Source organism: Ictidomys tridecemlineatus, chromosome 2 (genome assembly GCF_052094955.1).
Source record: "Ictidomys tridecemlineatus isolate mIctTri1 chromosome 2, mIctTri1.hap1, whole genome shotgun sequence".
Classification (NCBI taxonomy): domain Eukaryota; kingdom Metazoa; phylum Chordata; class Mammalia; order Rodentia; family Sciuridae; genus Ictidomys; species Ictidomys tridecemlineatus.
The window spans coordinates 147,982,901-148,119,754 of record NC_135478.1 but is presented as its reverse complement, the minus strand read 5'-3'; the positions used below and the strand labels follow the sequence as shown (position 1 = coordinate 148,119,754).

General features: G+C 47.5%; 11 protein-coding genes and 5 long non-coding RNA genes across 33 annotated transcripts; 5 read left to right on the top strand and 11 right to left on the bottom strand.

The window, feature by feature from the left end:
* Positions 1-25,345: 25,345 nt before the first annotated feature.
* On the bottom strand, positions 25,346-28,288 carry Hoxa1 (homeobox A1). Of its 2 annotated transcripts, XM_005319137.3 has the most exons (3): positions 27,836-28,288; positions 27,538-27,632; positions 26,885-27,021 (listed from the first exon to the last, which is right to left on the bottom strand). In XM_005319137.3, the coding sequence occupies exons 1-2, from the start codon at positions 28,193-28,195 to the stop codon at positions 27,573-27,575; spliced, it is 420 nt and encodes a 139-aa protein (XP_005319194.1). In that variant the 5' UTR covers positions 28,196-28,288; the 3' UTR covers positions 26,885-27,021; positions 27,538-27,572. The 2 variants fall into 2 exon arrangements, with proteins under 2 accessions (XP_005319193.1, XP_005319194.1); XM_005319136.3 differs by having other exon boundaries at positions 25,346-27,021; positions 27,538-28,288.
* A 133-nt stretch (positions 28,289-28,421) lies between these two features.
* Hoxa2 (homeobox A2) lies at positions 28,422-39,206 on the bottom strand. Its single transcript, XM_040291784.2, has 2 exons — positions 34,293-39,206; positions 28,422-33,653 (listed from the first exon to the last, which is right to left on the bottom strand). Exons 1-2 carry the CDS (start codon positions 34,675-34,677, stop codon positions 32,914-32,916), a joined length of 1,125 nt encoding a protein of 374 aa, XP_040147718.1. The 5' UTR covers positions 34,678-39,206; the 3' UTR covers positions 28,422-32,913.
* A 135-nt stretch (positions 39,207-39,341) lies between these two features.
* Hoxa3 (homeobox A3) lies at positions 39,342-83,936 on the bottom strand. Of its 7 annotated transcripts, none has more exons than XM_078039930.1 (6): positions 83,796-83,936; positions 71,640-71,741; positions 56,302-58,674; positions 54,229-54,311; positions 42,452-43,094; positions 39,342-41,071 (listed from the first exon to the last, which is right to left on the bottom strand). In XM_078039930.1, exons 5-6 carry the CDS (start codon positions 42,972-42,974, stop codon positions 40,260-40,262), a joined length of 1,335 nt encoding a protein of 444 aa, XP_077896056.1. In that variant the 5' UTR covers positions 42,975-43,094; positions 54,229-54,311; positions 56,302-58,674; positions 71,640-71,741; positions 83,796-83,936; the 3' UTR covers positions 39,342-40,259. The 7 variants fall into 7 exon arrangements, with proteins under 7 accessions (XP_077896056.1, XP_005319199.1, XP_013211422.1 ...); XM_005319142.5 differs by having other exon boundaries at positions 58,488-58,674; XM_013355968.4 differs by having other exon boundaries at positions 54,229-58,674.
* LOC144375365 (uncharacterized) lies at positions 46,256-48,905 on the top strand. Its single transcript, XR_013435093.1, has 2 exons — positions 46,256-46,405; positions 48,276-48,905. It is a non-coding gene; the product is annotated as an uncharacterized LOC144375365 (long non-coding RNA).
* LOC144375367 (uncharacterized) lies at positions 58,663-62,377 on the top strand. The gene is made up of 2 exons (XR_013435095.1): positions 58,663-59,100; positions 59,337-62,377. It is a non-coding gene; the product is annotated as an uncharacterized LOC144375367 (long non-coding RNA).
* Hoxa4 (homeobox A4) lies at positions 60,127-62,435 on the bottom strand. Its single transcript, XM_005319270.4, has 2 exons — positions 61,727-62,435; positions 60,127-61,174 (listed from the first exon to the last, which is right to left on the bottom strand). Exons 1-2 carry the CDS (start codon positions 62,355-62,357, stop codon positions 60,828-60,830), a joined length of 978 nt encoding a protein of 325 aa, XP_005319327.3. The 5' UTR covers positions 62,358-62,435; the 3' UTR covers positions 60,127-60,827.
* Positions 72,595-77,136, bottom strand: Hoxa5 (homeobox A5). Its single transcript, XM_005319140.4, has 2 exons — positions 74,583-77,136; positions 72,595-73,623 (listed from the first exon to the last, which is right to left on the bottom strand). Exons 1-2 carry the CDS (start codon positions 75,475-75,477, stop codon positions 73,373-73,375), a joined length of 1,146 nt encoding a protein of 381 aa, XP_005319197.1. The 5' UTR covers positions 75,478-77,136; the 3' UTR covers positions 72,595-73,372.
* Positions 75,641-84,188, bottom strand: Hoxa6 (homeobox A6). 3 transcript variants are annotated; one of them, XM_078039936.1, is made up of 3 exons: positions 83,796-84,188; positions 78,827-79,088; positions 75,641-77,421 (listed from the first exon to the last, which is right to left on the bottom strand). In XM_078039936.1, the coding sequence occupies exons 1-3, from the start codon at positions 84,186-84,188 to the stop codon at positions 77,162-77,164; spliced, it is 915 nt and encodes a 304-aa protein (XP_077896062.1). In that variant the 3' UTR covers positions 75,641-77,161. The 3 variants fall into 3 exon arrangements, with proteins under 3 accessions (XP_077896062.1, XP_077896063.1, XP_005319196.1); XM_078039937.1 differs by having other exon boundaries at positions 78,827-78,941; XM_005319139.5 differs by lacking the exon at positions 83,796-84,188 and having other exon boundaries at positions 78,827-79,268.
* On the top strand, positions 78,966-84,257 carry LOC120891954 (uncharacterized). 2 transcript variants are annotated; one of them, XR_005736543.2, is made up of 4 exons: positions 78,966-79,105; positions 79,924-82,866; positions 83,116-83,219; positions 83,802-84,257. It is a non-coding gene; the product is annotated as an uncharacterized LOC120891954 (long non-coding RNA). The 2 variants fall into 2 exon arrangements; XR_005736542.2 differs by having other exon boundaries at positions 79,924-82,929.
* Positions 84,258-85,221: 964 nt separating this feature from the next.
* Hoxa7 (homeobox A7) lies at positions 85,222-89,543 on the bottom strand. 4 transcript variants are annotated; one of them, XM_078039939.1, is made up of 4 exons: positions 89,331-89,474; positions 87,666-88,253; positions 87,160-87,272; positions 86,414-86,718 (listed from the first exon to the last, which is right to left on the bottom strand). In XM_078039939.1, exons 2-4 carry the CDS (start codon positions 88,042-88,044, stop codon positions 86,632-86,634), a joined length of 579 nt encoding a protein of 192 aa, XP_077896065.1. In that variant the 5' UTR covers positions 88,045-88,253; positions 89,331-89,474; the 3' UTR covers positions 86,414-86,631. The 4 variants fall into 4 exon arrangements, with proteins under 4 accessions (XP_077896064.1, XP_005319200.2, XP_077896065.1 ...); XM_078039938.1 differs by lacking the exon at positions 87,160-87,272 and having other exon boundaries at positions 85,222-86,718; positions 89,331-89,465; XM_040291794.2 differs by lacking the exon at positions 86,414-86,718 and having other exon boundaries at positions 86,725-87,272; positions 89,331-89,543.
* A 4,227-nt stretch (positions 89,544-93,770) lies between these two features.
* Hoxa9 (homeobox A9) lies at positions 93,771-97,746 on the bottom strand. Its single transcript, XM_005319145.5, has 2 exons — positions 96,260-97,746; positions 93,771-95,146 (listed from the first exon to the last, which is right to left on the bottom strand). Exons 1-2 carry the CDS (start codon positions 96,840-96,842, stop codon positions 94,908-94,910), a joined length of 822 nt encoding a protein of 273 aa, XP_005319202.1. The 5' UTR covers positions 96,843-97,746; the 3' UTR covers positions 93,771-94,907.
* A 3,423-nt stretch (positions 97,747-101,169) lies between these two features.
* On the top strand, positions 101,170-103,354 carry LOC144375366 (uncharacterized). The gene is made up of 2 exons (XR_013435094.1): positions 101,170-101,537; positions 102,710-103,354. It is a non-coding gene; the product is annotated as an uncharacterized LOC144375366 (long non-coding RNA).
* Hoxa10 (homeobox A10) lies at positions 102,004-111,765 on the bottom strand. 3 transcript variants are annotated; one of them, XM_078039933.1, is made up of 3 exons: positions 111,189-111,765; positions 104,768-109,685; positions 102,004-103,594 (listed from the first exon to the last, which is right to left on the bottom strand). In XM_078039933.1, the coding sequence occupies exons 2-3, from the start codon at positions 105,747-105,749 to the stop codon at positions 103,320-103,322; spliced, it is 1,257 nt and encodes a 418-aa protein (XP_077896059.1). In that variant the 5' UTR covers positions 105,750-109,685; positions 111,189-111,765; the 3' UTR covers positions 102,004-103,319. The 3 variants fall into 3 exon arrangements, with proteins under 3 accessions (XP_077896059.1, XP_077896061.1, XP_077896060.1); XM_078039935.1 differs by lacking the exon at positions 104,768-109,685 and having other exon boundaries at positions 111,189-111,757; XM_078039934.1 differs by lacking the exons at positions 104,768-109,685; positions 111,189-111,765 and adding an exon at positions 103,836-104,745.
* Positions 111,766-113,016: 1,251 nt separating this feature from the next.
* Positions 113,017-116,693, bottom strand: Hoxa11 (homeobox A11). The gene is made up of 2 exons (XM_005319144.3): positions 115,976-116,693; positions 113,017-114,535 (listed from the first exon to the last, which is right to left on the bottom strand). The coding sequence occupies exons 1-2, from the start codon at positions 116,691-116,693 to the stop codon at positions 114,303-114,305; spliced, it is 951 nt and encodes a 316-aa protein (XP_005319201.2). The 3' UTR covers positions 113,017-114,302.
* LOC120891956 (uncharacterized) lies at positions 113,544-120,873 on the top strand. Of its 3 annotated transcripts, none has more exons than XR_013435092.1 (5): positions 113,544-113,680; positions 114,385-116,630; positions 116,749-117,794; positions 119,655-120,020; positions 120,173-120,873. It is a non-coding gene; the product is annotated as an uncharacterized LOC120891956 (long non-coding RNA). The 3 variants fall into 3 exon arrangements; XR_013435091.1 differs by having other exon boundaries at positions 114,385-117,121; positions 117,281-117,794; XR_005736545.2 differs by having other exon boundaries at positions 114,385-117,794.
* A 7,916-nt stretch (positions 120,874-128,789) lies between these two features.
* Positions 128,790-131,741, bottom strand: Hoxa13 (homeobox A13). The gene is made up of 2 exons (XM_005319146.2): positions 130,823-131,741; positions 128,790-130,109 (listed from the first exon to the last, which is right to left on the bottom strand). The coding sequence occupies exons 1-2, from the start codon at positions 131,739-131,741 to the stop codon at positions 129,865-129,867; spliced, it is 1,164 nt and encodes a 387-aa protein (XP_005319203.2). The 3' UTR covers positions 128,790-129,864.
* Between the last annotated feature and the right edge of the window lie 5,113 nt (positions 131,742-136,854).

Sequence of the window (136,854 nt, the reverse complement as noted above, 5' to 3'; positions counted from 1 at the left end):
CTCAGCAACTTAGTGATGCCCTAAGCAATTTAGGAAGATCCTAACTCAAAATAAAAAATAAAAAAGGGCTGGGGATATGGCTCAGAGGTCAGGTACCCTGGGTTCAATTCCCAGTACCAAAAATAAATGAATGAATGAATAAATATCAAAGGTAGTGAGGAAGAGAAAGAGAGCCCATGAAATTTCTTACTCTGTTATACCCTTTTGCTCCTTTAGGTTGTGAGGTGGAAATGGATTGGCAATCAACATCTATTTCAATTTCTCTTGACTGTATCTAGCTAGAAAGCTAAAGACTATACTTCCCTATACTTTCTTGCATTAAGAGTTCTGGAATCAGGATGCAATTAGATGCAATCATATGAGATCTGGAAGGTGAAAGGGAGGAAGGGCAATCATTCTACTGGCCTTTCGGCTGCTATTGGCAAGGATGGTTGGGGAACTAAAATACTAGTTTTTTTTTTTTTTCTGAGCAGAGTTCCAGTGTCCAATCACTAGCTTTCTGAGGCTATTGTGATAGAGTTCTTGAAGGCTACGATTCTATGGCAGCTTCCTGATTCTCCGTCTGTTAAATCAGGTAACAGCTGAAGTTTCAGACCAATTCTGCAGTCTTGTTCTGAAAGTCACTCCTGTATGCCCAATCTTGAGTTCACTATTCCAATTTTATAAGGACTCAATACCCTATATTTAAATCTCTTTCTTCTTAAAAAAGCTACAATGTTTTTGCTTCCTGAAACTAAACCTGGAAGCATTCTGTGCCATTATAATTATAGATCTGAGATGATAAACAAGTCAAGCCAAAGATGAATTCATTTATAGCGTGCACGCGCACACACACACACACACACACACACACACACACACACTACTTTAAAAAAAAGGCATTAAGGTGCTTTGCAATGGACCAAAGTGACAGAGCCTATAAATCTCTGCAGCAGCTTATAGGAGGATTCTGTTATTGTGAGGTAGACAGGTTTCCATGGGGCAAACTTCATAATACCATTCATTTAGCAGTATTAGTCAAGTTAATGAGGTCACCGGTACTCACTTGTTGTCATTTCCCTATTGTAGGCACTTAGACCCAATGTGAAACATTAATGAATGGAATAGGTCACCAAATATAGTGGTCTGGTCAAGATAGAGTTGTTTGTAAAAGGTTATGAATCAGATTAAAATCCTCATTTGTCACAGAACCAGAGAAACAATGTTCTTCCCTTAGCCGCAGATTCCTCCACACTTTTCAGAAAACAGTTCAAGAAACTCAGAATACAGGGGCTGGGGATGTGGCTCAAGCGCCCGGGTTTGATCCTCAGCACCACATACAAACAAAGATGTTATGTCCGCCAAAAACTAAAAAATAAATATTAAAAATTCTCTCTCTCTCTCTCTTAAAAAAAAAAGAAAAAAACTCAGAATACAATATCATTAGTAAGCATTACCTGCTTCTTGTTAAAAGGAATAAAAAACATGAAATGCTAACCTGGGATAACTAGGACTTGATAGTAAATATAGCCGTTGAATTTGGCATCTTCTAGCAGCCGAGGAAGAAACTATTTATAAGGATTTATAAAAACTTTATCACATTTCAGCATTGCAAATATGAAGCCAAGTGCTTGCCCACTCAATAGTCGGAGTGAGGGCTCCAGCTCTATCCTATGTTCAGCTCTACCTCAGGGTTATACACCTGCCAAAAGAACTGGGAGTCCAGTTCCCATAGTGCTGCCAATCAAACTTCCATAGTAACCCAAAAATTAAAACTGCAGGATCCCCCTGCAAACTGAAAAACTGAAAGAAAGAATTCAGGAATAGAGAATTATTATGATTATATATTCTTTGTAAATCACTTTTCAAATGAATTTGAAACTTGGAGAAGACTGTACAGAAATCAACAATTTACATTTTCACTTATTGATATGTAAACATTTTAATTATTATGTGTATGATACTAATGCAAAGAATTTGATCCTGTGTTTTTTGTTTTTTTTCCCCCCAAGGTGAGTGTGCAGACGTCCACTTCCGGTTGGTGAAAGTCCTAAGAAATGAAGTGTTACAAAAGAAAAAAGAACCCCAGGCTGGGCAGTGGCCCATGCCTGGAATCCCAGCAGTTCAGGTGACTGAGGCAACCTCAGCAACTTACTGAGGCCCTAAGCAACTCAGTGAAACCCTGTCTCTAAATAAAATATAAAAAAGCATTGGGTATGTGGCTCGGTGGTTAAAAGTGCTCATGGGTTCAATCCCCAGTACCAAAAATAAAATAAAATAAAGAACAACTTATTTTGGTCACTGAAAGCTAATGAGAGAGCCAGAGTTCTATTGCTTAGTTCCTCCAAATGTCTGTCCCCTGATTAACAACTCTGCTTTATTCAAATAACTGTTTCAGGGACTGAGGGTGTAGCTCAGTGGTAGAATACATGTTTAGCGTGTGAATCCCTGAATTCAGTCCCAGCACATATATGTATGTATGTACACATTAAATATGTACATACATGTGTCTTACAGCATTTCTGTGATAATGTAGTATGGCTGTCAAGCCCAACTCTGCATTCTTTAACTCTGAATGTGTTTTTTCTCCTAAACTATCTTTTTTTTGTAGTTATAGATGGAAAGTATGCCTTTGTTTTATTTATTTTTTTAATGTGGTGCTGAGGATCGAACCCAGGGCCTTACCCGTGCTAAGCAATGCTCTGCCATGAGCTACAGCTCCAGTCCCCTAAACTATCATTATTGATCCAGTAATAAAGATTTAAGCAAGACATTTTATATATAAGCACACCTTGGAGACAAAGAGCTCCCAAAAGCAAAACAAAGATTGCATCTTATCATAAAATGCCACTCGTGATTTTTTTAGCACTTCAGAAAACATCATTTTATGGCCATGTTAATTTCTGATATGTTGTATGTGTGTGTACAAAATATATTTATACATAGTACCTATATTTGAAGACATGGTCAAATTAGAATGTTTTTAAAAATATAAAAAAGCTTATTCATCTTTTAATGAATGTTAAAATGTTACAAAGCAGGAAGCAGATAAAATAAACATTAAACACACACACAACTGGTTTGTTTCAAAATATACAATAAGAGAGCATGAAGTTTGCACTACTCTTTGTCAACTATGTGTATCACAGCTCTTGCAAGTGATTCTGCAGTTGCTGCACAGTGGGAGCCTCCAGGCCTGTTAGCTATCTAATTTCTGTACTCCGCAACAGATCTCACTACTGCATCCAGCAGAGCTTAGGGTCATTCTTAGGTCATGGTGGTTAAAGATGGCTGTCAATTCACCATTGGGCTGGGCTTCAAGTCTCTTTTCTGTCTATTATATGGATGATTCCTAGTGATAATTTAGGAAATTAACCATACCATCTATATGCATCTTTAGTAGTTTGTTTTGTAGCACTAAAGTGTCTATATTAAAAGCTCAGTGTGCTGTATTTGAAAGTCTGTTGGCCTTTGAAAGCTAAGAACTGGAACAAATATACTTTTATCTGAATAAACAGTTATGGTTCTATGCTGCCTTGCAAATTTTAAAAGGAGGGGGGGTTGTAATAAAACAGGTTGAAACTAGCTGATCCTGCCTCTCAGTGCAAAGGTAATTATTATTCAGTCAAAATATGCAGTGAAAAAGAGTAATTGCATAAAAGACATTATAATCCAGAGAGTATCCACCTGTATTTTTATTTTGATGAATACCCCTTGAATCCCCATGCCTGCGCAACTTAATGTTTGTCCCAATTCTCTATGGCTAAGGAGAAAGACAAGCCTTAATTGTAAATTTGTGCATGCTTTATTGCCAATGCAATGGCATGAACACATTTAACAGGATTGTCATTCCATTTAATTACTCCGATTTTGACATGGACCTATCACAGATAAAATTGATTGCATGAGTTATGAGGACCATAAAAAAAATCACTGCTTCCTCTTCAAGGGATGAGTGTTAAGGTATTCTTCCATGCAATCTACGGCTATGTGCATTAGGTAAAGAAAAAATAGAAGGATGGTAATAGGATGGTCATCCCTAAATTACTTCCTTCTGAGTTGAGTTATGCCAGTGATATGACAATGATGCATGGCCATGTGTGGTTTTTTTTTTCCCTTTTCTTTAGTTTACCTGGGTTAGATCTGTGACATCTAAAGAAAAGCAAAAAATGAATAAGTAGGCAAGTGGACAAAAAATAGAGAAAAGCATTCTGCCAAATGAAACTTGTGTTTAATTTCTGTTGTATTTGTTATTTCTTGTTTTTTTTTCTTCAACGATATTTTAAGATATTCATTACTCTTTTCCATGAAATAAGTGAAAAAAACTCAAGAGTAGAACACTGAGCTCAAGATTTGTGCAGATGAACAAGAGGTATGACAGGGCTAGGGTAATAGTTGGTGACTGCCAGAAATTTGAAACTGTCAGTAAGAGGAAGCCAGCAGCTCTATTCCCCAAAGAGAGTGGCAGTGTGGTGCCTGCATCCTAGCAAATGGAAAGGTGCCATGTACTGGCTAGAGGGACATAAAGTACTAGCTTTTTCTTCCAGAAGTTGAGAAAAGGAAGAAGTTCAGCAGCACAGCATAAATGTTTTATGTAGTCATATTAAACTGTCTGCTGTTTGAGTTCATTTTCCACATTCTAGTTTATGACTCACTAAAAAAAAGAAACTAGTGTCTTAAAATGTCTCCATAAGCCTTGCTCTTCTGCAAATGGGGGGGGGGGAAAGCCCTACATTTCTAAATACATCTATCAACCAATTATCCAAATAGATGATGAATCAAAGCATCTTTTTTGTTGTTGTTGTTGTTGTCTTTTAAACTTGAAACTGTCCTTGAAAATGAGGTCATATTTATTTGGCTATTGATCAAGTGGAAATCTTCAACAAAAATATTCTGCCAGGTGGTTCCATCTCCAACTTCTTTTGTCTTTCAATTAAGAAATGGTTTTATGTTGTACCAATAGGGTGAGATATTCAGAGGATTAAATCAATAGACTATAAATTAATGTAAAAGAAAACATTGGGTCGCTGCCCTGACACAACAGATTTATTGTTAAAATAGGTAACTCCATAGCAATTCAGTACATTAGTTTTTATAAAGCAAGAGACAGGAAGAGATCAATGATAACTTTGGCTTACTGTTGCTTTTAATGGTCCATTTATAATTGCTACTTATCTCCTATTATTTTAGCTTGCTATAATAATGTCAAGCTAAGAAAAAATGATAATCACCATTATGGGAATATACATTTAATTCAAGTCTGACTGACTATTCTTTAATCTGATTCATGTATTTGTAGGGTGGCCAGAAATAATGGAAAATGCATAGTGATTCTTAGGTACACATAAAATCTCATTACACAGTCTGTGTTAGGTTCAGAGTACAAAAATATCTGGCAGTTTGGACTGTACTTTCTTAGATTTTCTATTAGATGGACAAGCACATAGCAGGGCCATGGCCCACCAAACTGCCTGGTGCTACAAATGTGAAGGAAAATAATGGAATCCTAAATAGACTTGCCTCATGGGTTTTCCTGAAGACAACCATCTAGGCAAACAAAAAGCACATTTTTGCTCCATATATGCACATAGGCCTATGCTCCGTTTGTGGTTTCTCTGCAATCACCTCGCCATTCTTTAATGATTATTTCCTTGGTTTCAGAGGAAGGATGATAGTCTTCCAAAGCTCCTGTCAACTGAAGAAGAAAGAGGCTCACTTACTTCTTTCAACAAGGCTGAACAAAAAAGGTCCTCACCAAACAAACCCCCTGTTATTTTCTTCCAGGAAAATGGAGATTAAACACATATTAAAGTGGACAAAGGGGTTATCAATTTAAAGAGGGAAGGTGCCCTACCACCACTATGGTAGAATAATAAATTAAAAGAATGCAGGTCTTTCTAGCAACATAAGGTGGTTCCATCACCACTTATCCCTGCTGGTTCCCTTGATAAGCCTCGGCCCAGAGAATCAGATCACTTGATTCTCCACATCTCTCAATAGTTCTCCTGGTGCTGTATGTGCAATTTCACTCTAAAAGTAGTGGTTACTCTACATGCTCCAGAAAGGCTACACTTAAGACAGCAACAGTACATGTTGGCAAGGACATGGGGTAATTGGGCTTCTCATACATTGACGTGAGAATATAAGTTGGTGTACCTTCTTCAGAAAACTATTTAGCAGCACCTATGAGAGCTAAACAAATACCTAGCCTATAGTCCCACAGTTCCACTCCTAGGAATATACCCAAAATATGTAAGTGCATATTCTCACCAAATGTCACCAACAAGAATATTTATAAAAGATATACTCGGGCTTAGGTTGTGACTCAGTGCCAGAGTGCTTGCCTCACACATGTGAGGCACTGAGCTCCATCCTCAGCACCACATAAAAAATAAATACAAGCAAAATAAAGGTTGAAAGAAAAAAGATATACTCAAGGTCTACTGGTGTAGCTCTGTGGTAGAGCACCTGCCTAGCACATTCAAAACCCTGGGTTCTATCCCCAGTACCAAAAAAAGAAAAGAAAAAAGAGTGCTGCAAAATTGCCGAAAATTAGAGATAATTCAAATGTAATCACCATAAAATAGACAAATGAAATATGGTAAAATCATACAAAGGAATACTACACAGTGATTTTTTTATAGTTGTAGATGGACAGCATGCCTTTATTTTGTTTGTTTATTATTATTTCTTTAATGCGGTGCTAAGGATCGAACCCAGTGCTTCCCACATGCAAGGCAAGCACTCTGCCACTGAGCTACAGCTCCACCTCTACACAGTAATTTTTTTAAAAAAGAACAAACTATATTACTCGCAATAACACGAATTGATTTTTTTTCTTTTTTGGCACTCAGGATTAAATTCAGGAACACTTTACCACTGTGCTACATCCCCAGCATCCCCACCTTTTATTTAGATACAATCTCGCTAAGTTCCTGAGGTTAGCTTCAGACTTGTGATCTTCCTGCCTCAGCCTCCCCAGTTGCTAGAATTACAGGCATATGCCTCCATGTCCTGTACGTGAATGAATATTACAGATGTTGAGAGGAAAAAAGCCAAATAAAACCTACTATATAATATTATTTGTAGTAAAGACATAAAACAGGAAAATCAATAAAGTGGTAAATTTGTAATAGTTGGGAGCATTAACTGGAAAGGGCATGACAGAATTTTTGAGGGTGCTGGAAAAGTTCTAATCTTGATTTAAGTGACAATTATACAAATGTGAAATGAATCTTAAAAGCATTTTAAATGTTCATACCCAAAAGTCTACAAATAATATGATTTCATCTGTATGACATTTTGGAAAAGAAAAAACCTTAGGGGCAAATCATTAGCAGCAACTTCTTGAGCTGTGTAGTATACGGCCTCTGCTCATATGGCTTTCAGCTTCCAAAAGTATTAAGGAAACTAACCAGAAGTTTGCAAAGTGCCTTCTGCTTTTCAAGCACCTCCACCTGAATAATCTGAGGCATCAAAGATCCTTTGACGTTAGCAATTGACCATAAAGTATATATTATGGCAATTCCCATTTATTAAGCTCTTACTTAAAATAAAACTTTAAAAATATATCATTTTGTTATTTATTTTTATATGGTGTAGGGGATTGAACCTAGGGCCTCATGTATGCTAGGCAAGTGCTTTATCTGAGCTATCTCCCCAGTCCTAAAATCAAATTTTGATATATCTTCAACTCTTCCCTGTCTGGGGCCATCTCCAATGTCATGTAGTCATTCAAAGTACTCAAACTGTTCTACTGGGAGAGAGAATTTAGGGTACAATCTTGATTATAAGACCCCTTGTTTAATTCCTCTGGAGATATAATTCCTCTATAATGAAACAACTTTTTAAAGTGCACACATTCACAAACGCTCCAGTCTTTACAAATCCAAGAATACACTCTTTGTGAACCATATGGTTCTCCATGGCATTCTCACAAAACTGCCAACACAAGCAGTTGTGCCATATTTATACTACTCTAAAATTGAGACACTGAGGAAGCTCAAATCAGTGTCCCGTAGTTTCCTTTCCTATGCTCTGTAGCTACCCAGATGACCTTCTGAACTCCATGCCCTCTGGCCCCCATGAAGGCCCAAACACCAACTCCTCTCTGCCTTCCACTCCTTGTCAAAACAGAAAAGAGGGGCTGGGATTGTGGCTCAGTGGTAGAGCGCTCGCCTAGCATGGGCAGGACCAGGGTTCCATCCTCAGCACCACATAAAAATAAAGGCATTGTGTTGTGTCCATCTACACCTAAAAAATAAATATTAAAAAAAAAAACAGAAAAGACATTAGCATCAGTTATTTCTACTTTTTGCTTGACTGATGGGTTACTCTTTAGTTTCAATAAGCTTTGGTCCATATGCTAATTCAAGCAACATTTACATTTTAAGCCATTTTGCTTTTCCTTGTATAATGAAAGGCAAAGGCCAATAGATTCTCCATTAAAGAATGTTGAACTTCAATTTAACTTCAGTAAACAAATGAGAAAATATTTTGGAAACAAGAAAGAACTTGAAATCACACTTTGTGTTCCCAAGCTTGGGAAGTCATGAACCACATTACAATAGCTTAGAGAATACAAAAAGAACCCAAAGGATCATTTGCTCTTTTACTCACTCATTCATGCATCCAGCAAACATTTCCCAAGTGCCTACCGTGTGCCAGGTATTGTGCAAGGAAGAGAGAAACAATGATTTATATGATACAGTCACTATCCCAGAATAGCTTATAAAGAATAGAAACAAGTTTAAATAATTTAAAGTCCAAAAGTGAAATGTTCTGAAAATGCTAAAGGAAGAGAGCAGAGCTGGGGAGAGTCAGAGAAAGTTCATACATAAAGATAGCACTGAGCTCAGCTGGAAAGAATTTGATAGGCTAATGGGCAAAGAAAGAATCAAAATGGGTTTCCCGAACTTTCTCCCAAATATTAGGAAATGAGAGGAAGAGGAGAATGATTACTATTTTTTTTTTTTTTTGTACCAGGGATTCAACCCAGGGACACTTAACCACTGAGCCATATCACCAGCTCTTTTTTTTTATAATATTTTTTTTAGTTGTTGATAGAGCTTTATTTGTTTATATGTGGTACTAAGAATCAAACCCAGTGCCTCACACATGCCAGGCAAGCACTCTACCGCTGAGTCACAGCCACAGCCCCTCACCGGCTCTTTTTTATATTTTATTTAGAGATAGGGTTTTGCTGAGTTGCATAGGGCCTCACTAATTTTCCAAGGCTTGCTTTGAACTCTCGATCCTCCTGCCTCAGCCTCCTGAGCCTCTGGGATTACAGGTATGCACCACAGCAGCAGGAATGATTATCTTTTTTAGGTGCAGAGAGGATTTAAGACAGGAGAGGCTAATGACAAGCTGTATCTCCTGCAGTCACAAGCAGAAAAGGTGGTGGCAGCAACTAGGCATCTTCCTCTCATCTTCAATCACATGGAAAGACCAGTTGATGACAAGCCTTGCCAAGATGCCCCTGCCAGTTACAGGGGAAGACAGGTGCAAGTATTCTGTTACAACTCCATGCTCAGTCTATACTTGACAAAAAGTTATTTTTGTATCAGCACACATCAATGGAATATAAATCTGTATTTGTTAAAATAGTTACCATTTACTTTTTGCTCTGTTTTTAGCTTTAGGATTTCAGGATTTGTTGGTGTTCAATTTAAGATGACAAAGTTTTGAAGCCAAATAATATCCTTGCCTCAACATAGCTTCCTCCTAGTCAGAGAAGGTTTAGAGGAAAGTCATACCTGGGTATAGTAATTAGCAGCATATTTCTGGAAGTTTCCTGAAGGAAGAGAAGCTCCCATTCCATTGTCCCCAAATTCCAACAAGCCAGGTATGTCCTCAAAAGACCCAGACTGGTCTTAAACACTCTTTGCACAATTCTTAGCCTAAGCCTCCCATACTCCAAAGTGTATGGATAAGTAGGTTATGTCATGTAGCATATTTGCTATTATTTTAATCAGTGTTTAGCATTTTTGTGTCACATCTGAACTTCCAGGATTTCTAAAACACAACCTTCAAACTCTTATTCCATTTCAAATGCTTATGAGATTAAATATTCATTCTTTCAACAGCATTAGTAAGCATTAAAACAAAGGGTTAATTACCCCCAAATGCCATTTTAGCTGGGCTGGTGGTCACCCACCAAGAGACAATGTTTCCAGTATCACATGCAGCAAGGTATAGTCATGAGACTAAGTGTATCAGAATAGCATCTAAGCAAAAGTAATATGTGCAACTTAAAAGTAACTCACTCTATAGGAAATTGCTTGCCCTACACTTTAGCTCTGTCCCTCTTCTTAAGAACTGGAATTAGGATGTGGAGATGATACAGTTTCAACCATGCAGACAAGACCTAGGGAAGGTTAGATACCTGAAAGAAACCCAGATTTTAAATGATCTCCTGGGCCAGCACAGTGGTGCACACCCATAATTCTAGCAGCTCAGGTAGCTGAGGCAAGAAGATCACAAGTTCAAGTCCAGCATCAGCAACCTAGTGAAGTCTTAAGCAACTTAATGAGACTCTTTCTCAAGATAGAAAATAAAAAGGGATGGGGATATAGCTCAGTGAGAAAGTACCCAGTACTTCCTCCGCAAAGAAATGACCTTATGGTATAAGGCCCTCCACCAGTCTGGACTCCTACATTCCCCTGAAATTTTATATTCAAGAAAATTAAATATCAGCCATGTTTAGGTACTTTACTTTTAGGTCTCTTCGTTACAGCATCCTTGCTGGACCCTAGCTGATAAAAATATTTATTCAATGTCTACTGAGCATTTATTATGCGACAGGAACTCTATGCTAGTTTATTCTCAATTTATAGATTTTTGGGAAAAAGGACTACTATAACTTCTATAATGCTGATCAGACATTAAACCTCACAGTACACAGGCTGCTGATCTTCTAGAGAGACTAAAAAAAAAAAAAAAAAAGATAAGACTAAATTTTCAAATTGTAATGAATATGTAAAGGAAACAAAGAGTGCACTGTGGTAGAAAATAAGAGAAGGATCCATTCTGAGTAAAATAATCCAACAGGCCTGCCTGTGGAAGCACCATTTAGCTAAAGTCTCAATATCACAGGAGGAAATAGGGAAGAGGAACCTATTCTAGGTAGCTAAGTTTCTGGGGCAAGACAGCCTTTGGGGGGCTGGGGATGTGGCTCAAGCGGTAGCGCGCTCGCCTAGCATGCGTGCGGCCCGGGTTCGATCCCCAGCAGCACCACATACCAACAATGATGTTGTGTCCGCCGAGAATTAAGAAAAAATAAATAAATGTTAAAATTCTCTCTCTCTCTCTCTCTGTGCCCCCCTCTCTCTCTCTCACTCTCTCTTAAAAAAAAAAAAAAAAAAAAAAGACAGCCTTTGGACTGAACTCAGGAACGCAGGTGAACAGTGTCAGCAGTGTGGCATCAAGAAACAACATTATTCCCCCAAAGAGTTATGCACACATTTATATAGAGAGAGTTGGGGACATATCTCAGTCATGGAGTATTTGACCAGCATGTGTGAGGCCCTGGTTTCCATTCCCAGCCCCAAATTTCTAAGATTTTTACTCTCTTCTTTTTCTATTCCCTTGAATTCCACAAACTGGAGGTGTGGGGGGGGGGGGTGTGGGGTGTTAGCTCTTTTGCTGCTGTAACTAAAAGATCTGACCAGAACAGTTTTAGGGGAGGAAAAGTTTATTAGGGGCTCAGAGCTTCAGAGATCTCTATCCATAGACAGTGAACTCCATTCTTCAGGGCTCAAAGTGAGACTGAACATCATGGAGGAAGAGTGTGGCAGAGGGAAGCAGCTCACATGATGTTCAGAAAGCAGAGACAGATACAAATATATACCTCAAAGCCACACCCCCAATGCCCCACCTCCTTCAGCCACACCCCATCTGTCGGTCACCACTCAATAATCCCATCTGGTGATTGAGTTCACTGACTGGGTTAAAATTCTTGTGACCCAATCATTTTTTTCTCTGAACCCATGTCTTTTGGGGGACACCTCACATCCAAAATAATAGGAGGTATAAAATTTATGTCAATATCTCCCAAACACCTTATCTTCTTGAACAAATGTCATCAGAAAACCTTAGCAATTGACCCAAACCATATTTTTATAATGCTCCAACCAAAACTTAAAGTTAATTCTCAATTTATAGATTTTGGGGGAAAAGGACTACTATAACTTCTAATTACTGTATATAATTTTTACAATAAAACCCTAAAAGTTTAAATATCTAATTAAATTTTAATTAAAATATTAATAATTTATATTATGTAATATAAATTAGGTAATAAGGTTTTTTTACAATAATTTGTGAGGTCTTTGAATAGAGATGATTTCTTCTATGGATAAAATTTTACCTCATCCCTACATAAGTGTTTTAAGGAATGAAGGAGCAAAGTAATGAAATGGAATTTCAATATAAGGCAGCAAGATAAAAAGAGCAGAAATTCCAAGTGAGGAGAAGGATGGAGTTAGCAGAGGTCAGGAAGAGGTGAAACCAGGAGAAATTCCCAGAGCCAGAAAGAAAATCCATAGGTGCTTATCAAAGGCCTCTATAGCTGACAGGTACCAAACCACTTGCCTCACACAATTATAGCTTCTCAGTCAGGGATTGGACAGATGCCTTCATGTCATTCTCAAGTAAGGTGAAAAAAATAGAAGATAAAAAAAGAGGAAGGGTAGAAAAAAGAAAAGTGTGGAGTTAATTCAGTTATTGGAAAGAGTACACAGTATTACTAAGAATGAGTGTTCAGGGACCTCAGGGTTTAAAAGAGGGCTTTGGCATTTTCTAGCAGGGCAACTCTCAGTTTCCCTCTTCCATAAAATCGGAATTATAATAGTACCTACACCTCATAAGGTTATGCAGAAGATCTGAATGAGTCATTTTTGTAAAGTGGTTAGTACAGAGCCCCTAGCACAAGGTAAGCAACAGACAAGTACCATCTACTCTTGTGCATGTAGGCCCAGTCCTAGAAGAATAAATGCTCAAGCTGATAAGATAGGGAGGTAAAAATAAGTAGAAAATAACTTCTAGTCTCTAACTCAATTAGATACATTTATGGGTTTTTTGTTTTTCGACTGACTGTGAGGATTGATGTGTGGCCTTAGATGTGCTAAGCACACACTCAACCACTGAATGATATCCCCAGCCCTATTTGTGATTTCTTGGTGGGCAAAGAAAAGAACCATCTTTGGCCCTTTTTATGTATTTGTTTAGGTGTAACAAGACAAACAGGGTCATACAAAGAGGGTTCATTAAAATAGTCCAAAGCTGGGGAAAGAGAAAATGGAATTTAAACAAGTTGGTGAATCTTCTATAGGTACTTTCTAAATCATATAGTTCAACTTTCCTCCCATAATTCCAGGCCATAGTTCACAGGCTGCAAAAAATTTCAAAGCACCATCTGCCCTATGGTACATGTCTCAGGATTTCTTTTTCTTTTTCTTTCTTTCTTTTCTTTTCCTTTTTCTTTCTTTCTTTCTTTTTTTTTTTTTTTTTTTTTTTTTTTAGTACTGAGAATTGAACTAAAGGGTGCTTTACCTCTAAACTACATACCCAGTCCTTTTTCACTTTTTATTTTGAGACAAAGTTTCACTATGTTTCTGAGGCTGGCCTTGAATTTGCAATCCACCTGCCTCAGTCTCTCATCTCACTGGGATTACTGGCATGTGCCACCAGGATTCTAAACTGTAAGCTACAGAAACTATTCGTGTTTTAATTGGAACAGGATCATATGTGTTGCTCAGAAAGTTGCTAAGAAGTCTGGAAATCAAGCTTGAAAACTGGAAAGCTTAGCAGCCAGAGCTAAAAGCCAGAGCTGATCTAGTGAGAGGAAACAACAGCTCCTGATCTAAACCGTTATCTTGACAACCATACCATCAAAGCACCAGACAAGGTCACTACTGGATGCCACCTCCAGCACCTTTACCAGGGCTGTGCTGGAAACGGATGAGGTTACCAAGAAAGCAAGGTTACGGCCTTCAGCTTCTTAGACTCTCAGTGAGAAACGCCCTACACATAAAATGTTCAAATGGGAGCCAACCCCACTCAAGAGATAATAAATGAATAAGTCAAAAAGGAAAATGAAAAGAAAGAAAAGTATCTGATGTAATAAGTAATGATATATCTACTGTTTTAAAAAAATCATTAAATAAAATTAAGACACAGAAAATGTTTATAATGTACCATTAACTAAAAAGAAGTAGAATTCAAAATTGTAAGCACATAATAATTGCCTCTAAGTAAAAGTACACAGAGACAAGTGTAGACTCTATAAAACTATATTGGGGAACTGGGATAGTAACTGAATGTGCTATCCTTATTTTATATAATAATTTTATATTTATAGTATATTATAGAATCACACTATTTTCCCACTGGGTTGACAGTATTGCAAGCAAGTCATTGAGAACTTCAATTCTGTCAGCAATAAAACTCAACAGATAGGAAAATAAACTTTTTCTATGGATGCATATAGGTATATATTTTATATTATAAAGATAAGGTAATTCATGTCATATAGATATTTAAAATAATCCTACACTAGGCTTCTAAATACAAGAATACTTTATAGGTCTTTGTTTTAAATATTTTTTTAGTTGTAGTTGAACACAATATCTTTATTTTATTTTTATGTGATGCTGAGGATTGAACTCAGGGCCTTGCACATACTATGCGAGAGCTCTACTGCTGAGCCATAACTCCAGCCCCTAAAAGGATACTTTAAATCTGAAATTAAATTTAAGATTATTCCTGGTCCTAATTACATTATTGCTCTTGCATTTATTTTTATGGTACTAGGGAGTGGGACTCAAGGGTGCTCTCCCCCTGAGCTACATTCCCAGCCCTTTATATATTTTTTTTAATTTTGAGACAGGATTTTGCTAAATTTCCCAGGTTGACCTTGAACTTGTGATCCTCCTTTCTCTGACTCCCTGGAAGCTGGGATTACAGGTGTGTGCCTCTATGCCCAGTCCCTTCTCTTGTGGGTTTTTATTTTTATTTTTATTTTAATGGTACTGAAGATCAAACCCAGGGCCTTGCCCATGCAAGGCAAGCACTACTGAGCTATATCCCCAGCTACTTCTCCTGCATTCTTAAAACAGGAGACCTCAGCGACTGGGGACTGGAGTGCTTGCCTAACATCCCAAAGCCCTGGGTTTGAGCCCCAGCTCTGCAAAATTTTTTTAAGATATGAGATTTCAGGGGCTGGGGATATAGCTCAGTGGTAGAGCACTTGCCTAGTATAGTCAAGGCCCTCAGTTCAATCCCAAGCACTACAAAATAATGATAATAATAATAATAAATCAATTTCACATGTGATGATTAAAGGTATGGTTACAAAGTCCAACTTTGCTAATAACTCACTGTGAAGAACTTTCAGGATTTCCCCAAGGTTTGGTTTCACCATCTGTAAATGGGAATACAACATATCATAAGGCCACTGTGAGGAACAACTGAGATAATGTATATAAAACTCTTAGCTCAGCATCTATTACTGAGAAAGTCTTCCATAAATGTTAATACAAAAAAAAATAAGCCATCACATTTTGCTAAAATATGGATCACATATAAAATGAGTATTTTTATGTAAGATAATGAATGGCAAGTTAAGTCCTTTTGGCTATAGAACATACCATATCAATGAAGCCAGAATACTCTTGACTTCCATGGTGCATGAGTTAAATGGGACCAGGGAGCTAACATGCAGGTAAGTGGCTTAGACTAGGTAATTAAGGAGCTTGGCTCTCTTGATTTTGTATTTACCTCATCTGGCAAACCATCTGGTAAACCAAAAAATTCTGAAAGGGAAGAAAAATGGATCAGCCAGAGAGATCTGAATCCTTTACTGTGGAGATTCACGAAAGTAAACAGGAAGGAAAAAAACCTCTGGCCAAAATCTGATTATTCAAATCTGCTTATTCTTAATAATTTTTAGGTCTTCAGTATTTGGTTATTGCTATAATTGCTTTGCTTAATATAGTAATTATTAATGCTATTAATATAACTAGTCTGGACTTAATTTGTGCCTGTCATTTCAAATATAGGCTAACACATATATTAAAGAAACAAGTAAACATTTGCACTTACTACTCTTGCTGCTAACATTCTTCTGAGACTCAATTTCTTCACCTGTAAAATTAAGAAACCAGATTAGGTAACTCCTAATTTTTCTTAGATTCTGATTTTATATATAACTAAATAATATCAGTAATTTGCAGTGTCAGTACTTATCCCAAGTTCTTATTCACTTGTGAATGTTAAAAAAGTGGGATGAAGCACGGAGTATGCACATCTCCTATCCTGACGTCATGTCCATTGACAATGACCAGCTTTTAAAGACTGACTCTCTTTAGGCCTCATAATATATTCCTTCAATTTCTTGAATTTGGTTTCTCTGGTTGTTACAAGTCAAGAGGTGGTAAGTTGCAAATTATGAGGCTTAGCCTTTAGGGTGAAGATGAAGTTTTCTTTTTTTCTTTAAATATAAATTTTGACTAGATTTGCAATGTATAAAATGAAAGGTGGGAGTAAAAAAAAACATGCTTCCAACCATGTGGTTACCAGCTTTCATAGAAACAAAACAGCTGCACTTTATATTGACTGTTTCCATTTTTCCATATGTTAGACATGCAACAAACATAACCCATAAATATAAAAAGTGTCTTTTTTTCTCCCTTAAGTAACTCCTGCAATTAGTGTCAAATATTTTTTAAAAGATCTTTCTAGGGCTTTGTGACTCAGTGGTAGAGCGCTTGCCTAGACATGCATGAGGGTTCAATCAGTGGTACCACATATAAAAAATGAAAATAAAAACAAAATAAAGGTATATGGACATGTTGTATATATGTTGTATATGGACATGATATCTTTTAAAATTTTTGTTCTAATTAGGTATACATGACAGTGGAATTAATTTTGATTCATTGTATACAGATGGAGCACAACTTTTCATTTCTCTGGTTGTACATTATGTAGTCATGATTCATCTACAAGTAAAAAAAAAATAAAGATATTGTGAGATGAATGGATAAAGAAACTGTGGCATATATACACAATGGAATATTACTCAGTATTAAAAGAGAATAAAATTATAGCATTTGCAGGTAAATGAATGGAGTTGGAGAATTTCATGCTAAGTGAAGTAAGCCAATCCTAAAAAAAAACAAAGGCCAAATGTTTTCTCTGATAAGTAGATGCTGATCCATAATGGGGGGAGGGACCATGGGAAGAATGAAGAAACTTTGTATTGGGCAAAGGAGAGGCACAGTGGGGATAGGACATGGGGGTATGAAAGATGGTGGAATGAGAAGGACATCATTACCCTAAACACATGTATGATTGCATGAATGGCATGACTACATAATGTACAACCAGAGAAATTAAAAGTTGTGCTCCATCTGTATACAATGAGTCAAAATTAATTTCACTGTTATGTATACCTAATTAGAACAAAATTTTAAAAAGATATCATGTCCATATACAACAAAAAAATATTAAAAATATCTTTCTATTGTTTATTAGTTCTCTTTGATTTTACTGTTAAAATTTGAGCTTTCCATTTGTGTTATTATTTAAGCTATTGTCATTTACTTGTTTTTCCCAAGAATGTGTTAACTATAGTTTATATATATATATATATATGTCTGATAAGGAATAGTCTTTTTTTTACTAGTGAAAAACTACTCAGTATAGTAGAAACTGAATTTAAAAAAATAGTCTGATGATTCTTTTTATAAATATTTATTTTTTAGTTGTAGTTGGACACAATACCTTTATTTTGTTTATTTTTTAATTTTTTTTTATTTTTTATTTTTTATTTTTTAAAGAGAGAGTAAGAGAGGAGAGAGAGTGAGAGAGAAAGAGAGAATTTTTAATATTTATTTTTTAGTTCTCGGCGGACACAACATCTTTGTTGGTATGTGGTGCTGAGGCTCGAACCTGGGCCGCACGCATGCCAGGTGAGCGCGCTACCGCTTGAGCCACATCCCCAGCCCCTTTGTTTATTTTTTTAATGTTGTGCTAAGGATCAAACCCAAGGCCTCGAACATGCTAGGCATGCACTCTACCGCTGAGCCACAATCGCAGCCCAGTCTGTTAATTCTTTACAAAGGATTTAAACTCTGTGGTAGACTCAGTAGAGAAATGGTACAACAAAATGTTTAAAAACTTGGGCTCTGTATTCAGACGATGAGTTATTCAACATTTTCGAACAATTCCTCCTTATCTGTAAAATAAAAATAATAATAAATGCAAATACCTCCTTTTTGGGGCTAGTAAGTATTACATAAGTTAATACTTATAAAGTATTTGGCATAGGGATTCAAGAGTACTCCTGACTCAGATTTTCAGGATATTGAAAACCACATAAATTTTAGAGGACAACTTGAAAGTCAACAATAACAGTCACCTCATTTTCTAATTTAAGAATCTGGGCTGGAGCTGGGGCTTAGTGGCAGAGCTTGCCTAGCAACATGTGAGGCACTGGGTTTGATCTCTATCACCACATACAAAAATAAATAAAATAAAGGCATGGTATTCATCTACAACTACAAAAAAAAATTTTTTAATTTAACAAATCTGTCTGTTGGGGGTGTAGCTCAGTTGGTAGAGCACATGCTCAGCATGTGAAAAACCCTAAATTAAATCCCCAGGTGCTAATATATATACAAACACACACATATACATACATACTGTGAATGAGAAAGACTAAACACAGGTATCCTCACATGATCTTACTTGTAAGTGGAATCATAAAAAAATTGATCTCATTGAAGTTGAGAGTAGAATAGTGGGAAAATGGAGGAGAGGAGTCAGGGGAAGATCAACCACAGCTACAATGTCTTTGATAGGAGGAATAAATTCTGTTGCTCTATGCCACAGCAAAGTGAATATAATCAGCAACAACGTGTTATATATCTCAAAATAGAAGAAAGGAAAAAAATAGAAGAGAGTTCTCACAATAAAGAAATGACAAAAAGCGATGGGTAGGCTAATTACCCTGAATTGGTCACTACCCAATGTATATATGAATCAAAACATCACATTGTACCTCATAAATCTGTTCAAATATTATATGTCAATCAAACACACACGCACGCACACATATACACACACAGAGAGGTGTCCTGAATTCCAGTTCAGAGCTCTTTCTACTAGAGGAGACTGCTGTTTCAGGCTACTGGAGGTCAAAGGCTCTGCCCTCAAGTTTATGATCCACTTGGATAGTTGAGACTAACAGGTGGATAGTCAAGTTCACGTTTCCAGTTAGGTGTTGTATAAGGAAGTTTCATGTGTGTAAGGTAGAATTAAGAGGGACTCAGCAGGAAACTGAGTTGTACAGGAAACTTCTAGAAAAAGTGAGACTGAAGGTAAGCCTTTAAGGCAAAGTTTTGACCTCTACCCACCACCTGCATCCCCACTCCTCTTATTTAAAACAACTAAGTTGAACTAGAAGGGGAATGAATATGTTACTAAGGTACATTCCGGTGATACCTAGCGTCAGGCAGAGAGTCAAATCTCCCTCCTTTAAAAATCTTTTTTAAAATCTTTTTAATCGTCAACGGATCTTCTAGTTATTTATCTGTGGTGCTGAGGCTCAAACCCAGGGCCTCACACATGCCAGGCATGCGCTCTACCACTGAGCCACAGCCCCACTTTTTAAATCTTAAAAAGATGGACCGAGGAGACAGCCACCTCCCTCTGAACAGGAAATGTCGGGTCCTTCTTGCTCCCGGGTCCTGGGGTGGAAGCCCCGAGGCGCTCACTGGGGTAGCTGCCCAAGGCATCTGAGGCCACGCCTCGGAAGCACCTGGAAGCCGGACTCTGCGGGCCGCAAAGGAGGAAATGCGAGGCTTTGCAGTCTCTTGCAACAAAGCGAGGCTCTTAGCAACCTGGCGGGGTGCGCCGGACTCACTTTCCATTCCCCCCAACCCCGCAAGCGCGCAGGCCCAGACTGGGCCCGAGGCCGCTCTCGGGGTCCAGATCGGGCCTGGACCTGCGACGCCCGCAGGCTGGATGGGGAAGGGCCGGACGCCTCGCCCTGGGTGCTCGCGGTAGATCCCGGGAGAGACGAGAAAGGGAGCAGCCGCGTTAGAGGAAGGATTCCCAGGGAGAAACCAGAGGAGCCAAGGAAGGAAAGGCGACTTTGCCTCGGGGCACCAGCGAGGAGCAGTGTCGCGGGGGCGTAGGCCGTGTGACACCCCCCCACCATCGCCCGCCTCAACCGCCTTGCGCAGCTGCCCGGGCCAGGCGCCCACTCTGCAGCCCCACACGGCGCGGCGGCCTGAGCCCAGCTCGTGGCGAGGCTGGGACAGCAGCTCCCAGCGCGTCCTGCAGAAGGGACTCGGTGTGCTCCTTGGAAGGGAACATTCCGGTTCATATTTTACCCATGAGTATATTTCGGTGCGGGGAGAGGGTCCCTGCCATTTTAAACCATTGCTCTCTGCATTCTCCTTATGATACTATGGTGATTTTTCTTTTAAAACGAAGCAGGTCAAAAATTGTAAAGCGCCTAATGCGTCTTTAAAAAAAAAAAAATCCCAGTGTGAAAAAGTTCAATGATTTTTCATTATCGGTTGCAAGCAGTTTCCTATTTTCTCTAACCAATTAACCGCACACGCCTAAAATGAAAAGACAAAACAATCTGATTTCTGTAGATGAGCCTCGTGACTGAACCTTTTATCAGCACATTTTTTAAAAAAATTTTTTTTAGTTGTAGTTGAATACAATACGTTTATTTATTTTATTTATTTTTATGTGGTGCTGAGGATCGAACCCAAGGCCTCGCAAGTGCTAGGGGAGAGCTCTACCACTGGGCCACAACCCCAGCCCTCAGCACGTTTTTAATGAGTAAAATTTAATAGGCTGTTTAAAAAAATGGAAACGTGTTTTAGTTATGCCTGAGAATATCTTGAAAAGGAAACATTGGTCTCTTTATTTTCCAATAAACTCGAAATGCAATCTTTCAGTGATATTTTACAGGTTTGGGATTGCTCTTTCTCTCCCTTCCCCTTCCTCTCACCCTCCAACAAAAGCAACAGGGTTTAAAGGCTAACACCTTCAAAACAGAGTTGCTTGATTGATATTTGGTTTGCAGTTCTGCATCCGAAGGTCAGGTATATTTAATGATTCTTGTTATTAAAAATAAGACACAAATCCTGAAGATTCCAGTTCAGGTCTTCAAACACAGCCACTGAGGTCCTTTGAGCAACAGGTTCCCCTGAGATTATTCCATGGGGATGAGATGAAGGAGGATGTAGAAAAATGTGTTGTGAGAAAATTTTATGTTAACGATTTGGACTTGGAGTGTGTGTGTGTGTGTGTGTGTGTGTGTGTGTGTGTGTTAGGTACATGGTGAATCATGGAGAAAAGTAATAGATGTGAATCAAACAATACAGGGGGCAAACCAGACACCCCCCCCCAAAAAAAAAACCACAAACAAATAACAAATATTCCGGGGAATTGGGGATGTGGGACTTGGTAGAGCACTTGCATAACATGATCTCCATCAACACACACATACACACACACACACACAAAAAAAAAAAAAAAATCAGGGTTAGGAACCCTCACCCATGTCCCTTGTATTTTAAAGCCTTTTCTAGGTGATAACCTCTTGACAACTTAATGGAGATCAAACTTGAGTGTAAGAGACTCCTCTTTTGTTTACTGCTCCCAAGCTTAGGTCTCAAAACAAAATAAATATATGTGTATATGGAATTTTACCTGCTCTGCTTTTACATTTTAAAAATGTATGTCTTGGTGTTCACCGTGGCACATGCCTATAATCCCAGCTACTAGGAAGGCTGAGGTGGGAAGATCACAAGTTTGAGGCTAGTCTCAGCAAAGTACTGAAACCCTGTCTTTAAAAAAAAAAAAAATGTGTCTTTATATTTGGGCAAGTAGCCCAACATTTGACTATACAAGCAAAATGGTAGAACACTTAGAGCTTGTTTCAAAGATTCAATAGTCCTGATGGCCTCAAAATTGAGTAGCTGGCCCATAAAACAGATGTAAGAAATAAAGTAAGCAATACCCAGTCTGAAACAAATCCCACAGAATAAATGGGGAAGGAAGAGGCAAAATTAAAGCTCAATTTTAGAATTAAAAAGTGCCTTGGACTCAGGTTCTAAGCTACCCCGATTTTTATTTAGGAAGTAAGTTCTGATTATTGACTATGTACTCTCAATGAAATCAATCCAACTCTGGGTACCTTTTCCTGACCCATAAAATGCCGGGTAGGGTAGAGGTCCCACTCAATTCTAGTCATCTAGGCACAGGAGTTCTAAGGCAGAGCTTTTGTATGCTCTCAGAAATGCAGGTATGTAGTAGGCTTATCTATGGCAGAGAGTCACCACAGTTAGCCATCCAGTGAGTTGCTTATCTGATCAGAGCATGCTAATTTGTATTCCTATATGTATTGAAAAAGCCAGCGCATTTCTAAGAGTGAGAGGGATATTACAGTCCCATCCTATATAAAGATAGATGCTGTCCGTGCACTGATTTCAAAATTTTACAACAGAAGTGTTGCCTGTCTCTCCAAAGAGCAAATTAGACTCAACCATCTAGAGCTTCTACTTCAAGAATGGTTATTCTTAAGGAAGAAACAAACAGCAGTGACGATTTTTCACAGACGTGCTTAGCCATCAGGAAAGCTTAATGAATCCCTATTTAGTATGCATTTATGCAGTGATTACATGAACTCTGACCTCTGAAAAGCTGTAGCAATTAGCTTCAGTGTCCAACATCTACCCACCATTCCCCACTGCCTTTCTTGGATCTCCCTTTTTCATCTCTAAGTAGTTTCATGCCCTCGAAGGATGTAAATTTTTAAAGTTAACTTTCTACCTGAAGTATTTGTTTCTGTACAAGCTAATTCCCTGCCACTCTGGTCTGAGTGGCCATTTCAGATGGATATTGGGGCTCTGATTGCCGATATTACTCAAAGGCAAATGGATTTCAGTTCAATCTTGCCTTCTACTTTCAAAAAGATAAACTCTAATGGCCCAAAGCATTTCATTTCATAGTTGTGGCATCTGAAATAAATCAGATCTCTTCTATCAGACTAATTCAGTGTTTTTAAAATATTTGATGTAATTTATTTTAAGGTGAATGAAATCTAGCGGAGTGGTAGAACACCAGAGGAGGAGGCAGAGGAAGGGCAGCTGGAAGTTTCAAAAAAAAAAAAGAAGGAAAAAAAAAACAGGAGGGAAGAGGAAAGTGTTTTAAGTTTCTAGTAAACATTGTTTAGCAAAAGAATAATAGGAAAGTTGCCCCTTTCCCAAAAAGGGATGGAACTATAATTGTTGCCTTTAGCTGAGAGCTCAGATAAACCGCTGGGACTCATTCTAAAGTGACCCATCACTGCATTCATCTCTTCTTGAACTTTCGGTGAACCTGAGATTAAACAGGGGTGAGCAGCTAAGCAGTTTGTTGTTAGCAGCCTTTTCAACAACCCTTTCAGACTGAGTAAATATTGATCGGTTTGAATCTGATTGCCCCAGAGGAAAACACCACCGCATCTCAATAGCCTCCAAAAGTAAACTTTCAAAGGTGAAGCCCAGAGCAGACTTCAGAGTCACAGCAAGACCTCCATTCAGCCTAGTATGGAGACACCCTGAATTTCAGGAGTACTTTGGATGAAGTGTCAAGGAGGTGGGAAATAAAACATTTGAAAATGAATTTTATATTGCTGTTATCCTGGGTCCTTAACCGAGACCCTTGTTTTCTTTTCAAAGATGTCGATATAATGTTATTTTCTGTTTCCCTCTTTCTGTCATTTCAGTTAGAATTGCTGTCATTTTTCAAGAATCTAACTGCACTCCTCAGAGACCAAAACAGAAAAAGAGAGACCTTGCAATAGAATGTGTTAAGCGCCTTTGATTTAATCGATTGGGACAGCTAAAAAGATACAAATGTTTTCCTTGTTGAGAGGTGTATTAATGTTTCCTAAATGCATTGCTTGTTAACTGATTTATTCCACGACCTAGAGAAGGCTAGAGATGTTTAGCCATAATTTATCGTTCTCCTCTCTCTGGGCTACATTAAAACCAGCACCTTGAAGATTGGAATCTCTGGATTTCAGTGGGTCCCGGCCCTGCCTTTAGATATTGAAATCAAGACACTAGCATGCAAATGAAACTTAACACATTAAAGTATTTGGAAACCAGCCATCTGTTTTGCTGTGTGGCCTTACACTAATAAACAAAAGATACAGTACAAGGCTAGGCGGGAAATGAAAGAAAGGCTGTCTTTGAAGTTCTCCTTCGTCCACTTGAATCTTTTTAGAGGCAGCCTCAGAACCCAGCAGCTGAGGAAAGGCACCCGGTGCCCTTGATGTGGCCGCAGCAACTGTGCCTTCGAAGTCCAGGCTTTCCCCCTTTAGCAAGAAAGTGCAGGAAATCTCACGGGTGCTCTAGAGGCCTGCAAATTCCAGATATTTGTAGGGTTCTCTCCTCAGCCCATCCTTTTAAAACATCCTTTGAGGAGGAAGGAAGTCATGTGTCTGTATTTGTTTGTAATGCTGTAAATGTCCTGTTCTGCTCTTGGGACTCAATTAAAGCCTCCAAAAATGTGTGAAAGTAAGGGAAAAGTGGCAAGAAGTCTAGGAGGATTGCCACTTTGAACTCTAGCTTGCTGGCTTTCTCTGTTTGAGGTCAATTCATGACTTGGTCAGAAGTAATTTCAATATGGCAAGACTTCAGAGTGGCTTTCACAAGTTCAGTAGAAGAAACTGTTGAGCCCAGAGAAAAATAAATAAATATTGTTTTCTGGGTTATGTGGCGTGGACTCTTTACAGTCAAGATGGATATGAACTCAAAGCTGAGTCTGAAGGAAATGAGATGTGCAACCCAGAGATGGGGGTGAGCCAGGAAGGATAGATGTTGACAGGAAGAATGAGGGGAGGGAGCAAGGGTTTACTGAAAACATACCACACTCAATTAAATGGGTGAAATATATTGAAACACTGCCTGACAATCAGAAAGGAGGAAGAGGGATGGGGTGGGCCCCATTTTCACAGCGGCTTTATACCAGAGCTAATTAAATATGAATCTCTTCCCTCTTGGTTCACTGATGTGAGGAAAGACTGACTGAAGACAGTTTCAGCTTTTGAAGGGGGCTCTGTTTATATATACATCAATGTTCAGTTGGAGGTGAAAAGGTTAGCACTTGACCCAGGAAGTATCCATGTTTGTTTCAAAAATAGATCTGCTTCATAAATTTCTTCACCATTCTTTTTTCCCATTATGAACTTTGATTATAATAAAAGAGCTGCTGTTACTTTGAAGAGACTCAAGGTACCAAATAGACATTGATTAAGTGAAATTACACTCATAGGGCAAGCTTCGGCTACATGTTAATGAAAAGCATTCACTTTTATTCAAGAAAAGGCCCATTTCTTTGAAAATCCACACCACCCTTCTTTTCTTCCCACATGAAATGAGTCAACTTCGTAGGAAGCAACAAACTGTAGCCCTGTGAGACACATATGCTTAAGCATACCTGAAACTTGAATATATTTATTACAGACATCTTAAGACCCGTAAACTCTGCTCTGGATCATATCACTCCAGGATCTCAGAGCTGTTCATGATTGTACAGGAAATGGGGAATATTGTAGGCTCACAAAGAATAACTGATAGAACTCAGTATGGTACTTCAGGGACATCAAAACATTGTGCGACATGCAAAAGACTATTCACGAATCACACAAAATATACATTCATTGTGCCATCCATCACATTAACAATTCAGCTGAAAATACATCATATCCAGCTAAAGTAACTGTGGAAGGAAGAAGTTGATTTGAGCAATACCTTTAGGTTCCGAATAATCCAGCACAAATTTTAATTGGCAGGTTGGCCAGAAGAATGAGAAGAAAGGGGTAGGGTTGAGGAGAGACTTAGCACAGGAAGCCAAGGTTTCTGAGCCTTGTGCCCTACAGGCCTTCTAAACTCACTAAAGGAACAAATTGAGACTACCTTCTGAGGCATCTGATTGGATTTAAATGAGGGAATTTATTCTTCACCTATAATCACATAAAAAAAATTGTACCCCTTTTGAGAGTTTGCCCACCCTGTCTGATTTAGTCACCTAATTCTAAACATTTCTAGAAAATTTGTATAAAGATAAATCTCTCAGGACAAAGTATTTACAACCAGCAAACTCATACACATGAAACTGAATTAAATTAAGGGATGGATTAATTATGTAAACACACTCATAGTGCATGTCTTCATCATGAGCTCCTGGACACCCTTCCTCTAGATTCTACTTTTAAGGGGAAGGTAGGGGAGAACTGTAAATTCACAATTAGACAAGAGGTGAAATGCCTCCCTCTGGCATGTTTCTGCAGGCAAGGAGACCCTAGTTTCCAAAGGGCAACTGAAAGAAACAGTTGTTTCTATGAAAATCTCTTAAAATCAGGGAGGAATGCAAGGGGCCATCAAAAATTAATGCTGGCACCAAATCAGGACTAAGGAGTTAACCTCTCAGCAAGTTTCTGGTCTAGAGTTTTCTGGAAACACATTCTCCTGGCCAGGAGCTCCCCAGATAGGATCAGAAAGAGAGACAGTAAGTGGAAAGGAAGATAAGCTAAAAATGTGCTTTGGGTAAGAAATCCCAGCCCCAGGAGAAGTCTGGGCTGTGGAATTAGGGGCGAGAGTGGCCTTCAGTGGGAGGTAGTCAGAGTGTCTGAGGTAGAAGACCCCGGAGAAGGAACGCAGGGTGAGGAGCTGGACTTTTCCGAGGATTCCTCCGTCTTTTCGTCGCTTCCAGGTGGGGTAGCAGGAGAGATGGGCAACAGCCCTTCCTTTTCACGTTTCTTCTGCTTCATTCGGCGATTCTGAAACCAGATCTTCACCTGGGTCTCATTGAGCTGCAGAGAAGCGGCGATCTCCACCCTGCGGGCACGCGTCAGGTACTTGTTGAAGTGGAATTCCTTCTCCAGCTCCGTGAGCTGCTTGGTGGTGAAGTTGGTGCGCACTGCGTTGGGTTGACCAACGTAGCCATACTCTCCAACTTTCCCTGAGGTAAAGTAGGAATCCATTAGAGGAAAAGGTAAAATTTCTAAAATTGATAAGAGATCCTCTACACGCTTCAGAGCAACACTCAGGGGTAGGTCAAGAACTTCTCCACACAAACCCAGCTGAGGAGTGTGAATGATGAGGTGTAAAATGTTAACCTGAAGTCAGCCATTAGCTTGGTCAGACCCATGATTAATGAAGTCTGGAGATATTAACAACACCATCACCACCAACACTCCCCCGCCCCCAACACACACATGCACACACACACACACACACACACACACACACACACACACACACGCTTCCTACTTCCAGAACACTTAAATCAACCTCAGCCCATTTGAAAACACATCAGTACGAAAGACTCCTTTGCCCCAACACACCTGGTACACTCTTCCCACACCCTACAGCGCGAGTTGAAAGCAAGAAGCTTTCTAAAAAATCATTATTAAATTTCTTCGGAAACTAAGTGAACCAGCTCATCAAGACTCATCCACTTGTCGGCAGGACTGACCTGTTTTGGGAGGATTTCTTTTGACTTTCATCCAGTCAAAGGTCTGCGCTGGAGAAGACGTCTCCGACGCAGGGGAGCGACAGGCTTCTTGGTGGCTGGCGTGGAGAGGGGACAAGGAGTTATTATACGTGGCCAGGGTCAGGCTCTGGTGCTCTTGTCCATATGAGTGGTGAATGTACTGAGGCGAACCCACCGTGCCCCCAGCATAACCCTGGTGGTGGTGGTGATGCTGGACCATGGGAGATGAGAGATTTCCAGAGTAAACAGCGGAAGCGCACGGGGAGTACCCACCACTTACGTCTGCTTCCTGATTTAACCCATAGGGGCCGTAAGGCGCACCGAAGTTCTGCGCGCCATAGCTTGGACCACAACCCGAGTGGGAGTAGGACACCCCCAGGTTCCCAGAAGTCTGGTAAGTGGCCGGCTGGGGGTGGTGGTGGTGGTGGTGGTGGTGGTGATGGTGGTGTGGCGAGCTGATCTGCACACCCCTGCCCACAAGAAAGCGGTCGTCGCCGCTGCAGCTGTTGGCACTGACCGCACACGACTGGAAAGTTGTAATCCCATGATCGGAGGGGTAGGCTCGCGCTGAGCAAGTCCCAGAATCACCACTGCTAAGTATAGGGTATTCCAGGAAGGAGCTCATTCTTGCATTGTCCATCTGTCACTGAGCGACCGGGTCCTGCGAAGCCCTGGGTGATCGTGCCAACTTTCTCACTTCCTCCATGGGGCCGGAGAAGAAAAATGATATGAATGTACAGTGCGCACGAGGGGGGGCTAGAGGGCGGAGGGCTCTAGGGATGGGCACGTGATTTCGCCAGCCAATGGCTAAGCCTCCTGCTAAAGTTTGCCGGCTCCGGCGGTGATGGATCACCGTTTCAGTGGCATTTAAATCCCCGGCGCTCCTCTGTCTAGGTGACGCGCAGCAGCCCCCCCAGGCAGCCCAGGCGACGGCAGCAGCTGCAGCGGCTGCAACGACAGATTCCGAGCGCTGGGGCGAAGGGAGCAGAAGCTGCCTTCTGCGCGCTCCCGACTCCGCTCGCCCCCTCCCCCCAGGAGGTGGGAGCTGGGAGGCATCCCCCGCCTCCGCCTCCTCCCCACCACGCTCTGAAAGATGAACTGGCAAGAGGTGAGAAGGGAAGAGGGCTCCTGGCTCCCCTGGGGTGGGAATCCGTGGGCTAGAGCTCGCTGGGTGGCCGCAAGTACCTCGGCCCAGTCCCGAGAGCGCGGAGCAGGAAGGGTGGGAATCCAGTCCTAACCGCGCCCGAGTCCCAGGGTAATTCCACCGTACAATCTCGGCTGTGAGGCCGTGGGGCCTTAAGGAGCTCGAAAAACGCTGGAGGAGGGCGAGGCTAGGCCACTAGCTCTCCAAGCTCGGAATGGAGAAGGTAGTGCGCCAAGAACTGACTGCGGGGAACCCGGGTGGGAATGGAAGGTACGAGAGCAAGAAAAGAAACTTCCCTCCTCCAACGAGGGTCTCCCCAGCCTTCTTTTCCAACCCCCGCTCGTCATTAGCATGGCCATGAGGAGCCTCTGTAATTCGATCCCCAGGGACGACTAAGCCCTTGAAACCAAGCTTGCTGGAAGAGGCCGGGGTTGCTGGGCTCTTCTCTGCCCTCCCTCATTCCTTGCTCTCTCCGCCCCTTTCTCCTCCCCACTCAGCTTTGCTAGGGGAGCCCTCTGAGATCCGAAGCAACTCCACTGCTGGAGTTTGAGGGGGTAGGAGAAGGGGGAGGGGGATGACGCTATCAAACGTGGCCAGCGTGGGGGCCGGGCCTTGAGCTGCAGGCCATCTGCTGGCTCTTAAGGACTTGGGAGCCTGCGTGCAATCTCTAGCGCTCGGAAGGCCGGAACGCAATTCCTACAAACATTCCGAACTCTCCCTGTTCCTTTTTCTGGAGGGGGATGTTAGGACTGCCTCCACTTTCCACTGCACCCCATCTACTGCACGTCTGGAGTGGAGGTCGGGGCTGGCAGGTGGGAGAGGCAGTGGACAGATGGCTGAGGGTGAATGGGACAGTTCTCTCTTCCCCAACATCTCCTCCCCTTTCCAACGGACTGTATAGTTACTTGAGTGAACTTTCAAGTCTTTCCATAGAGAGATGCGTGCGTCACCCCAGGCCAGGGGTCCTGGTCTCCCTCACCCTAGTCCTATATTGATGCTGCTGGGGTCGTTAATTGCTGTTTACTATTAGGTTTCATGTCAACCTCGGGCTTGTGGAGAAAAAAGGCCAAGCAGAGACTGAAAACTGATGCATTCTTAAGCAGGAGAAATCCAGAGATCATCTAAGAAGCTTTACAACTAAAGCTGCATAGATTTTACTTTGACATGTTTGTGACATTGGATCGGATAGATGAAATTAATAGTGAGGATTATACGTGAGTTTGCTGTTCCCATGCCCTCCTTTTCTACATTAAAAGAAAGGAAGTTTTTCTCTAGGCAGGCACATTTCAAATGTGTTAGTCATCCTTACATATATCTGTGTTCAGTTCTCATAAAGAAGTTCTCCAAAAACCTGTCCCCACAAGAGGGAAAATTTCTGTAGACCTTTTACTCTGAACTCCCTCAGTAGCAATGAAACATTTTCCCCAAACATTTCCTTTTGGAACGGTATTTGCCTATGACCTTTGACCCACACCAAGCATGGAAAGAGGAAGAGCTCAGAAAGTTACCCCTACCCCAATTTCAGCTCCTAGGGATCCTCATCCTGCAGAATGGGATAGACAAGGGGACCCTCTTGGAGATAGCCTCCTTGGGATCACCAGGGTTGGGGAAACAAGGGGGTCTTGTTGGGCAGGGGACAGGATGTAAGAGGGTCAGTGCTGGCAGTGAGGGAGATCCAGGCCCTCTGCCCGCTTGCCTCCTTCCTATACCTTTGTGGGCTTCCTCGGCTCTGGTTTGCAATATCCTCCTGGCCGGTTGTAGTTCGCCTGCACAAAGCCGCCTTCAGCCTCAGCCGCTGTCTTTTCTCTCCCTCCACCTCTCTTTCTCCTGGCCTGTTTTCAGGGGAACCCGCATGGGGTGTTTTCCTTTGGATCACAAATTTGCACTGCCACACAAGCCTGCATACATACAGGCCAACTACCATCCCACCTCTTCACACTGCTCCAGCTCCCGCAGGCCGGCTCTGCCTCGGCTGGTCCCCCCCAAGTGCCGCTCTCCTGGAGTGGCTCACAAAGGCAGCCTCCCGCGGCATCCAGCCCATAGGCTAGGCTTTGGTAGCTCGGATCCTTCCCCAGCCTCCACACCACCCCTACCCCACCCCCAGGAATCGTGGGAGCCATTCTGCTGTGTAAGAGACCCTTGGTCCTCTGGGCATGTAGGCCAGCGACCCAGGACTCAGCTAAAATCTCTTTAAATGCCTGAGGAGAGTGGGTGAAAGGCGAGCTTGGTTACGATTAAAATAATCGTCTGCAAGTATCTGGCTCTGCTCAAAACGCCTCTTTCGGGGCTCTTCTAGAAAGAGAAAGAGCGAGGAGGAGACAAAACGCCGCCAAGGCCCCGGAGCCGTTCATGGCATCCGCGGCTCAGCCAAGCTGTTGTTTTAAAAGAGCAATAAAAATGAATTATGACTGAACGCCTTCTAACTTAATGCTTTCGGACGGGGATCCCCGGCAAATACGTAAGAGGATTTTTATTTGTGCATGTGTTCCTGCAATTGATCTCTTTGATGACATTCTCATTCATAGAAAGCGTTTGATTTATGAGCTTAGGACGAATTGCATCCAGGAGCGGCGCAGCCCTGGCCGCAGCCCGGACGCCTTGCTCGGCGCTAAGCCTGAGCCTAGGTCCGGAAGCCTGCCACAAACGCCACAGGCCGTTGCTGCTGCTGCTGCTGCTGCTGCTGCTACTACTACTACTACTACTGCTGGGATTTAGCGGGTGAAGAGGTGACAGAAAGTAGGGAGCAAACCCATGAGGAAAGATCGCGATTTTATTCTAACTTCCAAGCCTTTGCTGTTAAGAGCAGGGTTCTTAAATCAACCGGCCCAACACACACATGTTGCTGCGCTTTCTCACGGTAAGTAGCCCATAGAAGAGCACAGAAAGGGAAAAATAAACATGGGGAGACATAAAAACTGGAAAAAAAAAACCAGAACAGCCCCCAAACACACCCTAGGTCATATTTTATTGATATTTCATTTAAAGTGCTTTTTCTCTTTCTTTGCCTAACTGGGTTACTTTATAACCTAGGGTGCAGAAGCACTTCATTTTAAATCTCAACTTGCTAACCTGACTTCAAAGCTTTAATGATCCATTATTAGCAATGTAAACAGATTTAAGAATGAAATATTGATTTTTCTGACCCTGGATGTGGGGGGGAGTATCCTAGAATGACTGGACCAGACAATTAGAAAGAGTCTTTCCCGAAGTGCATTTTCCAGCTAGTAACCATTATTTTGTTTTATTGTTTTTCTCTATCTTTTAGGTCTGTTTTGCCTGAACCCATCAACAGCTGGGAGATTAATCAACCACTCTGAAAATGTACGGGGGAATTGTGGGGGAGGGGTTGGAATGTAGATGTTTGGAACCAATGTGTATAAATAAATGAATTGTTGATAACTTATTGACCTGGTAGCTTGTTAAAGAAACCCAGAGTTGCTCATTCCTAGAGCTGGGGTTTCAGTAGGCACTTTATTTCTCCACCTTCAAAAGCTTGAGCTTGCCCAACTCTTAGGCTGCCCAATCCTGTTTCTATTACTAATTTAAATTTATGGCTTGAGCCACTACACTGAAAGCCAAATCCATTCCCTTCCAAAAAAGAAAAAAGAAAAGAAAGGAAAAAAAACCCTAAAAACAAAAAGTACTTGTCAGAAGCCCTAGCCATTTTCTGGCTGTATTTGTTGCGGTCTATTGAAGACTTTGAACATGCCACATTAATAAATATATTAAAATTGAAAAAGAAGATAAATTGTGACCAGAATTTTATTTACCAAGTTAGACTAAAAGAAGAAAAAAGAAACCACTATGATCCTTGAGAAAGAGGGGGAGAAAAAAATAAAGCTACTTATAGCAAAGGATAATTTATTCTACCAAAAATACGAATGACAATGCATCCTAATGTAATACAAAAATAAAAAGAAAGTGATGATACAATTTCTAATCACTTTCTTGCAGGCCTCATATATTGCTTTCAGGAAAACCACACAAATGGTTGTTAGGTGAGGTTTAAAACAACTAAAACTCCAATGTAATCTGTAAGAGATGACTCTGAAACTGAATCAGGGAATCACTAAACAAAATGCTCAACATTTAAAGGCGTAAGGGGGTAGGTCAAGAAGAAAATAAAATAAAAATCAACTCCCGGAATAAAAGAAGGCAAAACCACCTGGTCGGGGGTTTTTGTTTTGTGATGCTTTGTTTTTGCTTTAATGTTTTTAGTAATTCAGATGCTGCAAGTCAATTGTGGTGAGTGTGTCTGTAAAAAAGTCAAAGCTGTCAGCTGAAATATCTACAGGACTGTCGAGAGAACCTGGCAAACTGGGCGAGACTGCATCTGAAAGCTGCAGGCAAGAATCTGTGGAGAAAACGTTAAAGTCCTGCAAAGAGGGGACCTCGAGGGCCTCGGGACTGTCATTGTTTAGGCCAGCTCCACAGTTCTGGCCCATTGTTGACAAGCAGTTAGGAACAGTGGGTGACTGGTGCTGAAAATGTTTCAGATTTTTCTCATTGCTGGTTAAAGGCGAAACTGGGAAACTTTGGGAGTCGCCATTGTGTCCATTGGGAGCCTGCTGTTGCGAGAGGGCATTTTGCTGAAAAGTGTAACCTTCCCTCTCCAGAAGGGCCCCGGAGACGCTGAGGGCTTGCTCAAAGAGCGACTTCTCTTCTTCATCCTCCTCTACTTTCTCTGAGTCCTCAAGGCTTTTAAATTTCCCTTCACTGTTTTGGTTTTCCTTGCACTGGGTCTGTCTCTTGTGCTTCATCCTCCGGTTCTGAAACCACACTTTCACTTGTCTCTCAGTCAAATCCAGCAGCGCTGCAATCTCCACCCTTCGGGGTCTGCAAAGGTACTTGTTGAAATGAAATTCTTTCTCCAGCTCTAAAAGCTGCGTGTTAGTGTAAGCAGTTCTCAGGCGCCGCGATCCCCCGCCGCTGCCATCGGCGATTTCCAGGGATTCTGCGGAAAGGGAAACCAACAAGAGACACACGCACAGTTGGAGGTGGAGGGGTCCAAGAGGGATTATTCCACTGGAGAATAAATATAGCAGAAAAGATCAACTGCAACAAAATGGCCGCCCTGGATGCAGTAGAGCTATTGTGCTGCCTTTCCTGGGAGCTCAGCCCCGGGAAACCCCATCTCATCCACCTCTATCAAATTCCTGCCTGTAGCTCCCCCCAACCTCTTCATCCGGGAGCAAACTTTATATTAGCCACAACACAATTTATAATTAATGCATCAGCTGCTTAGCTGAGCAAGAGCGATCTATCACTCTTCATTACTGTCAAAAAGCCAAACTCTAGGACAACTAGACAAGAGGAGGTCAGTTCCAACTCAAATAAATCATCCCACATTACACAAGTTAGGGAAAGTTTCCCCCTCCCTCCCTAAAAATATATATGTCTCATTGTGGAGCACAGGATCTCTTCTCTCCATCAAACCCATTCCTGAACCCAAGGGGGCAAGGAAAGGCAACCAGGCATCTGTCCCTCTCCCCCTTCGCTGCTATCCCATGCTCCCCTCCCCCATAACCGCTCTCGGGGCAGCCCGGAGGGGGAACAGGGTCCTGGGGACCTGGGGCCAAGTCTTGGGACTGACCTTTGTGGCTGAGGCAGGCAGGGCCAGTGGTGGTGGCGGCAGCGGCGGCAGCCGGCGGCAGCGCGGTTTTCTTGGCCGCCTTCTTCTCCTTCATCCAGGGGTACTCGGGAGGTTGCAAGGCGCCAGCGGGCACCGGGCTGCCGCGACTGCCCGCGGGGCTCGGCTTGGGGCGGCCGCCAGCGCCGTGGCGAGGGTGACTGCCCGGGTTCAGGCTGGGAATGGTCTGCTCAAAAGGAGGAGGAATCAGTGTCGAGTGTGAAAGCGTCGAGGTCTTGATTGATGAACTTTGAAATGTATCAGCGACAGGGGGAAAAGATGTCAGGCACTCAGCGAGCGACGGCTGGCTATTGATAAAACCAATCTCTCGCTCAAATTCGTAATTCATGGCCTTCTCCTTGGAGCCCCCTCGGAGAAAAAGTTCCCTCTTTTGGAGGGGCTTTGGGGGGGCGAGGCCCAGGAAAAAGGCGAGCGCGGAGGAAAAAAAAAATCTATCATAGAAGATCGCTGCTGGGGTGTTTTTTTTCTAATTCACTGATTACAGCCGTATGGGGACCGCGCTACTATTAAACTATTGAATTCATGGAGACAAGGTTGAAATTGGACCGAATTGGCTGTCACATGATTGCTTCTGCCCAATGACAATTTGGGCTTTAATCAAAAGAAGCCACTGTCTGTTTGATTGATCCAAAAAAGTCGGGAAGGAACGCCTCATTGGGGGCCAGTGAGGCTTTATTTACACTTTTTTCAGGACAAAAATATATATATGTGGATGTGGGTGGGAATGCCCGAGAGTGAGTGCGCGACCAGGGTGCCTGCCTTACTCCTGCTCAGCAAGGGATCGGTGTGTGCGCCTGGGAGTGTGTCTGAGTGTATGAGTGAGTGCGAGTGTGAGCCTTGCTGCGGGTCCCGCCAGCGGCTGCCCTCTGCCTCCCCCGCACACTCCGCGCATTGTTTGGGACTGTCGGGAAGACGCCTCGCACCTCACAAATCATTTAAGCACCTCAGTCTGACGCCTGCAGTCATTAACAAAGTAATCCATTAATCTTCAAAGTTTTGACACCCGAGGGCCCCCGCATCCCAGCCACATAAGTTCTGCTAAGACCAGAGGAAAGAGCAGAGGGAAAGAAGAGTTGGGAGATGGAGAAGAAAAACAGTGGGAGGGACAGGAAGAGAGGGAGAGAGAGAAGGAGAAAGAAAGAAGACAGAAAAGAGAGAAGAAAGATTTGGGGGCAATCTTTTTATTTCCCTATCCTCTACTTTTCCTAAAAACCAGTTCTTGGATCTCAGAACTGATATCTCTCTCTCTCTCTCTCTCTCTCTCTCTCTCTCTCTCTCTCTCTCTCTCTCTCCTTTCTTTCTCTCTCCACCAGTTTCCCCTCCCACTCTCTCTTCTGTCTGTTCGCTCCCCCCACCCCATAGTCCCTCGCCCCATTCTCAATGTCCAGCCTGGAATCCGCGCCCCTCGGGCCCCATTGTTAGCCGGCTTTTCCACCGCAGCTTTGCATCTGGCTCCTGGGGGAAGCGGAAAACGGGAGGCGGCTCTCGAAGCTTCCCGACCTTCCTGCGCCATCAACTTCTCAGGAGTGGCTGGAGAAAACAGATGCATGTGCCAATCGAGACAGCAACCCCAGGTCCATGTGTCCAAATCCCCGTAGCCAGGGCGGCGGCCAGCCAAAGAAATGCCGCCCCGAGCTGGCGAGTGCGGCTTCTGGCATTCTGGGTTTCATACCCTAATGGCTCGGGTGCGGTGAGTATTTCCGATTTCCAGGAAGTCTGTTGGAAGTTACCAGAAGCGAGGGAGAAGACGTTTGTTCCTTACTCTCTCTTTCTCCCTACCCTTCTTTCCTTGTCCTTGTCGCTCTGGTTGGGGGCTGGTTGGTTCAGATGTAGGAGTGTTCCTTGGCAGCCTGAATTGCTTCCCACACCTTCCTGCTCCTTGGACACCAGGGAGGTTTGCACCCGGGTTCTGTTGTGGGAAAGAGCACTGTGGGAAAGAGCGGGGTGTCCCAAGGAGGGATTATACAGGTTTTCCTTCTCCTTCCTTGTCTCTCTTTTTCAATTCCAGGACTTGAAACTGTGTGTGTCTTGGACAGTACTGGGGGTTGAAAAGATAACACCTTTAGGTACCAAATGACAACTTTAAAAAAAAAAAAAAAGCCCACCAAGCCAAAAAGAGGGCATGAGGCAGAGAGAGAGAGAGAGAGAGAGAGAGAGAGAGAGAGAGAGAGAGAGAAGAGAGAGAGAGGTCTGAAGGTACTTCTCCCCCCCCCCCAACCCTGAGGATGGTGATTCGCTTTTGCTTTCTTTGAAATGGACCAAGTGATCAGACTCCCCTAGGCCGGCAGGCATCAGTGGCAGGAAAATAAATCATTCTGATGGCCAAGGAGAGAGAGGTTAGTGGGGGAGAAAAAAAATCTTCGTAGAAAACAAGAAAGGCTGACCAAGGAGCGAGGGCAGAACTCTGTCTCTGAGGCCAGCATCAGAGGGGGTTTGGGTTGGAAATGAGATATTAAAGTGGCCTCCAACCTCGACTAGCCAAGAGGCATTGCATTACAGATAGAGATGCTATTTTGGAAAATGTGAGGTTTTTCAGTTTTCTTGCTTTTATTCCAAACAAAGCTCTGAAGGAAGTCTGGGCACGATCAATCTTGCTCACCAAAAGCCTTGACAGCTTCTGGCCCTTAAGAACACATTTCAGCTTCAAGCTCTTTCCAAGATCAAATGTGGCCGAGCAAAGAGGAGAGCAGGAAACGCAAGTAAACAAGGAAAACTAGTCTTTTTAAAGATATTTTTTGGCAGTGGAAGGGTTCTAGGGTTGCTTTTAGGAAAGGTGCTTTGTGGATTTGGTGATGGTGGCTTTTGGCATTTGCTTTTATCAGAAAATTTTGAGGGAAGGGGAGGGGAGATGCACAGAGGAAGCAGCACTGCCTCTATATAGCTGGGCTTTGTCAGGGGCTGCGTGGGTGAGAGCTTTCTGCCTGTTTCAGCCCCCTTAATTCAAATACCATCTGGAAGAAAATGCTTTTCTGAAGCTGCTCAACACTGAAATAGTCCCCAAATCTATTACTTTAACTCAGGATATATTTTAATAAGAATTTCTTTGAATATCTAGAAAGCTGAGGATGAGATCAATATTTTTCTTTGAAAGCCAAAATGAATGCCTTAGAGTGGCAAGATATGGAAAATCATATTAGATTCTCATTTTACAATTTCTGCCCTGAGGGAAGGAAGAAGCTTCTAAAGCATTCCTCCCTCAGCTAGAGTAGATTTTTAGAAATGGTTCAAATGGTGGTAACCCAGAAAGATTTTCATCCTTAGGTGGATATCCATATTCTTCGATTCTCTTTCTCTCCTTCTCCTCCTCTTCCTCTTCCTCCTCCTCCTTCACCTCCTCCATATATACTGCTCCTTATTTTCCCAGGTAACTTACATATGTCTCTAAAATAGTTACTTAAAAAGAAGACTCCTGTATCTGCTCAGCGTGAACAACCAAAAGGTGGAAGCTCCAATCCTCACAAAGGCTGATTTTCCTGCCTCTGCATTTCTGAGGTCTGATCATATTTCCCCAGAGAGGTTGGGGTAGGGGGAGCAAGACCATTTCCCCACAGACCAAACTCTTTGAAAAGAAAACATATATATTAGGAGCTGCAGGACAGATGTGGAGAAAGCACCTCTGGGTGTAAGAAAAACACCCAGCTCTCTGAAGCTGCCTGGCTTCGCAGCCTTCGAGACTTTCTTTTTCTTAAAAGAAGAAAAGGTTACCTAAAAGCAGTTCGTTGGGACCTAACAGGACCTAACAGGTACCCAGAAATGGCTCCAGTGCCTAAGGATCCTCTGAGGGCACTTCTCGGGAGGATGATAAAGGCCATGATGATGGATATTTTGGATTGCAAACAAAATGGCGACATTTTTCACTTCTGCCTCTGAGAGATACAATCCAGAGAGGATGGGGCTTATTTCTTACATCAGATACTTCTGATCCCCAGACACAGGCGGTTCTTTACTCCCAGTTTTGAGGATGATGATGACCGGGAATGCAGCTCTGAGGTTTGCATTTTTTGAATTTAGATCCTTCTCTGAGCAATTATTTAATCAGAAGATGGAAATATGTTCTTTTACTGTGCCTGTCTTTGCCTCTTCCAGTCAGTAGGCAGCTCTATCTTAAATGCAGGAGTGGAAATGTAATATTTAGCTCCTGTAGCATCAAATGAAAGAAGTACTTATACAATTGCATTTTTATTAGAAAGATACCAATCTCCTTTCTCTCTCCCCCTCCCCCTGGGGCCATAAAAAGAAAGCTGGGAGGGAAGAAGGAGAGGAAATAAATCCAGAGAATGGCAAATGCTAAATTCCTCTAGGAAACAGATGCTAGCATTCAGGCAGTCCAAGGAAGGGATCAGGGAGATTCTCCTGAGTTTAGCCCTCCCTTTTTTTTTTTTTTTTTTTTTTTTCTTCTTCTGGAGGTCTGGGGGAGTTTCAATCCCTTTAGATCTGCTTGGCTCTTCGAGGCGATTTCGGGAGAGATGGTTCTCTTCTGGCGCGATAAACGACTGCGAAGCGTCCGCGAAGGAGACCATAAGTCTGACCGCTCTTGGAAAGAGTTCTGCATCCTCTGCATGGTTGGTGATTCACGGGGTTAAGACGTCGGCTGGTTCGCTTTGACCGGAGCTGAAGAACACGGGACGACTGCCCTGAGTTTTCCCTACGCGCGGCCGCGGGGCACCTGTGCGCCCCCCACCGCGCCTGGGCCGGGCTGCCTTTGTTTCTGACAACCGGTCGTTCCACAGACCCTGCGCCCTCCGCCTGCCTCCGCGGCAGCTGGGAACCAAGCAGCCCAGCAGGTCCGCCACACAGCCTTTCCGTATCTGCCGCCACCAAGAACCCCGACTGCCTTCCGGAATATTTGCCGAGCTTTTAGGCGAGCCGCCGGCCAGGCCCCAAGCCGGAGGAGCTGGGTAGGCGGTCGCGGCCTACTCCGCCAGCTCGCTTCCGCCTGAAGTCCACGCAGACACCCATCTTCAGCCAAAGAACCCCTTTTGAACACGGATGTTAATCAGAATAAAAACTTTATTTTTTATTTTTTGTTTTGTTCTCAGAATGTGAGCAGCAAGGAATGTAGAACTCTCAAAACAAATCTTAGCATTTTTCGCGTTTACAGATTGGTTGTTCAGTTTTGCCGGATGTTACAAACCTAAATCACTGTTTTCAAACGCTGGATCCTCTCTGGTTTATTGCATCATTACCGTTTTATCAAGGAATTATATTTCCCTTTCAAATAAAAATTTTATAAGTACGCCAATACACCATTGAACAAAAGGCCCAAGAAAACCTTCTGAACAATCAGGGTACAGAATTTCTTTAATATAAATACGAACGGATGGGGATAAATAATATTTAAAACTTAGACTATTCAATGCTTGCAAAAAAAATATAAATAAATCTGACTGTTCACCAGCATACACACACGGAAAGACGTACACTTAGTCATCCTTGTACAGGGAGCCCCTGTTTCAAAGCGCCTTTGATTTTTTTTCTCGCTCTTTACAAGAAGTGCAATTTAAAAAACTAAAAATAAAAAAAAATAAAAAGTAATCGCTCCCCCTCGGGAACCATAAAGTACGAACAAATTCACATTTGAAAACTCGACTAGAAAATTTGTTCATATACCCTGTTTCTGATCAAAGAATGAAGAAGGTAAAGGGCGCAGGGCCAGTGGCCAAGCGAGGGGCGGGAAGAGATAAATATCGCTACTGATACTGACAGCCATTCCAGCAACCAAAATTGCTACGTCACATAAACTATAAAAATGCATTACCAAAGAAAACAAAACGGGGGGGGGCGGGGGAAGGGAGCGGAGGAGAGAGAAAAGGGAAGGGCAGGAAAAACATTTAAAAAATAAAAAGAAAGAAAGAAAGAAAGAAAAAGGTGGGGGGGGGGACTCTCCCGGCACGCAGCCCCAGCCCACCATCACAGGTGGGTGAGCTTGGGAGCTTCCTGAATTCTTCCCTGAGAAGGATGGTGGGCGGTAAGGTCCGTGTAGGTGGGGTGTGGCTCCCCCGGCCCTGGCGCGTGGTGGTGACCGCTGCCCAGTGGCCCAGCAGCCCCGTAGTCCATGGCAGCAGAGGTGGCGTGGGGGAGGTGAGTTAGGCCAAAGAGTGCTGGCCCGGAATTGCTCATGGGTTCCACATAACTGCCCCCCACGAAGACGGGGCTTCCCTGTAAGTGTGGGGTCCCATAGCTGCCGTTGCCTTGCAGGCCATGAGCATGCGGGTCATAATCAGGAGTGCCCCCTGCGCTTGCCCCTGCCGCTGCATAGCGTTTCTGTGGGGGTGGGGGTGGCGGTGGGGCACAGCTGGGTAAGGGTGCAGGGTAGGAAGCGGGAGGCAGCCCATAGGTGCCTTGTGGGGGCTTGGAGAAGGGTGGGGGTGACTGGGGCTCATATGGGACACTGTTGACCAGCGAATGCATAGAGTTCAGATAGCCACCAGCGCCAGGAGGCACGGGGCTGCGACTTGGAGATTGGCCCCCCGATGACGTTAGCATGCCCTTGCCCTTCTGATCCTTCTTGTATTTCATGCGGCGGTTCTGGAACCAGATCTTGATCTGGCGTTCTGTGAGGTTCAGGAGGTTGGCCATCTCCACTCGGCGCGGCCGGCACAGGTAACGGTTGAAGTGGAACTCCTTTTCCAGTTCCACCAGCTGCGCACTCGTGTAGGCTGTTCGTGCGCGTTTGGATGAAGCCTGCCCAGGCGGGCTCTTGTCACCAGCGCAGCTCTCTCCTGCCAGGACAGAGACAGGAAGAGCACGTCAGGGGCTGCATATGGCCCAGCCCAGCTCCTGAACCAGCCTGGCCTCTCTTTCTCCAGGACCCAAAGATCCCTCCATCTGTTAGGGCCCCAAGAGGAATAGGATTTAGGTGCTGTCCTCTCTCTGGTGGGGGAAACAATATAGGTGGTTAGTCCCTCATTCAGCTAGGGAACAAATTATAGGCTTTTTCAAAGAGGGAGGTGGACAGAAATCTCCACTGAGGTGGAAAGAAATCTCCACTTAGCCTTCCTGGTCTGTATTTCCTTCCTGGCACTGATACATTTACTGGTCCTCTAGGCCCATCAGACAAGATTTCCTGTGGGCAGGTCTCACCACCATCATTCTTTTCCAGTATCCAGTAAGTTTGGGACACCTAATGTATACTTCCAAACCTTCTTTTCCTCCTTAGCTGACTGAATGATGAGGCAGCAGATTCAACTGGCCAATTCTCCAACTATCCAGAGATGGGCAGAGTGAAAATCCCAAACTGAAAGGCTTCTGCCCAGAAAGATCTCCTTGATGCTATCCATTTCTGGTGGGGAGGCTCAGGTCCCTCATGATGACCTATCCATTAGAGCTCCCCATGTCATTAAGCAGCCTACTAGAGCTTTGTCTACAAGTGTTATGCCCTCCTGTCCTCCTTGGCCCCCAAATCCTGGCTCTGGAGGCCCCAGATGCTCAGGCTTGGAGCAGAGCCCTGGCAACTAGAGAGGGCAGGGGCAAAGGTAGCCAAGATGCTAGGAAGCCCAAGGCCTGGGGCCTTTCCTCCATTGGACTCCAGTTCCAGGAGGCCCATGTGGTTCCCATTAAGATGACAAGCTGAATCCCCTCCCCCAGGAAATCCCTGGCTGCCTTCATTGTAACTAAGTCTGAGCAAAGCCTTCCCAGAGGTGAGGTAGCCACTCCATCTGCTGAAGCAAAAATGGCTCTAATCATAGACAAACCATTGAATCTGACTTGGAGGGTGACTAGGCCTGCTTTTATTCTGCCTCATTTCAATATGAGAAGGATGTCACTGTTTCATTAGAATACAGGATCTGTGCTAAAAGAGAAACAGTGAAGCTGAGGATGGTTCTGCCTAGAGATCAGAACTCCAAAAATGAAATGGAGGGATTCCAACTTCATTAGTCTCCACTTGCTCTTGGGGAGGTCCAGAGAGACTCCCATCAGGTCTGTGTCTGGGGGTTCCTGGTACACAGAGGCCTTATCACCTCCTTAAATTGCCAAGATTCTGGAAAATTTTGAGGTGGGAAGGAAGGAGAGTGGGAGCAGTGGATTTCTGGAAATGTTCTACACTCTGCTGGTTGTGGCTGGAAGTGGCTTGGAGCCTCCTCCAGAAAGCACCCCTTTACCTGAGCTGGAGCCGCTGGTTTTCTGCTTTGTGTTTTGCCTCGACTCTTTCATCCAAGGGAAGATTTGTTTGGCCACGGTGGGCGAGTTGAGCAGGGGGCTCTTGGCTGCGCTGGCAGGGGTGGGGTTGCCATTGGCATTCTGAGGAGGGGAGACAGAAGAAGGGGGCGGGGGAGCCGCAGGGGTGGGTGCAGGGGGCTGCGGTGGGGGCTGGGGTGGCTGTGGGGCAGGGGGTGCAACCTGGGGTGGCGGTGGGGGCAGAGCCGGGTCACCCAGGCCTGGGGGCTGGCTGGACTGGCCGCTCAAGGTACGCAGGCACGCTTCGCTCAGTTCATGCGCCTTTGGATGGCTCCCTGCGCTGGCGGGAGACTGGAGTGAGCAAGCAGGTCTGTGATACTCGCCATCAGAGCCCAGAGCGGCGGATGCCGCATATGGCTGCTGACTGGCATTATAAGCGAAACCGTTGGCTGCCTGGTAGGGGTAGCCACCGTAGATCGCGCTGTCGTAGTAGGTCGCTTTTTGCATCGCGTTGTCTCACAATCTTGATCGCACACTCTGACAGGGGCTTGACACCCGTAAGGGCGCACATTGGCACGCCCCCGAGGTCACGTGACGCTCCGCCGCCAATGGCCGCTTGCCGCAGACCTGGGGGGGGGGGCGAGAAGCGCAGCGCAGTGAGGGCTCCGCGCAAATCCATCTTACTCTCAATAGCTAAGTGACATGAAAGCCATAAAAGAAAAAGTGGTCAGCAATATTTAGCAGCACGACTTGGCCCCGGGCGCAGGGAGCCGCACTATAAAAAGCCGCTGGAATTTACTGGCAGCTACAAATATTTGCTTAACTTGCGTCTGGAGTTGGGGGATTTTCCGGGGAGAGAAAGGAGAATGACTGAGGCTGGAAGCTGAGTCTCTGGAGCAGAGGTCCAAAACAAGAAAGGCCTGGTAGGCTGGAAAGAACAAGACTGGAATCTTTCTTTTGGATGGGGGGAAAAGAAACGTGGGTGCCCCTTCATCTCTGTCCCTTTACTATCAACTAGAGACCCCAAGCCTCTCCCCTGTCTGGATCTTGGAGAACCAGCCAGAAGGCAAAGGGGAGCTTGGGGGTCTTCCCGCTTTTTCCTGGAATCCCTACTTTAGTACTGACATTGCCAAAAAGAGCCATAAGATGTGGTTATTCCTCATCCAGCCCCTGCTTGGATCTTCCTGTCCTCAAGAGAGGTTTCTGCACACACACACACACACACACACACACACACACACACACACACACAAAGTAAGCAATTGCCTTATCTGACCAGGCTGGGTTTCAGAAGCTGAGCTTTTTAGGCAGTTAATCTACCTTTGTTCAGGGATAGGACCCACCTCCTCTAAATGAGCTCCTGTGGCTAAGAAGCCCAGAGATAAAAGTTTGGGTGGAACACAGGTCTGTGTGTATGTTAGGAAGGGACCAACAACATCATCCTATCCAGCAAGTCACAACTCAAATCATGGACAGTTCTTTACTCTTTTCCTCTGCTACTTCTCAGGCACTTTGCAGCAAGTCACCCCCACCTCCTTTCCCCAGTTACAGGTTCCCAGATCCCCCTGTCTTGGATTTTCTGAGGTGCTGTTATTCAGAGCAATGATCAAATTCTACCTGTTAAAACATGATGGATTAGAGAAAAAAACAGCCCACCAGGAACCTGAAAAACCAGCGTTCATCTCCATGACCACGGCTTGAACTCTCTTTCCAACTTAACGATAATAGGTTCTGTCTTAGAAACTGCTATGTAATTTGATGTATGGGGGTCATTTGGCTCTGGACGAGGCATGGAAGCACAAGCCATAAAATCCTGCCAGAGTTCCCTGATCTTTGTGTGCTGCTGTTGTTGATATTTGTTATTTGGTCTATTTACCTGCTTCAGAAACACCAAGTAAAGGATAACACTAAAGTCTGGGAATGTAGCTCAGTGGTAGAGCACTTGCCTATCTTGCAAGAGTCCCTGATCTCCAGCACCACCAGGAAAGAAAAGAAAAGAAAAGGTGAGGAGCAATAACAATCTGAAAAGCAAGTGAAAACCTTAACCCTTTTTAATTTAGTTTGCAGAAATGAAATCTACATTTACTCTTTGTTTCCAACCTTTGCATGCTTAACCTCTAGCTCTCAACAAGAAAAGTTCCATATGAGTTGCATATATTCACACACATCACACATTCAAAATGTAAGTCCCTGTATTAACATTGTAATGATAATTCTTTAAGAAAATGGTATACACTTCATGCCCCAACTATGTATATTAAATCCCAGAATTATTCAAGTTTTCCAGGGATAGCAGATGTTAACTAGAAAAAAATAATTTAATAAGCATCTACCAGTGGATGATTATAATTTTGTTTTTAATAATGGACTCCTTTAGATTTCATTATTAAACCAACAATCTGACCAACATCTGGAAAACAGGCACAATTAATTTTCCAGAACCTCAATTAAAAATTAAAGCATCACTTATCCGGAGTTACTGTGCATAATCATGAGCCCTGGAGTACTGTTACTCTTTTGGAAATAGATAAGCAGGTACAGACACCATGGTGGAAAGCAAATAAAGGATAAAGTAAAATTTAAAACTGAATAGCAATTTACTGAATTGGTTTCTTGTTCTTTCGCTGAAAACAGTTCCTATTACATTTGACAGTGTTAATGTCTGGCATTATAAAATTTTTTAGATACTAGACTTGTGTAAAAACGTCAGGTCAAGAAATTATTCTAGACACTTGAACAGCAAGATATTAGATAAAACAAAATTAAGTTAATTTTGAACCTGCAATGTTTCTAGTGACTTGCTAATCCATTATCAGGGGCCTGCGGCTTACTTAAGCCTTTTCATCAAGTTGTGCATTGTCTTGCAAAATAACGAAAATACCTTTTAAAAAATCAAAGAGCATATGACAGCCCCCATAAACTTAAAATATGCATTCAACACCAAGATCCCACCAAAGTCCTTCCTATTGTTTGAGGTCCGCAATCACCTTGGACCTCACACAATTCTCCCACAACTCAGCCCCCAAAGTTTCCAACCTAGTAAAGAAGTTGGAGATTTGCCAGCCAGGAAACTTTGCTTTGTACCCCCCAAGCAAGGATTGGGAGTGAAGGGAGTTCCTCTGCAAAGATCTGTTTCTGGACAATAACCCCCAGGTGCAGGAGCTGAAGGAGGCTAAATCGAGTGCAGGCAACAAGAGCTATTGTCTCTCTCCAAGGTATGCCCAAATTCGACCTCCTTCCTCTAGATACTGCCCCCTCTTTCCACTCCAGTCCCTTTCTTAGTCTGCTTTCACCCCGAGTTTGAACAAGATCATCGAGAAAGAGCCCCTGCATCCCTTGCCCCCTAGCTCCCTTCCCGACCCAGAAAAGTTGAGGCCGAGATGAGGGGAGAGGGGTGAGTGGGGGCGGGGATGGGAAAGCGGCCTGAACTCAAAGTGTAAGGGTATCAGTCACTGCCGGGAAGGAAGCTCCGGCTTGTGAACTCTTCTTGAACCGAGATTTAAGTCTGCAGCTATAAATCACCGAGACGTAAACTCCGCCATTCAGCGCTCAGAGCGGCCGGTTGTGCCCCTGCTTACCTTAACTTCTGAAGAGCGCCGCGAGCGCAGGCTCGGGCTCCAGCCCCCAGCCCGGCTCCGCTGCCCCGCCGGGTCCCCTCGCGCGGGATGGGCACCGACCCTCAGCATCAGCCGAGACGGCGGGCGGGCTGGAGACCCCAAGGCCCGGACGCCGCCGCACACAGCGTGGTCGCCTTGCTGCTCCGGCACGGCTCGCCCAGGGCGGACTGGGGCGGCTTGGACCCCCCTCCCACCCACCCCACCCGCCCACCCCTCCCCCACAACCCCCGCCCCCTGCCCTTTCTGAGGGCAGCAGCCGCGGCCAGGAGATAAGCGCTAGCGCAGCGCCGGGCTCTGCCTGGGCTAGTGGCACCGACTTGGGTATGTTTCTTATGAATATTACACGCGGAGCAACGTCTGGTCGGGGGTGCGGTGGGGGTGCTGGGGGCGGGCGGGAGGGAAGACCAAGGCGGCAGGGGAAGCGCGGGCCGGCGTGGGGGATGGGGCTGAGGCGAGGGGAGGGATAGGAGCGAGAGGGAGCTTGGCGGCGGGAGGAGGGCAGCCTCCCCCCACCCCTCCCTCTCCTCGCTCCTAGGCGTCACTAAAGTCCAGGAAAATTATGCTAATGAGGACGAATGGCTCTCACAAAGGGGCTCTCTTGCTGGGCTCTATTTCTTAGGAATCCGTTTGAGAAACCACACAACCCTCTCCCCCAGTCAATTCCAGTTAGGGGTGGGGGTAAAGGTAAAGAGAGAACCAGAAATGAGTTCCCCAGAGTTTGGGAGTTTACTTCACCTGCCATTCCTGATCCAGGCACCCCAAAGCCAATCTTCAGGGTGCTGAGATAGGGCCTTTCTCCAGAGACCTTCTCAAGAGCCAACGGGTCTCTTTGGTGATATTTTTAAGCAGAAACTCTTGGCATTTTGGTAGGCAGGAGGGAAGTGTCCTGGGGCAGAGGCACATTTGACCCAGGGGTGAAATGAGTGTCTGGGCTCAAGCACATGCAAGGGTGCCTAGCAGCTCTCCAGTTGCCTACTGAATAGTACAGACACGAAGCTCACCTACAGGGAAGGCAGATAAAACTCTGACCCCAGCACAAATGGACATGCATGATATGTCTCTCCCCGACACCCGCGTTAGTAAAGTGGTCTTCCTTTACTGAACTGAGAGCTGAGAAAAGGCAGTTTGCCTGGTAATATTGTCATAACTTTAAAAAGGATGGTATTCCTCCCAAGTCTTCCCTGAGCTCTATAGGTTCAGCAGCAAACTCTGCAACATGTATGAGTGTGGCAAAAAGAGAGAAATGGAGCTTTCCTGCAATTCCAAGGCGTCAATGGCCGGGTCCTTCTCAAAGGAAGGTGTTAAAAATATAAGTAGTATGTTTAAACTGTCAGGGAGCCAAAGTGTCACCTTAGAGCAAAAACAAAGCCAGGGGAAAGGGAGAAATCAAAAAGCACTCTGGGCCAGGGTGGCCTCATGCATACCAATGGTTTTTGTCATTTATGGCCAGGCAAGATTTATGACTCGGCGCCCCAAAGCTGTAAACAGAGCACAAAACAGCAAACACTTGCTCCTTATGGCATATTGCAGCGGCACAACTTGAAAGCTGGAGCTAGCCGCGTAGGAGGTGAGAGTCAGCCGCAAAAATCCGCTCCGCGGCATTTTCTCTTCAAACCCGCCGAGTCGGATATGGCATTTGAAGAAAGAAGGCGTGGGTCAATAATCAACCCGCACTTTCTCCTCCAAACTGCTGACGAGACTCTCACCGCCCTCTCAGCCAAGCCAGCTGCAGGGAAGGCCGGCTCTCTGTGAGAACCTGCCCCGGGAGGGGACGGGATGGGCCGAGAGGGCCGAGGGGACTGAGGGCGCCCAAGCAAAGGCTGGGGCGCCTAGAGCCCATACCTTTTCAGGACGCCAAGACCAAGCCGGGTAAACCACGGAGACTGGACCTGAGGAAAGGCAGGAGCCCGGGGAGATCTGGGGTGGGAACTCAGCTCGGATCAGGGCCTCCACCCGCCCTTGACTAGGTGGCTTCTGAGTCACAGGCCCGGCAGGCAGAAGTGGGGCTCTGACTTAAAGACTAAGGTCTGGCATCCCGACAGGCGGGCCTCATTCTCTTATGAAATCCAAAGGATTGGCTTTGGAGCAAGCGCAGGCAAGATGATTGAAAATAATTTATAACGGCTGAAGTTGTTTATTGGTTTGTTATTGTTTTTTAAAAGAAAATACGCTTGTCGATTTTTGCCTTCAGAAATTACCCGTTGCCGGCTGTGCCCTTTCTAGGCAAATCCCTCAACAATTCACCCGGCTTCTTCAAACTCACCAAGCTTCTCTTTGCTGAGAGGACCCAATGGCTCCTGGAACTCACCTCAAGTCCCCATGGTTCCTAATTTTTCTTCCAAGGGGACTAGAAGAAAACATTTTCTCAGCAGTAGAAGAGTACTTGGAGCAACAAAGGTGCCTGGTGGTACATTTCTACCATGCAAGGCAATGTCCTGCATATCTGTGAGAGAGCCTCAGCGGCTCCAAGGCTACCTGTGCAACCAGGGAAGAAGGTGAGGGGTAATTGTGGGCAAGAAGAGGCATTGAAATCTCAGAATGGGAAGAAAAGTCATTGAGGAATTATACTTGCCTGTGAGAGTGAGGCTGGCATTTTGAAGGTAGAAGGGGACCGGCTTTTTAAAATAGCTGATAGTTTAGCTATAATGGAGTGGTTTTAGTTCTTTCCTGGGAGGATAAACCAACCCATGCTCTATAAAAGCAGCTATTGGCTTCTTCTCACTGTGCATGCTTTTATATAGAACCAGCTCAAGAGTCCATCGTTAGATATTTATTCTGTTTGCTGGCATTGAAGCAACAATAAAAAGATGCCTCTAACAAACCTCTATTCCCTTTCTCATTCTTTCTAGCGAAACTATATTATTTATGAGTCTTTAACTGGGTCAAAAATGTGCCAGAACTGGGTCATAAATCATATGAAATGCTGACAAGTAATTGAACAGCAATTAAAGCTTACATTTTATTTCCAAGGGGTGTTTTAGAGCACCAGAAATGGCTTCAGTTAAACAGTTACGGCCGAGACCAGCATAGGGAAGGGCAGAATCAATCCTTCTGTTCTAGGGAAGTAAATTCCACTCGAGTAGGGGAAATCTGGTTTTATTTTATTTTTTTTTAAGGAAATGAGATTTAAAAAAAAAAAAGTAGAGGCAAATCCAATTCCTAACTCCTCACAGGCACCTTTTTTCCTGCTCAAAGAAACAGAGGAAAGTGGAATTTCTTCCACCTTTTCAAAGAGTTTTCACACTTTCCAGGAATGTGGGGTCCCCAAAGCCCAATTAGCTCAGGCTTTCCCTGTAATTTGGATGCACAGTTTAACTCTCATCTTCCTCCATCCTGGCAACCACTCTGTTTCTGGGGCTCTGAAGCCAGAGATGTCTGCCCCTGCTTTCTGATAACTCTGTCTCTAGACTTTTGTCCCACTCAGGGCACACTGGTCAGTTCTTAAACTCTTCAACCTGGCTTGGGGGTATTCAGGGAGCACCCACACTGAACACACCCATGAAACCCAAACATAGTACCAGCTCCCTTCTGAATGTGAGAATAACCCAGCCTCCAGGCAATCAGCATGCTCACCACCACCCCTAGCCTCTCCTAGGTCTGAGCTGTCTTTTTCCATCCCTCCCAGGCAGACAGTGCTCGGTCCTCGGTCCTCGGTGCTCTTGGAAACAATGGCGCTCCCTCTGGGTTGGCTCCTTAGGTCCCAGCGTGTGGGGAAGCATGCCCTGCAACCCAGCACTGAACAAAGTGGCTGGAAGCATCATCAATAAAATGGCAGCGCATCTGTACATTTCCTCCATCGATTTTCCTCTTGCATCTGCTCAGGCTGCCCAGGTCAGCCCTAACCCTCCATCCCCACCAGCAAACACTACTGATCTAGGAAATATTTCCCTTCTTCTCTACCCGTCCCCCACGCCTTCCGAGAGGTCTTGCCCTCCAGCTCTGTGCTCCGCCACCTCGGCCTGCGCCCGGCACTTCAGGACCCTCCCTCTGCTTGGGGCTGAGCTCCTGGGACTCCAGCCTGGCAGTGGACAAAGCCACCCCCATACTAGAGACTACTGGGCCCACCTAGTAGCTCCCAAGTACTCCTTTCTTTATAACCCTCAATTTTCCAGGGAATTAAACTCAGAGTCTGAGGTACTACTGGGAATCTTTCAAACGGTTTCGTTTCCAAAAGAGAAACAAAGGAAGAGAAAGGCTGAGGGTCCTGTCCATAAGCCAGGGTCTCCTCGCCTGACCTTTGTCTCTCACAGCTATAACTCACTCTAGATATGAACAATCAACGGAAATACCTTAAAATAAATTCCATCCTCTCGGTGTAGCCTCCAGTCCCATCAGCTAGCTCTCCTAGAACCGCTCCATGAGCACTGAAAACTGCAACCCGCTGGAAGAGCACTCTCCGGAGAAGGGGAAGGAGAAGGAGAAGGAGGAGGTGGGTACGTGGGGGTGGGGGAAAAGCTCTCTCTCTGTAGAGAATCTAGAAAACGTAATCACAGGCAAAGCCTGCCTGGGTCTTCGCTCCAAATGCCACAATAATGTGCTGTATTATGTGCTCACGTGGTCATACGTCAACTTAAATCCTTTTATTTGAAATAGGGAATCACTGAAGGAACTAGGTTTCCAAGCCGAACATTTAGCTTTGGGGGAAGAGAAAAGGGGGACCTTGACCAGTAGTCAGTAAGTGTACTAAGTAGTAGGATGCTGGGGGCCACTCCGACTACATACACACAGACATGCCACACAAGGTGCTTATCTCCACTTATATTTCTTGAAACACACTCCAAACATGAGGGAACAGCAATGCTATCCATATTCTGAGAGTCCACTTAACTTTCCTTATGACCTTCCTACCACCGCAGACAAACTGAATTCAGCACTCCCAAGTCCCCTGTCTCCTCTGGCCCACAGGCCAGAATATGGAAAGGCAAGAGAGAAGCCTGAAAACAACTGGCCTATCATAACCAGTGGAGTTTGTAACACCCACAAAATATACTATATCTACTGGAGACATGAAAAAATGCCTATGATTACCTGACACAATGTTACAACTTCTTCTCCAAATCCAGCCAATTCTGTTCAATGGGCGCCTACTAGCAAAGATATGCTTGGCTTTAAAGCAGTGAGTCAAAGTTTTGAAAAATCTGGAGGACATATGCCCTGGCCAAATCTGCACTTATACATTTACTCAGTGTATAGCTGAGTGTTACATAAAATTGTTAGAAGAAAAATGTAAGGGGAAATTATCTATATGCCTCTATAAGAGGGGTTGGGGGAAAGTACCAACCTTCACTGGGGTCCTTTGTGCTAACCTATAAGACAACTTGTGACCCTCTCTGCAGAAGGGTTTGTCTACCCTCCCCTAAGACAACTCTATATCTATCAGCAGAAGCTGAACTGAACCAATTCTGTTCTGGAAGAATCTGGTTAAAATAAATAAGCTGCACCCCAGGCTTTACCCTAACTTGTGCCTTTTGCTTGGTGACACTGCCCATTCATTTCAATACTTCAACCCTTCACAAGTTTCCCTTTTCTGGTCTTAGTTTCTGAACTTTGAGTGCTCTAAGGCCAGTGAGCTCCTCAAGCTATATTCTTTTGTTCCTTAAGAGTGTGTCTTAAGCTGGTTATCTCTAAGTCTTAGGACTCAATTGTAGCAGCTGCAGAATGTTCCCTTTCCCTCCTTCCTTGAAAGGGAACAGGAGTCTGATGAGAATATAACGCCCTAGTAAGGGGGCCTGGTCATGGGGGTGTCCAAATCAGGCAGGCAATAAAAGACCTAAGCCCTTAGAAGCAAGCCCTGGACAAAGCTGGTGGCAGTACTGCCATAAGATTCTGTTTGTGGTATAGCTGGAAGAGGACCTCTATGTGACCTTTCCCACATCTGACCTAAATCAGAAGCTGAAAAGTCAGAACCCAAAGTGAAAACTTGCCTCTCTCAGATTTGGGAGATGGGGAACAGGATCATGGTTGGTTTCCAAAATGAATTCTCCTGTCCCCCAAGAACTTAGTCCATTCATTCTTGTGCCTCTTGCACCTTATGAACCTCCATTCATTCACATTGAACACTCTACCCTAGAAAGAACTTGGAAGTATTGCCCACTTGCTGACAACTTCCCCCACCCCAGTTTCTATAGAAGCATCTACCCACAGATGAAAAGGGGCCCCCTTTAGAACTCTCAGGAGAGTTTTGGACAAATTGAAACTTTTGAGGTCATAAATCAACGGCAGAAGGCACTGGTACTGCTTCAGAGAAATACCTTAATGCCAGCAGGGCCCAGAAGCATCTCAGCTCAATCCTAGAGCCTGTATGCAGTTACCATCCCAGTTAATAATCGAACTGCTGTTTAAAAATTAACATGAAGCACTTGAGATGCAGTGATTTGGTAGGATGAGAAGGGAAAAGGAAAGCCAAAAGAACTTAACTTTTGAGGTAAAAATGACACCCCCCACCCCTACAAGAGAGATTTTGAGCTGGGCAATTCACAGAAGACCCAACAGCTGAGAGTCTTCCTTCACCACTCTGAATTCTGTTTTCCTGGAGCCAAGCTATAAGCCTTTTAAAACCTCAGCTACCAATCTCCTTCCACTTATCCCACTAGCCTCCAACTTGACCAGGCTGTGATCCAGGCCACCAGCCAAAATAGGAAGAAAGTTGGCTTGGAAGGAGCAGGCAACCAAGGATACAGACCCTTAGTCAATATTTGCAAGGCTGTTAGCAGATTAGCTATATCTATACTCAAATACTGCAATCTGATAACTCTATCAAAACTACACTCAACATTTTTGTTGACTCTATTGGTTTTGCCACTCAGCATCAGGTCTCAGCCCACTGAGTGTGTGTGTGTGTGTGTGTGTGTGTGTGTGTGTGTGTGTAGATGATAGATTATTATTTAACATGAGATATCCCCTGTGGTTGCAACTGCAGTATAAATGGGCTCCAAATTCTCTGGATATTTGTATCATGTTATACACATGGCCCCAAACTCTTGCAGCTATTATACCTGCAATTGTTCTGTTGTTTGCAGAAATGCAAATCATGTATACACACCGAGTTGCAAGTTCCTAAACTGTTCCATCTATATTTGATATGAACAGATATACAGTTGCTGAGAAAATATTATTACTATTATTCTGTTCACTTCCTATCTGATAAAATAATAATTTTATCTAGAGCACCATACCACCACTGAATAGCATGTTGCAATTAATTAACAAGTTGATATCTATCTGGGGAGCAAATTTTAGGGAGCACTTAGATCTAAGGAATAGAAAACAAAATTTCAAAAACTCTTTTAAAATAAGTAATTCCTGAAACAATAAAGCAAATTCATTTGTTCATACCAAGCTTCTGAAAGCTATTCCAGCAGCCCCTCCCCCAAACAGGCACATAATTTATGGATCTTTTACAAGGTAATAAACCACAGTAATTACCTCCCTGCATCCCAAACTAAGAGAACAAATTAAGTCAGAACTTGAAAAGAATTTTAAAGAGTTTTTCCTTGTTCCAAATAGGAAAAGAAAATGTTAGGATTAGAAAGTGGTAGTTTTTCCTGTAGGAAGAACCGTGGGTCATCCCTGATGAAAAGCTGAAGGAGATCCGTTGGCTCCAAAGGCCTACACATTCAAATACAGTCTCTCACTGGATAGGAAAAAGAATGAGTGAAACTGCAAGGCACTGAGACAAGTTTCCTCAACCCAGAGAGCTGGTATTTCCAAACTCACAGCGCTGGTTCTGGTATTTTCAAACTCACAGCCCCAGTGCAGCTGCCTCGGAAGAAAAGGGGAGCAGCCCACGCAGCCGCCGCTGCGCCCATGGCCTCTACTTGCTTTTACCTTGCAGTTCCTTGTGTATTTTACAGGAAGACACAAACACCCCCTCTGGCTCCCTCCACCCCATCTTTGGCTTCTGCAACCGCTCAACTCCTTCAGCTTATCTGCTGGCTTTAGGGCAGACTCTTTGTCTGCTTCAAGTCCCGCATTGTCGGGGCGTGCAGCTAAAGGGAAGCCTGCTCCCAAACTCCTCCAAAGTTAAATATTGACCAGAATCTCTTTCAACCAGCTGTAGTTGCCAGGAGCTGGGGAAGGACAAACTCCTTCCTAATGCCTGGTGCAAAGTCCTGCTCTGGGAAGAGTTTTGGCAGAACGCTTACCTCCAAAGATGTTTAAATCTGAACCAGGAATTGTCTCCAACTCCAGGCGCTCAGGGAATCTCCTTTTCCGGTGTCCAGGCGGTCTGTGGACAAATAAACAGCAGAGGGTGAACGGTCGCTGCGAAGAAAGGGAGTCGGATGATCGGAGTTGGAAATGCGGCCTGCGCGGGCGCCAGGGTGGCCCCGGGGGTGACGCCGACACGGAGGAGTCGCCAGGGCACTCGTCCATGCGACGCGTTCATAGCTCGAAATGTTCCAGTCTACAAATGGCCCGAAGATGGTGATTTATTTCTGTAAAATAAATACATACTCCATCTCCACATCCACACTCTCTCCTTTTTCTTTCTTTTTTGGGAGAGGAGGGAGAAGAAAATGGACAGAGAAGGAAGAGAGGTGAAGAGGCTTTGCTGGTCGCATTGGTTCCTCTGGGAGAGCTCCTCGGGCACCCCGACTTGGGGAATGTGAATGCACGCTTTATTTTCTTTTGCTAACAAAGGGAAGCCTTGTCTGGAAGCATTCAATCACAGACTCTCCAGAAACCTCACTAATAGCGTTCATTTCTGTTGGCGCGAAATCAGACCCCAGCTCAGTCCACAAACCAGAGACAGTCTTGGGAGGTTTTGTCCTCAGGTTCATTCAAGTACTAGACCAGCCACTTCTTGGTTCTGGTGGGCTGGCAGGACTACCCAAGCACTCACTTCTCAGAGCCAGTCAAATACTTCTGCTGGAAATGGGCAAAGCCAGGGCTCTGGGCAATATTAATATTCCAGTATTAGATTAGGGGGCCTACTCCTGCCCTGCCCTGCCCTGCCCTGCACAACAGCCACAAGCTGGCTCAACTCTGTAGTACTGCTTCAACCTCATTGGTAACAATATTTGCAACTCTCTTACACTTTTACCAGCAATCATGGGTTGTAGAGACCTCAGCCAACTTTCTGGGGTGAGAGTTGCTGGGGAAGGAACAGAGAATCATCCCAGAGCTCTGGGCTCTGGCTGCGAGAAGTTCTACCCTCTACTTGGACTCTCCACAGGGCATTTGCTTCTACAGCCCTAACCCTGAATCCATTCCTCTTTAATCCAGACCTAGATAACTTCCCACATTGCAGCTTGGTTCAAATTCGTCCTCCACTGTCTCCTACATCCATGTAATCCTGCTGAGAGCACTGAGAGGGACTACCAAATAGCTGACAAGCCTCCTGACCCCTGGTTTCACAGCCCTCTAGCATGCTGAACAAGTAGCAGCAAACTGGCAGCTGCCTTCTGCCACTACTAGACTCACAGCCTTTACTCTTAGTCTGGTACTTGGGACTCAGAAACCATGCTGGGCCCCTTTCTCTTGTTCAAACTCTCACTGTTGCCTTCATTGGGACTGCCCTTGTCCTTAGGGCTCCTATGTGACCCTGAGCAGGGTGGAGTTCAGCCATCTTGCACTTTGCCACTCAACTTCACCCCAGAAAGAGACACGTTATGCCAGGACTTACCACCACCACCCTGCTCCAGGCTTAGGAGTATTGCAATTATTATTATTATTGCTATTTCCTTATTCCCAAGTCTGATATTCATGGCTATTGTTCCCCATAAATCTTTTAGACTAATAAATCACAGAAAGATGTTGCCTAGGTCTCTTGCTCTACAACGGATGCCACCACTGCTGTGGCCCCTCTCTACGTTTTTGGCGTTGGCTTGCTCCCTAGCTTGCCCAGCGCGGGTGATTTATGAATGCCGGGAAAATTGAACAAAGCCGCTCGCCCGTCCTGTGGTATCTCTGCAGCCTTCCCCAGCGTGAATCAGAACATTACCAACTGTCTGCGCATCCGTCCTACTTCATCACCAAAGCCAGGATGTGACCGCAAAAAGCACAAGCCCGAACTCACGTTTCACCAGATGCAGTGTGCTCCCTGGACCCGCAGAAACCCTGAAGAAAAGAAAAGCCCCAGGACCCAGCAAGGGCCTGCCAGCTCTGGTTCTCCACGCTGAAGGGTTCTTTCCTGCCTTCCTGAAGGAGTTAAAAACCTTTGGAGATAAATTTGAGAGTTATATATTTAAAAATCAAATAGGAAGTTGGAGTCTCACTTCTGAGAGATTCATTCCTAGTGAGGCCCTGACGACTCCGATCCATTCCTGATGATCTGCATTAATTATTTAATGAGTCACGTGATCTCAAAGATTACAATTTCAATATCTCCCTGGAACAGGCGCTACACCTTTATCAGCTGCAGCCAGGATCCTTGTTTGGCTTTTTTGCTCCCCAGGCTTCAGGAGTGCATTCACCCTTGCCCTGATCCAGCAAGTGACTGCCGAGGAAGTAACAAGAGAGAAAATGAAATTGGTTATTCTGCATTGTAGACAGTGGGGAACCCACTGCTCTCTCTGGCACCCTGACATCCATCACATCCTGAATCCAGCAGTCAACCACCTGTCTGATCACCAAGAGTAGGGCAGTTTGGTTACATAATATACCAGGGCAGCTTTGATAGTGCATCAGGCAAGAACTTACCTTCTTCCAGGCTATACACACCTGTGGCCTTGCACATCAAGTATAAGCCTAAATGTATACCTTCCATTCCTGGAAGAATAACCTCAGCAGAGGGGAAAATGCCTGTACTTACTTTCATCTTCCGTGAGAGCAAAGGCCCTACTCAACCTACCTACTCATTTACACAAGGAACATCAGGATGGGAGATTATTCAGCTGCCTCAGTTTCCTCATTTGTGTAAATTGAAAAGATTGATCAAAAATGGTCTCCAGGTCTCTTTCAATTTGGGATCTCTTTCATCTTCAAAATTCAATCCTAGAGAGAAAGGGGCTGCTTCATAAGTCTGGAACTTTCAGAAGAAGGATGCCAAGAGTTCCAAGCCAGAAGCTGCAGACTAGATTTCCTGACAGCCCCAGCCACCTCCCTGATGCTACCAAGGAGATAAACCACACATCTCCTCCTCCTTCTGTTGTTTCCAGCCCATACTCTTTGAGGTACAAAGCAATTTTTCTCCAGTGTGTAATATAGAGAAGGGTTGCCAGGAGCAGCACTTGGAAAAGGTTGAACCTATGTTCTTCAACATAGGAGTGTGCCTAGGTATGTAGAGACCAAGCCTGGCTGAGGGTAGCCTATTTCGTACACAGAACCTATGCATTTGAATGGGGCACTTCAGATTTCTATTGCATTTGTTCTTTGGGATTTTTCTTTCCTTCCATTTTAAAGAGTCCCTGATCTATTTCTGTGCTGGAACTGTTAGAAAATAGCCATCAGTGACAAGAACAACAGATTTGGAAGCTCAGGGGAACAGGTGGATGCAGGAGAGATGATGATACCCACCCTATGGGGAGAAGGGTGAGAAGTGGGGGGAAAGGGGCACCTTGGGACAGGTGGATATAAAGGCAGAGACACTGCGGTAGGCCTGTCCCCATATATCTAGGTAATCTTCCCAAGAGCTCCATCTTGGGTATTAAGTACTCTACTATGCCTGTCACAGTTGAATTCCTGCTGTAATAAAACACCGGGTATATCGTAGATTTCAGCAAAATCAGGGAAGAAAGCCTGCAAAGTGCCATTTTTCTTCAAGGGGGAGAGTGTTAAATACTTAATTCAAACTGTGACCATTAAAGTGTCTCCTATCCTATTTAGGTTGATTTCAGATGTTGACAAAACTTTTATCTCCAAAGTCATGCACAACTTGGCTCTGTGACTAAAGCAGATGAGTGTGTATTGAAGGAAGGGAGGGAGGAAAAGGGAGGGAACAGGAGAGTATGTGTAAGGGTCATTTTGTTAGGAGAATTATAGAGCTTACACAAAATACTGTCTTTAAAGGTCAAGGGTTTGAGGGGCTAGCATGGTTTGCCTTTAAAAAAGACAATTAATGAGATAGAAAATTTGTCCTCTCAGTGAACTCTTATGGTTGCCCTAGCAAAGGGCAGACAATGCAGGATTTTGAAACACAAAGTGAGATTTTTCCAAGCTGTTATAACAAGCTTCTTTTAAGGCCAAACCTGAAGCAGACAAAACAGTGCAAAGAAATGGCATAATCATTTGGATTACTTCCGATGATTTTGGTTTTATAAACCTCACAAATACCTTAATAATCAATTCATTTTGGGCAAAAGTGCCACTTTGTCCTGGAATATCAGAAAAATTATCTCAGTCCTCTCTTCCTTTTCTGGATATAAAAGCAAATGAAAGAAAGACATCCATTTTACCTCTATATCCAACATGGAGCTAAATTATCCAAACCCTTCCTCCCCACAAAGGAAATATAAGTATTTACCTTAAATGATGATAATCTGCCATTTGAGGTTTTGCAGCTTGACACTCATTTCCACCAAGAGTTTAGGCTTTTTTTTTTTTTTTGAGCAGACAACCAAGATGCTGTGTCTTTGCCTGAGACCACATTATTTGCAAGAAGATCCCTCTCTCCTTCACAGACTTTTCCCAGAGAATGCCTTTCAGAATTGCTGTTGAATTACAAAGAAGTATTTATTGTATGAGGTGATTAATGATTCCTGGGAAAATTGCTATTTTCAGCGTGATTTAATTTCGTTTTACAAGTACGTGTAGTAGGGGGAGGGTTAATAAGTTTCAGCAGCAGTTGCACTGCTTCCAGAAAAGCCTGGCACCCGTTCACACCTTATAAAATGCACTTTATGCTAGTTTTTTTTTTTTTCTGACATGGTGTATTTGTTTGCCCCTGAATTTTTCTTGACCCCTCAGAGACTGGTGCCTATCACTTTTCTCTCTCAAATCTGGTTTGTTTGTAGGTTAAGAACAGATCAACCCTGCTTATATCACACACAAGGCGGCAGGGGTGAAAGGGGTACCAGCACCAATACTGTACCCTGCTGATGGAAAATTGGGTTTAAGAGTGCTCAGATGTTGTACAGGTAGGTGGACACCCGCTCCCATCTCTGTTACATTACTTCATGACCTAAAAACTTCACTTTTTCAAGGACAGATGACAGTTTTACCCTTCTTGCATCAGTATGCATCATCATCATTTCTGTATCTTTCTATAGGGTACTCTCTGCCTTGAGTGCAACCTGGACTCAGTTTACAAATACTAGAGTTATAGAGATCAAGAAGTGAGTTTTAATTTTCAACCTTTTGGATCTGGTTCTAGGAATTGAGAAGAAAGATCCCAAAGCATTTGAGGAAAGTGATTCTCATTTCAGAATTTGGCTTTATTCCAGCAGTGAACTCTTCCAGGTCTACTTTGCTTGAGGTACATTTTGGGGTGTCATTATGCTTTTATTTCCTCAGAAGATGTTTTGGAGGATGTACTGGGGAAAATCTCTTTTATTTTGAAAGCTCTTCTTAAATAAAAGAGAAACAAGCGAACAAAAATACCCAAGCTATACTTGGTGATGAGGTTCTTACAACCAGCCTAGAAACGAAAACCAATCTCAACCCTTTGCACAAACTATTTTTTTTTATCTCCAGGGAAACAGGCAGATTAAACGGGAAGGTGCAACAAATACCAAAGGGACCACTTCTTTCCAAGTGTGCTCAGAGTTCAGTGTGTAGAACAGCTGCAGAAACTCCTGGGCCCCGCTGCACTGCATGGTTTCACCTTTCATTGCAGGGAAGGACACGTTTCTATGCCTTACAGAGACTTGAAACCTGAAATCCTGGCCAAGTTTGGGAAGAAGAGGAGCCCTCTCAGAGCTCAAGAGCCTTCCTGCTCTTTGGAACATTTCCACAGCGGGTCAAGCCTGACAAGAGTTCAACTCAAGTTGAAAACACACACACACACACACACACACACACACACACAAATTATGTGATCAGTCAGAATCTATGTTACACAGCTCAAGCCATCTACAAGGTTTTTACATGCAAAGGCAAACACTTCAATCCAGAAGTTTTTTAATTATTATTTTTTAATGAAAAGTTTAGGAAACACACACATCTGTCTTTTAGATTTTTAATGTTTTTTAAAACAAAGTTTATTCTTGGTACATGGCTTTCTATACAGCCATATCACAATTTGTACAGTTGCACATGGATCTAAATGCATTCCCCTCTCCCTGGAGATTGTGTCCCTGAATAAGACAGTATCTCTTTAACAATATCTTAAATAAATGCAAGGAAGGGAAACTAATGGGCACACCTACCATCACACCTACACATTTTGAGAATTAAATAATCATGTGAGGCCCACAATGTCCACTCATTTATTCAGTTCAATTCACGGTTTGTGTGAGCTGCCCTAATGGAGAAGGAGGAGGAAAAGAGGGTGGGAAAAGGTCTGTTTTCCTCTTGCAACAAATATACAAGTACATTGTCTCCAGTCAGTATGTTATGTCCAGCTGACTTTAGACATCTTAAATATATGCGATGCCAAGTAGTTCTTCTCAGATATACAAACCCAGGCCAGCAGGTTGTGCCACCAAGCAGCAACCTGGACAAGTGTCCTCTCTTGGGTGGCAATCAGCACACACTCTTCCTGGGAGTAATGTCTTCTTTTTTGGTTATCCTTTTCACCAAGTTGGGCTTTGTTTTGGTGTCTGTTATGAACCAGATGGGGAGAGAGGGATGGAGAAATGGGCAGGAGCAGAGAGAAGAAAAACAGGTAAGGGACGTACAAGAAACTGACTAGGTCTCTAGAACATTATATGGAAGAGGGAATGGGTGTGGAGGAACCAGGAAGAGAGTGAGGATGAGGGTGTGGGCTCTGAGTTTGTGCTTTTCCTGGCGGGCCAGCAGAGGTCGAGGCCGGGTTGGAGGTTCGCATCTTGGTGTTGGGCAGTTTGTGATCTTTCTTCCACTTCATTCTCCGGTTCTGAAACCAGATCTTGACCTGGCGTTCGGACAAGCAGAGAGTGTGGGCTATCTCGATGCGGCGCCTCCGGGTCAGGTAGCGGTTAAAATGGAACTCCTTCTCCAGCTCCAAGACCTGCTGCTGGGTGTAGGCGGTTCGAGAGCGTTTGGGCTCCCCTCCATTATAACTGGGATTGACTGAATGCCCAGAACCCCGATGAAGAAGGCCAAGGAGGAAGAAGTGGAAGAGCGGGAAAGGAGGAGGAGAGAGAAGATAGGGTGGGGAAGAGCAATTGGACATCATCATTATATAATAACCTGACATCAAGTTCACGCAAGATACATAAAACGGCAAAGAAAATGTTTCACAGGCTATTGACAACGGGAAACACCCGAGAGCCATAAAGAATGGTGCTGGGCATTGGGGCTGAAGAAAAGCTTCAAAGACACATGGCCCGAAGCCTCTGCCAGGGCAATTAAATTTATGGGGGCTATAATTACTGCCCTAACAGTTTGGCATCTCGTAAATCTCCCGATAAAGGGACCCTGGGTACAAAAGGGTTCTCACGTTTGGATCAGGCTGCAGCCTGGCGCGCACACACCCATATCCCCCAGCAGCCGGGGCCAGATGGGGGCTCCCCTCCTGAGGCCCCCTTCCCCGGGCCTTTCGCTCCTGACCCCCGACCCCACCCTCCAACCCTGGTCTGGCCCCAGCCCACCCTTCCGCCCCTCCCCAGCGGCGCCACGTACCGGCGCTGACATGGATCTTCTTCATCCAGGGGTACACCACGGGCTCCTTGCCCTTCAGGCCCGGCGGGCTCTTGTCCGCCAAGAGCAGCGGGCACGCGGGGGCGCTGCCCCCTGTCGGGACGCCTGGAGTGGCGGGGGCTGCCTCGCAGCGCCGCGGGGGCGCAGGGGGCGCAGCGCGGTGTTGCGGGGGGGGTGGTGGTGGCGGGGGCTGCCGCCCAGGTTGCAAAACTTGGCTCGCATGCAGGCCGTGCGCCGGGCCCTTGGCGTGTGCCATGGGCTGCTCCGGCTGTGGTGGCCGCCCGGGGCTAGCGCCGCCGCGGTAGCCATAGGGGTAGGCGGCGTCCGCGGCACCGTGAGTGGGGTAGAGTGCGGCCGCGGGGTAGGCGGGCTCACGGGCGGCCCGCGGCGCGTAGTAGGAGGCAGGGGGTTCACGGCTGCCGCCCGCGTGAGGGAGCTGGGGCTGCTGCTGCGGCAGGTGCTGGGTCGCGGGCGCCGGGGGCTGCTGGTAGCCGGGGCCCCCGCCTGGGCCGCCGTCTCCGCCGCCCGGGCCGCTGTGCTGCGCGTACTCCTCGAAGGGAGGGAACTTGGGCTCGATGTAGTTGGAGTTTATCAAAAACGAGCTCATGGTCATTAATTTGTGAAGTGCAAAAATACTAATTTTTCTCGCGTTGTCGTTTTTCTGGGCTCGCTGAGGCCCCTCCCCCTCTTGCCTCGCTTCCCATCCCCCCCTTCCTCTGCGCCCTTCCCCTCCCCCCGCTGTCAAGTGCCCACCCCACCCCCTCCCGCCGACGCCACCACCAAAGTTCGCGCCGCTCCTCCCCCCGCGCGCGCGCCTTCCGCCTCGGCCCCGCGCGCGCTCCGCCCCGCGCCCCACGTGCAACTCCCCCACCAATGGGCGCGCCGCGCGCGCGGACCCGGATCAGGAAACGCGCGGGTGGGTGATGGATGCCACTGTCCGGCCCAGGGAGGGGGAGTGAATAGGAGCTTCAGTCCTCCAGCCCCCCAATTTGGATTACCGCAGGGAATTCAGGGCCTGTCAGGCTGTAGCTCCCCTGGGCCCCGCGAATGCCCTACTTCTAGCCTAGGCCCCAGGGCAGACTCAGCGCTGATTTCCAGCCCAGTCAGGCCCCGCGTCCTCCAAGGTTCGAGGCCCGCTGCGGGAGGGAAAAGGCGTCGACACCAAGGGGCATCCTGTTTTTTAACATGGCCCTGGAATAAAACGAACGTGGCCGACCGACAAATTTTCCCACCCGCATATTCCTTTCCTACACTCTGCTGACTCGTCCCTATTTTGAGAAGGAGCTGCAAAGATTGGGTGTGTAGCTGAGAAATCTACACAGGGGTGAACAGCGAAGCCTTTTTAGTGTAATCAGACAGACATTTCTTATTTGTTTCCTTTTAAGACAGTCTGTTTTGTTTTTACCTTATTAAAAACAAAACAAAACCCACCTTTCTAATAGCATCTTATTTGATGGAGGGGTCGACCTAAGAACTAAACATGCCTGAGTTGACGAAGTGCGATTGTGCAGTCAGACGACGGCTCAAGGATAAGAATGGATAGAAGCAACACTTCCATAAAACCGAGCTTTTAAACAAATAACTTCCTATTTCAGAACAATCCCCAAATAACAGCAAGCTTAAAATAGAATAAGACCTTTGCCAGATCTGATCCCCAGGGGTCTTTTCCAGCTAAGAATTTTGTTTTCTCTTTTGGATGCTGCTTTTTCAGGCTGTAGCTGAGACTAGAGTTATATTTACAGAACAATCTATAATTTCTGAATTGCTAAAAATTAGCATATTAACGATATCAGTAGCTCCGGAAAGGAGGGAAAGGGACTGTTGCCTGCCATTTGGTAATTGAAATTTGATGGGTAAACTAATTATGCCATTATTAACAAATAAATTACTTATTAATTCCACCTAATGTTGATCTTTGAAGTAAATACTGATGCCTTATTCGTAGTGTGTACTTTTCCTTTTGTGAGTACCAGACACAACTAGATCCTCCAATTTTCAGCCTAGATTAGAGCAGTGCAAACTAGCATAGTCATCATTCTAAAAATAACTTTCATATTGGCAGGCAAAGCAAGGATATTTCAGCTGGTGCACCTTAGTTGATTTTTCAAAGAGCAGTATAAACAGCCTTCTCACAACTGAGTCTGGAACGCAGACAAGAAAAGTTATAGCTTAAGCCTGGAGACACTTCAAAAAGAATGTCAATTTTATCTTCATTTATATCGGTTACTCATATGAGTTACTAAATGCTAGAATATATCTATTTGATGGATAGTCGTTTAATGCTTAGCCACATAAAGCCTATTATATGGGACTAATCTTTAAACTAATTTAGGAGAGGAGGTTAAAAAAGGGATCATATTAGCTTTCTAACTGGAACCGTCCTGAAGTGGTATAAAGAGCTTTTCCGCATTGGGTGTATGTGTGTGTGAAAAGTGCAGCCCATTGACTTGAGGCACCCTGAATTTTTTTAATGGAATCTGAGCCACAGACAAAAATCAACGCTGATTATAATCTTTAGACATCTTCTCTAGACTCGGGTGAGAAAAATCTGCCTGTGATACAGCAACCTAAACCAATATGTCTTGCCAGCAAGAAAAAAATAATAGGTACCTAGATTGTATACTATGTAATAGAAATAATATACATATAGATAATATGTATTACAAATCTGAGCTCTCTGAGCTTCAAGGGGAGAAAAATCGTGACAAGGAAATCTTGCTCTCCTCAAGTCATCAACTTTGAGTATTAGGGTCTTAACTATGTCTGTTTAATATTATTTATGGACACTAAAACACAAAATTCATGTTGTTTAGCCTCAGAATCTTCTACGAAATATCTATTTTTAAGTATTAAGGAGACACAGGCACTGTTTGTATATGGATAAGCTAAACCAGCTAACTGTGCCTGTGTTTCGTGTGGTTCTATTACTTTAGGAAGATGGGCTTACACAGAATCCCCCAAGGCCTGTAACTTGTCTTTGCGGGTTCGTATCATAAACACAAACGGAGCCAGGACCACCAAGTGTTATCTCACACACCGACATTTTGACATTTTACTGCAAGATTTATGGCTGTAATAAACAATCCCAGTACCTTTCTGAACCTTCCACAATCTTCCTTTGCAAAAACCATAGCACAATTCCATTGAATCAAATAATCTTTTAAATATGTATATATGTAATTATACATATATGTATATATATTCTAAATCACCTCTTGCCTTTACATAAAATCCAAGACAGCAAAGGAAAAACTAGGAAGATATTAACTCAAAAAAAAAAAGAAAAAGAAAGAAAGAAAGAAAGAAAGAAAGAAAGAAAAGAAAAACAAAGCCCTGAAGTTTTACCAGCAGCATCTTGCCCGAGAAAAGATGGGATGCCCTGAAATCGAGCAGAGAGGGAGCATGCTAATCTTCACACACCAACTGGCTCCAGTCCCAAGCCGAGTGAAATCTTTATCCTTTCCTTGGGAAACTGGTAAGCATATTTGCTCATTTCCACGTGCAGGGATAACATATATTCCCAACAAAAGCTTTCTTAAAATCCCATTAAGTAAAATAACTTTTCATCATGTCCTCGCATCCCAGATGGAGAAGGAGAGTGAAGGGAGTCCTAGGGAAAGGGAGGGCAAGAGGGAGGCAGTATTTGCAGCTTGGTTTGAATCTGATTTGAATCATTTTGAATATGTTTGGAACAGCCTTTCCTCTTGAATGCAACCCTGTCCCAAGTTTCAAAGTGACCGAACAGTGACACCGTGTGCATTTTGTTTCTTATTAATCTTACACATTGACAGTCTTTGTTAAATCACAAGGCGCGCCCTTCACCAGCCGACATTTTCATATTTGTTAGACGCGCTGACCTGAAGTTCACCTCGGCCTTGGACTTTGCGCTTCTAAAAGGTCTATACAGTGTCTTTTAGAGAGTAGGGTGCTTTGCCCAGGTCACTTCTCAGGAAAAACCAAGGGGGAAAAACCAAGGGGGGAAAGCAAAGGAAATGTAAACGTTATGGAATGTATTGACTGTATTTGTCCTTTGTTCTTTAGAGGCAGAGCCCCAGACTGTTCTCTATCTGAAGCACGTTTTTAGAGCAAACTGGGGAATGGTAGAATTTCAAAATGCCTGATGGTGGCTTTTGAGGGCTTCCCACCACCTACCCTGAGGCATATGATTGTAAAGGAACAACATGTTACCAGCTATTTGACCAATTAATTGTTTTGGGGGTAATTTCCTTGTAGTAGTTTAAAATAATGAACACAACCCAGACGGAAAACCTAAAATTTATATTAAGATCAGGATTGTATGAGAGGCCTAAATATTGAAATCCTCTGAATACTCTGGGAGCAGTATGCAAGTGCCTTTTTCTTTCCCTTTAAAGACTAGCTGGGAGGTATCTATGAGTATTAAAGCTAAAATGTTTCTAAGGTGTGTTACATGGTTTTAACCAGAAATACAATAGTAACGTCCTCTACAAGAGACATAGAATTGTCTCAGTAAGAGGGGTTTCCACTTTCTTCATTTCACTAGTCCAGATGTGGTAAAGTGTGTACTGCTGTAACAGTAATCACCACAGTTGTTTCCTTTCTTCTATTTCATCTGGCAAAACCCCATTTGGCTCCAAGCTCTTGGCCAGGATAGAAACTTTACACATTGCACAGTAGAAGCACCCTTATTACTTCCATGAAGGTAGTGTTTGGGAAATATTTACTTTAATACTGAACATACCTGGCACTGTTAAATCTAATCAACCTGAATATATCAAGGTGATCTCAAACATCCTTGCAATAGTCTACATTCTGGGTAGTTGGATTATCTCCAAAATTAAGAAGAAAAACCTAGAAAATATTTTATCTTTCTCTTCTACTTTCCTACACTGATCACTTGAAGGTCAATACACAGAAAAGGAAACCACGTCCCCCAGGAAATAGATTCTAACAGCATCAACACTTAAAACCAACTTAATGCATGAAAAAGAAAATATTGTTTAGTTATTCAGTTGCAACTCACACAGGAGCTATGGTTCCAGCCTGCTTCCATAGTACACTATTCCCTTTCTTTTCTACTTGCCCACTCTTCCTGCTTAGCTTGTTTCCCCCACTCCTTACCTACCACTCCACCCATTTCCACAGGTAATTTTCAAAAGTATATTCTAGAGAACAGAAATCTTATGGTGTGGCCTGGCATTTGTAGATTCCACCTTCTTGCATTCTCTATTTATTCAATTGTGTCGTAGCATTTGTCTACATTCAGTTGTGGGTTAATAATACATAAAACAAAAAATTCTTCAACAACATGAATGTTTTCTCCCTGGTGGTGGTGGTGGTAGGAATCCTGTCTCTTTCTAGAGGGTTTCCATATCTTTCCCTCCTCTTTCAAGCTCTCAAAACTTTGCATTTAGTTTCAGAAAAAGTGTTTTCTATGTTTGAAAATTGCAAAGGATACATTTTGCATGAAGTGCCTGTGTTTGCCCTTTCTCTCCACACTTTTGAGGTCATTATAGGTACTTAAAAAAACAAAACCTAGCCAATCAAAATCACCTTTATCAAATAAAAGAGGTTTCCTGTTCAGTTCTCTTGCCTTTGTGGGTACAATGGAACATGGGAAAGTTGCTACATTGTTTCTTAAAGGTACAGTGATGAGTTTTTGAACGTTTTTCTTGCTGACAAACCTACAAACCACTCCTGCTCTCCAACATCTAAGGTGTTGGTGTTTCAGAAATCTATGCCTATTTACCTGCTGCTATTCTCTCAGAATGGAAGCAATAATTCAACATGAAATACAGCATGTATTACTCTTGAAAAGAGGAATTTTCTATCCTTTCCTCCGTAATTGAGGTCATTCAACCACTAGGGTTCACCTGGAGTCCATACTGTGATACACGCGTCACTCCGAGCCATTTTATCTTTTGTGCTGATAGTCAAGATCGCAGCTCTAACATTGACATCAAACTCTGTCTGGGCAGATGACTAAGAGTGCTACACAATGTAAACTTTTGACCCTCAACTTTTTGACCTGCAGTTGTAGCACACTAACCACAAAGATACACAAAGCTGAGCTTCTTCTTTCAGGGAGAAGCTCCCCCACCCCAACCCCCTGGATTGAGGATCTTGGGATACTCTGCTTCTGCCACTGCCTTTTGGAACTGGAGGGTGAACTGGATAATTCTGTGTGTTTTTGACTGTATTTCCTGTCAAATTAGTCTGCTACTTATTTTTTGTCAGCACTTACATAGGAACTAGATTAACTTGGAATCATTCACGATTTCAGTAACAAGGTAAATTTGGGTACTTAAAAATTTTTCAAAAAATGAAAGAGAAGATGGGGGGAACTATCAATGGGAAATGGGAACATTTTTTTCTTTATTTAAAAATAAAGATGCAGCCCTAATTGTTTGGGAGAGCTAGCCCAGGCGGGCAAGTTGACTGTGAACTTGTACTAAAGCGTGCTCTGCTGGCGATTCCTAGGGTGTGCAGATTTATCTTCTCTGCATTTACTTAACCCGGCAGTGAACTGCGCGGGGCGTCATTTGTTAGGTGATGACAGACTTCACCTCCAGCAAGGGCTGCTTCACAAAATTGCAATAATTACCTAATAACCTTCATAACAAATATTATTATTAAAAAGACCCATTTGTGGGGAAAGGATCTGGTGGGAGAAGGACAAATTTCTTTGTGAAAAAAAATACCAAACAAAACAAACCTGGGCTGATCTTTTAGTTCTGGGGCTTAGAATGGCTAGAATTATGGATCCCTCCCCTATGTGGGTGGGAGCCTAGGCTGACCCCCTCAGCCCATGCCTAGTAGCCCCATTAATAGTTTTGTCATTGACTCCAAGGAAATCCCTCCTTAGAAGCCAAAGGGATGGAACCCACAATGCTCTGCCCTCTCCATGGTGGGCAAGCCATGGATAGACCCCCAGCCAAGGCAGGGAGACACTAAGGGCATCTTTCAAGCTAAAATGACAGTCTTCCTCTTATCAGCCCATCTTTTAGGATGTAGCTGTTTGGGCATAATCCTCTCTAAAGCTCAACAAATGAACATGACTGTTTCTGGTAGAAAATTCTAAGACACTCTCCTTGCAGAGCCACCAGCAATGAAGCAGGGGAAAACAGGAGAAAAGGACTCTTGGCATAATGATGTGAAAATAGACCATGCAAACCCTAACAAACCCCTAGTAAGTGTGACCAGAAGCTTCCTATTATATTTATAGGTCAGGAAATATTTTCTCTCAGGTTTGTGGAAACAAATGAGCCCCTGCACATTCCTGCCGCCTTTTCCCTTTTCAAGATGAGAAGGAGCATAGACATACTTTTGCCACCGGCTAAGGCTGGATGTCTTCAGTGACAGAGATTTTTTTTTCCCTAAGTAAGTTCCTTTGCAAAAACAACCCCCCCAAAAAAATAATCACAAAAAGAAATAACTTATCTACAAAATGAGTAGATAACCAGTCATCCTTTTTAGCCAGCTTGCTATGAAATTAGGAAGAAAGAAAAAAATCCACTTACATAGGTAATAATAACACTTACATAGGTCCGACTGGATATTGTATTTCTTAAAAAGCCATTTTACTCCATGTGGGTCAATCTGCTCTCTTAAATTCTACTCAAGTTTTGTGAAGATTAAAATAGAAATGGACAAGCTGACAGTATTTATAGCCTGCAATTTTTAAAATTAACCAGAAAGATTCTCTTTGTTGTATGGTGCTGGATATGACTCCAACGGTCTTTCTTTCAACCTCTCACCCCAAGTTGGGGTATGCCACCAACGTGGTAAAGATAATTTCTTTATGCAAGTTTCTCCGACAAACCTGCCAGGATCCCTGTGACTCTTCTGCTTCTAATTTCAGTCACCAAGGAATCACTCAAGCAAGATTACCAAATAAGTAACCAAAATAGAACCACCACCCAATATTTTGCCAATAAAGAAAAACAGCCATAGTAGCAAAAGAAAGGATCCAGAATTCTCAGACCCTACATAGAATTCTTATTCCAGTCGCCACTTAAGATTTGGACACATATGTTAGTGCTGTAGTATCCATATCACTTTAATGGGTTACACAAAATAACTTCAGGAATTCTTTATCTTGCCACTATTAATGAAAAGTAGGAGTTAGGTAGGAGGGCTCTAATTTTGCAAAGCAAAACAAACTTTCAAGGTTTTGCTTTTGGTATCTCTAACTTTGGGGACAACTGTTGGATTTCCTTTGAGTACAGGTGACCTGTGCAATAAAGTTTGTCAAAATTCCAAATCTATGCCTCAAAATTTTTCTCTTTAACTATTTAGTTAATATCTCTACCAATAAGCACTTGCAGGAAAGCTGCCCAGCTCCTGAGAGAAAATCAGATCCTGTTTTTTTTGTTTCATTTCTCAATGCAGTTAGAGAATTTGGCTTAACTCCTCAGACAGGATTGGGGGAAATCTTCTAGGTCCCTTTTGGGTGCCCACCCAGAAAAAGACACCAAGACAAGCCACTATGTCCCCAGTCACTTGGCTTAGTTGTGCCACTGAAGAATGTAGGGGGCTGGGGCCAGAAGGGGTAGCTGGGACCAAGATGGAATTGTACCCGGGAAAAATTCATTTCACCTTACTTCACCCATTGGTGCAATTTTGGAGACTGTTTTGGAAATCACAGATTATGTAAATTTCCTGGGATCAAACAGAAAGAGCAACTAACAAAAGAGAGGCGGAAATCTCCTACTGACAAACTACCGATTTCTTTCCTAAACTACCCTTTATGATGTGTCAGGAAAAACAACCTAATGGCTCTAGGGACTTTTAAGTTGAGCATTGAAGACACCTCGATTTCCCCCCCAAACTTTAGGGCACAGTTTGGAAAAAAAGAATTTGTCTTTATGCTGAGGGGGAGTAAATTGCTCTAATCTTCAGTGTTATCTAGGGGGATGCCTAATTTGCCTTTTGAGGGTCCTCTGTTTTAATTCTACAAAGAAGGAGAGGAAACGGAAAGAAGAGCGGGAGAACGGGCAAGGCGGAAGAAAAGAAAGCGTTTTTAACCCCTTTCAATTAGCCTGGGGATTCAAAGACTAAAGTTAAATCCGGCCATAAAGTTTATTGCTTCAGACTCACAGGCGGGTGAGAACAGTCCCAGAGAAATAAAAAGAACGTGCAGGCAAACAAGGTTCAGGGCCTGGTCCCTGGGGCGGGGGAGGGGGTGCTGAGCCATCCCCCAGGTGGGGACCTAGGGTCCCCCAGCGTCCAGTGGGCTTTAGCAGCCTGGGCTCGGCCTCGCAACCAGGGGCCCAGCCTGGAGGTGCAGCCTGCGCCACGCGGGCCTCAAACGCCCTCCTGCTCTCGCGCGCCAGCCTGAAACCCGGCCCCGAAGGCCGCCGCCTCAATTCAGTCCTGCCAAATGACCCTGGCCCGCGAAGACATATTGCCACAGCCCCATAAGGAATCCCGCCAGAGTCCGCCTCGGCCCTGCCGGGGCCTTTCTTTCAAACTCCGGAGCTCAGCGCAGCCCTTGGCGCCCGCAGCCGGCGCCCCACTGTCTCCCAGCCCCCACCCCAGGGCTCCTCGACCCCCAAAGAGCCCGGAACAGGCCAGGCGCGGAATGGGGAGCGGGCCTGCCAAGACTCCACACGCAGGCCTATTCCCACACAAAAATCATCTTTTTGCACGCCGGCGGGAGCAGCGGAAGTCATTAACATCCGCGGTTGTGCAGCAATTAAAGTTAGGCCTGGGGATGCGGCCGGGCCACAGGCGCTGTTCACTGGGCTGCCTCCGCAAAGCTGGTTTCTTGGCTCTGCTAATTTGAGCAGAGGAAAACTTTGCTGTCCCTTTTTGGATTCAGAGGCATCCTCGGAGAGGAGGGGGGGAGGGAGAGAGAGAAAGTTTTCAGAGCACAAATAAACTTGAAAGAGCTCAGGAAGCAAGCTTACCTTACCTTAACTTGGAGGGAGCCATTTTTCAGAGTTTTGAGAAGTTGTAGTTTGGACACTTCTGGACCTAAAATTGACAATTTGAATGACCAGGAGGCACACGTAGCCTGCAAAAGAGTCAAATGGAGTCCAGCGTCAGTGAGATTATATGTTATGTGGTATATAATGTTGGATGTCAACTCCCCAAAACCATAAAACTTACTTTAATGGCCCCACGTGACGTTTTATAGCCAGTGAGCCGATCTGTCTGTGCTATGGATGATTTTACGATCTAATTCATAGACAAAACCCTATTCATTTGGCACCCAAATGTCATATAGCCGGAACTGGGGCTTATAAAGTTTACTGTTTTATAACTTTTAAAAGGAAAGACGGCATCAGTGTAAGCAGTCGGTAAATGTGCAAATCTCTAGTTGGGCTTTAGCCGCTCTGAGGAGTTTCCCAATCGAGCTAGGATGGGGTAAGTACCTTCCATTTGTAGCAAATTAATTGTAGCAAAAGAAGTCAACTGGGTTCAGGGTGAGGAGTGGGGAAGGGGTTCTGGGATGGGTTAGGGGCAGGGGGTTTGGGGTCCATAACCTGGCATAGCAGTCTCTTCAGCAAGTGGAGGCCTAAGACAGCCTTAGGAAAGAGGCAGGGTCTATGTGGGCCCCAAGGGCTGCTAACAAAGCCCTTGGATTTTTCTCCTTCTTTCTCTCCCTTTTTCTCTTTTTTGTACCCAGCAAGTTAACTTGTTTTCCTCAGAATGGGCATAGTGGACTTTGGAACAGCTTTGCTTTTCCCACTTTCTGCCCTGAACTTTCTGATGGATCAAAGTAAGGGAGGTAGCTGGTTAGGATGGTCTGAGGCCTCCATGCACAGGCAGGCTGCTCAGGTGGCCTCAGGCCCACCAACTTCCAGGACTGGACAGACAGAAAAGCAGAAAGAGCCGCTCACTGTTTGGCACAAACCAGACCAAGAGAACTTACAATAGAAAGTTTATTTTTTTGTTTCCAGTCAGTATTTTTTCCTTAAAAACAAATACCAAAAAAAAAAAAAATAGCTGATCACAGTTTGCTTAAACAGCCAGACTTGGACAATATTTGTAACTTTGTTCACAAAAACATACATCACTGAAGCTGAGCTTATAAGAGCCACTTCCAGAGTTCGTGCAAAGGGTCCTACAAAGGCACGCAGGGACACACCGCTTGGAGTCACAGTTTTCGTCACAGAGTCACTAGTCACTACACGTCGAACAAGTTAAGTTGTGTCTCATCAAGTCACCTCTACAACAGCATTAATTACACAGGAATATAGGTAGTTTGAATAAAAATATCTTTAACAGCTTGGAGCTATTGAGACAGGAACACTTCCACGCACATGCACAGTTAAACAACTCGAGTGCAACACACAACATTGGCACTAAACGAGGTCGAAGGGGGACTTTTTTGTGTGGTTTTTTCTCTTTTCTTTTTTTGTTATAGTTACTTCAAGTAACACAGCTTGCTTCATATAAATAAGTTAAAACATCTATTTTTTTCAAGACAAAGCCATTCAGGACAAAGAGATGAACAGAAAGCAGATCTACTTATACAGGCGCTATAATGGCAATAAACAGGCTCATGATTAAAAGATGAATTAGGGCAACGAGACAGGGCTTCTTCACAGAAGGAACACAAGGGAGTTTCAGAAAGTCACCTTAGTACTGACACTATGCGGGATCCGCTAATACTGCTCAGTACTTTAAACGCTCAAATACTCAGGGGCGGAAGGCCCCTCCCGCCGCCGCCATGCTCATGCTTTTCAGCTTATTATCTTTTTTCCACTTCATTCTCCGGTTTTGGAACCAGATTTTAATTTGTCTCTCGGAGAGGCAAAGAGCATGTGCTATTTCAATCCTTCTTCGGCGGGTCAGGTATCGGTTGAAGTGGAACTCCTTCTCCAGCTCCAGAGTCTGGTAGCGCGTGTAGGCCGTCCGGGCCCTTTTGCCTTCCGGGCCGCCTATGTTGTCTGCAACAGAAAAGTCAGCGGTTTAGCCACCAACTCCTCAGTCCTTGGCTTCCAAAGTCCACCAGCTTGACAAGCCAGGGTCCTGAGCAGGGAACCTGGGCAAAAGACTCAACAAGTCCTCCCTCTCTGCCTGTCCACCCTCCCCTCCCGAATTTCCTTCCCTCTTCCTTTCTAGAGAGAAACAATACGATTTGAACTCTGGGAACAATCGGCCCATCATAGGCTGGAACCGTGTCCCGAAGGACCGCCGGGCTTTCCCTCGCCCCTTTTCTGCCCTCTGGCCCTGCCCTGGACACCCCTGATTGGGGGGCACAGCCCTCATAGGCTGCCTACTCCTCGGAAACTAGCCGAAGTACGGCCCTATTCTGAGTGCCTAAGTGGCCTCCAGGTCACCCTCCCTTAAAGTTCCAGCCCCGAGAGCCGCCTCCTGTTCCATCCTGTATGCTGGGGGCGCCTGCTTTCTTTTTCTTCCTTTCCTCCTCTCTCCCTTTTACCCCCAAACTTCAGAATCCTGCCGGCCCTCGCCCAATCCTTTTTGGGGGGCTGTAATTAGTAAGGCTGTTTTCCCAGGGTAGCCCTCCTCATAAATTATCCGCCCTGACAAGCCCGATTCATGGCCCCTACTGCCATCCTCTACCTCTCTGCTATCTGCTCGGCTCTCCAGACCCCGTAGAGCATTCAGAGGCGCTGGGGTTTGAGATGGATTTTTTCCCCCTTTCTCCCACTTTCAACGTTTAAACTTGCCTGCCCACCAACTCATTCCCTTACTATTTGCGAGCACAGTGTGCTGCTGAAAAGAGGAGGAAGAAGGATGAAGGCAGGGGAAGAATGGCAGGGAGAAGCTCCGGAGGGCTGGGAAAGGCAAGACTAGGAAAGAACCAGAGAGAGCGGCAAGGAGAGAGGGGGACCAAGAGCCGCGCCCCCGCGGACGCGTGGATTTAGAAAAGGGCTGGCTTTACCATGACTTATGTGCAGCTTGCGCATCCAGGGGTAGATCTGGGGTTGAGCGGGCGGCGCCGGGCTCGGCTCGCTCTGCGCGCTCGCCTGCTCGCTGCTGGCGGGGGCGTCCTCCTCGGCTCCGGACGCCGTGCCAACCCCCTCTCTGCTGCTGATGTGGGTGCTGCCGGCGTTGGCCGAGGCGCCGCTGGAGTTGCCCAGGGAGTTTTTCCCGCCGTGGTGGCTGTCGCTGCCTGGAGAGGGGGCCACGGCGGAGCAGGGCAGCGGGTCGGGCGGAGGCGAGTGCGTGGACGTGGCCGGCTGGCTGTACCTGGGCTCGGCGGGCGCCGCGCTGGCGCCGGCCGCGTAGCTGCGGGCGCGCTCTCCGGAGCCAAAGTGGCCAGAGCCCGAGCGGCCGACGCTGAGATCCATGCCATTGTAGCCGTAGCCGTACCTGCCGGAGTGCATGCTCGCCGAGTCCCTGAATTGCTCGCTCACGGAACTATGATCTCCATAATTATGCAACTGGTAGTCCGGGCCATTTGGATAGCGACCGCAAAATGAGTTTACAAAATAAGAGCTCATTTGTTTTTTGATATGTGTGCTTGATTTGTGGCTCGCGGTCGTTTGTGCGTCTATAGCACCCTTGCACAATTTATGATGAATTATGGAAATGACTGGGACATGTACTTGGTTCCCTCCTACGTAGGCACCCAAATATGGGGTACGACTTCGAATCACGTGCTTTTGTTGTCCAGTCGTAAATCCTGCCTGATGACCTCTAGAGGTAAACTCGCGCACTAATGGGGGAGTTGGGTGGAGGCGAGAGGGGTGGCGCGCGCGCCTCGGGCGCGTGCCCGCCACCAGCTGCCGCCGTTCAGTCGGACTCGAGCGCCACCCGCTGGAGGCAGGGCGCATCGCTCCGCTTCCGACCCGGGGCTGCAAGGGCCGGGGTCGAATTGAGGTTACAGCCCATTATGGCAAAATTATTGCATTTCCCTCGCAGTTCCATTAGGATGTACCAATTGTGAGGCCGTCAGCTGCCGATCGCGCGCCCGGCGAGGATGCAGAGGATTAGGGGGAGGTGGTGACTTGGAATTTATTTACAACAACTTTATTTCCCGGCTTTGCAGCCCCTCTTATTTTTGTGTCGAGGTTGGGGTCGGTTCCACCCGTCCTGCCGGCAGCTCTGAATTTTGAAATACAGATATCACCTTCGGGGAAGGGGAGGAGGCCATTTAGCCAATTGAAGAAATAAATCCTGCCCGCAGCAGCAGCTACAATTACGGCTCTGTTTTTGCGAGCGCATGAGCGACAGTGTCCCTGCCGCTCTTAAATGACAGGCGTCTATTAAAGATAGCTTTTGTGTAGTGTTTCTTCGAGGCAAGGTCAAATTCCATACACTTTTATAACTAGAGTCGATTTTTTCTTTCTTGTAAATATGGTTTTCGTGTCATTAGTTTCCTATTTGATTTGCTTACGTATCCAGCCTGGAGAATCTTCACCACCGGGTTGCCTTCCTCGAGCTAGCCCGGGCCCAAGTCGGAGGGTTCTCGGTGAACCCAGCGAATGGGTCCACGCTTCCCTCAACCACAGAGGCTGCTTGGGGCCTAGGGATCCGCAGGTCGAGTTATTGGGGTCTTGCTTAGACCTCCAGGAATGAAATGAGGAAGTTAATGGAATCATTTCGCAGCGGTGCCTAGTATCTCCGCAGTTATTTTTCTGGGCTTTGAAAGACGAAAGTAAATCACAAATACAACTAAGAGGCGAGGGGAGTCTCCCCACTGGAGGCCCAGCATCCGAGGCGCCCCTGGCACGTTTGGAAGCCAGGACTCTTCTTGCTCCCATGGCCCTGGGCCCCCTTGTTGTGTTCTGAAAGCCGCTTGGTGGCGGCGCCAGCGCTGTCGGAGGCAAGAATCTGGAATCTGGAGTGGGAGCCTGTGGGAGCCCAGTTGCTTCCAGGGCTGTAATGTTCCACCGGCTCCCAGGTTGGCTGTTCACGACTGAGGCTGCTGCTTTTCCACTGACGGTTGTGCGCCGGCCTGAGACTGGACTCTGTAGTGGCCCTTTTGTTCCTGGAGCTTCTTCCTGTTTGGGGGCAGCCTCATAAGCCGCCAAAAAGCTGGGGCCCCAGCCCTTAGGCCCTGTCTTTCTAGTGGCCAGAGATGACTTGGTGATACCCGTCAGGACTTAATGGTGAGGGGCCGCCGGCAAAGACACCCAAACACCAAACCCGGCACAGCCTGGGACTCTTTCTTTCCGGCCACCCCGCATTCTGAGCTCAGAGAGCACAGAGATGCTAACAGGGGCCTAGACAAATTCTGAGTGCACCCTGGGACCCCGGAGCCGTCTTGGGTAGCTTTGGGGAACAGGCCTGTGTGTGTACAGTGCGCCCCGCTCGACCGCTGGGATTTGCCGTGTGTGGGTTTCTTGGTTTTTGTAATAAATAAACGCTCAGGGCTTGCAAAGCTCCTGGCACCCCACCAAAGCTGTGGAAGCCCCTGGATGGGAGCAGGCGGGGAGAAAAGTTTAGGGAACAGGCAAGGGCAAAGGGGCAAAGCTGAAGGAGGTTCTAGCGCTGGCCTGGTCTCTGCCCAGGCATCTACTCGCCCGCCTTTGCCTCAGAGTCCTCCCCGCTGGGCTGTGTGGAATTGATGAGTTTATTTTCCTTTTTCCACTTCATACGGCGGTTCTGGAACCAGATCTTGATCTGGCGCTCAGTGAGGCAGAGCGCGTTGGCGATCTCAATGCGGCGGCGCCGCGTCAGGTAGCGGTTGAAGTGGAACTCCTTCTCCAGCTCCAGCGTCTGGTAGCGCGTGTAGGTCTGGCGGCCTCGGCGCCCGTGGCTCCCGTAGACCGCACCTGCAGGCAGAAATGGCCGGGTGCTGGTAAGCGAGGTCCCGATGGCCAAACCAGTCAGTTCCCTGCCTCCCGCCAGGGGCCTCTGGGCTGGAAACCACCCCGCCTCCACTCTAGCCTCTCTCACTACATCTGGGGATGAAAGCGGGCTGAATGGAGAAGATATTTCATAGCAAGCGAGGTGTTTTTCACCTTAAACGACTTGGAGTGGGAAGTTACAGTTTTTGAAATTTTGGGCTTGTAAGAAAACAATTACAAGGGAAATAATAGAATAACATTCTTAATTTGGAACACCAGAGTCATTTTTGTATGTGTGAGGAGTAGTATGTGTGCTTGGGGTGAGTGAGAGTGGAACCCTGTGAGCAGTATAGACACTGAATTCACACATTGGTCTCTGAGAGGACGCTACTGAGGCCATCAATGTCAAGACTCAACACATTTTTTTTTAAAGTTAAATATGGTCAGCCCTGATAAATCTCTGCATATTCTCCCAAATTATATGACTCATCTGAAAAATACAGAGATCCACTTGGGGAAAAGTGACTTTTACAGCAAAACTCTAAGTTTTAAAATCCACATTAGGTTCTGTCTTCCTCCAAGGGGGGAGAAACTCCCGGTGGAGTCTTTGAAAACCAGGGCTGAAAAGATGGCACTATAGGTGAGCTGGAGTTTCTAGCAATAGGGATGTGTTGGGCTGTCTGTTCTGCTGCCAAAGGTTCCCAAGGGTGGGAGGATCCCCCCAAGCCAGTGTAAGGCTCAGAAGGAGGCAGAAGTTGGCTAAGAGTGAGCAGTTGAGTGGAAGGGGGAGGAGGGGAGGGAGGGGGAGAGAGAGAGCTAGGGAGAGAGAGACCCTGAGGCTGGGAATGTGGCCCTTAAAGGCTTTGAGGAGACACTGGAAGAGGTCAAATGGGGGGCCCTCTCTGTCTGGGTTTCTGAAGGGCAGAAAGGAGAGGGAATTGAGAGGTGAAAGAAGTTATCAGTGATGTCCAAAGGAGGCCCAGTCTTCTTGGGAACCCGACTAGGATGCTACCAAGGTGTAGCAGGGGCAGGCTCTCCCAACCAGCTTCCTTTTCTGGTTGCCACCTTCCCTCAAGTTTGCCCCTGTCAAGGTTTTCACACAGCCTGGTAGTGATTCCCCCCACCCTCCCCTAAAGTATCACCTTACAAGGACCCTGCCTTTGCTTTCCTTTGCATCAGCCTGATGGCTCCATTGGGAATGCTTTTCTTCTTTTTAAAAATCGATTTTTAAAAAGCCAAAGAAACTTTGTTCATTCTTTCCTCCACTCTCTCTAATTCCTCTTCCTACTTTCTCTGGCACTTTCTCCTTTCTTCTTCCTTTCCCTGTCTCCTTTCTCCTCTCCCTCCACTGTCTTGGGTGGGGGTGGGGGGGTGCAGGGAAAAGCCTTACCAGCGCAGGAGTTCATCCGCTGCATCCAAGGATAAACAGGACTCGTGTACTTCCGGTCGGTGCCTTCGTCATGGAGGGCTTTGCCCTGCACGCTGCTGCTGTCGGGTTTGTACTGCTGCTCGGGAGAAAAGTGCAGGTAGTCCCCGGGGCCCCTCTGCTTGCCACTGCCCGAGGGCGAGGCGCCACTGAGGTCTTTATCAGAATAGAAACACGAGGCCCCGTACTCGTAGGATGCCCGGTTGCAGGCCAGGACCGAGTTGGACTGTTGGTAGAAACAAGGTGAGGTGTATGTCTTGTCCGGGAGACTGGACGCCCCATACGAGGCCGGGAAGGGCCTCAGCGCGTCATAGCCGGCTGGGTAGAGGGGCAGCTGGCCCAAGAAGGAGTCCTGGCCGCTGGGCAAGCTCCCGGGGAAAGTGGGATTCACAAAATAGGAACTCATTTGCGCGCCCCTCTGCAGGACTGTGATTTGTTGTGTATTAGTACATCTGGCTATAACTATTAGTAGTCATCGAACTGGTTTGTTTCTGGATGGCCGAACGCCAAAAGCGACAGCAGCAAATCGCACCAGCTGACGCGGCGGCGGCCAATGGGAGCGAGCGCCGGAGCCCGCTCCCCGGGGACCGCGGCGACCGAGGCAGCAAAGTTACAAACAGCCCCCAGCCCGCCCGCCCGCCCGGCAGATTAATGGGCGCGCACAGCCAGCCGGCCCAGCTCCTTTTCCCGAACGTCAGCGGCGGGCACAGCCCGGGCAGGGATGTACAGATCAGACCCGGGTAGGGGGAACCAGCGTCCAGGCCGCGGGAAGGCCCAGCCAGGCTCGCTCTTTCCTCCTCCTCATTTTGCCTGGTTGGATTTTGCTGGGGTTTTCCTCCAAACAGGAAACCTGACAACCCACTCAGACGGCTTTGCTCCCTGCTGGCCTGCACTCCAGGCACGGCCCAGAGTTGCCCCTCCCACTGCGCTCCCCTACTGTGGATGTGGGTTCTTGAGCTAGACAAGGGACTCTTAGAAACCAGGCCTTCACTGTCTGCTCTTCACTCCTGTACCTCAGAAATCGATACAGCCCCTTATTCTCTCCTTCTCACTCTTACCAGAGGTCTGGGCCTTGCAGCCAAAGGCTGAAAGCTCACTTCACAACTACCCAGCACAAGGCCAAACTTAAGCTCTTCCTGCTGCCTCTTCCTCCCACATACAACACGTCTTGAGCACTGATGGGCTCTTCTGCAATGGCCTTTGCCTTCTTGGTCTCAAAGCAAGCACCGCCAGCAACTGCGCATTCCCATCCTGTCTTTGAACCCCCGCAATGGAGAGACCAGAAACCACTGTCTCAACAAGAAAAGACCATAGAGGAACAGCTGTAAGACTGAGATCTGAATCCAGAGGTGGGACCTGCTCCCCTCACCCAGCATGGGGGACTCTCCACCTTTGTACAGCTCAGAGCTGAGACAGATACAAATCCAGATGCAGACCTGCTCCCTCTTCATTCCAGAGGCTCAGGGGATGCAGGGCCCTTAGCCAAGCAGGGCAGAGAGAACAGCCCGGTGGGGCCTAAGGACAGGGGATAATTAATGGGCTTGGTTTCAGGAGCCCCAGTAGCTCACACTGTGTGGGTTGTACCCTCTTTCCTGTCCTTCCTGAGACTACTCAGGGAGCTGCCACAAGCAGTAGCTCCAGAACCCAGAATAGTTGTCTCAACGGCTCCAGAAATCCTGAATTGCTTTTACCGCTGTCCCAAGTCTGGCAGTCCCCAGATAGGACATGAAAAACCAGTTCTGGGCTACTCTCTTTTGCTTAAGAGGTGTACATTCAAGATAGTTGCCTTTTACAGCACAGGGATCAATCTCATTTTGCAAAATGTGATATCGGTCCAATGGCATTTTTAAGACTGTGTTTGTTAGGCTTGTAAAATCCCTTGAATTAGCTTTAAAAACCCTCAATTCTGTGGAGGTTGAAGAAAGAGAATTGATGTGATTTGGTTTGATTTCAGAAGGCTGTTTGTCAGATCTATAAAACTCTGGCCAACACAGGCTAATGGGGTTCAGGACTGAGCGGGGGGAGTGGCAAGTGGCAATGCTCCCATAGGAATCTGTGAACGACTTTCTTAATCCCTTCCTTACTTTTCGATTTTTTCCTTGACTTCCCTTTGCCCAAAGGGAGAAAAAAAATCAGAAAAGGACTGGCCTAAGGTCAGCTTACACAAAGCCCAAGGTTGCCAGGAAGCCTTGTGCCAGTGTCTTGATTAAACTCACTGGGGAAAGTTTTCCCTTTACATAGAAAGAAGGCTCATTCTTAGACAAAATTTGTCATTTCCTACACATTTCTTCAGGGGGATGATCTAATAGGTGAAAATGAAAACTCAGGAATCAAAATGTAAAAAGGAAATTATTTTCTCAAAAAGTCAAGTTTGAAGAATATTCTATTTCTGTAATCGTTTCTTAAAATCATTAGATGGCAGTGATTTCAAGCAAGCTATTATTTAAAATGAAAAAAATCGTTTTACAAATATTGATAAATATTTACATTTACAATTCTCTTTTGTTTCTCCATGTCCCACACAATGTTGGAGCTTGTAGTTTTTTACTACTATTATTGTTTATGCTTTGACCCAGATTCTTGATCTAATAATTGTCACAGCCTATAAGAGAATTTGATTTCTCAGCTAAGAGTCATAAAATGTTATATTTCTAGCTTCTGTAAGCACTAAGAAGGGACAATATATTAAATTAAAATCTACATGTTACCCAAGGCTGGTGCATATTATGTTGGCAGTCAACGAATTTATTTCTCTGACCAGACACACACGTGTGAGTATATATATGGGGCGGGGAGAGGCAGGCAAGCACACTGGACAGACCCATTCAAGCAAGAATAGGAACCTCACAGTCTCCGTAGACCCTCCATAAAGCCTCTCCTGGGACGGTGAGAATGTCCGTCCCAGGAATTTCTCTTCTCTCTCATTGCTACATAGAAAGCAGACTTACCTTTCAGTTTCCTCCAACGGGGGCAGGATGGCGAATAGGGTCACACAGTCTACCCTTGCCCTGGGCTACCCGTCCACTTCCTCCATTTCCGCCAACCTAGAGGTTGGCCTGCTGGTGTGAGTGTGGGGACCTCGAAGGCCCACCTCCGTTCAGCCAAATCACTAGCCAGGATCAGAACCCAAAACACACAGGTGCGGCCTCTGTCCCTCACAGGCCCTCTCCTGGAGACACAGCCCGCCTTCCTTGCCATAGCCAATTCTCCTCAGGGCCAGCCAGGCCAGCAGGCCTCAGGACTACAAGTGGTCTTTCCAATGTCAGAATCCCAAAGCCAGCGTGTTCCCCCAATCGGCGTGCGCCCTCAGGGCGCCTTGGGACGCGCAGTTTGGACAGAAGCAGCCATGATGTGCCAGGCGGCCTGTGCGACCAGTCTCCATGGTGCTGGGGTGAGGGTGAAGGGAGGACCCGAGTCTTTTCCGGCGTCCGGCTGTCAGGGGTGGCGGAGGCAGGAAGATTCCCCAGCTAAATAGACTCTGGGAGACAGCCCCCAGACCCCCTTCTTCCCCCTCTCCACTGCCTTCTGGGGAATCTCTGAGGGGCCGGTAGAGCAGTCGCGACAGGCTGTAAGAGGCGGGCTGCGGCTGGCGCCGGTCCCGGCGACGGCCACAGCGTGGCAGCAGCGAGCCCCCGACTCGGTCGCAATAAATAATCTGCCCGCGGCAGCCGCAGTCAGGCAGCCGGACGCCCCACCATGCAAATTCGCCGCTTTATCTGCCCCAAGCGCACCCACCGCGCGGGCGAACGTCCCAAACATCTACACTCCTTTTTAAATTATCCAGTGCATACCAAGGTTTCTTCTCAAAACGGAGAAACGACAACAGCAAAGAAAAAAACAAATAAAAAGAATTAAAGCCTAGAATCTCGGGATTGATTCTTGTCGTTGTCCCGGGAGCTCCCCGGGGCAAATCTGGGCTGAAGCGCACCAACTGAGCCGCAGTTCGTATCATCGCGCTAGGCAAAGCCACCGCTAGCAGACCCTCAGTACCTCCACCCGACTAGGTCCGCAGTACTCTCCCTGCTTGTGGGAGGTGGGGCTAGTGGACGCCAGACCCTTGTGCCGAGGTGGGTTGGGGGGTTCCCGTTATTGCCAAGACTTGGTTTTGCATCCGTCCTTCAACCTTAGCAGCCGGCCCTTGGCACCCACACTAACACCACAATGTTTTTTTTCTTTTTTTTTTTTTTTTTTGCACCGAAATGTCCCACCAAGCAACAACCAGACAATTAACCCCATCCTCTCCTTCAACACAGAATTCCACCCATCCACCTATTCCCGCTCTCAGAGCTTCAGACACCTCTCATCGGAAAACCGGGGAAAGGATGCAAGCAATCTGCGGAGAACTCTGGCTGAACTAGTAAGTTCCTTTCTCTCTGAAACCAATTTATATGGAATAGAGAGTACTGTTTTGATGCCTCTGGGTTAACTCACTTTGTCCTCACCTCTTTCCCACCTTCCCGGGTTGGGAACTATCTCCTGTTGTTGGAGAATTCCATCGAACTAATTGGGCCATGAATGAAAAAACCAACAAAAATATCCAAACCGAAAGGCTGGCAGGAAACACAGAGTGTGGGGTCAGTGGAGAAAGGGCGAGAGAAGACTCAAATACTGCTGCCAGGAACATGGGGTCGATGGGAAGGTGCCACGATGGGAAGATGGCATTTACTGACATGATGAGCCAGGGAAGGGAGAAAGACGGAGTGGTGCTGATGGTGGTGTTGTGTGTGTGTGTGTGTGTGTGTGTGTGTGAATGAGTGTGTGTATGTGTGTGTCACAATGGGCTATGGTGGGTAATGCAGGCGAGTGTGAACAGGGGAGTATGGGGTAAGGGTGGGTATTGCATTGCTCCCCTTCAAAGCCGTGCTGGTTTCCCTCTCTCACCCTGCACAGCACCTCACCACCTTTGCTCCTGTCTCCTTCCCACATGTCTCACCTTCAGATGGCGGCTGCCAGAAGCTCCTGCCCCTCTGACAGCTGTCGCTTGGGCAGCCCGGGAGACGAATTGTCCTCCTTCCTGGTGCCAGAGGACGCAGGAAATTAGCCAGGTTGCGAGTTGCAAAACGGCCGCTGCGGCGCCAGGACCTGGGCGCGCCCCACCTCCAGCGCGAGCAGCCCGGCCAGGCCTGGCTGGGGCTTCCCTTTGCTCGCCATCGCGGGACAAAGCGCGGACCAGCGGGGACTGGAAGGCCGAGCTCCGAAGCAGGCAGGATGGAGCGGAGCAAAAGAATGCGGCTCTATTCTCGCAAGGGAAATTATAAAAAAGTTCATGTTCACGGTTCCTATCCACATGACCGACAGCGGCCAATGGAAGGGCCGAACAACTCATAAAGTTGTATTGCAAAGTTGTAAATTTTCATAAACAACAACGGATTTATGACCCTTTCCCCATCACTAAGAGGAGGCAGCTCTTACACCGGCGCCATCTTACCACCGAGGCGGCCCCTACTTGGGGCCGCAGGTTTTACAGACCATTTTGGGCCGGGTTTTATTAAAAGAGCTCTAAGAAGCTGGCCCCACCGGGCAGGAGATAGAATGGAGGTCTTCGCTGGCAGAGTTCAGGATGCTTTTCGCCCCTTCCCCAATACCGAGATGCCCCTGCCGAGGCTGCATAGCCAATTTTGCGGTTCCTGCTTCTCTCCGAACCTCTCTGCTAGCGTGTTGAACCTTAGGGCACCCTCAGCCTCTTTTGGGGGTGCAGCGGCAGAGTCCCTGAATCCCATTTCCTATCCTGGGGCTGGGTCAGAGGGTGTGAGGAATCTGGGGATCAGTTGTAGGGTAGATGATGTCCCTTTCTGAGTCCGCTCCACATCCTTAGAGAGGGAAGATTTCGAATTCGCTTATGGAATTTGTGGAGTTTTTTAGGGAGGTTGGTAGAACATAATGAATCTGTCATAGATTCCGTTTTCAGGGGATCTTCTGTACACACAGACACCAGACAAAAATCTCTACAAAGAGATACAATTATGGACACGGAAAATGTGCAATTATGGACACACAAAAACACATGCACTCAATTATGGACACAGAAATAATCACACAATTATGGGCACAGATATACACACAATTGTGGATGCAGAAATATACACAATTATGAAACTATATGAGAATATACACAGCATGTATAGAAAAACAAACATGCAAAAATAGGCACATGCATACTCACACAAATCTACACATAAAGCATAAAAAGATACATGACACACTTATACACTAATACATGTACACCCAACATTTGGATACAAGGATAGTCTATTTTTGCTTCCCTACTGCCATCCTGGGCAAACAGGGATACCCAGGGCTTGCCCTTCAGCTATAGCCACCTCTTCTTTTCCCCAACCTTTTGGATAAAGTAGTCCATGTTTCTTTGTCACCAAGCATCTTTATTTTGTTACATAAAACACAATTAGCTGGGCTGGGAAGCATATTTTCCCTGAACCCCAGGCTGGAGCTAAGAGGGACACAAGACAACACAGGAGATGAAAGGCATCAGGGAGGGCTTCGGGCCTCCCAGCCACTACAGAGTTAGCTCAAGACAACACACCATGCTACAAAGTCACCCCATTAACACATCCTTTCCAAGTCAAGATATTCCTTTGTAAATGAGCTCCAAGACTACAGAAATGACAAAAGAAAAAAAAACCCTCAAATATACAGTATTTGTTATTGTAGGAAAAATCAGGGTGTACATATTTGACATGGCTGAACAGTAGGACACAGGGGCTAGGGAAGAGGACAGGGAGGCTGGGAGCATCTCTGCAATTCTATGAAGCAGAAGCTAACCCAGAGGTCTGCAGCCATCTCAGGAATGCTTCCCTCCAGAAGTGGGGGCGGTGATGGGCCTGAACTTGAGGTGCCCAAGCCAGAGAAAGAGGGATTCTAGGTTGCAGCACATAGTATGCTTTGGAAGAAATATATTATTTTTCAATTTAAATAGAAGCCAATGCCCTGGTCCCTGGACCTCCATGCCTTCCCAGTGAGGCCTCAAAGGCAGTCCACTGGGAGAAGCAGGAGCCTGGCCTGGGAGAGGCCGGCACCAAGTAGCAGGCAAGCCAGCCAGCACAAAATAGGTAGTTTGGGGCTAGTAGGTAGTACTGAGAGAATCACCATTCTTAAGGATATAGGAGGTGGTGCTGGGTGTCTGCCAGTGTTGAAGGGGGCTTCCTGGGAGTGGAGGCCCACTGGGGCTGGGCCCATAGGTAGTTTGGGGGTTGCCTCTCAAGGAGGCCTGTGCTAGGTAGTATTTTGGCCATGCCAGAGCCAAGCGCTGGCCTAGGGTTTGGGGTATCTACTGGGATATTCATAGGCAGAGGGGATCCCAAGGCGACCTAGTCTCGGTGGCCACTCAGTCCAGAAAAGTTGGGAACTAGGGTGGGTGATGGGGTGGGTGGGGTGAGGGTTGGAGTCAGGGTGTTTTTATTTTTATTATTATTTTTTACATTTTCTTCTTATTTTCCCCATTTTTGTAAATAAAACCAGTGAGTTTCTCAAAGACGCTTTTCTGACTGTCCAGTGCAGCCAGGGCCCCAGTGTGGCCCTTCATTCCTCCTCCTCTTCGTCCTCCTCTTCATCTTCCTCCTCCTCATCGGCCTTGTCCGCGGCAGCGGCAGCAGAAGCAGCGGAGGGCACTGCACCCTCAGGGACTGCAGTGGCTGATGGACCCTCGTCCTTATGTTCTTTCTTCCACTTCATGCGGCGGTTCTGGAACCAGATCTTGATCTGGCGCTCAGTGAGGCAGAGAGCGTGGGCGATCTCGATGCGGCGCCGCCGCGTCAGGTAGCGATTGAAGTGGAACTCCTTCTCCAGCTCCAGCGTCTGGTAGCGCGTATAGGTTTGGCGACCTCGCTTCCTGTCAGGTCCTAAGAGTAGAAATGCAGACACATGGACAGACAAGCAGACAGGAACATGGACAGAACAGTGCTTTAGCCAGGCTACTATTCCAGAGCCTGCACCTTCTTCCTTGCCCAGACCGTAAAACCAGCTCTGCCCCGCAACCCAACCTAGAACGGAACAGGGGGAGGAGAGGGAATGTTAGCAGAAGGCACCAACTATGGTGCCAGGCGTGTAGGCAGTTCTGTAAGGAGCAAAGGCACAGAATCCCAACTTTACAACCGACCTTTCCAGGCGGCTACGCTTCCACAATGTCCTGGTTCCCCCTGACAAAGGGAAATTGTAAATATAGAGTGTGGGCAAGTAGGAGCCGCTGCACTTTTGCCATTCAAAGGCAAGCCCCTCCGCTCCCCAGCCTTGCTATGCAAGTGGGCGACCCTCCTGAGCAACCCTCGCCCCTGTCTCCAGACCTTCCTAGGGCACTCTGACCCTCTGTCCCAGTTCCCTCCTGGCCCACGTCTTGAAATGGCCCCTGGCACAGGGGTGGGTGAGAGGCCCCCAGAGGACTTGGCTCTTTCGGCCTCTGAGAAAGAAAAGCCAGGCAGAAAGGAATAGAAGGGAGAGAAAAAGAAGAAAGGGAGGGAGGAAGAGAGAGGAGAGAGAAGGAGAGAGAGAGGGGGAAAATAGCGAACAAACTTAATGTTAAAATTTCAAGGTAAAGGGAGTTAAATAAATTTACGAGGATTGAATCCATTAATTGGGCCATAAAAAGTTTTATGAGCCTCATTTACATACAATACTATGGGCTCTCCACGCAATGGCGCCTCAGCTCTAATTAAAACCAGAAAGGCAGCGCGGCCGGGAGTCACGGGCTGCAGGCACACAGCCGCCTGGCTCCGCTCTCTCTGGCCCCGCGCTACCGAGCGCCAAGCTCCCGGCTACTTTTCCGCCCGCCCCGCCTGGTGGCTGCGCCTACCTGAAGACCTCATCCAGGGGTAGATGCGGAAATTGGCCTCGGCTGGGCCGTGCAGCGCGCCCTCGTCTGCCTTGTCGCAGGCGCCTTTGGCGAGGTCACTGCAGAGCCCGGGGATGTTTTGGTCGTAGGAGGCGCAGGGCAGGTTGCCGTAGGCGTCGGCGCCCAGGCCGTAGCCCGATGCGAAGGGGCTCTGATAGAGGGGGCTGTTGACATTGTATAAGCCCGGTACCGTGGAGGCGAAGGCGCCGGCGCCCGCCCCGTAGCCGCTTCTCTGAGAGTTGGGCGCAAAGGAGCAAGAAGTAGGTTCGGCATTTTGGAACAGAGAAGCCCCCGCCGTATATTTGCTAAAAAGCGCGTTCACATAATACGAAGAACTCATAATTTTGACCTGTGATTTGTTGTCCGGCAGCTTTCAGTGTCGGTTTTACGAGGTAGCGTGATATATGATAACATTACACCCCCAGATTTACACCAAACCCCATTTTCTTTTGGACGGAGCTCGCGGCAGCACGTGACCGCCCACATGACCGCCTCCGCCAATCTCAGCAGCCCTCACAGGTGGTCTCGCTCCGCGGGACCCGCGGCCGCCTAGAATGGAAGGGGAAGAGGCTCAAATATTCGACCAACGAATCCGCCGGTGCCAGGCGAGCCTGGAGCACCCTGTGGAACAGGACCCCGAGGCTCCGCGGGAGCACCCGGCTGGCCGCCAACTCAGGCGCCTGAGCCTGCGGACTCTGGGCAGTGTCCGCGCAGCACAGTTCCTCATACTTAGAAGCGAACCCCAGACCAACCGTGTGGATCTTCCCTGTCCATCTTCTGTGTGTTGACCCAGTCCCTGGAGGTTCTCCGCACCCTGCGCACCCGCCCACCCTATGGCCTCCCAGGCAGGGCTCCACTATGGGCAGTTCTATTCTTCCTAGGTCTTTATCATGTTCGATGGGCAACAGGCCAGATTTAAACTCTGATCCACACCCGGCAGGCGCAGCGTTGCTTACAGCTGCAGAGAGAATGCCACCGCAAACTGGAACCATGTGGTTCGAATAAACTCAACCTCTCCCGGCTTCCTTTCCTTAATCGGCAGCGCACAGTTTATCCGCACTAAAGGAAGCAGTGAAATATTTATCTATTAATGAGCCTCATTTGCCAACAGATTTATTAGCATGAGGTTCTTCTCTCTCCTCCTGGACACCAGGGCCCTGCAGGCTCTGTGCTTTCACTCCTGAGCACCTGGCTAGCCTCCGGCAAACCAATAAATGGCTTAACACTCCTTTGTCCTTCCCACAACCCCTGGTTCCCCCCTGGCTCACTAGAGAACTGGTTCTATTCCCTTCAGCTTGGAGGAACTTTGACCCCCACCACACACCTTTCCAGGCAGTCTTCCCCCTAGCCAACCTTGGACCTCCACCTTGTGGTTCTGGATGCCTGGGAGCAATAAATGCTTTAGATCTGAATTGGACAGGAGAGGGGATCCAGGCATCTGGGGACTGCAGCCCATCGTGGACCCCATTTCTTTAGGAGATAACAAAAACAAATAAGGGAGCCTTCCCCCCCCCACACACCACCCAGCTACAGTGGCTTTACGTTTCTAAGTACCCAGCTCACAGAAAGCTGAGTGCATAGTAGTCTTACTTCTTCTGATTTAGACCCTCAACCCACGATTCCTACCTTCCCTGCCCTGCTGTGGTGTTGGATCAGCTTGAAGCCCTGCTGCCCACTGTTCTGCAGAGGATGATTGGGCTAACCCTTCCTCTAAACGCCTCATAAACTGCCCAGGCCGCACTGGAAGCCTGGCCACCTTTTACTGCCCAGCTCGATTGCACACCATAAACCCGACCTCACAATGGAATTGCTCCGGAAATTCTCCTCTAAATTATAGAGTTTGGTTCCTTGTGTACAAAGCACTCTTCATCAGTTTTAGAGGGTCCAGGATGCCCCCTTATTCACAGCACCCTCTCAGGGGGTCCTGGGGCACAAAAGGCAGTAAGATAGTTCAAATCAGCAAGGATCCCCAGGTTCTGCCCAGTAAAGGGCTCATACTTGGGCGGGGGAGGTGGGGGCAGGTGGGCTCCCGGGCTGCCTGGGGGTACAGAGAACCTATAGGAACAATATCCGGGGATGCCCTTTATGGTGGGTCAGGATGATACAGTCTCAGAATTTCAGATGGGACATGAAGGGCATAAAACAGGAAGAAAAAAATTCCAAATAACAATGCCTTTTGAGAGAGAGATAAAAACCCAAGTTAGCTAAAGGAAGTCAAGCAACAAGAAGAGATCAAAGAAGCAGAATTAGACGGCTTTAGACCAATAAATTGTTCCTCGGGTGACATAAAAAGACGCAAAGAAAAAGACCTGGCTCTGCCGCAACAGTCTGTCTAGACTCAGGCGGCTGGGATGGCTGAAAGATACCTCCTTTAAAAATAGAACCTGCCCTAGGTAGGGGGATCCAACAGGCCCAGTGGGGAATGATTTCAGGGAGTGCAGGAAGAAACTCACCCACCTCAAAAAGAGCTGTATGCAAACTCCACATGCCTATCTCTGCCCCAGGTTGGCCCCCCGGCTGCAACCCAGCAATCCGGGCAGGAGCTCTGCTCCTCTCCTTAGGCCAAGGAGGATCCAGATGCTGCCTACAAGGCTTAGGTTCTTCTGGGCCCAAGTCAAGTTAACTGGGCCACTCTCGCAGGCACCTCAACCTCTCTTTCCTTTCTGTGCTTCTCTCTGTCCTGCCTCCTGTGGAAGGATTTTAAAACGAAAACGGCCTAACAAAAAGAGGTTTTCAATAAAACCTATTTAATCATGAGTTCTTGAGCCATTGGTTACCTACTTATTTGACTAAAAAGATGCAAATACACTGGGTTATGTGTAATTATAATCATGGAAATCCTTGTTGATGCCGGGCTTGAAACAGGCCCTTGTAGGCTGGTTTCTAATCAGCCAAATTGATTATCTTTAGATAATTTCCCACTGTACTCTTGAAGCTAGCTTTTCCCCTACTGTCGGAGTGTTTCCCATTTCTTGTTAACAATAGTCCTGGATATTTAAATCCAGTTAAATATATAAACCCAGCTCTCCGAAGGGAAAAGCCCTGAGAGTCAGGAAGCGATTTCCTTCTCTAAATGTTTCTACCCACGCCTCTCGCCTCCTTTCCCCATCCAGTGAGAGGTCCCTGGCCAGGGCACAGGGAAAGACCCATTCCTGATGCGGGCAAATGAGCAGATTCTGGTGCAGAATCTGGTCTGGGCGAAGAGCGGTTGCGGGATGCAGCTCTTAGGCAGCCGAGAGAGCAAACAGCCTCCCAGCCGCCAGCCGGCCAAGGGCAAGGAGGCTCTGCCCGTAGCTGGCCTCAGAGATTCTGGGAGGCCTGCACTTACCTGGTTCCTTTGTGATCAGTTCCTTTGTGAGCGGTGCAACCTATTTGTGACTTCATTTATTTGTAGTTACAGAAATCAAGCTTTCTATCTGCAGTTTTGAATACACAATATACGGCCACGTGTATAAAAACCTTATAAAACCCTTCTTACAATCGGATGTTGTGAAATAGTATGCATTTTATACAGAAATATAATGAAGTGTAACCTCTAATACTAACATGTATATATATACAGGAAAAAAGGAGAAAGAGAAAAAGCGAGTGAGGCAAACCCCCAGGAGAGATGTCAGCCAAAACCTAGTCCCCAGTTTTACAGCATGTTCAGCGAGGAGATGCAGGTCGTAAACATTTTGTGGGCTTGGCAGAGACTATTACAATCCCAAATAAATGCACCGCGCGGCATGTTCACAGGGCTCCGGGGTGCTTCGAAGGATTCGGTTTGCTTTTGTGTTTTCCCTCCGAAACCATTCTACACCCGTGGCTGATCCTCCTGTAAGGGCTATGGGTGGCCTTTGCAGAGGCTTCGAAGCATGTTCCCCACCTAGCATAGGGATAGACTGAGCATGGATTGGGGTCCCTTCCTTTTGGCCTGCTCAGCAGGGTCGCCAGAGTAATCTCTGCACCTAAAGTCAAGGAAATACCGCAGCCAAAGTAAAGGATGTTTCCACGACGTGCGCGCGCGCCAATTCTGGAGCTTGGATAATATTATAATTGTTATTTTAAACATCACATTTATTTTAGAACAACCAAATAGTTCCTGGTCAGTTCCAAAAGGTTCCTCTTCCCAAGCAACTCCCGGCTAATCTACTCTAAGCATTCACCAATGATGGCTTCACGCCCAATTTTCACCCGCCTAATTTTATTGTCACGTATTCAAACCGGCCGAGTCCGGGGGGGTCTTGGTTCTCTTCGGCGCTGGCTTTCTGGGTCCTGAACCCGGCCCTGAACCACCGCGCAGGTTTCCGGTGCCTCCGAGGCCGCCAGGGAACCCGTGGTCACGGTATGCGCCCTCTGCTTTCCCTCTGTGGGGGTTCATCAGGTCCGAGGGCTGTAGACGTTGGTCCTTGTGTCCATCTGCCGATGAGCCAGGTTCCCCGCGCGTCTCGCTACCCCGAAGCCTGTGCTGGGTTGAGGGCGGTGACCCCTGGAGCTGCAGTCCCAAAGCGCTGCGCCCTTGGGATGTGGCCTAGGAGGCGCGGGCGGTGAGCGTCAGGCAAGCACCCACCGCATGCATGCTTCCCAGGAAGGCTTCCAGCCTGGCATGAGTAGCACCAATAATATATGACTGTTGTCCACTTAAATCTGGGGCTCCCATTCTAGAAAGGCTCGCGTCAAGTCGACATCTTAGGAGCTTCCCAGGGTCGCGGCGGCCGGAGATGGCGGATCAAGCACCTCTTTGGTGGAGCCACACTGCCATCTCCTGGCCTTACCTTAGCACTGCAGCCCCCGAAGCCCTGGCCAGCCTGAACTTCGGCAACCGCGGCTGCGGTCCACAAAACGCCTCACTCCCAAGGGCGGGGCGAGGACCCAGTCCCGGGCGGGGGGAGGGGTGGCGCGTGGGGCCTGGAATCTACGCCGCGGAGCGGGTAATGCCCATAAAAGAGAGCTGTTTCCGCAACCGCTTTATCGGCGGCAGACAGAGCAAACAAATGAAAGGGCTTTGGTGGAATATCCTAATTGGGGCTGGACAGTTGTAAACTCATTAAGGACCGAATTCCAGACAGTTCGCAGACCCGGTCTTTATGGCACACCCTCACTGCCCATTCTTTGAAGTTCCTTCTGTCTACAACAACAGACTGCGTCCCAACTTGGCGGCGGGATGGGGGTGGGGGTGGGGGTGAGGGGACACTCCATCCACTCGCGCCTGGTTCCTCTTTCACGCTTCCGAACACGATCAACTTTGCAGGAGTCACGGGGGGGGGGCAGGGCAAGAGAAGAAAAGAGGGGAGCGAGGATGAACCCTCCGGCCACATCTGGAAAGCGCTCGGGCCTCCGAAGTTGTGGCCATTCCCTCCGCAGCCCTTTACACCCCATAAACGGTAACAGCCCTCATTTTCTTTTATGGCGCTTCGAGGCTCCTCGGTTGCCTGGGCCCTGCCTCTGCCAGGACTTGTGCTTTCGGGAGGGGGTTGTGGGGCAGGATGCAGATTCTCCCGGGCCCGGTTTCCAGGACGCAGTGGGGAGAGAGCGCAGGCCTTGAATCCCGCGCAAGTCCCCAGCTGCGTGAGCCGGCAGCCACGATGGCGGGTGAGGTTTGCGATTCCCTCCTCAGAGCCTCCTCAGAAGGCGGGCCCTGTGGGTCCTGCGCTTCTCACTCCTCCCACCTTGCTAGGAAAGGCCGCAGGCGGCCGGGGACCCGGGTTTGGGAAATTTGTCGGGGCACCAGGATGAACAAGTGGTCTTTCCACCGGTACTGACCAGTACTGGTCAGAGATACCCAGGCCCCAGCCCATCTCGTCCGAGGTTCCCTGCGGTCCAGTGAATAGACCCAAGGTCGTGAGCCCAGGCCTCGGGTTTTTCCAGTCTTCCTCCGCTGCTTGTGCCGCCTGGCAGTTGGCTACGTTGGGAAAGCTTAGGCCCCGCCGTGACTGGCAGGTCTCAGCTTCCAACGCCGGCTAGACGCAAAATTAGGGATCTCCCTCCCCGACACCCCTAGTCTGGCCTCCAATCAGAGACTCTGCCTAGGCTTCCCGACGGCGGAGAAGGTGCAAAGAGCAGACCCGCAAAAAAAAAAAAAAATAGAAAAGAATCAATATATTTTATTTGGCAAAAAGTTAAATATCTCAACACAATAATTTGGTCAGTAGGCCTTGAGGTAACTATTGCAAAATATACAGTGTATGTTCAGCCCGATGGAAAACCCAGATTATTCAAGGATACAAATGTTCAGTAGCCCAATGGCGGTTTTGTGGTGTATAATTTATTATCAATAAAATTAATTCCATTACAATAAGCATTTTTCCCCCAATTAAAATTAAGCATAAACCATAGGTAGTAACCTTCTGCACATATGTATAGCTCCGAATTTCCTCACTGTTCCTCTGGTGCAAAAACAATATTCAAGCTTGTCTGATTATGAACTTTTTCTTTAATATATAGATTATATGTACATGAACAAGATAAGACTTTAAAGCATATGTAGAGACTAAAATGCCTGCATTTCTTAAGTAGAGAAACCATCAATCTATGCATCCTGAAGAACCTCCCCCCATTTTAAAATTTTTATTTCACTGGGAAATCCTTACAGCTAGTTTACAATCATAGGTTAACAGCCTAGTTATACAGAAGACGTATTCCACTACAGAGCTATACTCTATGCAATTGTTTTTTCCCCTCATAAACAACCTGAGTTCAAATTGAATTCTAGCTTCCACAATCACAACGGGTGCATCACCCAGCACAGAAGTTTGAGTCACAAAACATAATTACCACAATAAAACACAGTGTTCAAGTATCTAGGCAGAGCGATCTGCCGCACAAAGAGCAAATTAAATTAACTACACAGACTAAAAACTATACAGCCCGCCGTCAACAGTTGTGCATTATAAAAAGGTAGTTTTTCCTTTTGTTTTAAGTCAGGAACAGGTAGATTTTTTAAATATATACAAGCTAGCACACACAGCCATCAGCGCTAATGCACACCCCCCCCCTTTGTCTTATAGAAAATGGAAAGCTTACAATACCTCCTCCATCAAAGCTGCAGGCCTAGGAGCCAGCCTGAGCAGGGTTTGCCAGGGGGGAGATGAGGCCTGGGGTTTTAGAGCCGCTTTGTGCAGGGTGGTGGAGGCTGGGGTTGGGGGAGAACAGGGACAAGGGGACAAGCAGTCCTGTCTCTTTTTCTCTAGCTCATCTCTTTTCTAAACAACCCAAATGGCATCATTCGTCTTTTGCTCTGTCCTTGTTGATTTTCTTCATTTTCATTCTGCGGTTCTGGAACCAGATCTTGACCTGCCTCTCGGTGAGGTTCAGCAGTCGGGCCACCTCGTACCTGCGGTCCCTGGTGAGGTACATGTTGAACAGAAACTCTTTCTCCAATTCCAGCGTCTGGTGTTTGGTATAAGGACAGCGCTTCTTCCGCGTGGAGCGTGCGTGAAGCCAGTTGGCAGCCGGGTTATCTGTGGAGGAGAGAGACACTGGGTTTAGAAGGAGAAGCACCCTCCCCGGGTGCGAGGGAGCCTCCTGGGTGTCTGGTCGATATTCAGGAAGCTGCTGAATTGGTTAGGGAAGGCAGCCCAGCTTCGGACACAATGGAACCCTGGCAGACAGACGCACGGACGGTCACTTACAATTGCCCGCAGTAAAACCTAGGCTCCCCCTCCCCTCCGCCGCCCTCCTTTCTCCTCTATCCTTCTGTCCCTACCTCTTTTTCCCATTCTTTGCACATTCTGAGAGAGTGAAATTTAGAGACAGATCTCCTTTTGGGCCACGCAGAGGGAAACGAGACGCTGTGTTTGTGTAGCAAAATTTAAGAATGCTCCTCTCTCTCTCTCTCTCTCTCTCTCTCTCTCTCTCTCTCTCTCTCTCTCTCTCTCTCTCTCACTCACTCTCACTCTCTCTCTGACTCTCTGTCTTTCCTTCCCCAGATTTCCCTCCACTCTTCCCACTTCTTATTTGACCTTCCTGGAAGGCCGTGAAAGCTAGGCTGGCCGGCAGGGCGCCCCAACGCCTTTAATCACGTCTCCGGCTTATTTGAATAATCTGGAAAGGGGACCCTTGCGGCCCGATCTCCCGCAGCCTCATCCTAGGCAGGATTTACGCCGCCACCGGCTGAAGGCAAGAAGTGGATGGAATCGACCGTGTCCCCCTGAGTCCCGGGGTCAGGTTGCCCGGCTGCTGCTGCTGCCGCCGCCGCTCACGAACAATCTAGCTGCACAAAAGACTCTCTCCGCTGCGCTGCTGCTTTCGAAGAACGGCCCAAAGTAGCTCAGTCCTGGGCCTGGGCAGCCTAGTAGAGGGGCGGCGGGTCTTGGCTCGGCTTGTAGCGCCCGCCCCGCCCCCTCTCGCTGCAGCAGCCTCCTCCCCTTTCCCCAGCCCTGCAGGCCTGCTCGTCACAGTTCTGTGGACTTGGGGCCCCGTCTGAGGTGTCCCAAACACCAACTTCTGGTTCCCGGTCCCAGCTCGGGAGGTTCCCAGCAAGGACGAAGGCAGGCTCAAAGAAAGCTGACGGGCCAGCAGATCCGGGTGGCCGGCGTGGAGGCGGCGGCTGATTTGGAGGAGAAGACACTTACTGGGATCGATGGGGGGCTTGTCTCCGCCGCTCTCATTCTCAGCATTGTTTTCCGAGAAGGCGCCTTCGCTGGATTGTTTTTCTCTATCAACTGGAGGAGAACCACAAGTATAGTCAGTCAGGGACAAAGTGTGAGTGTCAAGCGTGGGACAGTCACCCCTTCTGGCCGACAGCGGTTCAGGTTTAATGCCATAAGGCCGACTGGAGGGCAAGCCCGCGAAGGAGAGCGCACCGGGCGTGGGCTCCAGCCAGGAGCGCATGTACCTGCCGTCCGGCGCCGCCGCTGCCACGGGCGCCTGGGTGTGCACGTAGGGGTGGTGGTGATGGTGGTGGTGATACACTGCAGCAGGCACGGCGTTGGCGCCCGCCGCGTGCACCGGGTTCCACGAGGCGCCGAAAACCGCCGCCTTGGACTGGAAGCTGCACGGGCTGAAGTCTGGGTGCTCGGCCAGTGCCGCCGCCTGCCGTGGGGGCTGGCCCAGGGCCCCTGGCGCGTAGCGGCCAGCACTCAGCTCGTCGGCCGCGTCAGTGCCCAACAGGAACGAGTCCACATAGTAGTTGCCCAGAGCCCCAGTGGTGGCCATTGCCGTGTCCCGCGCCTGGTCGGCCCGGCCCGACCCGCGGAAATTATGAAACTGCAGATTTCATGTAACAACTTGGTGGCACCAGGGGGGAAGTACAGTCACCTAATAAGTTGCCGGCGCCCGCGCCCCCATTGGCCGCGCGCGTCACGTGTCCACCCGGCAGAACAATAACGCGTAAATCACTCCGCACGCTATTAATGGCTCGGTGTTTTGCAGTCATAATTTTTATAGCAAAAGCCATATGTTTTTATGCAAAGGGATCACGCCGCTCCACGATCGGGTTTGTTTTAATTGTGGCCAACGAAGATTAAAAGATCAAATCTGGCCTTGCCTCTGTTCTCTCCCCTGCCCCCTCCCAACACACACACTTCTTAAGCGGACTATTTTATATCACAATTAATCACGCCATCAGGAAGGCGCGGGTCCCGCATGCGACTGCGGCCAGAGGAACCCCTCACATAAAATTAGACAATAATTGAAGCCATAAAAAAGCAGCCAAATCGCATTCTCGCTCTACTGTATTTAAATCTATATTTATGATATTTCATAAGGAGTTATTGTTTCAGAAGCCACACAGACTGGTTGGGAAATCGGGAACGACCAACAGATTTCGTTTGCCTCGCCGTGGCTCCCAGCTGTAAAAATTTACGAGGACTTGGAAAGGTTAAATTAGACTGTTGTGTTTGGTTGGCGAGCTCCCTGTAAATAATCCCTGCGGTCCTCGGGAGTCTTCCCCTGGCCGGACGCGAAAAGTCAAATCCAACGCAGTATGGGTCCCAAGTAGAGTAGTCACTGGCCCCTGCCAGAGCGCGTCCAGCAGGGACTGACTATCTAGGGGGGAACCATCTGGTCTGCCACCCACACCCCAGCCTGCGGTAAAAGAAAGCCTAGCACCCGGACAGCCCCCAAGTTCGTACTTGTTTCATCCAGGAGCTGGCAGTGAGGGAGCGGCCAACTGCCACAAGGTGAAGCTTTTGAGAGTCTGGTTGTGTGCAGCGCTAGGCCCCTGACCCAGGACCCCGCTGCATTTTGCACCTCTTCATCTGGCTGGAGGCGGCTAGCGACCTGGTCCTATGTTCTATTCGCCAAGGCCCTAAGCTGAGATCTGAAAGATGGTTAAAAACCGCCAGATAGCATCAATAGAAGGGGAGTTCGGCTTGCTAAAAGGCAGTCCCGCCTAAGACATTCCAGGCTCCAGTGACTGGGAAGCCCGCACTGGAATAAAAGGTCCTGTACCCAGTATGAATGCCCTTCAGGGATCCTTTCTTCCCTCCCTTCTGGCCTTCACCCGGTGCCCAACCTCGGTTACCGACCGAACCGAGTAACTTTATAGAGTTACAAGGCCCAAAGCAAGGCGGCCGCAGCTCAAGTCCAGGACTAGAAATTAAAACGGGGCATCGGGCACAGGGCATTGACTTTAATCTCATCCTTTGACCTGATCAAATTGGGGAGATTATTTCTCACCCCTTGGAGTCTTTGGGGGTGAAAGCAAATGAAAAGGCCGCAGCCTCTATTGCTTTTTTTGGAAGAAAAGGTAAAAGGAAAACCCATCACAATTCCAAACAGAAAGTAGCGACTCCTAAAATGGGGTAATTAAATTCACGTGTGAACACTATGCTTGGAAGTGTGTTTCTCATTAGTCCACTTCACTGGCAGCAAGGCTGGCGACCTCAGGCATTTATTTCTAACTTTTGGCTTTCATTCTCACCAAAAGTTCGAGTACTCCCCCCTCCAAAAAAAAAAAAAAAAAAAAAAACTAAACCCATCATGAAAACATATCCCTATCCTTAAAGGCTAAGACCCTCAATTGTTAGTCTGTACTGGGGAGGGAGGCTGGGAAGCCACGCAGATCCCAAACGTGTGCCCCTTCCTCTGCTCCGAGCCGCGCTGAAAAAGGTGGCCTACACAATGAACTCGGGACGTGGCCTGTCCCGCCTGCTTCAACCCCCTCCCCCCTAATATTTTCCTTTCCGTGTAAATTCCTCCGCGTCATCCCCACCCCTATCACAGCCCAAGGTGTCCTAAATGTCCTACAGTCCACAGGGACTCCGATTTTCCATTTAAAATTTTAACTCTGGAGGAAAACTTCCCTCCTTTTTGTAACTGTTTGTAAATGGAAGAGCATGCTTGGTTGTCCTTTCCATTGGTACCCAGAGAAGACACGGATATATTGTTAGTATTTTTAAAATAAATGCAAAGCTGTTGCTTTAAATAGCCTTATCCCACAATAGGCGAATTACTAAACAATCACCAAGCATTGAGTGTTAAGCAGCTGATACTGGTGCCTAAAAAGGGGGGGGGGTTCACAAAACCAAATATTGGCCCTCTTGAGCCCAGAGGTTTGGAAACAGAATATTCATACTTTTGCTTCTGCTTTTATTAAAGGGGTTGCATGTCCATAAAGAAATAATAAATGGGTGTAATTACAAACTGCCCCTTCCTGGCTGAGAATTTTCCAAAAACCTTGAAATAAACCTCTGAAATAAATCCAATACACTGGTCCGGAAAATAGCAGAGAGAAGTTGAAGGGAACCGGGTGTGCCGGTCTTTCAGATAACAGGTTGGCCGACGGAGCAATGAAAACAATCCCTGGGCCTCAGCTGAGCTGGGAAGGGAAGTACAGCTCTGTGAGCATTGAGTCTGGAGGCTATGTGAGTGTTTTGGAGGAAAGGGGGATGGATTATTTTCAGTTTTCGGTGGGGAGAATGGTCAAAGCTGGTTTTCATCCATAGCCTCTAGCTTAAGACAAGGATTTAAGTTTGTATCTCGATGACTCTAGAATTTAGGATTCCTTTCACCTATTTGAACCTACTGGCGCTGCAAAGAGCCCTCTTCGCCAGCACCCAGTTGTACAAAGTGGCCAGATCGAACATATTCTGAACCTAGTGCCTGCCCCTGGCAAGCAAACAGTCAAACTCTGCCCTAACGAGGCTCCCCCATCACAGTCAAAGCCTGAGTGAGATGGGACCTGCAGGCCCGGCAGAGCCAGCAAGGAACTTCCCCATGGAGCTGATGGAGCCGAGTGGTCTGGCTCCTCTACGTCTGGCTGGGCCTCAGCCCGTGTTCCGGGTGAGGGTGGTGAAGGCCTCCTTGCCCTGGATGTGGGCACACAAAGACACCGCGGGTGCCCCCTAATCTGGTCTCCCAGACAGCCAGTTAGCGACAGGGAGAAGGAACGCAAGGCCGCCGCCAGCCGGTCGTGATCGTAACCGAGGCCTTGTCTGCACAGAGGCACATCAGGCCAAACCCACGTCCTCGACAGCGGTCCCACGCAAACCCTTCCTCTTCAGACTCCGACCTTTACTTAAGCGCCCAGAGAAAAATAAGACCTCTGGCTTTCTCTCAAACCAGCCCTTTTCTTCTCCAGGATTTTATAAGGAGAGTAGGCAGCAAGACTGAGAATCAGATAAAGAAACAGAAGATGAAAGAAAAAATAAAGAGAAAGGAAGAGGGGGAAAAGAGCAAAGAAAATAAAAGGATAAAAGAAGAAGGAGCAAAGGAAGAAGGAAGAAAAAAGACAGAGGTGGCTCCTGGGAGCAGAGGGAGCATTTTCAGAGGGAAGGGTTAAGTGACAAGGCTAGGATACCAGCCCTTGTCCACCCTTATCCCTCCTATCTCGGTCTGGCTCTGTGGCTCTCCCACTGGCAAAGGGATCTTTCCGGAGCTCACATCCCAGATTGGAGTGTGTGTGTATTCAAGCCTTGCAAGGGAATGGCGGGGGTCCCAGGCCAGGCGCGGGCCTGTAGTAGGAGCAGCTCAGGATTGAAGCTAGCGCCCCTGACCTTGAATGGCCCGGGGCCCAGAATTCTTACCACGCCCCCGGCATCCGCGAAGGAGCAACTAACCTGATGGTACCTGCTCTAGGCCAGGTGTTGTTAGGGGAGTGGTGAGGCCTGCTGGCTGGCACAGCGCTAAGGAAGAAGAGAGGCTCCTGCGCTGAAAATGCCGAGGTTGCCACCGCAGGCCTGGCACTACCGGGGCCTTGATGCCCCGCCCGGCCCGGCCCCCGCGCGTACAGGTACCTGGAGACGATTTCAACTGAAGTAATGAAGGCAGTGTCGTGCTGTCGAGAGAAAGGTGGATCCCAACAACAGGAAACTACCTAAATCACCGACCAGTTCTGGTGCTGCCCGCGCGGGGCTCCCTCGCCCGCCGCCGCCGCCGCCACCGCCGCTGCCGCCACCGCCGCCGCCAAGGAGAGAACCCTGAGATCATGCCTGGACCAGCCCCTTGGCAACCTGCGCCCACCGCTGCCACCGAATGCCTCGGGCTGCCACAAACCCGTCACGGAGGGAGAAGCCACCGGTCCCCCAAAAAGGTAAGCTTGGGGGAGGGAGGGACAGCGGGAGGGAACGAGGGAAAGCAAAGGAGAAAGGAAAAAGGAAGGAGGGAAGAAGGCGAGAAGAGAGCTGGGAAAGAGCAGAGCGCGTGCTGGTTTCCCAAATCTTGCAGCTTCGAGAACCGCCGCTGAGCGGCGGCAGCCGTGGGCGACTCAAAGCGCCAGAGGACAGCACAGAGCCGGGTTCTTTGGCGGAGGCCTCCACGCTCGCTCCCCTCGGCCGCTCGCTCTCCCCCTCTCTCTCTCCCCTAGCCGCCCGCCCGCCGAGACGCGCGCTCCCGCGCCCCCTCCCCCTTAACGTCGCCCCCCCCACCTCCGGCGAGCAGGAAACGCGTGGCCCAGCGGAGGGCATCCAGGTGGGGGAGGCTGTGCTGGGGGAGGGGGCGGCCAGACCTGGGTCCATCTAACCGCGGTCGCATCACTAAGATGCGCAGCGGACCAGGCCTGCTCCCCGGGTCATCTGGGACCTGGGCACCCGCAAAATAACTGGCCTCCGCGAGCCTCTCTGGGGCTCCCGAAAGAAATCCTGTTTAGCTTCCTCTGCCTATGCAGCTCCCCTCTCAACTGAAACCACTGGTCCAAGACAGCCACAATCCAGATATACTAGCAAGTCATAAAACTGAACAAAAGCCGACAAACCTTAAGGCACCAGGGCTATAGGGCCCAGACAAATTACGACCGTCTAGGTAATATTTAAATAGATGCCTAAAGTAATTGCAGGGGGCTCAGGCTAGTACTCCTGTTGTAAAAGTGGTGGATGGAATAAAGTGGAAGGTGAAGATAAGAAGTAAAAAAAAAAAAAAAGAGGTAAAATTAAAAAGCTTCATTCCACAGCTTTTATTCTATAAGAACATAAACATCGTCTTTTTTTCCACGCACAGCAGCAATACAATATTAATTTATTCTGATTTAAGATTAGAAGTAAATAGAGCTAGAACTAACATTTATAATAATGATAGAATGCATTTGCTTAAAACATGATTGGCAATTTTTCATAATAATAGACATTTATACAGATTTGTATTTATAGTTTTTTTTCTTTTTTCTGCACCTACAGGTTTGACCCTTTTATGCATGTAACTTCACAGTATAAAGGAAATCCAAACAATGTCTCCCTTCTCTAGTTTATTCTGCTTGCCTCAGCCCTCCTAGGCTTCCGTGAATTTCAGAAAGCCATGCACACACAAAAAGATGTAAAAAAAAATGTAAAATAATAATAATAATAATAAACCTCCACAAGACAGGGAGAATTGTGGTGTGCTTTTCGGGTGTTACCAGTGGTAACGATTTTAATGACAAAAAATCCACTAATTCCACATGTATAAACAAAACTACATTATTCTCAACAGCCAGAAGAAAATGGAAATTCAGAGGTAAATGAAACATTTTAGTCAGGCAATGCAAGACCTTACACAATCTAGAAGAGAAGTTTCCTTCTCTTGGTCACTTTTTTTTTTTTTCTTTTAAAGCTGGGATATCTTACAGAGGAAGGAAAAAATAATCATTCTCTTTCTGCTTTTTCAATCAGCCAAAGCCAAGCTCTATTGCCAACCTGCATGTCTATGCCTGTATGCCCTTCTCTTGGCCAAGGAAGAAAGGAAGAAGAAAAAAGAAACACAGGGGCCTGAATCCCCTGATTAAACACAGCCCAGCAGCCCTCCAGGCAAGCGGACCCAGTGGCGGCTCCTTGCACCATTGACCTCAGGCCGGGCACCTTAGGACCGACAGTGGGCCCTCGGTCTTCTGGCTAGGTTGTCTGAGGTGGGCAGAAAAATAGCTCTAAGGATGGAAGGAGGAGGATAGGGGTTATTTCAAGCATTGAGACCCCTAGACAGCAAACCAAGCCCAGTCAGGATTTGACACTTAGGACAATATCTATTTCAATAGAATTTAGCGCGATATGGCTTTTTCCCCCTGAAAACAAGTAAACCAGCACCAAGCAAACAAAGAAACAAAAAGTCAAGAACAAACCAGCCCTGCACAGATGTAACGGCCCGGGAGATGGCGAGTGTGGAAGGGTAGAATGGGGCTCCGACACAGGTGCGAGTTCTGGGGATGAGGCTGAAGACAGAGGGAGGGGACGGGCGCTCTGGCAGCGGGGGGGGGAAAAAAAAAACCCAGCATCGCCTGGAGCTTCATCAGGAAAAATTAAAGTTGGCTGTGAGCTCCCGGATCCGATTTTCTCGGTTCATTTTCTTCAGTTTCATCCTGCGGTTCTGAAACCAGATTTTCACTTGTCTGTCCGTGAGGTGGACGCTGCGGCTGATCTCTAGGCGCCGCTCTCGAGTAAGGTACATGTTGAATAGAAACTCTTTCTCCAGCTCCAGCGTCTGGTGCTTGGTGTATGGGCAGCGCTTCTTCCGGCCGCTCTTTGCAGTGAGCCAGTTGGCTGCGTTTTCGCCTTTGGAATTGCCTGGCGTTTAAGAGAATACAGAGGGGAAGGTTAAGTCGAGGCCACGCGGGCTGCACGCGGGGGTGAATTCCAGACGTCTTTCCCATAAGAGGGATGCCCCAAGTCACAGAGAGAAGGGTTATGCCCCTGTTTGGCTTGCGGAGAACAAGCAGTTCCTCCAAAAGTCATGGCAAATTGAATGGGCCTTCAATCTACACCCACCCCTCAAATTTACATTTTCTTCCACTTTCCCCCCAAACACCTGTTTCAGCACAAAGCTGCCAGGGTACTTGTAGAATGAAAGGCCTGGGAGGGCAGGCTGCACATCTTGAACTTAACGCCATTCTTTTCATCTCCTCTATGGCAGACAAGTATTTCCTGAAGCCTCCAGGTTGGGGGAAAGGACTGCTTTCTTTGATGGGGGACCCGCAGCGGATTGTTTTACTACAGCCCCCCCTGATTGCTCATGATGAAGAGGAGAAGGGCATAGTTGGGCCAATGGGGAAGGCAAGAAAAACTGATTCTGGGGTCAAGGGCCCTCCCTTGCATCTCTGCAAGAGCCAGGGGTATGCAGCTGGGCGATTCCGAGTTCCAGGGAAAATGAAATAGCCCCTCTCTAGTTTTCTGCTCTGGGCCCCGGCGTCCAGGCCGGATTTGTCTTTTCTTTTCTGGCAACAGGGATTCCCGCCCCTCCTGCAACTTTGAAAAAGGCATGGGGGATCGTAAACTCGAACTTCGCCGGTTAATGGGCTTATTTATTGGCGCTGGCGGCTGCTTATTTTGGATGCCTTACAAACATCCGCACTATCTGCGGGCGAGCCACTTTCCCTCCCTCCTCCTCCCCCCGCGTGGGCCGCGCCGTGCAGGCTGGGCCCGGACCAGGGGTTGGGGTGCTCCGGGCCACAGGGAAGATCATGCACAGGAGGGGGGCTGCTCGCTGGTGTCGTCGCCTCCAGTCAGGGTGAGCCGGGGCCAGCGCTGAGAATGTCTTGGTGTGGGCCTCTAAGCTGGACATGAATTTTTACTGCATCCCCACGCCCAAATATTAAAAAGCGAGTTCACAAGGTCAGCCTGCTTGCAGCTTGGGCCAAGGCTGGCCGGCTGCTGCGCGGACTCCTGGTTCTCTGCTCCTTCCTTTTCTTGGGTCTGCCTGTCTACCCTCCTGACTGCAGCCCTCTGGCGCGCCCTGCTTACCCAGGGAGTCCTTCTCGGGCGAGGCTTTGCTGCTCTCGGAAGGGGCCGGGGAGAGCTCCTCCGCGGCGGAGGATGACGCGTGCGCCTCCTCGTCGCCCTGAGAGCCCCCACCGCCGCCGCCGCAAACCAGCGTTGGGGGCGGCGGAGAATCGAGGGCTCGCTCCTTCCGGGCGGCATCGGCCGAGCCAGAGGCGAGTGCCGGTGGCGGGTCGAAACCGCGCCCCGGGGGCTGCGCCGGGAATGGACTGGCGCCGAGCTGCTGCACGCCACCGCCGCTGCCGCCGCTGCCGTAGCCCTTGGCCGTGCCGTAGGCCTGAGAGAGGCGGAAGTAGCCGGGCACTGGCACTCCACTGGAGGCTCCTAGGGCGCAGCCGTCGGGCGGCGGGCCCCGAGGGAAGGGGGCCAGATCGGTGGTGGCCGCTGAGCTTTTGGGGCATTTGTCCGCCGAGTCGTAGAGGCAGTAGGAGCTCTCTTCTTTGATGTTCTGGGCGAAAGAACACGAGGTGGCCTGTGGTGGGGCCTGGGGTGGTTGTGGCGGGGGCGGCGGCTGCTGCTGAGGTGGCTGCTGCTGCTGTTGCGACGGCGGCCCCTCAGGCGGCTCCATCCGGCAGGACCGGGGTGCATCTAGCCACAGGTCTATGGGCGCCGGCGCATAGCCGTGCGCTCCGGGGCCCAGGGCCCCGCTACCGCCACCACCGCCTGGCGAAGCCGGCTCATTGCGCTTGCCGCCCAGTGCGGGGAAGAGCCCGCAGCTCTGCAGCCCGTAGGGCAGGTCGGTGGCAGGCGGCAGGTAGACCCCGCCGTGGGCGTAGTAACCACTGCCGCCGCCGCCCCCAGCGCCACCTCCACCACCTCCCGCTTCGCCTCTGCCCGAGCTGATGAGCGAGTCCACCAAAAAAGAGTTCGCGGCGGGGCTCTCCGAGCATGACATTGTTGTGGGATAATTTGGCGAAGGGAGCAGATAGCCCTTTCTGGCTGACATTTCTTGTGCAAAACATGCTGAATACGATTAGCAATCCCCCCGCACCGCGGCGGGCGTCCGCAGCCAATCCCGAGCCAGAGTTTCCGCGCGACCACTCCCAGTTTGATTTCGTAGGCGCAGGGCCGCTCTCCGAGGGCGCCCTCAGAGCCCGCGATTGATATAAATATGTAATCTGTATTGATGGGCCAGGAGATGCACGCCTGACACCTTGGCCCGAAGGCTATGAGCTGTGGGGGTTGCCCTAAAGTGGCTGGTGGGGGGCCTGGCCCTAGGATCGCCCCGCCCATATTCTGATGTGAGCCCTAGGCCGGGGTCTGTTGGAAGTGTTCTTGGGCCCTGCGCAGTTAACAAGTGGGGTGTTTACGGTGCGCACCCCCAGCCTGCCTTGGGTGCTCCCATCCTTGTTGCAGAAGTGGCCACTAGGCCCAGGTGCCCTGTGACTACATATAGGAACCCTGTCGGGGACTCACGTTCTTCCTATTCAGCTCTGGACCTGGAGGTGGCCCCATCTCTGGAATCTAGTTTCCAAAAGTAGCAAACCTGGTCCCAAAGCCACTGGGATCCTCACAGTGTCTGGAGTAAACTGGAAGTTAGCTATTGCCATACTTCTGACATCTCACACCAAATACTCCCCCAAATGCAATAGCTGATCCCTGATCCTTTAGCCTCCAACACTGTCCTACCCTGTGGATTCATCCACAGGATTTACTCCTCTTCAGTGCTCACCTGGCTTGCCTTTTATACATCTCCTGTTGGGGAACCTTGGAGGTCTGGTGTAAGTGAGCATGGGAAGTGACTGGCATCCTTGGCCAGAAGACTTTCCCCACCAGACAGGAGGCCAGAGCCAGGTCCAGACACCCTCACCAACACCCTGAGGAAATCCCATACTCAGGTCCTTTAAGAGAATTGAAAGCTTGGCCCTAGGGTTTTTGTTCTTCTAGGATGGGGAGACCTGGAAGGGGAAACTTGGAGGAATGTGCCCAGCAGACACCTCTGCCACTGTTCCCTCTCCTTTGGGCCATGGCATTCCTATGTTCCTGGAGGCTATAACAAAAACTGATATCACTAAGCTTCTGCCTCTCCCCACCTCTCTTACTCCATCCTCTCCAAACCTATGGCTGGGGCAGTTCTTCCTCCTAAGGTGTGCACATTTTAACAAGGCCCAGGGTGAAGAAATCTATTACCTCAGCGACTGAGCTGGGCTTGTGACCCTTTTATAGGAGAGTTCCAAGCTAGACCCTTTGCTCAACAAACATTGACTGGATCCTACTCATGGGGTACTTTCTTAGCCAATTGGAAATGGCCAGCCTGGGGCACTAGCCCCCAAGTGTGGGCCTCCATTACCAGGCTCAGGAAATGTGACCTTTTCCGGCCGGATCCAGTGGAACCGGGGAGGTCTCTGCCTTGCCCCTGACCTGTGGGCTACAGGTCTCCAGAATGACCCAGGCTGGCTACTCATCCAGCTTCAATTAAAGCTGGAGTTACTGACCCTGGGGATCCCAGGAAGTAGAGCAATCAGACCTCTCTGCCAGTGGTAGGGAAAGACTCTTGCATTCAGGTGGTCTGTTATGCTTCCTTCCAGGATGAACTCAACCGGAGGAGATAAGCATCCTGAGAGAATCTGGAGAGTGCAGGAGAGAGCTAGCTAGGTACAGCCCAGGCTCTGGTTTCTAAGAATCCAACAGCTGCCATTGTGGCTGCTTTATAATTAGTGCCCAAGAGGCCATGCCACTGCTATGGTCATACAGTGTTCCAGCCACTTCTACCTCCATCCCTGTGATGACCGGCTCTACACAGACTAGGTATCAGAATACAAAACAAGGCGATAGTGGAGAGAAAAATAAAGAGGAATGGAGGAGAGACAGACAAAGAAAAAGGAGAGAGGAGGAGAGCTTGAGGGAGCCAGTTTTTTTCCAGCTTCAGTCCTCAAACTATAGCAGCTGCCTAGCACAATCAGAATCAAGACTCGGGTCTGTGCTGACACATCGCTAACTCTCCACTCTTCTGAGTTGTTCCTGCACCCCAGGCCAAGACAAATTTTCATCCCCCTATGCCTAAGTAGCCAGCAAATCTGAGCACTGAAGAGCTCACAGCGCTGCAGCCTAGGGCCCTATGTTGGGCTTACGGGATCTGCCTGGTCCCTCTCTGCTCAATAAGAGGGTAAAACTCACTGAAATTTTGTTTAGCAGTGCCACCTGGGTATGCTACAAAACTGGGGACTACACAAAAAAGACACTTTGCTCCTCAGCACTGCCTGTGCCTCTCTGGAAAGGTCATGTGGCAAGTATAGGTGGCAAGAGTGAGAAAGGCTCTTTGAGGAGAATGAGCCCCAGCAGGCCAGCATGCCGGGGATTAGGGCCCAGCGTCCTGCCTGTCCGGATCCAATGTAAAAAGCAACTTTCCAGGCTCAAATTTGGAAAGGGCCTTTGCCATTGGAGAGTATGTTTGAGATGGTGGAAGCTACAAAAATAAAGTGAAAGACATTGATGTAAATCTGTCTTTCTTAACCTTTTAGAGTGTCAGGGACCCTCCCTGAAAAATAAAAGGTAAATCTGATTTACACTGAAAAATGCTTATCTATGCAGTCCCATAATCCAACCATCATTTTCAAGGAATTCACAGACGCCTCAAAGCCTTTTCCTGTAGCTCTCCAGAGCATCCAGGACTTTCCTGGGCCTGGAGAGACCCTGCCAATTTGGCTGGTAAGACACCCTGATGCCCTGCTGCAGGCAGCCCTCAGGCTAGTTTTGGCCAGGGCCCTGTAGGACCGCCAAATGGGTTTCTATGCTGGATGGGATCCAGGAGCCTGCAGTGCCAACAAAGGTTACAAAAGTTAGCTTAGCATACTGCATCTGCTACAAAAGGCCACCCCTGCTAAAGAGTGAAGGAGCGGGAAAGCCTGCCACCAGCATCACAGCCCCTGGGGTTGACACTTGGGTCTTCACGGACCTTTGCGGTGGTTGGTATGAGTTCTTCCAGCGTGACTCCCCCAACCCCCTGCAATCGGATGTTGAGTTTGAACTTTCTAGATTAAAGGGAGGGAAAAGTGTGTAGGCTTGTATGGAAGATCCTCTCTAGCCTAGGACCTTGGGTCCCACCCGCACTGGGACTGTTGAGCTGGGAAAGAAGAGCCCGCGCTGCGCTCCCTTGGTTCCCTTCGCTCCCTTCGCGGACTGGCCTGCTGTGGCTGGTTGGTTCGAGCTAGAGAATCAACGCAGCAGAAACTCAAGTTAAATGCCACTTTGTGCCTCCTCAGCCATTTGAGTTGGTCTAGAGCCCCCAGTATTCCTGACCAGCCCCAAGCCTCCTGGGCCTCTCTAGGTGTTAGCCTCCTCAATAAAATATTCCTTTCGTTTATCGATCGCTTTGGTTTCCGGAGATTTCCCATTCCGGAGAGATTAAGAAAAGCGATTCAACTACCACATGGGTCGGCTTCTGTCCACTGTCTCTCCCTCTTGCCCGTCTGCCTTCTTACCTTTCACCCTTCCTTCCTGAATTTCTTTCTCTCGCTCAGGATGCCTTTGACCTAAAACCCCGGGTGCCTGCTTGCCTCCACCAGGTTTGCGCCGCTGCGGTTCTGCCGCCTCTGCAGCGGCAGCCAGAGCCTAAGTTTTATTGAGGAGTAAAAACTGCCCAATTCTACCTGATGATAACACTGGGTCCTTCCACGGAGCCTGAGATAAACATCAGGCCCGTGGAACATGCAAGCCCGTTAGTGGAGAATTACTTTGCAGTTCACTAGAAGCCGATTCCTCTTCTTGAGTAGGCCCTTCCAAACAAGGAGAAATAAATTACGAAAAACAAGTTGTGTTCTTTTACAGGAAAAATAATGAGGTCCTTAGCTTGAGATAGCTAGTAAACGATTTATATCTGGAGGCCATTCTCAATACTTTCTGGCTTCTGAATTATCCAGCAGGCTGTGGGGTTGGGTTGATGCTTCGCAGAAGGAAAAAAAAAAAAGAATGCTATTTTTTCATATTCAGCATTAACAAAAATTTTGTGTTTTCTCTAATTCACGAATTTGTGCATAACTAAAAAATTTCCCAAAACAATGACGTTCTTTTTCTGTTGGCTTTTTTTTTTTTTTTTTAAGAATGTCAACAGTTCCAGGGATATTTAATGTGTCTTTTTTGAACCGGTCAGGTGCAATCTATTCTTAAACAAGCTTTAAAATTATTCTAAATCTAACCACCAAGCTAGCTCTTCCCGCCATTGTGGGGGGAGTGTTGAGGCCTTTTCACACACTCCTTAAATTGCAACATTCTTAGTTTTGCCCACAATAAATGACCCCTTGCCTTGAAACGAAAGGCCCATCTGAGGTTATAGGAATAGCTCCTAGTGCAGAGAGCCACTCACCGTTTGGGTGTTTTTTGTTTTTTTCATGGCTGCCTTTTTCTGACATAGTTTTTTTTTTTTGGGGGGGGATCCCATTCTCAACAAAGACTAGTGATTCTAATAAGCAAAATTTACATACATGTAGAGAGGCAACATCTACTTTTTCTAGGATTCCCTGTAGAATCTCACATACTGCATATTTGGGAAAAGAAAATAATGCTTTCAAAAAACTATTCAAATATTGAAATAAAATTTCAAATACAGGAGGAAAAGGGAATTTAAATTTGGACTCCAAATTGTAAGCATTTTGATAATTTAAAATTCCATTTATGACAGTCCTGAAGGAATGACCCCTTGTTTAGACTTTATCCTCTAGTCCGCTTTGAAAATGGATAGGTATTTACCAATGCGTTTTTGCATATTTGTAAAATCCTTAAAAGATCCATCTCTCTCTCTCCCTCTCTCCCTTTCTCTCTCTCTCCCTCTCTCCTAAGAAATTGCTGCAAAATCCCAGCTAGGTTTATAACAGCACATTCCAGATAAGCAATACAAAGACTTCTCCAGCAGTCTTTAAGAATCAAATGCAACTTCACCGAATTGGCCTTTTTTGGAAACAAAGGTTTTCCCTTGTCTGCTAGGCAGACCTCAGACCTCACCTAGTAGGAAACCAACAGCCTCTGGCAGTCTGCCCCAGGGAATAAGCCTGCTCCAGCGAGCTGCCGATGAAGACCACCCCATTGTTTTGAGTAGAAACTTTCTGTTTGCCCAGTCCTCCAATTTCTCCCCTACCCCATAGCTCCCTATCTCAGCAAGGCTGAACCCTTTAGCTTGGATGTCTCCCACCCTCAGCTATTTGGAGTATTTCCACCAAATCAAAAGACCTCCTTGGGTGAAATTCTGGCGCTAAAATCAACAACTTTTCTCACTTAGGCCTCCTTTTGCTTTCCAACCTTAGGGAGCGATGGGAGAAGTGGGGGTGGTGGGACGAACGTCTACTGCGTCACCCCACAAACCCAGTTAGGTTCCCGGCCCCTGCTTAGACAACGGCCACCTTCTCACTCCCACCCATACAATAGTGAAAGTGCTAAACTTGTGTCCTCTTACCTTGACACATTTCCGAAATCACTGCCAAGTGGCTTCTTCCGCGCCGCGACGCCGGCGAGGCCTAGGGAAGGCTCGTTGCTCTAGATTACACCAACTACTTCTTATGCGTGACCCCCTCACACACACCTTTTAATACGAAGGGGAGCGGCACAAGTGAAATAATGTACCGTGCTGCTCTTAGAATCAGAAGCAAACAAAGGCCAAGAATCACGCTGGGGTTCCCGGCTCCCCGGCGGCTTTGACATTGATCGGAAGTGCGCCATCTCGTGGCGGCTGCGCGACTAGTCTCAGACGGAGCTCCAGTCTCCAGCCTCCAGCCAGGAGAGGGAAGCCAGCTCCGGGCAGAGAGGAAGAGAGGACAGAAGGAGAGAATGTGCCCAGCCCGCTGCTATTGAGATCTCATTTTTACATCTAAGAAATTGCTGCAAAACCCCAGCCGGGTTTATAGCGGCGCATTCCAAATATGCAAATTGGCCAGCCCCGGACGGGTTTACGACCACATTGTCACAGCCATCGGAGGATGGGCTTTTATAGGGCTCAGAAATCAAACCCGCGCCCGCCCGCCGCCCGCCCGAGAGCAGTTCTCCTGGCTAGACTCTCTCTAGCAACTTGAGAGACTTTGGTTAATCTTTAACCATCCCAAAGGAAGTCTTTCCCTAAATCCGGGCTTCCCTGCCAGCCCCCCTCCCAGCCCCCCAAGGAGGGCCCTTGTTCTTCTCTGTGTGTCTGTCAACCTAGACATTCATCTAGGGGTCTGTTCTGCTCGCCTTTCAGCTTGGCTTCCCCTGTCGCGCCAGTTAGGCAAACAAACAAACAAACAGAGCAGGGTCTGGGGCCTCTCTTCAAATGCGACCCTCTTTGCTGCTTTGGCCCTGTCTGGGTGGCTGGAGAGAGGGTGGGGTGGGCAACAAAAGGCTCTGTCCTTTCCTCCCTGCCCCTCAAGGTTATGGGTGATGTCCAAATTTAAGGCAGAAGTTCAAAGGCAGCAAACAAAGAGGAAACCGGCATCTTTTCTCCCAAAGAAAAGACTGCCTCATCTAGGAGCTGGGGAGAAAGCACACTTAGAGGTTCTTGAGAATTTGCTCTGCTCTGGTACCCAGACTGATTCCCTTCTTGTTGAAGGGGATCAAAAGGGCATCCCAGAGGGGTTCTACTCAGGCCTCCCAATCCTGAAGTAAGCAAGGGCAACTTGGGGTCAGGCCCATGGCCTCTTTAGGCCCCAAGGCTTTCTCTAGGGCTGAGGTTACTCTGAGAAGAAGTACCACATTCTAGAGCCTGAGATCCCACCCTTAAGAGCCCACTTTCCACAAGGACATGGTTTATCAACCACCTTGGCTTCTTAAGATTGGTTTCTATTGTACCAAAATTCTGATCCAGTCACCTTCTCATTCCCTGAGGGGCTTGATAACCTTGTCCTATTACTAGTAAAAAGGGTGTTGGGAGGGGAGACATTTGGCAGTAAAAAGCAAGCAGGGAAAGGAATGTCACACCAGGACCCAATACTCAGGTTTTCACTGTCTTTATTTTCCTGATGCCCTGTTGCCTGTATATGCTGTGACATATTCAGTGGGTAAGAATCCAGGACAGGCCAGCCCTTCCATGACACAGAGCCACCGGACACTTCTTAATACAGGGAGGCAGAAAAGATTCAGAGGGAGGCTTTCTCAGATGAGGTCCTCAGGTCCTGACAGGCTGAACTGCCTCCAAACATCCCCTAACACTTTCCAAATGTTGCAAAAGATTAAAAAGACCATTCTCAATACCCTTCCCCACCCTCTAACACCCCAAAGGGAATCACCTAATGACAAAAAAAGTGTGTTCAAACAAATTAGGTTATGGTTTCTTTATTTACAAGTCTTTTGAACACCATCCCTGTATGAAGCGTACATTCAAATATTCTTAGCAGTGAGCATGTTTAACCGTGGAACACTGTAAACAGTTAGAGCCTTTAAATATTTTCATTTTACCCCTTCTACATTGCATCTTTTAAAATTCGCTTTGGTTCCTTCAGGGAAATATATATATATAATATAATATAATATTTATCATTTAAAATAATTCCAAATCATTTTCCAGCTCTTGGAAGGCCACCGGAAGCTTCCAAGCTCAGTTCTGAGCCAATGAGAGCAGACAGTGGCAAGAAAACCGGGAACTATGGGGGACTCCAGCCCCTCATAGCCATATCCTAGGACCTGATGGCCAGGCCAGCTGCTCTGCTGCCCCACACTGAGCAAGTCCAAGCTTCATTAAATGTGGTGGAGACTTTGCCAAACTGCTGCACTCCACAGGCATTTCCTGTGGAGATTCAGGGGCCAGCGGCCTGGGTGCAGCCTCTCTGCTTTTTCATGTCTTCCACCTCAGGGAATAGTCCACTCTGCAACCAGGCTTTGGGCCTGAGCAGCAGGCTGGGAAGAAGAACCCTGTTTGGCAGGAAGAAAATCCAGGTGGGCTGCAGGAGGTGACTGCTAGGAGCTTAGGCTTGGAACAGCATGGTGAGTAGCTAGGAGGGATAGAAAGACACCAGCACCACCTGGACAGTAGATTTCTTTTCCCTCAAGGATTTTCAGCCTTCTTCCAGCTCATAGCTACTTCTTAGTTCAACTGACTTTCACATTGGTTTTGGAAAGCAGCTTCATTCTGGGCATCTAGGAATCCTCCCCTTTCCTTGCCCTGTCCTCAAGCTGAACTGGGCTTGGAGGGCACACAGCTTCTTGACTTAGGAATCCTAGGGTCGGGCAGGCTCTGTGTGGAGGGTCCTGGGAGGGGTTGGTCTCCAGGGGCCCTGTCAGGAGGCCTAGTCCCCAGGGGAGACCACACCCAGCCTCAGGCTCTACAGGCTCCAAGAATGAACCACCAGGGGTTCCAAACCATTCATTCTAGTGAATGCACAACTCCCAGAATCCAATTATTATTAGGAAACTTAACCATTGAGATCTTAACCAAGAGAGTCCCAGGCCCCCTCCTGTTGAGCTATCTTGGTGCAGCTTCTTCCCCTCTCTTGTACACCTCCTTTTTTTCAAAAGTCACCGTGTGGCTTGACCTTGTCAAGGGCAAAATCTGCATATGATCTCATATGTATGAAGCCCCCCCACCCATTTCCAGAAGGCTGGAGCCTTAGAGGAGTGGGTTAGCTGAGTAGTATTGTAAACGGTCTCTGTTAATTTTTTTTTCCTTCATTCTTCTGTTTTGAAACCAGATTTTGACTTGACGGTCGGTGAGGTTGAGCATTCGGGACAGTTGCAGGCGCTTCTCTTTGTTGATGTAGACGCTGAAGAAGAACTCTCGCTCCAGCTCTCTTATCTGGTACTTGGTATAGGGGCATCGCTTTTTGCGGGTTCGTTGGCCACCTATGGAGGGAGAAAGGCAGGGGGTGAGTCAGGCACAGTGCCTGCAATCCCCCCTCGCTAGAGCCCCGAATTGAGGAAAGGGGCTCACCACAGGATCTGGAGTCTCAGCCTAAGTCCCCTTAAGGTCTCTCCAGGCCCTGGCCTCAAGTTCCTACTGCCGGTAGGGGACGAGCTGCAGTGGGAGGCTCAGCCGCAGATAAAAGCCAGCTCCCTAGATAGGCCCCCGGGGAAGGTGCTCCTGCTGCCCCCTGAGCAGAAAGGAGGGCTCCTCACAGCAACAGGCGAGTTTGCTCTGCTGAAGCCGCTTTGAAAGCAGCCGAGTGGGGGTTGCTGGCTGCTTCTTGCCCCGCCAGACTAAACAAACAGCCGCCTGCGGACATTTCACCTTCAGCACCTGGACCGCCTGTTCCCGTGGTAGTAAAGGCGGCCGGGGCCCCAGTCTTTCCCTGTCGCGGCCACGATTCCTCTATCGTTAACATCTGGGGCGGCTGCCGGGTCTTTGTCAGCCTGAGTCCTGGCCACAACCTTCTGCCGCCTCCACCAGTCTCCCCGTTCCTTCGAGGTGGGAGGTGGCAGCGGAAGGCCCCCTATCCTTGGTCTTCAGTTAAGCACCACCACCACACACCTAGGGGGCTTTCGGGGGCTGCAGGGATGCTATTTTAGGTAGGGTGGATGCAATAGAGGCTTTCCGAAGCTTCAGGCAGGCTCAATTTGCCCCCCCCTTTAAAACAACAACAACAAAAAACCCATGAGACAAAAAAAACCAAAAATTCACTTTTGACAGATTTAATAACAATTGTGAATAACATGCAGTTGGACAGAAGACGGCACGTAATTGCCACCGCGCCAGAGGAAAATGGCTTCCTTTGGACAAAAAGGCCAACTTTGGGTTAATTTGTTTCTTTTAATATATTGCTCGAGCTAAGCGGGCCACTTTATCTGTTAAACGCTCTCCTAGCGCCATCATTAAACAGCGATGCCTTTGAATCCCAGCCGGGACCAGAGTCCCGGCGCAACACATGGCTTTTATAAAAATCTCCGGATTACCTCGCTATCAAAGGCTCCTGAAGCCCTTGCAGGGGGAATTTACAGGCGCCCACCTCCGGCTCCCCAGCCTGGAGCTGGCCCCGAGCGGGATCGAGCTGCTGAGTTTGGGAACTGGGAAAGGAAAAAAAGGGAAAAGGGGAGTTGTTTTTCTTTTTTCTTTTTTTTTTTTTTTTTTTTTGCAGGCATGCTTTGGCCGGTGGGTATTTCACGGCCAATTTCAGCACTCGCCACGTGATCCCGCCTTTTATAACAAAGTTTTGTTGGGGGAAACCTAAAGGCCCTTCATAAACCTTATATGCTTATAAAACAGCATATAAAAATTTAACAGCGGTGCTGCGCTAGATTTCCAACTCCCCTTTCATAAAGCGCGGGGCACACTGCCTTTATACGTACTGGAGCCGCCGGCCTTGTCCTCAGTGTGGCCGGAAGACGACTCGGGGCTGCTGCTGCTCTCGGGGCGCCGTCGCCGTTCCTTCTCCTCCGCTGCCGCCGCCGCCGCCGCCTCCCGGCAGCCGCCGCCGCTGTCCGAACTTGAAGTTGCCGGCGCGCCGGTGGCCGCCGCCGCCGCCGCCGCCGCCGCGGAGGTCGCCGTTGCCGCTGGGGGCCCCTTTTCGGCGCTCTTGTCCCCAGGGTAGTCAGAAGCGGCGAGGTTTTCCGGGGTGCCGTAGGCCGTCTCAAAAAACTGGTCGAAAGCCTGTGGCAGGACGCCGTTCCTGCCCACCGTGCTATAGAAATTGGACGAGACGGCGGGGGTGGGGTGGTGGTAGACGTTGGCCGAGCTCTTGGCCAGCACGTCGCCAGGCACGCCGGCCGCGCTGGGCGCCTGCAGGCAGTCTCTGTGCACGAGCTCCTCTGCGGAGTAGCAGTGGGCCAGATTGCCGCGGGGGTGCCATTTAGTGGCGGGCTCAATGGCGTACTCTCTGAAGGTCACTTCGCGCACGGGTTGGACCTGGGGCAGGTTGGAGGAGTAGGAGTATGTCATTGGGCGCGAAGACGGGGTCTGGGGCAGAAAAGAAGGGAGGCTGGAGAAATCTGGACCCGAGACGTAGTAAGTACAACTTGGCAAATACATGTTAGAGGAGCAGGGACCACGCTCATCAAAATCCATCATTGGGCTACCTTGGGCTCTCCGCAGTAGCCGAGCTTAACATGATTCTCCACTGCAGCTGCCTCTTTGAAGCGGATCCGTGAAGTAGAAATTTGGAGACGTAAGCTGACGTGGAAATCTATCCCCATCCTTAGCAGGGAGGTGCTGGTCATGTGACCCGATGTTGAAATTGACAAGCTGCGAGCTAGTCCGGGCCTTTTTCCCCCCTTTCCTTTTTTTCCCCTCCCCTCCCTCCTCGGCTTCCTTTCTTTGTAGCCACCTCAGGGGAAGCAACAGATCGTCACTCGGTGTTCTCACCGAAAGCACGTAATCGCCGGTGTAACTCATGTTGGCTGGGGGGCCTCCCGGCGCGCGGTGAGGCTGGGGTGCGCCCTGGTGCAGCTCGCTTTTGCTCAGCTGCATGATCCTGGCCCTCGAGTGCGCCCTGGGCGGTGAGAGATCTCAACTCCCGACATCCCCACCCCCACTCCCCGGGTGGGTGAGGGATGCTCTGGGTTGGGGGTGACCAGGTGGAAGCCCGAATCTGTGTGGCCTGTGGTCTCAGAGTGTGTTCTTCTGGAGACTCACGTTCTCACCCCCCTTCTTCTAAGCCCCCCTCCCACAGGCTTGCTCTGGGAAGCACCTCAGCCTAAGAAGCTAGCCAGACCCCTTTTGGGGCCAGGGTTCGCAGCCGTGGATGTGCCCGCCTCGAGGCTTGTCCGATTTGCACGGTGACTTGATTACACGCTCGCATTCACGGTCACTTCCGAAGCGCTTTAGTGCCTTCCGTCCCTAAACCGCCAAGAACCAAGGCGGCTTCCCCCGCGGTTTGTCAATGATTCGCGGGGTCCGGAAGGTCCTTCGTCTTACCCGGGATCCACCTTTCCCTTAATCTTCCCCGCCTGTCTCTTCACCCCACCCGCTGTCCTTGGAGAAATCCCCTTCTCCTAGCTGCCTGCCTGGGTTCCAGTGACTCGGCAGAGCCAGACGCTCTGGGGCTGCGCCTCTGCTCTCCGGTCCGCATGCCTGCCTGGTCTTCTGGAGCTGAGGAATCGGGAAACCATGCAATTGAGGCAAGCCTTGGGCTGTTTTAGAGGCGCTGACATCCGAGGAGCCTTCCCCTGGGTATGCTGCACCTTTGGGGGACCCTGCCAGGATGCTTGCTGAGCTATGGGGCTGTGAGGGAAAAGGGGGGCCAGCAAGGAGGGAGTGATAGTCAAGGAGTCCTGACCAAGAAAGGGGTGACCTGCCTCTTTTTTTCCCCCTTGCAAATCCTAAGAATGAAAGTGAGAGATGTGCAAGGCAGAAACTCAGAAAGCTCTGTGTCTTTCGGCTACTCATTCCAGAGAAGGAGCACAATACCAGAGAGAGAGAGAGAGAGAAAGACACACACACACACACACACACACACACAGAGAGAGAGAGAGAGAGAGAGAGAGAGAGAGAGAGAGAGAGATGCTTTCCAACTCCCTGCACCTTGGGCAATAAGGATGCCTTAAAACGGTTAGTTTTGCTCTAAAGATAAAAGCAGAGGCTATAGTTGCTGGTTTGAACATACATTTCTTGGGAGAAGGAAATTGGGAAATTAAATAGGCAAAATAATGTTTATCATTCTGCAGGATTGAAGGAATAATATTTGGGGGAAAATGAAAGAAAGGAAAGGGCACAGAGCAGACAGGTAGGGCCAGGAACAGGAAGGGGACCCAGACTTGAGGCCTCCCCACAACTCTAGGAAGGAGTGGGGTGTCAGAGAAAGAAGTCCAAAAATCAAAAATGAAAACCTTTTCCCTTCCCGCATCTATGAAATAGCCAAAGATCTTTATATATGTAGAGAGATTTAGAGTATAAACTCTAAGGTCTTTGGTATTTAAGTGTCAACATCGATTAATGTATTTATTGCTGAGCTGACTGTAACCGACTCAATAACAAATTTAATCATGTATTGCACTGGAAAAAAATATTCTCATTATGTCTTTTCTCCAAATAATGACCCACCATTGCATTTGAATACCCTGTAAATATCAATAATATCAAGTAATTACTCTGTAGTGGAGTAAACTAATTTATTAGCATTAATGTTTATGTGCCCCCCCCACACACAAGGGTTGCTTATTACAAATCAAGCTACTTGGACACAATGGTTTAATGAACTCTTTATTCAGGATTTGCTGCAAGAACTTTCATGCCCCTTGAATCCCTGAGAGTTAAACTTGAAATTAGTCATGTATCTTCAGCTTGACATATTTGTCCACTGTGGCTTGCGTAGAGGGCAGCAGCAGTGTGAATAAGAAGGTTCAGTGGGAGGGAAGGTTATTGAGGAAGGGTAGCTTGAGACCTCCTAAAGCTGGGAATCACAATTATGGGATTGTCCTGCAGTGAAAAAACTTCTATTTCCAGCAGTGATCAACAAGGCAAAATATTTATTTCTCTATACAGTATCTGCTTCTTGGAGACAGAATATGAAAGAGAGAGACAGAGGTTTCATACAGCAGTATTTGAGTAGTTTCTTGTCTTTCTGTCTTGATTTTGACTCTTCCAAAGTCTCTCCCAGAAGCCCACCCAGTCCTCACCACCCCAACCCTTGAACAAAAGGAATGCATGAAGGGTTTCAGTGACTTTGCCATAACAAAGGCGCCACCATTGCAGGGCTCGCCCCGCCCCTGGGTGAAGGCAAACAAATTCTTGCACTTGTATTAGGGCTTTTAAGACCATAATTGAACCCGGGGGCGTCTAGGAGAACCGAAAACAGTTCTAGACAGACCTGCGGTTTTATAGCAGTTTTGGCAGTCAACTTCAGCTTGTGTCTGAGCAGTGGGGCCACGGTGGCCCACCAGCTGGGGGACGCCAAGCTACCTCCCCAGGCAGAATACAGCCCCTCTCTTAATTAGATCGGTTTCCCTGGTGCCAGGGGAAAGGAGTTCTTGCAGAAAGGTGGGTATGGGTCTGTGCGTGCTCTGCATAACCGTTGCCTTCCATGTCCTCCAGGGCCAAGCTGAGTGGGTGACTGTTTGTCTGGATCCTAAGGGTGTCTGCAGGAGACAAGGAGAATTCCCGAGGAAAGCATGGGGACAGAGGAAGGAGCTCCAGGAATGGTTGGCAGGGCAATTGGGCAAGCTGTACCGAAGCCGGGTGCCCAGAGGGACTTGCAACCTGGAAGGGGGCGTGTGGGGGCGCTGCCGTGAAGATGAATGAGGGAAGAGGGTTTTGATGCCAGCAGAAGGGAAAACGCCCCGGAGCTGCCGAATGCTTTTAGTTCCCCAGCAGGAACAAGAAGCGGGTGCTCAGATCCCAAGGCTGCGCAACGTTCCCAGCTTTGACCGCTTCCGCCCCACTTGCGCGGAATACGCACAGGTAGTGTGAATGTTCTTCTATGCAGGCGGCAGGGGTAAGGGGTCTGCGCCGCTCTGAGGTTCGGACCAAATCTTGGGGAAGAACGGGAGGGAGAACTGCAGAACCTTGGTTTTGACTTTCCTATGAGGCTAATTGAATCTTCGGCTTTGCAGGAGGCCCAGCAGCCAAGCCGAGCTGGGCTCTGGGGAAGAACCGAATGGGAATAAGGCCACCCCGGAAAGCCAAGTCCGAGTTCCAATTCTTGAAGAGACCGCGGCGGGCAAGGTTGTGACATTGGCCCTGGCGACTGTTTTCCCATAAGCTGCTGTTTCTCAAGAGCTCCACAGCGCGGGGCCATCTTCAGAAAACACTCTTCGGCGTGTATTTCCTTTAATCGTCCATCCGGAGCTCCACGGCGGCTAATGCGCGAGGCCAAAAATGTTTGGAGGAAGAAAAACAAAGGCAGGAAGTGGCGGCGGCCTGACGGTGCGTGTGTGTCTGTAAAGAAGGGAGGGAGCCGGTTCAATCTCTCCTTGTTTTTCCGAACTTCAAGTTCTAGGCGGATCTCTGCAGGGCTGGCCCTGTCTCTCCCGGCGCAGCTTTTGGAGGTGGCCACCAGGAGAGAAGGCCGGCGCCCGCGCCAGCCTTGTCAAGCGGAAATGGCTAACAAAATTTGGTCAACAAAACTGGCCAAGCGTTTCTGAGGCTTCTTCTGGTTTGTTCTGAAGTTGCGGGGGTGGGGGCGGTGCTGCGCATCGCTTCCCGGACCCTCTTTGGAGGGCTGACTGCCACCGTCTGAGGATGGTGGTTAGTGCAACCCGCGCTCCACCCGCCTTCCCAGGCGGGATATCAGAATAAAGTCTGTCCAGGCGCCTCTGCCGCATCCGCTTCTTCTTGTAGTAGGGGAGGTCTGGGCAGCGGCGAGCCTCTCCACAAAGCCTGGGCGGGGTGGCCTCGGGGCAGTCATTGCGCAGTTGGGCAATTGGAAGCCCGACGCCCCGGTTGCTGTGCCTGGGGCATTTCCAACACATTCAAGGGACAGGTGCTGCAAGAACCATCACTTGACAGTCAGCTTAACACCTTCTCACTCCAAGGGAGGATAGAGCTGTGGGGCAGAGAGCACCTCTGGACTCCAAGCTTCCTAACCCCAACTGGCAAGACTGTCCTCGCTATCCTTGGGGTTGGCTTGGGATGCTCCCTGGCTTGGGACGCTCCCTGTCCCCTGACTCTGAAAATCTGAAGTCTCCAAGTGCCTATACTTGCAGCCCTTTGGATGCAAGCGAGTGGTCCATAGGATCCACAGTGTGAATGTCAAACCAAGCTGCCCCCACTCAACACATTCCTTCTCAGTCTGGTCCTGTTCTCTTGCAGTTCCTGCTAGCTCCTCTCCTATCCTGCCTCTTTCCAGCCAGTCTTCCCTTCTCAGTTCTCCTGCTTTTTTTCTGATGTGTTTTCTAGGCTGGTGCAAGAGCTAAGATGCCACTGGATGGCACTTAGTATGCAGGCATAGAGAGAGGGGTCTATTAGATTTCCCACCTCCCCTTTCCAGATCTGTACTGGGTCTCTCACCTCCTTCTTTGGGCTACTCCATCCCAAATCCCTACTATGTCTGCTTTCTTTTTCTCGCTCCCTCCTTCACCAACACTTTTCTTCTGGGGACCCAGCTCCTGCTTTTCTGGCCTCGGCAATCTCCAATAGTAGCTGACCTGGGAAGGGTTGGACACCTTTGTCAGACCAAATCTCATTCCTAATTGTCTACAGTTGTTTCTCAATGGATTTCTTAGGGCACCTATAATATTTTGCCTCTTCTTGCTGACATAAGCTCTTACTTTCTCTTGTCCCAAATGTTGACTGTTTTGAAAAAGCTGAAGAGAAGATTATTGCTACCCTGGTGACCATATTGCACACAGGTGCAAGAAGCAGCCAGGAGGATGAAGGTGGAAATGGCCACAGAGCTCTAGACAGGACTGAGGGCCAGGCCTCTATTTGGAGAATCTTTTCTTCCAAGTAGGAGGTGTCCTTGGGGTTACTGTCCTTGGTAGTGGGCTAGGGAGATGGATTGAATGGAATGGCCCAAGAGATTTCTAAGTATTTGTTCTGAGGGAATGGTTTATCGGAAGATCATGGTCAATCTACCATTTTTGCTTCAATAAAAAAATCATGGGAACACTTCTGTTACTCTAAGGTGAAGGCAGGGATTAATTTGTCCCTTTGTCAAGGCACCAACCCTCCCCTTAAATTCTCTTACTCTTCCCTAAAGCACAGGAACAGATAGTGCCTTGAACTTGACCTCATAGTTGGTTTTTGGTCTAACCAATGGGTAGAATCATCCTCCAGTGCCCCTCAATACCTGAAGAAGTCCATATTCTTCCTCTGGCCACTGGGGGGTAGAGCACAGGGTTCAGCTGAGTGTCTCAAATGCCCGAGCAATCTGGTTATCATTTAGTTTAGTGGGTCTCAAACTGATGGGAGAAGGGAGGGTTACTACCTTTGAGAACTATTTTTATTTTTACTGTTGCCAACTCATTAGAGAAGATTTTATTTATTTTTTCCTACAGAGCAGGAACAAGTTGATGGGGAAAATTAAAGCACAAAGCCCTGGTTCTCAGTGTCTGCCGTCTATTTTCCCTGCAGTTTCGGCCCAAACGGGTTTCTCCTGCTGAATGTACCTGCAATAGGATGACAAAAGAGGGCAGTCCAACCAGAAGGTTGGCTCTATGTCCTGGTCTTAGTTCCCAAGGCCATGGCTCACAGGATCCCAACTTACCCCAAGCTCCATTTCTACTCAGTGCTGTTGGTGGCTCATACTCCATGCTTGAAAAGAGCCTCTGCTCCTATCTACCCCTGCCCAAGGAGCCTTCGTTACCCACACTGCCAGGCAGTTCTGCCATGGAATCCCTTCTGCTATATATCTCCACCCTATCCCCACCCCAGACCCAACCCTGCCTTTGCAACCCCGGGGTAAAGCCCAGCTTTTCAGTCTTTAAAAAAAAAAATCATTTGTAGGTCCTCTTTGGTTCATCTGGAGTGATAGCCACAGAAGCAGAATAGGCTCAAGATGTTTGCTGCTGAGCCAGAAGCACTGACCTACAGCAGAAAGGCTATGGGCAGGGCATTAAAGGGCTCCCCTCCTTGCATAGCATAGTGAAAGCTTCTTGGGGTCCAGGAATCTGAAATCTTTACATCGGCAGAGTCCTCCTCGGTGCAGATTTCTGGCAGAAGAGCATAGAGGGTCCCCAAAGGTCTGCCATACCGTGATGAAGGGCCTGGACTCCGGGACCTTAGCAGGGTCTTTGCTTTCCTATCCTGCACTAGGCCGCTGGTCTTGTAGGCCACTTGTTCCTACCGGACCCAGAATTCCATCCCAGTCACATCTGCTCCTTAGGCTTGCAGGTGCTCCCTCTTGCCCCAGGTAGGGCTCTGCCGGTTCCGAAGTCTTCTGGGCTGGGGAAGATCCCGCTCTTCCGGGACGAGGACATAGCCTGGGTCATCCCTGTTCCCGGGGACTCCTTTCCAATAGGGCTAGGAGTAAGGGCGTTGGAAATCAAGAAAGAATACTGCTCCAGTGCTGGAACCCAAGGTATCAGAACCCACTTGCAGCAGGAATGATGACCCCGCCAATTGTACATCTGCGCCTTCCTGAAATTGCGGCTGCGGTCGGGAGCTACCGCCACCGGCCCTGACCATGGAGGCGGCAGTGGCGCCGAGGACTTGACCTTTATGGAGAGAGGAGAGAGCTCTCTGTGCCGCCGGGAGGGGGACGCGGCTGTCTCCAGCCTCTTTCACCCAATAGCAGCCCAGACAACCCACGCATGCTGCGCAGCTCACCCCCTTACCCCCCTCCATTTTGTGCAGTGTTCCCAGGCCTTCGGCGGCGGCGGAGAAACAAAGCCCCCAGCGCTGCTCTCACCACCTCCCTTGGGAGCTCTAGTCCCAATCCCCCCAGGTCAGAAGGCGCAGAGCTAAAGCTACACTCTCTCCAGGGCCCTCTTCTCTCGCCTGATCCCAGGTACCCTCAGCCAGCGCTTGGGTACTACGCTCGATGCCAACCCCGGCCCCCGCCTGTGCTAAGGCCGGGTGCTCCGGGTCCTGGCGTCAGGCTGCGGGGCGGCGCCGGGGCCCACAGAGCCCGACCTGGCAGATGCGCTGGGCGCAGCGAGGCCCCAGGCGCTTCCACGCCCAGGTGGAGAAAGCGACTGTCTGGAGCGCCGGGATTCGGCAGCTCGCGTCCAAAACATGGCCTAAGTGCCCAGCTGGCGCTTGGCTCCCTCGGATCTCCTCGCACCGCTCAACTCCGGGCTCAGAAAGCGGAAGTATTTGGTAGAGAAAAACACGGTTTCTTTTCAGCCCGTCTGAAAACCCCTTTTAGAGAAAATGCTCCTGTCAAGTTTTATTTCCCGTTGCAAACCACCTTCCACGCTGCCAAGAATTAAGACCAGGAGAGATTAAATACCCGATTATTCTCTTGGGGAGGGAGGGGCGGGGCGGAGAAGGGGGCACCCGCACAAAACATTCATTTGAATCGGCTTGTCCTCATCAAATAGCTAAATACAGAGCTCCGCGGGGCCAGCTTGGCCTGCAGTGACGTCAGCGAGCAGCTTTGGGGGAGACTCACCGAGCGAGCGGGTCCCCGGCCCTCCAAAGTCCAGCGGGCCTCGGGTTCCACTGTCCAGACCTCTGCCTCGGTTCCTGCCGCGCGTCTCTGGCTCGCCCGAGAGCCGTCGGAGTACAGGAGGTTCAGTAAGGGTTGGAGCCTCCATTTTGAGTAGGGGGTTCATGTGGAAGCGTGGAGAACTTGGGGCCTCTGTCCCGACGGGTACAACAACACCAGGCCTCTCTCTTGAGTCCACAGCGGGGCTTCTCCCACTTGTCCACACCCCTGCACTGGAGGAGGCCTCGCGCGGCCACACAACCTCTACCAAAGGTTTGAAAACCTGACACCCGTTGTAATGATTTCTGCCGGGTGGATCCAGCTCTTTAGCGGCGCGATAGAACCCTTCAGAAATAAAAATCAACTGTGGCAAGGCCCTGGCGGCTTTCACCGAGGAATTTTTCTGTACCAGCGTCTTTTTTTTTTCTTTAAAATAAAATTTAAAATATCAAGCATCTCTCAGGCATTCGTCGGTGCTGGTTAGATGCGTGAGGATTGAGTGGATATTTTCATAAAGAAGGCAACTGGCTCTTATTTACCGCGCGACTGAGCAGATAAAAACTGAATTAGCATGCCTGTCTTAAAACCTAGGAATAAATCTCCCCAGGCCTTTCGGATAAGGCTACATCTTTGCTTATGAAAAATGGGACGCGAGCAACTCGCTGCACATTTCTCTGATTCTGCAGGTCTTGGGCTGTTGACACGCATTCGATCAAGTTTAAAGGTATGCCCATAAATCAGAATCCGCTAGCGTCTCCAGCGTCTCCTTCGTAGAGGTCCGGGAGTCCAGAAGGGCGCCTCTGAACCAAAAGGGTTTAGGGATTAGTAGTCCTGGGCAACCTCTGTCTCCATTCCTGAACTGGGGAATTCGCAGAGGAAGAGATGCCGCATCCTCACCCAACCGTCCAAACACACACAACAGAGTAATCTGCACATATCTGTTATATGGTGAAATTTGGTCGTTAAGTACTCGCACACAAATGTATCACTGTCAGCTGAATTTCACTGCCTTATGGTGAATTTCTATGAAACTATTTCAATTAAATTGAATTTTAAAAAAGAACAATTTTCCTTTACTCCTTAATTTTTTTTCTTTCCTTTTCTATTACAAGAACAATTTAATTGGATGGCTTCAGTTCTACATCAGACATAAATTGTGGTGAAACACCCAGGGACATTTTATAATCATCCACTTAGAATAACTTAATAAATTTGATATGAAGAGCTTATCGGAAAACTAAGGGTTTTTTTTTAAAAAAGTCTCATATTTGTAAATTTTTTTTTCAGTAAGAATTTTCTTTTTAGAAACAAATAACTCAGATCAGGTTTTCATTAATACCTTCTATGGGTTAGTGTCTGACATTATTATTCCTATGATGCAAAAGGAGGCTGGTGTCCTCCTGGTTGTCTTTGTTCTAAAGGTCTTAGGCTGAGTGCTATTTAGGCATTAAGGAGCCATCAAAATCCATGCCCACCTAAGCTTATCTGGTAGATTCATGAATATTTTAAATAAGAAGGAAGTTAGGTAAGATCAACACTATAAATAACCATTTTATTTTTTTTTTTTTTTTTTTTTTTTTTTTTTTTTTTTTTTTTTTTTTTTTAAAAAGAGAGAGGAGAGAGAGAGAGAGAGAGAATTTTTAATATTTATTTCTTAGTTCTCGGCAGACACAACATCTTTGTTGGGACGTGGTGCTGAGGATCGAACCCGGGCCCGCACGCATGCCAGTCGAGCGCGCTACCGCCGAGCCACATCCCCCGCCCCAAATAACCATTTTAGAAGGGGGGACCCACTCTGACATATCTTCTGTCATTACAGTTTCAAAAAATGGACAAAGAAAAAGAAGGGTACTACTTTACCCAGGGTTCCTGCAGTGGTGGTGGTGGCTTTTGAAAGGGGCAGTATTCCGGCTGAGGAGATGTTGTTGGCCTCTTTCCTAGGCCTGAGGCTCAAAATATTCCTTACATCTAAGGAAAAATATCCTCCATCAACAGGAGAGCCCCCTTTGGAGCTGTTCATAAGAACACTGTTTGATCCAGCTTTGAGGGGATTTTCCACCACTTTAAACATTTTGGGAGAAAGTCATTACTTTGGCTTGATTGTAGCTCATTTAGAAATGGAATTGTGGAATAAGACGTGAGGAGGTGGATCTGCAGCAGCATTTTCATTTGTTTCCACAAGTGGAGTGAAAATCCTCCGGGCAGCCAAATACGATTGCACTTCATGAGACCATTCAATATATGTCTCAGAACCATCCCTTTTTTTTTTCTTTAAAGCTTTCAGATTCTTTCCATAACTCCTCATTTCTAAAGCTTTCAGTCTTCAGGAATGGGAATAGAGGTTTACAGCAGCCATGTTTGTAATCAACCAATATCATTTTCCATCATTATGAATCTGGTTCTTCCACTCACTATTACTCTCCTCTAACATAAAGGTAAAATTAATCAGCATCTGAAAATTTTGCATCCCAAGGCTGCTGGTTCCACCAACGTTTCAATATATGTGTAGATTTGACAAAAAATTAACTTATGTGTATATTAAATATATAAACACACATATGTATTATTTATGACTCTGAACACAGCACTTGATGTGTAATTAGGGGTCAATAAACAGTAGATATAATGCTATAATAATATTATTATTATAGTTTTGATGGTGGTTGTTAATATTAAACATATTTATTTCTCCCACAAATCAAATGGAAGATTTGTAAGCATCAATATAAGATTGCACACCACCCTGGAGCAGCACTCAGCTCTGAGCTATTCAGGATAACTCTTCTTCTGCCTCCATATTATGGTCATTTTGTAGATATGAGATATTTATAAGATCTCCTTAATGACCTCTTGAGAGGTGGATTTCTTTGAATTTCTGAAATGTAACTCTAGAACTCTAGAGTTAGCAAGGCATTCGAAACTTTTTATTTGCCGTAAAGACTCCCCAATAGCTCTAATTAGGGTGGGAGACCACCTTGGAGGGCGAGGGCCAGGAAAAAAAATGGTTATTTAAGAACACCTCTTGAACTGTAACAAAAATGTACAGCTTTAAAATGGATTTTCAGAAATCTGATTGAGCTGCTGTGAAGACAAATCAAACTTGGCCATTAAAAAAAATGAACAAAACTTCATCATGTAACAAACATTTTGTACCTGAACTCTAGAAATCACTTTAAGTTACATTGTCTTGGGTCATCAGCAATTAATGTTATTATATCTGTACAGATTCTACAATTATATATACAAGCACACACAAGCACTGATATGCAAATGTATACATGTATACACACATATGATATATTCACATATATACAGTCACATGTATAATTTACATATATTCAAATCTACTCCACCTGGAGCCAAATGAATGAGTGTTAAATCTCTAAAACAACAAGTCAAGGAGGTAAGAAGTTTTGATTTCCTTAAAGTTGAAGAATTACAAGAAGGCTTGTCAACACGAGGTGGCGCCCTTGATCTACTAATCCAACCTAGGCCAATTCATGAGCTGTCAAAAGTCAAGGTCACAAATTGTCTTTTTTTGTCAAGGTCAAGGTTTAAGGCCTTACCTAGTCCTGTCATTTCAACAAATATCAAAACCTGCCCTTTCAGACACATTCAAATCCAAGAGCAGATTTTAAAATACGATAGCCTAGGCACTGCTGGTACAAAACAACTGGTTTTCATTTTTCACAGGGAACTTGGGAATTTGTACTATCTCTTCCTCCTTTCTCTTCTATCCTTTTCAGAATAAGCAACACTTTCATCTCCTTGAACACTTAAGATTTTGGCTAAGAGGAATTTTCCTCTTTTCTTAAAAAAATTGTAGCAAAAAAAAAAAAAAAAAAAGCTGAATTAATAGACATGAATGGTCCTTGGCTTGTATGATACAAACCTTTCCCTTTCGGTGAAGTGCGCATTTAGCACAGGAAAGTAATGAGTTTTTCCTTCAGATTTTAATGGCAGTGACTATTTTATTAATAGAATCAATACCACTATATTACTATGTACAAGTCTAATTTTTTAGTAGAAATATTTAAAAAGCAGGTGCACAAATACATTTTTTCACAGTGTGCTGAATGTCTTTATTTACAAGATAGCATTTTATAGTGAATATGAACAAAACGAATGTGCTGGTTGAAATAACTGCTTGGTTTAAAATGTGCAGTGAAGATGAATCCCTAAACTTTCTAATGAAGTCTCATAACACAATAAACAAGGAAAATACTAACACCTTAATAGATCAAAATACAGAATGTAGACATCTAAATATTTCAGGGGAATGGATTTCCATTCAGAGTTTTCTAAAAATAAAAAAATGATTTATCCAGCAAAACGTTTAGAAAATATTGGAAAATGCCAATTAAATTTAAAAAAAAAAAGGAATTGCATTCAAACTGAAATCCTTCATGTTTGGGTAGGACTTTCTGGGAGATCTAACATAATGTCAACCCTGCGGATCATCTGGTAATTTAAACATTTAAAAAATACTCAATTCTTTGGAAAATCTCTGATATTGTGGTAGTCCAATCAGAAATATGCTTGCTATTATTAGAAGGACATTACCAATCTGGTGTTTCCTTCTAGCCTCAAAGAATTAAAGGCTGTATTTACTATCAAGACAAATGATCCTCGGAAGAGTTTTCTCTCCTTTCTCCCTTCATAGTAAATAGTTAAAGACCATTATTTCAGTACCTTCTCTTTTTTGCTTTAAACCTATATATGAAACATTTTTCAGAACATACAATGGTAGGAATTTCACTAAGATTTACCTGAGCAGGCACTTAACATGCAAAGGGAATGGCGACCTAAGAAGAACAAGCAGATGTTTACAACAGACTCTTGCTTTTGTAACCAACTTTCAAATCATTACCATCTAACACAGTGTCCTAAAATATAACGGTCACATAAATACTTACAAGATTTTAGTAAGTGCGTAACTTATCTGAAATTTCGTATTTAGGGGTTGACGTTTGACTCTAGAATTTGTCATTTAACGGTCTGTTGGCGGGAGAACTGTCAGTCTTTACCATCTTAAAAAGTTTTTTAAAAGTTGTAGATTCCATTAAAAAGAAATTCCCACTTAAGACAGCAAAATGCCAGTGTCTCTCTTTCCAATTCTTCAATTATTATTAAGCATTATTACCATTAGCTGGGCAAAAACAATCAGTTCTGAAGCATTTCTTCAAGTTGCCCTGTGCTCCACTTTTTAATCCATTAACTAGTGGTCTTCAATTTATTGATGACTTTTTTCTCTTTGACCCTTCTGTTCTGGAACCAGATTGTAACCTGCCGCTCGGAGAGGTTCGTCGTGGCTGATATCCTCCTCCGTTTGTCCTTGGTTATGAATTTGTTCGTGGCGTATTCCCGTTCGAGTTCTTTTAATTGCACCTTAGTATAAGGCACGCGCTTCTTTCTCCCCCTCCTATAGGAGCTGGCATCCGAGGGATGGGAGACCACGTCTGGAATACAGGGGAGAAGGCAAGTTACACAGGGATCAGACCTGGGCCAGACACAGAAGACACCTCGATCTGAGCCACCCGCCTTGCAGTGCCCGGCTGCGCTTTGCCACGAGCTGTACAATCCGGCCTTACGCCAAAGCCTGGGGGTTGGCCGGGAGGATGGTTAGTTTTGCACTGAAATGAAATCTCCCAAAGCTCCAGTGACCACCCCAATGGGGTTATCCTGCACACGCAGAGCGTGTTTTCCCTCAATCGCTTAGCCCAGCGGCCCACACCTTAGCGCCCGACTCAGAGTAACAACACTCATGTGCCTGATTCCGCTCAGTTTGCTCTGAGTCCCAGCACTCAGTGCTTCTACAAGTAAGGTTACTCCTCCGATAAGGAACAGTGGCAATTTGATGAACCGAATATCAGGTCAATTTCTCATTCTTAAGTTCTTGTCAAGGGTTGGAGAGGGCGGGGCGCAGAGGGAGAAGGAAGGTAGCCGGGGTCCCCACAAGCTCCCTCCCAGCACCCCTTACCCAAGCAGGGCCAGTTCAACTTAGGGCGGTGCGGACAGCGCCAGTCAGCCGGGGTCAGTCTCCCAGGGGGTGCAGCGCCGCTAGGGCAGGCCAAGGAAAGATCAGAGGGGCACTCGGGTGACCCCGGGCATGAGCTGAGGAGAATCTAGAGCAGAGCCGGAAGACCGGGGTTGCAAAGGGGGCGCCATTTACCGGGCAGTGTGGATTTCCAGAGGTGGGGAGGCTGCGCCTGCTCTTTGGGGCAGTACATTTGGCCGTTCCAGCCGTTGGGCAGCGCCCAGGGCTGGTAGCTTTCCATGGGAAGACCCAGGGGCTCGTGGCGCGATTCGCCGGGGCCCCCGAGACCCGGCACCACCGGCATATCCAGGTAGCCAGGCACGGGCTGATGGTGGTGGTAAGGCCCGGCTGCGTAGCCCTGGTGGTAGAAGGCGAACTCCTTAGCGCGGGAGCTGAACTCCTCGGCCGCGGGGCCGGCAGTATCCATGTACTTGTCCGCGAAGGCAGCGGCGGCGGCCGAGGCGGGCTGCGCACACGACTTGATGGCGTTGGGGTGCGGGCCCATGCGGGCGCACGGGTAGTAGCCGCTGCCGAAATAGCCATAGGGCAGCGCCGCTGGCCCGGACGAGCTCTGCGCCGCCGCCGAGCAGGGGCTGCATTGCTTGGCGGCCTCGGCACCCGCCGGGCCCGCCGGGCCCGGCCCTCCCGAGGACGACGCGGCGGCTGCGGCTGCGGCGGCCGCGGCGGCGGCGGCAGCGGCAGCGGCGGCCGACGGGGGCGCCTCCCCCGGCGCGCTGCTATAGGCGGCCGCGGCGCCCGGCGCCAGGGGCGCGGGGTGCGCCATCAGGTTGCGGCATTGGTTGGCCGCGGCCGCCGCGGCTGCCGCGGCCGCCGCCGCCACCGAAAAGTTGCCCCCCGCGGCCGCAGCCGCAGGGTGGGGGAAGCCCCCGCCCCCGGCCCCGGCCGCCGCTGCCGCGGCCGCCGCTGCTGCCGCCGCCGCCGCCCCTTCCATGTTCTTGTTGAGCTCGTCGGCCACCAGGCCGCCGCCGTTGTCGTAGAGAAACATGACGGTGGGCTCGATCCAGCGGGGGTGGAGGAGCACGGAGGCTGTCATAGCCCGAGCCGCATGGAGAAGACCCCAGTGGCGCTGTTTTAAAAAGCCCCCAAGAAGTGAAGAGCGCGCGGCGCGGGACCGGGGCCCGAGCGAGGGGGGCGGATCGCGCCCCGCGGGGTCGCGCCAGGCGGCCGCCCATTGGCCCGGCCCCCCCCCCCCGCTCCGCCCACGGCGTATGCAAAGCGGGCGGCTCCAGCCCCAGCTCCGCTCTGGGCACCCGCGGTCCCCGCCGCCGCCCGCGCCGTCACCAGCGCCAGCACTAGCACTAGCCGCGCGGCCGCGCCGCGCACACCCAAGGGAGAGGAGGGGGACGCAGGCGGGTGGGGTATAGAAAACCCGGCGGGTGGGACAGGAAGGGAAGGGCGTGACTTTCGCATCCCCCCTTCCCTTCCCTTATCCCAGTGAGGACCAGCTCAGCGCAAGAGTCGGGGAGGGGACGTGGGCAAGCAGTTGGGTTGCGACCTGAGGCCGTGGGGACTGGTCAGGTAAATCCAGCAATGGCCAGGGATGAGAGAATGGGGAGGATGGGATCAGCCCAGCTCAAGCTGGGTATTTCTTGGGGCCTTTGGGAGGTTCTCTTTCTAGGTATCTTTAAGCAGGGAGACCCTAGGTCTACTGTGCGAATTTTGGCTTCGCCAATGTCACATTCTCAATTTGGCTCTCTTTCCAGGGGAACAGGGACAGGGCGTTTGCTGCTTGTTGGTTGTTTCGGAAAGGCCTGGCTCATGGATCCCAGGACATTCCACTGGAAAACTTGGACTGCATTTAGGAGCTCCTTTCCCTTCCTTGTACCTATGTCAGTGGGCAATTTTATACACTTACATTTAGGCCCACAGACTCTGAACAACTTATGATACCCTACAGTCACACACACACACACACACACACACACACACACACACACACGTGCACACAGTCGCCTTCACACTTAGGAATATAGTCTGTTTCTCACTCTGACCCAGTAAAATTCTTCCTCCTTCTTCAGAGACAGAGATGGAAAGATCACCATTCACCGTGCTCCTGTCCCACCAGTTCTGCTGGCTTTTCCTGGAAGGGGCTTTGGAGGACAAGGCTCCAGCTGGGCTGTTGACTGGAACTCCAGCCTCAGATCTGGGGCCTCAGCAATCTGCTGCATAGAGCCTGGGGTGGACCTGACTTTTGGCATCTGGGATCCCACAATTTCATTCTGTTTGGGAAGAGAAAGGGGTTGCTTCAATGCCTTCCCCACCAAGTTGGTGCTCCAACCTGCAGAGGGTGCCCAGTGCCCAAGAACTAACCTAGAAGTCTTTCCTTTGTGCCTAGGAAATGCAATCCTTTCCTGGGAGCATGGTGGATGTTGGTATTGGCAGAGCAAAGCAACTACCCCTCTTGGAGTCATCATGTTTTAGTGAGGGATTTTGAAGATCCTGCCACTTTGGGGCCAAATACTTCCACTTCTGATTTTGTGACTGTGAGCTGGTCAGTTGTCCATAAAGGGAACAGGCATTCAAAATGAAAGTGGGCACATTCGGGACCATGCAAGCTGTGGAGAGTACTGGACTCCCTTCCTTCTCAGGCTACTGGTGAGCAGCCAGGCTTGGACCTGCTCTTTGGTCCCAGCTTGCAGACTCTCCCTAAACTCAGGGCACTGCATGTACCACCCCACTGCTTTGCTCTTCAAGCACCCTGGGCTTCCTGCATGGTCCAGACTGATGAAGCTGGTTTAGGATTTTATCTGCCCAGATTCCAAGCTTGCCCTGACCAATGTAAGTGTCGCCCAATAAAACCTTCTCTTACACCCCCTAGCCCTCCCCTCCCCCCCACCCAGTGCTTTCTTTCCCTCTTGACTTTTTAGCAGTTCTGGGTAAATATTGATTTGCCCCCAGTTTACCTTCTCCCTGAATGGTCATTTGCAAACTAAGGAACCAGACTCCGTAAAGATTTGATTTTTGTGTTACTTTCCGGCCCTTTCCTCATCCCCCACCCCCTTCCTCTCTCCAAGTGGCATTGTAAAACTCACGGTGACAAAGAAAAAGAGTAGGGTTCGAGGCCCCAGTTCCTAGGGACTTGAGGGCGGTTTTACATACGGGTCAGACACGGCTGGAGGCCAAGGTCAAGTTGAAAGTTGCAGTCTAGTCAGCGTGAGAAAACTGCCTCGCACACTTGGAGACTAAGGCGGCTGCAAAAGGCCCACCGCTCATCTCCCCTCATTCTTAATTCCCTTTTACTCCGGAATTCTAGTTTTTGGCTCTGTTTGGCTACTCAGCATTTTTTTTTTTCTGCCTTCGTAGAGTTTTTGGGGCGGTGTTTACGGACTCTTCTTCTCTTCCTCCGCCCTGCTCTTGGCTGGGGTTTCGTAGTCTATTCTGTTTTCCAGCCAGACCCAGAAAAACGAAAACACAGCTTGGGAAGCCCCCCTCAGCCGGCGCCTGTGCCAGCTCACCTCTGGCCGTGGCGCGGTTGCTGGTGCACGCATCGGCCAAGGCCAGCTCTACATTCTTCCCTCCCCCGCCCACTTCACCCGAGCCGGGAGACCAGCGAACAGAGGAAGGGCCTCAGCTTCAGACTGCCAAAGTCGACTGGGTCCCTCCACACCAAAAATGGTGAGACAAGATTTCATCTTGTCCTCTGAGGAGCCACAAGCAGGTTTGTCTGGGAGCAATAGCGCCTGGTGGGGCAGGGAGGAAGGCTTTGGGTCGCTTCTCAAATTCATTCTGCTTTGCTTTCCACACGTGGCACCCCCTCCAAGCAAGGGCCTGGGGCTAGAATTATTGAGATTTATGTCTCCCTATCAATTTTTAAAAAAATTCTCCAGATATGGTTACTTAGAGGGAGGCAGCCTGCTTGTCCCTTCTTGTCTTGGATCTCGATATATATATGATGTGATTTTTCTACCAGGCGTCTTGGCATGCCTTCACTATTTTTAAATGTCTGTATGTCCTTCTAGATATTGAGTTATAGCCATCAATCTGCAGGAATGGTTTAGAGAACTTGAATGAGCTCTGTGGATAATTTTGGATCTGAGTTTCTAGAATTTCTACACACTTTGAAGTAAGAATAATCACTGTTCTTCCGTCTTTCACTGAAGAATATGAGATTCATTAATGGTTCTCAATATGGTTTCTTAATCCACCAGGCAGCCACAAAAATGGCTTGCTGTGGAAAAAGAAAGGTCAGAGGACAATGAAGACCAGACTATGTTTTGGGAAGGGATTGTGGACCTTCCCAGCATTCTTCGTCTTTTCTCAAAAGTAAGGTGAAAATTTGGTTGTCTGCCCAGCTAGAGGAGTCTGACCTTTCTGAGCCACACTCCTCCTTTTTTTTTTTTTTTTTTTTTTTTTTTTGGTTCCCCAGGCTCAGGAATTCCTATAAGATTGCAGAGAAGTACCATCAATTTAACAATTTAATCCTCAGACACCCCATGGGTTAGGCTGTGGAAGCCAAGGCACCCACTGGGATTTTCAGGCAGCAGTGGCCAGTTGAGCAACAGAGTCAAGCAGAGGACTGCAGGAGTGGAGGCTGGAGAGACTAGGGTCATTTTCCAACCTCTGCCTGATGTGCCCAGATTTCTCTGGAAGAGCCCTGAGAGGGCAATGCTGGCAGAACCTGAGGGCACAGCAGCAGCAAAACCTTTGTTCAAGGCGTTTCCACAGCCTTTCTCCTGCTCCAAAATGCCTTGGCTTCTTACCTCCCGGGTCGGGCCAGGGCATCCTGTCGGGCCTTGGCTTCCCTGGAGCCTCCCCCTGAAGACAAAGACTTGGCTAGGTTTTTCTGGGTGGGGGATTCCATGACAGCCTGGGACAGGGTACCCTCCTCTCCCAGGGTTGGAAGAAAAAAAGGACAAAGGGTAACCAAGGTTTAATTGAATTTGATTTTCATTTGCAAATGAAATTTACCTGCTCTCACTTTAACTTGGAGGACGCTGTCAGCACTGCTTCCTGGCACTACTTCTTTGCATCTATCCAGCATTAGGATAAACATTCCTTGGTTGGTTTTAAAGACACTTTGTATTTCAGGATATTCATGTGTTTCTAATGTATCCAAGCAGCTTTACGAGCTGCCTTTGCAGAATATCTTAACCCTCTCCCTTCCACCCCAGGGGGACTGGGAGAGCAGAGATAATGGCAAAGGAAGAAAAAAAGATCCAGAAGGAAAGAAAAAAAAAAAATGACTGAGGGACTGAGGCTCGCCAGGAAGGACTGAGAAGGGGAAAATTCTCAAACAGGGTAGCACCTCTGAATCCTCCCTAGAGCACACCATTTGGGAAGCGAGCAAGTAGAGGACCGCTGTGTTCATGCTGGCTTTTTGAGTATCCTCAGCCCTATCTCCGCTGGGGTGGAAGCTGTACCCTCTTTTCTTAAAGGGAAGGGGCATATAGGTTCTGAAACCTGGGCTAAAGCTGGCCATGGGGTAGGGAAATGGTGCATTGTGAGTCATTCAAGCCTTTATTCTAGATTTTTGAGCATTTGAAGCAATAATAAGGCCCTGAAATTTCAAGGCTGTGGGGCTAGGTTTGGACTATGGGAAGTCATTTTCCATCCTGGCTACCAAATGCTAACATTTGAAAATGGAAATGTGTGGTTGAGGAAGACCCACACTGACCCCACCTTGCCTTTAAGATCCCCTTGTAGGGTGGATTTTGAGGAAAGCAAGTTTTTGAAGGAGCAGTTCTCCTGTGCATGGGAGGTTTCATCCAGGACCACAAAGCCACTAGGAAAGACCACTTCAGGAAGGACACCACTTTCAGCACTGCCCTGTCCTGTCCAGGGAGCCTTTGAGAAAGGAGACAGGCAGCACCTCTTCACTTAAAACAAACAGCCCTGAGTCCCAGACTCCCAGTGGATAGCTGCCACTGCATAGTAGCAGCCAGCAGCACCCGGACTCCTCAGGGTTGGCGCAAACTTGACAAATTTGGAGTGAGGGGAGAGTGCTCGGGTCCCTGAGATCTGGCTCGGAGTGATTCCGAAGCCGGCGGTTCAGGTGGTGGTGGAGGGAGGGCTCCTTGCCCCCTACATTATCATGCTCCTCGTTGAACCTGGAAATAGCCTCCGCTTAAAGACCTGAAGGTGCGTTGGTACAAGGAACTGAACTCCCCCGGTATTAATAGAACCTCCAGGAGGAGGACCCGCCTTCC

Excerpts from the sequence above, each read along its gene's own strand:
- Hoxa2 (XM_040291784.2), bottom strand. The coding sequence starts at position 34,677 with ATGAATTACGAATTTGAGCGAGAGATTGGTTTTATCAATAGCCAGCCG. Across the intron at positions 33,654-34,292 it reads TGCCTGCCTCAGCCACAAAG|AATCCCTGGAAATCGCCGAT; the intron begins GTCAGTCCCAAG and ends CCCTTTCCGCAG.
- Hoxa5 (XM_005319140.4), bottom strand. The coding sequence starts at position 75,477 with ATGCGCCCTGCCTCCAGCGGGTGGCGCTCGAGTCCGACTGAACGGCGG. Across the intron at positions 73,624-74,582 it reads CAAGCTGCACATAAGTCATG|ACAACATAGGCGGCCCGGAA; the intron begins GTAAAGCCAGCC and ends TTTCTGTTGCAG.
- Hoxa1 (XM_005319136.3), bottom strand. The coding sequence starts at position 28,195 with ATGGACAATGCAAGAATGAGCTCCTTCCTGGAATACCCTATACTTAGC. Across the intron at positions 27,022-27,537 it reads AAGAAATCCTCCCAAAACAG|GGAAAGTTGGAGAGTATGGC; the intron begins GTCAGTCCTGCC and ends ACTTTACCTCAG.
- Hoxa10 (XM_078039933.1), bottom strand. The coding sequence starts at position 105,749 with ATGTCAGCCAGAAAGGGCTATCTGCTCCCTTCGCCAAATTATCCCACA. Across the intron at positions 103,595-104,767 it reads GCCCGAGAAGGACTCCCTGG|GCAATTCCAAAGGCGAAAAC; the intron begins GTAAGCAGGGCG and ends CTTAAACGCCAG.
- Hoxa6 (XM_078039936.1), bottom strand. The coding sequence starts at position 84,188 with ATGAGTTGTTCGGCCCTTCCATTGGCCGCTGTCGGTCATGTGGATAGG. Across the intron at positions 79,089-83,795 it reads CTGGCAGCCGCCATCTGAAG|TCCAACTCGGTCCTGGCCTG; the intron begins GTGAGACATGTG and ends TTCTACCAACAG. Across the intron at positions 77,422-78,826 it reads GCGGATGAACTCCTGCGCTG|GTGCGGTCTACGGGAGCCAC; the intron begins GTAAGGCTTTTC and ends TTCTGCCTGCAG.
- Hoxa13 (XM_005319146.2), bottom strand. The coding sequence starts at position 131,741 with ATGACAGCCTCCGTGCTCCTCCACCCCCGCTGGATCGAGCCCACCGTC. Across the intron at positions 130,110-130,822 it reads CTGGAAATCCACACTGCCCG|ACGTGGTCTCCCATCCCTCG; the intron begins GTAAATGGCGCC and ends CCTGTATTCCAG.
- Hoxa9 (XM_005319145.5), bottom strand. The coding sequence starts at position 96,842 with ATGGCCACCACTGGGGCTCTGGGCAACTACTATGTGGACTCGTTCCTG. Across the intron at positions 95,147-96,259 it reads CAAGCCCCCCATCGATCCCA|ATAACCCGGCTGCCAACTGG; the intron begins GTAAGTGTCTTC and ends TCTCCTCCACAG.
- Hoxa3 (XM_013355968.4), bottom strand. The coding sequence starts at position 42,974 with ATGCAAAAAGCGACCTACTACGACAGCGCGATCTACGGTGGCTACCCC. Across the intron at positions 41,072-42,451 it reads AACCAGCGGCTCCAGCTCAG|GAGAGAGCTGCGCTGGTGAC; the intron begins GTAAAGGGGTGC and ends CTGTCCTGGCAG.
- Hoxa11 (XM_005319144.3), bottom strand. The coding sequence starts at position 116,693 with ATGATGGATTTTGATGAGCGTGGTCCCTGCTCCTCTAACATGTATTTG. Across the intron at positions 114,536-115,975 it reads GGACAAGGCCGGCGGCTCCA|GTGGCCAACGAACCCGCAAA; the intron begins GTACGTATAAAG and ends CTCCCTCCATAG.
- Hoxa4 (XM_005319270.4), bottom strand. The coding sequence starts at position 62,357 with ATGACCATGAGCTCGTTTTTGATAAACTCCAACTACATCGAGCCCAAG. Across the intron at positions 61,175-61,726 it reads GAAGATCCATGTCAGCGCCG|TCAATCCCAGTTATAATGGA; the intron begins GTACGTGGCGCC and ends CTGGGCATTCAG.
- Hoxa7 (XM_078039938.1), bottom strand. The coding sequence starts at position 88,044 with ATGAGTTCTTCGTATTATGTGAACGCGCTTTTTAGCAAATATACGGCG. Across the intron at positions 86,719-87,665 it reads CCCCTGGATGAGGTCTTCAG|GACCTGACAGGAAGCGAGGT; the intron begins GTAGGCGCAGCC and ends TTCTACTCTTAG.